This window comes from Myodes glareolus, chromosome 26, assembly GCF_982192425.1.
Source record: "Myodes glareolus chromosome 26, mMyoGla1.1, whole genome shotgun sequence".
Classification (NCBI taxonomy): Eukaryota; Metazoa; Chordata; class Mammalia; order Rodentia; family Cricetidae; genus Myodes; species Myodes glareolus.
Window position 1 is genome coordinate 5,052,180 of NC_142051.1, and position 144,179 is coordinate 5,196,358.

Below are 144,179 nucleotides of genomic sequence, written 5' to 3' on the forward strand. Positions count from 1 at the left end.
AGCTTTACTATAGAGCAGTGGTTCTCAACCTTCCTAGTACAGGTTAATTAGGAAGTCTTTTAATACAGTTCCTCATGTTGTAGGGACCCCCAGCCACAAAATTATTTTTGTTGCTACTTCGTAACTGTAATTGTGCTACTGTTATGAATCATAATATAAATATCTACTTTGCAGCCCTGTGAGGGTTGTGACCCACAGGTTGAGAACTTCTGCTACAGGGTTATCTTAAGCCACCCTTAAGAAAGTTTTCTCCTGGAGTCTCTCCCAGTGCCTGAGGTCTCGTCACAGGTTTGTTAAGAGCTCAGTTTCTCCTAGCTTTGAAGGACCTCTGGGGATTTTTCATCTTCTGGTATCATAACCGCGAGCAGCCATGTAAAGTTTCTGCCTGTGTATTCTCGGCCTGTTCTCCTTAGAGACTTCTTTGCTCTCTATGGATTCCATCAGCCCACACTCTAATCGGGGATGTGCTTTTAAAGTCCTTGGACCTAAGGTGGTTCTGCCTCTTGCTCCAGATCATTGACTGCATTGGTCCACGAGAGTGGAGGGAACAGAAGCAGGGAAGAGGGTTCAAGATGGCTGTGGATATCAATGAGGCAGACTTCGGTGAATCAGTTCAACTTTATTCCAACGTACAAGGAACATATAGGACTGGGGAGCCCGGGGATAAACCCTAACTTGCATGAAGTGGCATGCTCCTATCACATACAGCTGGATTAGTGGAAGCACGCTGGCCCTATCTAAATGGCTGGAGCAGTTGCCTTGTTACTATGTGGGTCATCAGGGGAAGAGCATCTGCAGGGGACTGTATCAAGGGTCACCCTTGAGATAAGTCAGGCATCCCGGCCTAGAGACATCCTCCAGATAAGGCTAGGTAGAGAGCAGGAAGCTCAAACATCTGTCTGATTTTCTAGTTGCTTTCCTGGGGGCAGTGAGCACAGAAGTGTTTCCTCCAGCACAGCTGGCAGAGGAAGTCTCACTTCCATAATTCTCTGCTCATAGCCAGCAAGGTTTGGATACCTGGACAAATCCCTTCCCTTCTATATAGATGTGTAGATCATAGAAACGATCCATTTTAAACTGATGGTGGACAGAAGTGCAAGCTCATCTGCGCCGTAGACGTTGGAATCCTGTAGCCTTGGCCTGAGCTACCTTCATCCTGCTGGAAATCCACAGTTCACCACAACCAACAAAGGAAGATTTTGGTTTTATGTTTCAAGTCTTTTGATTTTCACCCAATTCAAGTGCCAGTAACTATAAGCAAACTCATTAACCTAATGTGTATTTGGTTTCCTTACAGAAGACCATGCACACTTATTTAAAACACACGATCTCAGCATATGTATCAGCCAGTGATTATTTACAAGTTAGATTACTTCTACTTATGTATAGCTTAATTGATTAAGTGTTTGCCAAGACAATTTAAAGAGCTGCTAATCTATCATTTTGACACGTATTATTTGAATGCTATCCAAATGAAAATCGTTTATAACCTCCCCCTTAACTATTTTAATTGTTGGCAATAACTGAGCTATTTGTAGAAGTTAATGTTTACCAAAGCCATTCCAGAAAGCTACATAATACTCTATAAATGACAGAACAACAAAACCAGCAGCTGAGTCAAAGTCCTGAGCTACACACACCTTATAAACACACAGAGCACTTGCGTTCTAATCATTACAGCACCCTGGATTTGAGGAATGGGAACAGTGTCTTGTTTTGTTTGTTTTGTTTTGTTTTGTTTTGTTTTTGAAAGCCAGAGTTGTTTCATTTTTCCCTTTTTCTTCTTAGCAAACACAGGTAGCCCTGTAAAGTGAGGACTGACTTTTTAACTTATTTACTATTTGTTATTTACTTATCTTTTTAGCTTTAGAAGTTTCATGGTGACGATGAGCAGGAAACGCCAAAATAGCATCCTTCCACTTTACCATGAAACTTGCAGGGAGGGGGGAAACCAGCTTCTCCAATAGAACCACACTGGGTATATCCACCATTCAGTTCAGCCCTCATGTTAGGGAGTAATTGACCAACATATAACAGACTTCACACTTTCTTTTGTGTGTTTTTATTTGGTTACAATTTGGTAGAGTTTTTTAGTTGTTTTCTGTTTGTTTTTGGTGTGTGGTTTTTTTTTGTTTTCTTGGTTTTGAAGGGTTTGTTGTTGTTTTGGTTTTTGGGAACGAACTTAAAGTTGATTGGCTTGGGAGGGGGAGAGTATCGAGACAGACTTGGGGGAGGGGAAGAATATGCTTATATTTAAAATTGTTTTAAATGATAAAAATGTAATTTGAAAGCTAAAACATTTTATGTAAAACTATCCTAATTTGCTTTACTCTCCCTGTGATATTAGGCAGTGGGATAATTTTCCACCTTCCCCTTTATCATAAAAAATGGTTTTGTTAACATCATAGGGATGAAGCAGCATGGGTAAACAAGAAATTCTGGACGTGGTTTGTGGAAGACAAGATTTGCAAGGTTGGTGGGCAATGGCACCCTGGGAAAAGCAGGCAAGAATGTTGGTGGGGTGCAGAAGGGTGCTTAGGCGGTGTGTGCTTCAGTAATGAGCTGTCATGTATGATGACGTATCTCAGATGATCAAGTCTGTAAAAGGAGGAGCATGCTTGAGCAGGTGACAGCTGCCTGCCTGGGGAGAGACCGACTGAAGCACAAAAGAAGCAACCTCTCTCTACTCTTAAAACATTTTTAACTAAAAGAGCGTCTTATTAGGAAAGTCCCACAGTACATGAAGGGAAAATCATTTTCTATTCCTACTTTCATGCTCTATAGATGCCCACTGGAAATTTCATGGTATATCATCTTCCAGATGGTTCATAGAAATAAATATGAACACAGATTGACAGATAAGCCATGTATTATCATATACATATTGTATATAGTCTTCTAAAAACAAAACTAAATTATGTATAGTATCTGTCTCTTTTTTATTTCTTTTCGTGAGATTTCCTTTCCACAGGAGTATGCTACAAATGTAACTCAGGTATCACTGATGTGCCCAGTTTCCACCCCAACTTCTGTAGCAGCCAAGATAATTGTAGGTAGGTCCTGGCTACAGAAAGGCCACTCGATTAGGGAGAAATCACCCTCATTTTAAGTTGCCTTCCTACCCCTGTGCCTGTACAATTCACATGTCAAATCCCTAGGAATGTTTTGGATAAATGATAAATAAGAAAAAATGTTCAGAATTCCAGATGCCAGATTTCTCCTTTGAACTTCTGTCAAAAGCTGCTATTTTCTGCTCCATGTCATGGTGTGTGGTCTCGTCGTTTCGGTAACTCTGGAGCTCTGAGGTGCAGTCAAGTGCTGCTTTGCCTGTCCTTGGTCCGTGCTTGTCATGCGTTGAGTATTTAGTAAATTTTATTGAATGTGTGAATAAATTAATGGGCAGATAAGTGTGACTACAAACATAAATGGTAGGACTGAACCACACAAGCAGAGGATGCACACTGGACAGAAAATAAAAGAGTTTTCAGAGTAAACATAATGACTCCTAATACACTACATAGACAATGTTTATCAGGCAATCATATTTTCTATTAGAAAAATTTAAAAACATACTTATCCTAAACGAATAATCTACTTTGTTTATCTTTGACTTAAAGGGGATGGGGGATAAAAATCCAGCTCTTGGACAGATTTCCTATGAAGATACACTCTAGAATGGTTAAGAATAGCTCACTTTGTATACACAAAGAATGCTCCTTCCTCCTCTTAAAACCCATTTTCAATCACAAATTTCTTTTTTCTTCTTTGAGACAGGATTTTACTTCATAACCCAAGCTAGCTATGAAGCCCTGGCAATGGTCCTTCTCCTTAGGCTCCGGAGGGCTGCCATCATGGGGTGTCGTGTACCACTACATTTGGCTTAAATTCCAGGTGTGTGAGTGTGTGTATGTGTGTGGGGGGGTGGATGGGTGTGTATGTGCGTGTGTGTGTGAGTGTGTGTGTGGGGTGGATGGGTGTGTATGTGCGTGTGTGTGTATGTGTGTGTGGGAGGTGGATGGGTGTGTATGTGCGTGTGTGTGTATGTGTGTGTGTGGGGTGGATGGGTGTGTAAGTGCGTGTGTGTGTATGTGTGTGTGGGGGGTGGATGGGTGTGTATGTGTGTGTGTGGGGTGGATGGGTGTGTATGTGCGTGTGTGTGCGTGTGTGTGGGGTGGATGGGTGTGTATGTGAATGTGTGTATGTGTGTGTGGGGTGGATGGGTGTGTATGTGAGTGTGTGTATGTGTGTGTGGGGTGGATGGGTGTGTATGTGCGTGTGTGTGTGGGGTGGATGGGTGTGTATGTGCGTGTGTGTGTGTGTGTATGTGTGTGTGTTCATGTGCAATCCACACACAGAGGACACCGTCACTTTTCACCTATTTCCTGAGGCAGGGTTTCCCGCTAAGCACGGCACTGTCCTGAGGCAGGGTTCCCCGCTAAGCACGGCACTGTCCTGAGGCAGGGTTTCCCCCGCTAAGCACGGCACTAGACTGTATGTCCCAGGACCCTCCTGCCCACTTCTCAGCACTCGGGTCACAGGAGAATGCTACCTGGTCCGACTTTCTCTTTGTCGGCGAGATGAACTCAGGTCCTCATGCTTGGTCAGTAAGGGTAAGGGCTCTCACCTGCTTAGACATCTGTTCAGAACCAATAATTTTTAAACAACGTTTTTATATACCTCTTAAAATAAAATGTCTTCTGCTGGAAAGACGTGGACAGAAAGCAACCATTGGTGCTGCTGCTGATGGTGGTGGTGATGATGACGATGGTGATGATGACGATGGTGATGATGACGATGGTGATGATATGATACAAGCTGGACTTGAATTCAAACGAGCCTAAACTGGTTTCGCTTTCATTGAAACCCTCCTGCCTTAGCCTCTGAGTGCTGGGGTAACAGACACAACACCAATCAAGAGAACTACTGAAAAGGGGAATGTGCCCTCATAGCAGGGTAGATTGCTGTTTCAACACCCAAGGCAACTGCCACAGAAAACCCTCACTTCAAAAAAGCTGTTGTAAGTATTTATTCCTTTTTCAGGTCTCAGCTAGTACTTGACAAGAACAGCCTGTAGAGGGCGTCCTTGCACCAAGAGCCATAGAGGACGGAGCAATAACACTAGGGGAGGAAAACCTTCAATGAAAACCACACGCTTCAAGTCAAAGAAAATGTCTATTGTGTTTCAAAATTATTACCTGTGATTGAGTGATGTTGGTTTTTCAATGTTAAAGGATTTTAGGTTTGCCTAATGTAGTACAACATTATACAAATGAATATTCACTGCAACAATAAAATAAAATGTTAAGGCAAGATACTCCGTTTTATGAGATAGGGTCTCAGGTTGCCCAGATTGACTTCAAACTCCACGTAGATTGTATTAACAATAGAGCCCCTGCCTCTAATTCTTTAGCGCTCATATTCTAGCCTGTGCCATTGTAATCAGTTTACATGTTTTGATTTCAAGGAAGAGCGGCTGGGAAACTTGGAGGTAAACAATCTTGTGATTGCTCAGGACAACGAGGTGTCCTTACCGGAGGGGGCTTTGAAGTCAGAGCGATTGTGATTTCAACTCTGGCTCTCATTGCTCACCAGCTGAATATCTGTGCACAATCTACCGAGCTTTTAAAGCTTTAGTTCCTCATCAGTAAAATAAGAATAGTAACAGTAGCTTCCACAAAAGGAATAAACATTATAAAAAACGAAGTTACGTGGAGTTCACATCAGTTCACGATGGACAGTCTTCTTGTGTACCCTCCATACGCACATACTATCCTCTTTCTATCAGCTTGATTTTTTTTTAAAGAAACTTCGTGACTAACATTTGTTGAACATACACATGTCCAACTTCTGTTGTGTAGTTTCTGTTTGATTTTCCCTGCTGAGAGACCCGCTGCTTCGCAAAGATCCTAGGGTGCATTGGTTCAAAAGCAACTGCGTGAGGAAAAAAAAAGTAAACAAAGCTATTCCTGAGTCTGAAAACTTACTGTGTTTTTGAAAACCCGTTTACTTCCGTTTTCTCTGTACATTCAAGGAGTCATGCAAGAGGTAAAAATCTTCTGCGCACGATTGAATGAGGAGGTAGTGCTGGAAGCCCCGGCCAGCAAAGTGCTCTTCCCAAAAGATCCGCCGAACACCTAAGATTTCAGAGACTGGGCTCACGCCTTCATATTTTTTCTCCAAAATCCAATTTTTAGGGGAGTCTTACCCTCGTGGGCAAGGTGTGTGTCTGTGTGTGGGAGGGGCGCGGGGCGGTCACAGCTCACAGCTATCATCCTGGGCCGAGGGAAGTATTCTGGGTGCGATTGGGTTATCAAGCAGACAAACCACGCCACCTGTCGGGTACCGACCCAGTACACAAATGAAAAGTCCCTCCGAGGCCTAGCGCTTGCAATAGCCCGCCCTAGCCTGCAGAATCTCAGTATCTAACTTCCCGGGAAAGGGCTAAACTGTCAGCTAGAGAAGACAGGGTTTGCAGACAAGCACGCAGACATACACTTAGACAGTGAAGGTGGACCAGGTGCGTTCAGTTAGCCCCCGGGGTGGAAGACGGAGTTATTATCATCTTTGATGGCCAATCGCGCCCAGCTTTCCCCCGTTCACTGCATCCCTGCTCCCACACACGTCTCTTCTGGCAGAAGAAGGATCGAGAGATGACCTTGAAGTCCCTTTGGGTGCATTTTCTCTGTTGTGTTTCCTTCACAACCCGGGGCGTGCAGCACTTCATTCATCTGGAGCAAGCGAGCGAGCACGGTCTCCCGGGTACCACGGCCCCGCCCACGCGGCCCCGCAGCGCCCCTTAGTGGCGGCCGCCCCAGCTCTTAGCGCTCGCCGGTGCCAGCCTTTCCCGCGGTTCCTCCCTCCAGCGTGTGATCCTCTAGTTGCTGGCACTGCGGGACGTGCTGGCACCGCCAGCTTTGCCAGCATCGTGTCTCTCCGGTCCCCTCTCCCTCTAGGCCCCCTCCTTCTGCGCGGCCGCGCGTACACTCCCTCCTCTCCAGCACTCCCCGGGCTCACTCGCACCGGAGACCAAGACCGGAGACTTGAAAGTCCAGCCGTTTTAAGTGGGAGCAGCTCCAGCCCCGCCAGCTGCAACCAAAAAAGAAGAAAAAGAAAACAGAAAAGAAAAAGAAGGAAAACCGAGAACTTCACAAGCGCAGGTTATTGCTGCGGCAGGAGTTGCTCCTGAGCAGCATGGCCCGGAGAAGCGCTGTCCCAGCTTTCGCACTCCGGCTCTGGACCATCTTACCTTGCCTCCTCCTCCTGCGAGCAGTTGCCGGGCAGCCGCCAGAGGAGAGTTTGTACCTGTGGATCGACGCCCATCAGGCGAGAGTGCTCATAGGTAAGGCCCTGCACTTGTACCTTCCCAGTCTGTCCTTAGTCTCTCCATACATGCACCGAATGTGCTTTAAACTTAACTTCGAGGGTGCAGTTTGCACCCTTCTTTTAAAACCAGTGTCTTCCATTTGGACGTTTCATTTATGAGTTTCTTTCTCAAAAAAGCAAAGGCGAGTGGGGAGGTGGTGGCGCATGCCTTTAATCCCAGACCTTGGGAGGCAGAGGCAGGCAGGTCTAGTCCTGACTGCAGAGTTGTTAGAGGAACCCAGCATCAGCACTGCTTGACATCGTGTTAGCAAGCCCGGTTCTTAACCACGCACGGACAGAAAGTAACCCTATTAACGCTGGCAGGTGCTTTATGAAACAAACAAACAAACAAACCGCTAGTTCTTCCAGGTTTTTGCTTTCTGCATGAGACGCCTGTTTCTTCGAAATGAATCTGGTTTGATACCTTTGTTTATTATTTACACGACAGGATTTGAAGAAGATATTCTGATTGTCTCAGAGGGGAAAATGGCCCCCTTCACACATGATTTCAGGAAAGCCCAGCAGAGAATGCCAGCCATTCCTGTCAATATCCACTCCATGAATTTTACCTGGCAAGCGGCGGGGCAGGTAAGTTCTGATGAGAGAGAGCGAGAACTCACTCTGGTATTTCTTCTCTCTAGTGGCAAGCAGCAGTAGTAATGGTGTGTGATGTAGTAACATTTACGGTTCTATACAAGTTCTTGTCTGGCTGCCAAAGCAAAAAAGGGATCAGTGCCAATGTATTTGAAGTTGTCAAATAAATGGAATAATCTAAGAGGCAATGTGCCTGCGATCACCATTTTAATAAGATTCGATGTCTTGAGGTTGTGAATATAAAGACCCCAGATATTCATAATCACTGGTATTAAACAATTAACAAAACATTTAAAATACTTTCTATACTAAGTGATAAACATTTGTGACATTATTTATGCTTAACAACACAATAAGTTTAAATGTATTCTTGGCATGCGTTTCTAAAGGCTGATATGTTGAGTTTGCTCAGAGAAATGTGATGCCATCCATTTCTGGAAGAGGTTCATAGACTCAAAAGAAATAAAATAAAACAATGAAAATTACAGACTACTGATTTTTTAAGTGACCATTCAAATTGCTTGTCTATGAAAAAAGAAGCAAAGTCTATGTTAATGAAGCATTCCTCTTTGTACTTAACACGCAATAGACTTTTTGTGTTACCTTCTATACATCTTCCTGACAATATTAATGGCCTCTTATTTGGGTAGCACAAAGTGTCTGTGTGACTTTAATTTCTGAGGCACGACTGTCTAGAGGACAAGCGGTGAGCCATAAATTCTGCTCATTAGTTGGTAAAAAAATGTGTCTACTACGAAAACCATTGTAATTATAATTAACTGCACATTTTCAGGTTTTTTTTAAATTCTAAAATTGCTTAAATAGCCATTTTCAAGAAGAATGTAATCAAGAAAACACTTTATAAAAAGCAACTATGCTAAATCAGGAAACCACTTTGGTTCCCTGTAATTGCCTATTACAGCACAGGCGGGGCCATTTCAGCTGTCTTTTAACCCTCGGTTTGTTCTATTTTTTTTTTAATTTTCTTTTAAAATAGACCACATCCAGACCTTCAATGTTCCTATTGCTGTGCGTTTTTGTTAAGTGATGTTTAGTGGACCCGGGTCATGGAGTCTGTGGCCCCTTTGCACAGATAAGTGGTTCTTTTCTTGTCTGCAGGTCTCTCTTCACAGAAACTCTATCTGCAGTTTAGTTTGGAATATTGTGAAATCAGTGATGAATAACTGGCCTTTCCTGGCTTCCTTCTCTTTCACCCAACTCTGTTTACTGGTGGTTAACCACTTGTTATTGCACTCAGCAGTTTGTATTTTAAAGAGATTTGTTCATAATAATGGATCCATCAAAAGCATTAGAAAGTAGTTCAACACCCACCCAGCCACCCCATCAGGTGAAAGAGTTGCATTATTGGAAAATAGTAGAGAATGTCAAGCTCCCAAGCACAGTCACAGACCCCCCTCCCCCCCCCCCACAAACACCGCACGTCTTCTGGAGAATGACAAGCCAAGGCTTTCATTCCTTGCTGCCTGCTCTGTCGTTTTGTAACTGCATATTTGCAAACACTGGCTTCTTGCTGAATATAAAATGGACTCACATAGTCAGCAATTTCAGAACTGTCTTGTGAGGGGTTAGGGGAAATGGCAGAACTAGCTAAAGATGAAGAGTCTGGTGTTTTATGTCTTCCTGCTCAGGTGTTGATTAAATGTATGGTTTATCTCTTTAGGTAGAACATTAGCACCCCAAGAAGTTACCTTGTTCTCTGTGGAGAGGTGACTCCAGGTCATTACACGGCATCTGAGGTGTGCTCTTCTTATGTAGAGGAGTGTATAGCGGGGGAGAACTCCACAATGCCAAAAGAAATATGTTTTAAAATCTTGTTTAAATATAACTAATTTTGCTCCCTAAAAATAATGTGATTCCAGCACCATATATATTTTAAAATACCAGGGAAATTTGAAAATGGAAAAAAATAATAAATTCAGTATCAATTAAGTATTTTGACAGGCATGCATAGCTAAAGCCACCCATATTAAAACATGAAAAATGAAAAATTGACCCCATTATCTGGTTATTTAATCCAAATGTTATCAAACATTTAGACATTTCAACACCACAGAAACAAAATGTATCTGATCATTACATGTTAAGCTTTGGCTGTTTTAGCAACTTATGGACCAAGCTTTTTGTCATTTTTGTTTGTTTTTCTTAAGATTCAAGACCTAGTAAAAAGCAATAAGTAATTATTTATTTCTAGTAATTTTTGAGTCCAGTCACCCAAAGTGTCGAGAGCCATTTGAAGCACAGCACCTGATCAGCATCAGAGAAGTCCGAGGAGAGCCAAATGAGCTTCGCTTTCCCATAGGAAGTTGGTTCACTCTCGGGCAAGTGCTTTCGGTAGGAACTGTGTGGACTCTTAGGCTGAATGAGACCCTGGGACTCCTAGCAGGACAGTCCCACCAGGACAGGGAACGGCTCAAATGCAAATTTTTCAGTGGGGCGTTTATTTACAGAAACAAACCTTAAGAAAATTGTTATGAGTGTGAATATAAATTTAGCTGAAAAGTCACTTAGAGGTCCAGCGGTCACAGCAATGCATGGTAAAGCAATAACATGGATAGTCTAGGCATCATTTGAGGCCATGGGGAAAATTTTAATAACAAATTAGTCTGTGAAATAGTACATTTTGTTTGATTCCATTATGAATAGGCTGGCTGTCACAGGGAATCTTCTAAGGTGTAAACGCTGGCTATAGATGTACTGTGACAGTTTGGTTTCCTGAGAGTGAGCATGTGTTGATTTGTCTTCAAAAAACTCATTTTATAATAGATATGTGTGAATGGATGAATGAGTTTAAAATTGCACGATGTTCTATGTCATAAATACTTAATATCTACTATTCCTTGTCATTTCTATATTACATACCACTCAGAAAAATGGCATAATAAATGTTTTTTTTTATAGGCAATTATCTATGGAGACCAGGGATTTTACTAATGTTTATGTTGCTTGCTTTTGAAGGCTTTCTGGCCTGAAATTATTCTACCTGAACTTCCTTAGTTTGGGGGTGGGCACTGGGAACATTTGCCCCCAGTTTTTCTTCCATATAAAACACTCACTTTCTGGCCTGCTTTTTCTAAAAGCTTTTAGCTGAGAAGAGTTTCCGTTGAAAAAGGGTTAGGCTCAAAGACTTTGTAATCACGAAGGGGAAAGACCCCTTACGAGTGTGTTCAACTGTTTACAGTTGTTAGTTTTCAGCAAGCCTGTGCCGTATTCATGTTGTTTAAATTTGAGACAGGCAGAGACCATAAACAACCATTTTGGTTTTCTAAATTAGGCACTAATTAAACATTTTATTTGGAAAATAACACTTCCTAAACCCCAAGGCTTTCAAGTAAAAATTTTAATGGGAAGTTTGGTTACACACATCTGAATTCTAACTTTAGGACACCGCTGCTGATTTCCACATGAACCAATTTGGTGCAAAGCCAAAATGTTTATAGATGTATCCCAGTGAGTAGATCTTCATGTATAAGGCTGGCAAAGACTTGATCTTTTTTTTTCTTTATTTCTTTTCTTTTCTTCTTTTTTTTTTCTTTTTCTTTCTTTCTTTTTTTTTTTTTTTTTGAGACAAGGTTTCTCTGTGTAGCTTTGGAGTCTGCCCTGGATATTGTTCTGTAGACCAGGCTGGCTTCAGACTCACAGAAATCTGCCTGCCTCTGCCTCCTGAATGCTAGGATTAATGGTGTACACAACCACTGCCTGGCAAGACTTGATCTTTTAATGATAATGTAGCCAATCGCCTGTAGAAACATTAAGATGCTATGAATCCAGTACTTAATGAGGTTTATTATTTATTTATATTTTTGGATGTATGTGTTTTGATGTTGCTTTTTCCTTTTTTCTTTTTTTTGGGGGGTGGTGGGCACAGTTCATAGAACCATACTGCGCCAGCAGCGTTGACACGCCTTTCTTCTTGTGGCTAAAAGTCTGAGCTTCTTAGCTGGATGACAAGGCCTGGGGTGAAATTGCTGTGTGTGGACTAGAAAAGCCTTGGGTGAAGATCATTAACCAATATGAACTTCAAATCTATCATCTGAATCATGTAACAAGCTCTATCCATCAGTACCAGCTGGTCTAGATCTTAGAGAGCCTGTTTGGTAACGTAGAGTGTATTAGTCCTTATAGCCACTAGAAGTCAGTGGTGTAGTCATTTTCAAAATATTTTAAGATGTCTGCTGTCCTAGTGATGTATATATTTTAGAGGACTTGACTCTATCAGGCTAGACTGCAGAAACATGTTCCTTTGTGCTCTTTAACTTACTATCATTAAGTGCATATAGTGTGTGCACACATGGGCACATGGACAAACGCCAGAGGACAGCCGTGTCCTACACCTTCACTCTCTGCCTAGTCCTTGAGACAGGATCTCACACAGAACCTGGAACGAGGCCGAGAGGCAACATGCCCCAGAGATCCTCATCCCCACCCAGCACACACAACCGCACACAACTGCACCTCCCGGTGCATTTCCGGAGATATGAGTTCCGGAGATACGAGTTCAGGTCCTCCTGTCTGTGCAGCCATTGCTCTTACACATTCAGTTGTCTCCTCGGTCCCCTCCTTTGTTGTTCCGCATGACCATCGAGAATAGAAAATACTGGATTGGATAAACAACTCAAGAGTCAAACACCTACTGCAAAAAAATTTGAGGGTTAGTCCCCTGCACTACCCAAAACAAGAATAGATGATAAATATGCTAAAGTCGCAGTGTGTCAAAGGAAGCATTTCTAGCATGGAAAATTAATTATAAATAAATCAATAATGATCATCATTAGCTCCCTATCAACTAAAAAGTCTTGGATTATCGAAACTACTAATTACTTAAAAATAATAATGGATAAAGCCCACAGACAGCAGGGCATCTTTGTGTGGACTTGCCTTATAATGAGTCCAGTCAGTCACACCCAAATTCAGTTTTAACAGGACGAAAATACCATTTAAAAAGGAGAGAAACAAAAGACCAGGCCACTTCTCCGACTGCCAGCTCAGGTGCTGGCTAATTATTTTAACAAAGCAGTATGATTGCACAGATATGTTTCAGTGATAACGACTAGATGGTCCCATTCCATCGGTCAAATGCCATTGCCATGCCAGAGAGCCCGTTCCCAAGGCAGGAGAGATGTTAGCTGCAGTTTGCAGTCTTGAATTTCCCACTGGAGCGGCTGCATTCCAAAGGTGTGTAGTAAAGTGGGATTTCCCCCTTGACAAAATCAAAGAATAGCAACAGGGGTGAATTTTAACTTGAGAGCATCCTTTTCATCTTCAAAGAGCCTAGCCCGAGCTTCACCACAAGAACACGTTTCTGATAATACTATTATTTAGATCCCTAGATCTTCACTGTCTGCATTTTCTCTAATGGACTTAGGATTGTTTAAGTAACTCCAGTGGTCCCATGTCTTGGGACTCCTGGGGCTTGTCGTTCAAGGCAGTGTGTCTTTAGATCACCAAATGAAGGAAGTAGCTTGTGTTCTGGCCCCTGTTCCACTACTTCGAATATGGAATGTGAATACATTTTACATACCATGGGTGTGATTTTGTTTAAAGGAGGTACACGTCTCAAAAGGGTGACTTTAAGCCTTCAGTGTTACGACTCCACTCTGCCCTGGTCTTTTACACTGTGTTGTGGATACGCCACTGGGGATCAAAGAGGGACTCTGCAGAGAGCCCATTTCATTTAGCAAAGCAGGCATATGCCAGCCATCTGTGCTTCTGCTGATAGAAAACAGAAGTTTCTCAAACTTTTGCCAGAAAAAGGGGGAGGGGCTTCACAGCTTAGAGGAGATGAGTTACAAGGTACCTTGCAAGTCACATCTGGCTCTATAGAGGTCTACATGGCACACATGTAAACTCTGGTATGTCTCCCTTCCACGGTGTGTAGAAGCACACAAACAAATGCTTCAATGATGTCCTTTCTCCTTAGTCCTGACTATGAATAACTTGCACAAATAAAGGTATTTTAAATGTCCATGGTAATGTGGAAATGTCTTAGGTTGGTTTAACTCATCTAATCTATCTACCCCTGATAATTAAGAGAGATGTTTGGGGGAGCTGAGTTTTGTGGCAGTGATTTTCATTCTGTGGGATGAGCTCCAGAGGGGGCCTCGATGACTGCAGTAGTTCAGCTAACTCACTCACGTGATGCAAGAGTAACGTGGTTACGTGCCCAGGGACCTGAAGGAATGGGCAGTGTCCTCCTGCGTAGACTGAGAGCACCAAAGAAATCCACCCTTTTCCTTCTGGGGAGAAGTGGGGCTCTTTAAGCAGGTGCTTGGTGACTTCATTCCCTGAAGGACGAGTCAGATCAGTCACTGATAAAAATTAGGATTCACAGATGCTCGGAGGTGCTAAGGGAGAAGGCAGGCTTCACGTGACCATGTAGGGCTTTACCTCATATCTGAGCAGCCCTGGGCGCCTAATGAAGGGGAGATGAAGGTCAAAGGATAGAGGAAGATCTTGGTGCAAAGGGACAGAAAGTAGAAACCATTCATGTGGTTTGTCTCTCGTCTGTCTTCCCTGCCTTTGAGAGACAGTATTCATTATCCGCACACTTATGCTGGGGATGCATGGAGTGCATTTTGTTTATCTATTGAATGACTGATGCCTTCTCCATCACCTGGATTCAGCTCTTGTCTCTTAGAAGCCTTTGGTAGAATTGGCAATGATTTCTCTTTTCTATCTTTCTTCTTCTTTCTTGTCTTCCCCCACCTCCCTGATTTTGGTGTTACAAACATGCAACTACAAAAAACAGCTTCTGTGGAACTGGAGAAGTGGCTCGGTGGTTAAGGGCGATTGCTGCTCTTCCAGGGGACCCACGGTTGGTTCCCAGTACCTACATGGTGGTTCACAAATGTACCCAACTCCAGGGGTTTCACACCCCCTTCTGCTCTCCATGGCATGTAGTGCACATACATATATCCATACATACAGGCAAAGCACTCATACATATATAAAAATAAACAAATCTTTAAAATAGTTTTTCAAGGGAATAGAACATAATAAATGAATTTAATTTCCTAATGGAAGGAGTGTGTTAATTTAAAGAAAGCAAGTGAGTTGACTTGCCTTCTCAACTACTCTGTAAATATAAAGAAAAGTAAACAGGGGCAGTAATCATCTGGCAGGTGGCTTTCCCATTTAAAGAATAGGAAATTGAACACTGTATGGCGGTTTATTTAGTACGTGATTGTTTCTTCTAATGTTTTATTTTCTTTTAAAATTTATTGCTGCTTAAACACAGTAAAATCACAGAATTATTGCTCTTCTTCCCCGTTTTCCTCAGACAGACATGTGGATGATTATTCTTGTGAAGCTGCACATTTTATCTCTGGGATTTTATGGATGTCTTAGTCAGTGCTCTATTGCTGCAAAGAGACACCATGGCCATGACAATTCTTGCCAAGGAAAGCATTTAATTGAGGTTAATCTGCAGTTTCAGAGGCTCAGTCCCTTATCCTCACGGTGGGTGTATGGCGGCACACAGCAGACACGGTGCTGGAGAAGGAGCCTTCTTATCAGGATCCACAGGCAGGAGGAAGAGAGTGACACTGGACCTGACTGGAACCTTTGAAACCCAGAGCCCGCCCCACGTGGCACACTTCCTATAATAAGGCCACACCTACTCCAACAAGGCCACACTTCCTAATCCTCTCAAGTAGGGCCACTCTCTAATGAACAAGCATTTAAATACATGAGCCCATGGGGTTCATTACTATTCAAACCACTGCAATCTGATATATCTTAGAAATAGTCAGGCAGCATTTAAAACCCAGCCCCCAGAGTAAAATCTCACACGGGCAGCTGTGTGGTACAGCCTGAGACAAAACAGTTTACAGGTCAGAACTTAAGCTAACAGTGTGTGAAAAGAAGGCTAGCATCTCTGTGAACTTAGAACATGCTTTTGGAGAAATACATGATCAAGAAGCCTCAAGAAAATGAGTACCTAATTAGAGAGACCGAAGTATAAACAGGTCCACGTTGATGATACACAGAATGTGATGCTGTGGGACAATGCTCTCATGTGCTGCAAAGATTTATCACACATATTAGTTTAATAAAATGCTGATTGGCCAGTAGCCAGGCAGGAAGTATAGGTGGGGCCACTAGTGTAAGAGGATTCTGGGAAGAGGAAAGGCAGAGATGCAGTCACCAGTCAGATGCAGAGGAAGCAAGATGAGAATGTCTCACTGAAAAAAGGTACCAAACCATGTGGCTAAACATAGACAGGAATTATGAGTTAATTTAAGTTGTGAGAGCTAGTTGGTAATAAGCCTGAGCTAATGGGCCAAGCAACTTATAGTTAATATAAGACTCTGTGTGTTTCTTTGGGACTGAATGGTTGCAGGACAAGGTGGGACAGAAACCTCAGTCTACAGTGTGGAACATAATGTTGCCAAAGTTCTGAGGTATTCCCAAGGAATTACGTGAGGGCAGAGGCAATGCTACACCTGACTACTGAGTTAACTGAACAAAACCAGGACAGACGAAACAGTTTGGGATGAGACATATAGACCAGAAATGTGGTTGTCTGGGTCTCTGGTACTTTGGATGGCTAAAGTGAGTAGTACAATATAGAAATGGAGCAGGAACTGACCCTAGATGACTTTCTCCATCAAGTAACTTGGACTTGGTCCATAGACAACAACCAGTCAGTCACTGGAGAAGCATAGAGTACCGGACAGCCTCATACCATCTCAGTAGTAGGTGGAGAAGAGCTTGGCTGCAAAGACATCTGGGAACACAGGAGAAGATCGTAGAAGAAGAGAAGGGAGAATAGCTTGGAGAAAAATTTAGGCAATAAAAATCTGGAAGTTGTGGTGCTAAGAATAGGGAGTTGCTTTGTAGTAATAAGGAACGGCAGGCTGTGTCCCACCGCCCAACTTGCTTTACCTGAAATAATTACACGGAAACTGTATTCATTTAAACACTGCTTGGCCCATTATCTGTAGCCTCTTATTAGCTATACACGAGGTAGTGGCTTACCAGGAGGATTCTAACCTGCGGCTGTCTCGGAGAGGAGAGTCATGGCATCTGCCTCACTGCCTTCTTCCTCCCAGCATTCTGTTCTGTCTACTCCACCCACCTATGTTCTGACCTATCAGGCCAAGCAGTTTCTTTATTAATTAGCCAATGAAAGCAACAGAAATACATAAGACTCTCCTACATCATTGCTTGTCTTCTACTCTGTCTCACTCAGTGACCCATCAACCTCTCTGTCACACACACACATACACACACACATACACACACACACATACATACACACACACACACACACACACACACACACTAACACCTCACTCCTAAGTACTTGCCTTCTCCACCTCAGGACTTTTTACATGAAATTCTTTTTGCTCATAATGTACTCACTTCAGAATTCTGCTTGGCCCTCTTATTACTCCCCTCTCTTCTGCCTCTGATCAATAGTACCTCCTAGGAGAGATGTTCCTCCAACAGCCAGCACACCTTTCCCCACTGAGCACTGTTTCATCTCACAGTGATTGTGGCTCTTGGGTATGTTCGGCTTTAACCGCCTGGCTCTTTGTTCTATGTAAGTTCATGAAAGCAAGGACTCTGTTGTGTTTACTGTGTATCTCCTGATGTCGGAACATCCTGGCTCCTAGCACTCAGATGATAATTCTACATTGGTTGAATAAAGGAGGTGTGTCTAATTATTACTGTCCTTGCACAGATAAGGCCACAGAGACACAGAAGAGCAAAGATCACACCACGAGTAAACAGCAGAGTCAGGATTCAGGCCCAGGCACTTAGGGTCCAGATCCCTTAGAAAAGTACTTAAACTTTGTACTTTAGTCCAAGTATTAACCAGAGCTGTAACCATACTGTCCCACAGAGCTTTGGGAACATAGAGGGGGACGCAGCTAGGCTGGGCTGGGGAAACAGGGCATGGTTTGTCTAAGAGAGATCTGTGGCACTGGTGAGGGTGTTCATGACCAGTGATGTCCACTAATCGGGGAAGAGGAAGACTTAGGAAGAAGGACCGGCAATAGGGAGAGTCAAGGGAGTTGCAACAGTACATTTTGGGAGAGAAGTTCATTTTGCCTGTGTCTGAGTCTTAGCCTTGGAGGAGAGAATTCTGGGCTTGGGAGGGACTTATGGAGGAAGACACGAAGCAGGACACTTGGTCAAGGTGAGATGGAGAAACACTGGAGCCATAGGAGGTGACACAACCCATTCATGCTTCATGCTTGTATCTGTCAGGGGTGTGGCTTCAGTTACATCTAAATTCTACCAAATTCTCCATTGTGAGTCTGTCTCTAAGGTAAACCTCTTCGCCCCTGAACAGTAATGGTAATGTCTTTATATAGAACATACGACCGATCTCCAGTTTTAGAAGACAAGGCAGCAAGATTCTTTCCTCCAATAAGGTTGTATTTATTGCTAGGTTTCAGATCCCTCTTTGTTTATTCTGTGTCAATACTAATAGTAAGTAGCGGTCTAGAATATAGCTTAGTGGCAGAGTGTTTGCCTGGCATTCCCAAAGTGCTGGGTTCATTCCCAGCACCCAGAGAAGCAGAAACCAGTCCTTAGTTACATCCTCCGTCCCATACTTGTGAACCCTTTATGAATCACCTCTCACCGGATGCTCACGACACCCCCAGGGTGCTGTACTCGCTGCTGCTTTCATCACTATGACACAGCACCTGAAGAAGCCACTTAGAGGAGAAGGGTTTGTCTTGGCTCATGGGTCAGAAGGCCTCGAGGGGTTTCTGGTGACAGAAGGCCTCCCCATCTTGCAACATCTGGGACAGGGGAGTAGAGTTGCAGCCAGAAGAAAATACCCCCCTCTTCAACCCACTTCTGCTGGCCAGTCCACAGTTCCAAGAGTCCTACAAGCTCTTGAAATGGGGCCTCAAGGGGGGACTAGGTGATCAAACGCGGCAGCCCGTGGGGGAACTTGGACACTGAAGCATTACAAGTCGGCACCATTGCTCTCCTGATGTTATGAAAAGGAAATGGAGGAATACAGAAGTCAAGTTATTTACTCAAGAGCAGACTGCTAAAAATACTTCGGCATGCAAGAAGTATAATGATATTTTTGTGGTCCAGGGACCTTACTCATATCTGCTCTGATAGTTTTTGGAATGTCCACTCACTCAAAAAATCAACATTTCAAAGAACACATCAACGCTTTCTGTGTCCAAGTCCAGGAAACATAAATTTTAATTGCTACAACTGCCTTCCAGAAGCCACCAGCTAGAGGAAAGACCCTGGCATTTCTGAGGCAATTGTAACAATGGTGATATGTCTCAGGGTCAACGTGAATAAAATGTTTCTTTGCATTTGGGATTCTAACCAGAGAGGTCAGGGAAGACTGGAATCCAGCCCACATTTCCCTTCTCGGTCTTTCTACTCAGACACAAAGTTACTTCTGTTCAGAGAAAACTCTTTCACGAGATTTGCATAGGCGTCCAACTGGGGTGGGGTGGTTTCCACAGCTAGGAAAGCATAACCCCAGAGGATTTTGCTATTTTTCAGGTAAGCTTACAAGCATTTGCATTCTGGGGAAGACATGCTAGAAAGGTAACAACTGAGTGACATCTGGAAAGATGTATAATAGGCAGGGAGTGGTCAAAGCAAGGGCTGTTGATATGGGTACACTAGCTATACTGAAGAGCCCATAGGAAGGTTCATAGATCTGAGAATCTTTGGTGTGTTTGCAGAATGACAATTTCTATGAATGGATAGAACTATAGGATAGAAACTGAGGAATGTGGATCTTAAATGGTGTGTTAGGAAAGGCTATGGGAGCTATCTGTGTGTCATAGTTGCCATTATCTTCCAGATGACAAACGGGGAGTCATTAGAAATTGAAAAGTGCACAGTGTGGCGTCTGAGTGGCAGAGGGAAGTCTGGCTGATGAGTGGGGACACTTTGGAAATTATTTGATGAACTGTCGCAGAAGGTGAGGAGGACCAAAATCCAGGTAGGCAGTGGAGGAAGGTATCGATTCCTGTCCTTCTTGGTCACATGGTGTTAATGGAAATGAGGGGCAAGCAGATGACTTCAGGGGCTTAGTGGAGGGCAGTGTAATCAGAGGAACGGAGCATTTGAGGCTCAAAGACAATTCGAGGCCGTCCAGAAACTGTGGGTCTACTTCCCACCAGATGGCAAAGTCTGGTAGACCCTCAAAAGCTTGAAAGTGGAGCTAAGACATAATGTGAACGGCAAATGCCAAGTTTTGAAGGCTGGCCCCTTCATGTCCTTTCCTTGTCCCTTCTTCCCTTCTTTTGACCTCGGTTCAAGGTTTATTAAGGTCCTACCTAATGCCCAAGTCTATAGCCAACACTAAGAAAATTGAAGTATAGCTTGCTTTCATGGAGTCAGAGTCCATTATGGAAACAGACATGACCCATAATAACAGCAACACACTCTAAACGTTTCTGTAATTGCAGGGTAAGCAAGGCACAGTGAAAGTCCAGGGGAAAGAGCATTGGCCTGCTAGAGGGGGAGTGAATTAAACATGGCATTCCTGGTGTTCTGCAAGGTTATATCCTGAGTTTCATAAAACCATGACATACTATGTGGAACAAGGCTTGCTCCACATCATGACTTGCATGTCCTCGAGCCTAGTGGATTCTGCCCACCACTTGCCATAAAATTTTGAACACGGATATGACCAAGGTCACCATTATCACTAGGTGGCAGAGCAAATCAGCTTTCTCAGGGAAACCATCTGAAACGCCTCATGACAAACCAGTTTGTGGAAGCCAAAGATGAGCTTACACAAACTTGGTGAGGTGCCTTGTTTCCAAGGACCATTTCATTTTCCGTCACCATTGGGCCACTAGGAGAATTCTGAAGCTAGGTCTATGGAACATCTTTTACTTTCAATGTAACCAGATGGTCCCCCGAAGACTTGTAGAACACTACAGTGTTTGGTTTTACAGTTTTATATTATCATTAGTGAACATCAATTATTAATAATTTATAATATTCATTTATATTTTCACTTAGAAACTGATTAGTACTGAAGATTGCATTTATATTGTGGTTACTTAGAGCAATGTGAAGTTATTTCTTGGGGGTTATTTTTCACCTCAACATTACTTTGAGCCTTTGGTGCAGTGCCTTCTGTCTAACAGACCCCATGAGTATTGCATTGTGTGTTATCCATTTTAGTAGCTCATTGACACCTTTAGTGTCTTGAAAGATAAGCTTTTTCAAATTTCTGCCACTGATAACATTATAGCTCACAATATATTCAAGAGCCGACTAGTTGTCATTATAGACAGGAATGAGTTCATCACATATTAATGACCTTTTTTTGGCTTAAACAGTGCTCTATTCAGAGACGGGTCAAAGGTAAGGTCATCTTTCTTGTGCATTTGGTGTTTGCTTTGCCTTTTCTGGCTCTATGATGAGGAGAAGCAATTCAGCAGCTGGAAGAGATGGGGGGGGGGCTGCTCCAACTTTACGCCAAGGTGTCAGAGTGCTCTGTGCTTAGGCCCTGACGGAACATGCCCAGTGGAGGGGCTCTCATGAAGACAGCCCTTTAAAAATGTCATTGTGTCAGTCACGGTTGCTTTTCATATGTCTTCGTAGTACAAACTGAATGTCTCCAGTCTCTAGCAGTGGCTCTCAACCTGTGGATCATGACCCCCTTTGGGGAGCATCCAACCACCCTTTCACAGGGGTCTCCTAAGACCATCAGAAAATACAGATGTTTCCATTATGATTCATAACAGTAGCAAAATTACAGTTATAACGTGGCAACAAAATAATTTTATGGTGGGAAACAGCACAACAGGAAGAACTGTATCAAAGGGCGTCAGCCTTAGGAAGGTTGAGAACCACCTGTTTAGAGAATCTCATTGCCTTTCAGTCTCAAGTCCATCTCTTCTGCTTCCTCCCCAGCAATGATCTGCTAGCTCTGAGCTGTTACCATGGCTCCACAGAGCCCCATCCTGGAGGGAGATGTTTTGACCTCTTGCCATAGGGCCAGGTTGCTTCCAGGCTTAGACAACCTGTCTTACTCCTTAAGCAGCATTCACAGAGCAGGCCAAGATGGGGTCTATTCTTCACTGGCCTTGTGGCCTCAGAGCAGCTTGCCATTCTGTGGGGAAGAAATGAGGTGCCGACCCCTTTCTGTGGTTTGGCACTGAGCTTTGTCTCTGGTACCACAGAGCCTGCTCCTACAGCTCGGGTTCCTGTAGATGTCAAGTCCCAGCATCAGAGCCTTGCCTTAATATCTCCTCTCTCTTTATCTTCCAAACAACTGAATTAAAAAAATCTACCCTCATATGCATGCCAGAGGTTGACACAGACATCCAGAAGCACACCCGAGCTCCAGATCCCAATCAAGGCTCTGCTAGGAAGCCTGGGTGGTCTCATCTGAAATTCCCAGTTCTAACCTGCTCCCTGTTTCTAAAGCCTGTAAATAAAAATTTGACCTCTTTCTCATTTGAGACCAGACCACAGGCTCCTGCTACCTTTAAATGATCCTTTCTCTGTGCCAAACTTTCTAGTTGGTGCCATCAACTTTATAGTTCAACTTTGATTTCTAAGCTTTTATCAAAGGAAGAAAACTCCCCCAGGATGGAACTTGATTGTGCTCTGAGAAACAAAGAGCTGGCTTTGGTTTTTGATTTTGCTAGAGTTGGAGATGAGTTTATAGAATTTTGGAAGCATCTTTTGCTCTGTAATATTTGTGTGGTAAAGAAGAAGGTGGGTGATGGAGAGATGGCTCAGTGGTTAAGAGCACTGGCTGATTTTCCAGAGGACACAGGTTTGAGGCTCAGCACTCATATATCAGCTCCTAAATATTTATAACTCCAGAGGGCTCAGATGCTCTCTTCTGGACTCCAGACACATACATACATGGTGCCACAGGCAGACATGCAACAAAACATCTGTACACATGAAATACAAATAAAATACTTGGAGAAACCATGGAAGAAAAAGAGGTAACTGACATTTACTGGGCAGTAGCTGTTGGTGAGCTAAGCAATTTACCTGCATTATCTCTCTGAATGCTTCAATCAGTTCTATGGATTGGAAATTTTATCTTTATCTCTTTACACTCGATGCAAATGAAGAATGAGACCCATGGCAATTGTGTCGTTTCTCATAGGTCACACATTGCTCACCTGCAGGGCACCTGGTTGTCAGATGAACAGGTCATATGCATGTATTATTTCAGCTTTTCACCACCATCATATAAACATAGCATAACTTGTTCATCCAAATAAATTTTGGTTTTCAGACAGCATTTCATGTAATCCAGACTGGCTTTGAACTCGACATATAGCTGAATTTCTCATCCCCCTGCCTCTACCTCCCAAGTGCTAAGATTATAAGTGTGTGTGTGTGTGTGTGTGTGTGTGTGTACGTGTGTGTGTGCACGCACGCGTGCCAGGTTTTATGCAAAGCTGCTTGCTAGGGAAGCAGCCTATCAGCTGAGCTTCACACACCTCAGCCCTCAGTTGTTCTCTGAAAGTCTGCCTCCTTTGCAGTGATAGCAAACCGCCTGCCTCCTTTGCAGTGATAGCAAACCACCTGCCTCCTTTGCAGTGATAGCAAACCGCCTGCCTCCTTTGCAGTGATAGCAAACTGCCTGAAAAAGATCTAATTCAGAAGCCCAGTGAATGCATGATCCGCTCAGCTCCAGGTCGAGTGACTGTCATTGATTCTGAAGATTTCTTTTTCATTGAGCACTTAACTTTCCTGGCTTCTTGAACATCTGCATCTTTGAGCTCAGTGGGTTCTTCTTGCGTGTTCCGTGCTGTCCGGGATCTGAGGAAGCACTTACTTATAAACCTTGGGGTAGAATTTGATACACTTCTCTCAATTTAAGAGGTTATACCATCAGCTGGCCGATGCTGGCACACGCCTTTAATCCCAGCACTCAGGAGACAGAGGCAGTGAATTTAAGGCCAGTCTGGTCTGCAGAGTGAGTTCCAGGAAAGCCAGGGCTACACAGAGAAACCTTGTCTCAACAAACAAACAAACAAAACTCTCATTCTGTTCATCACGGTAGACACCTCTCGTTTTTATTAAGTGATAGTTTAAATTTTACTTTCATTTATCTCATCTCACTAAGTTCTTCCATCCCTCTCAACAACTGATCTCCCCATGCACCTATGAAATTTTAGATATCCAAATAGGAAGAATAGCCAATAATTGATCAGGAAGCCTAGGCAAAAGGAAACAATTCAAACCTAATCTTTAATCGTTGTACATCTTTATATGATGCACGAAAGATTTGCCTTTGTGGTTTTGTAGAAATTCTCTTACCTGTTAGCAAATCGAAGCCTATTTGAATGAATATTATTCTAATTACTAAGCGATCACCCAACAACTTTTAGTTGAAAGTCCAGTGGATTTCCATTTCATTCAATATAACAGAAACAAACCATATCCATCTGTTTTTATTCAATAATTCAGTCATTTTTTGCTGTTTTTATTGAGCTATATATTTTTCTCTGTTCTGCTCACTTCCTCCCCCCCTACCCTCTCCCATGGTCCTCATGCTCCCCATTTACTCAGGAGATCTTGTCTTTTTCTTCTTCCCATGTAGATTAGATCCATGTATGTCTCTCTTAGGGTCCTCTTTGTTGTCTAGTTTCTCTGGGATTGTGATTTGTAGGCTGGTTTTTCTTAGTTTTATGTCTAAAAGCCACTTACAAGTGAGGACATATTATATTTGTCTTTCTGTGTCTGGGTTGCCTCACTCAATATGATGTTTTCTAGATTCATCCATTTGCCCGCAGATTTCAAGATGCCATTATTTTTTTTCTCTGCTGTGTAGTACTCCACTGTGTAAATGTACCACATTTTTCTTATTCATTCTTCAGCAGAGGGGCATTTAAGTTGTTTCCAGGTTCTGGCTACTTCAAATAATGACACTATGAACATAGTTGAGCACATGTCCTTGTGGCACGATTGAGCATCCTTTGGGTATATACCCAAAAGTGGTATTGCTGGATCTTGAGGAAGATCGTTTCCTAATTTTTTGAGAAATTGCCATATTGATTTCCAAAACAGCTGTACCAGTTTGCACTCCCACCGGCAATTTAGGAGTGTTCCCTTTACCCCACATCCTCTCCAGCAGAAGCTATCATCAGTGTTTTTGATCTTGACCATTCTGACAGGTGGCTTACCTTTAACCTAGTTCAGTCCTGAGAATACTAGCAAAGAGGGGGAATGGCTAGTGAGATGAGCCAAATATGGGGCCAAAATTATTATAGGCATGGCTTCGAGAATTTTTCTGGGTGATACCAACCTTTGAATCAATAGACCACATGAAACAAATTGGCCTTTCTATGTGAGTGGCCCCTTCCAACCAGTTGATGACCCAACCAGAACAAGAAGACAATCTGCTTATAATTAGACAACAGTTGTTGTTCCTTAGGTCTCTAACTCGCCAACTCCAGATCCTGGGATTGAGAGCCTCTGTTTTCATGTGAGTTAATCTCTCTAATCGCTGTCTCTGTCTGTCTCTCTCTCTCTCTCTGTGTCTCAGTCTCTGTATGCCTCCCTCTCTGTTTATCTCTGTTGCCATCTATATATCATGTACACACAGAGAGAGAAAGACAGAGACACAGAGAGAGAGAGGGAAAAGATAAAAAGAGTTTTTTTTTTCTCAATTTCTCTAGTGACCCTGAGCAATAAACTCTTCTTCAAAGTACTTGAACAAGGCTAAGTCTTGATTAACTTAAACTCTTGGGGCCTCATATTCAAGTAGTAAAATGAAATCAATAATTTACTTTCTTGCATGAAAAGCAAAATGCAGTCACATATGTGTACAAGGTACTTGACACCCCCTAGACAACTGAAGAAGCGGGCTCTTTCCTCTCCTTGTGCTAATGAGCTCTTTGAGCTGGGCGGGCGCGGGACCCGAGAAAGAGCGGCTGCCAGATCCCAAGCTGGAAGTGTGCTGGCGGGATGCCCAAACCCCACTGTAAGTGAATGGCGTCCTATCCTCTGAACTCAGAATGTCACACTGCGCCAGCCTCAGGAGACCTGGCTTACAGCCCAGCTCCCACACCCGCTATCTGGGACCTCAGACAAGCATTCCACTTACTTCTCGTCCGCCGCACAGGGGCTTTCTTTCTGGGCTAAGATGCCTCTGACTTCTTATTAGTCGGTGTCTTTCCCGCATTGTTCTTAGTCTTGTGTTTGAACTCGGATGACAATAAGAGAAACAGTCAGACAGTGAAGTGATAAAGCAGGGGTAACTTTTCAAACCACGGTCGGCCTACTAAACCTCCTCAACTCTACTCAGGTGACGTCTGTGTTCTGTACTAGCTTGGATCCGCTCCTTCGGCTTTGACTAACGAGATGACTTAGGAGCTGAACTCCAAGGCAAGAAGCCAGGAGGGCCTTGTTATTAACATCCGTCCTTTAAAACCATCCCAAATCGGATCTTCTTTATGGATTCTCGTATCTCTCCCTGGCTTGACTCTCTGCAAAGGACTAAGTAAGAGCTCTGAGATTGTCTTCCTGTTCGCACCTCTATCATCTTTGTGATAATTATAATCTGCAAAACCCGTTACTCACAGGGAACACGAACTGGCCCCCATTAGAGTGCCGTCCTTCAGTTCCTAGGTATAACTGTTTCTTTGGATGAATCGTGATAGATTTTTCTTCATTGCCTTTTTCCCATCAAAAACTACAGCGTTTCCTAAAGGCTTCTGGAAAATACTGAAAAAGAGAAGGAAGAACAAGGAAGGGACTCATATGCGGGTAACTCACCTAGAAAAGCGCAAATACGTTGGCACTCATCTGAGGGCCACTTTTCTCAAAGCAATGAGTCCTGGTCTCCCTGCCGGTAGCTTAAAGATGTAGCACTTTCCTGCATATTTGCCTACAGGTCTTGTGAACTTGATTTTTAAATGGTTGTGTAACATCCCATTGCATATTTAAACATTCTCCTGTCTAGATTGTGTGTAGCATTTCACTATCACAAATAACACCATGAAGAGCAGCGTGGCATAGAAAACATTTTCTGTATTGGGATTACTTCCTTAGGACAAAATTCCAGAACTGGAATTTCTGAGTCAAAACCACACACATGGGCTTTTGGCACACACGTTAATGCTGGACTTATAACGGCTGCTCCATAGATTTGCAGTAGAAGTGTGAAAGGAATGTTCTTTTTTGTATTCTTTTATGGCTTTTAAAGAATCCTACATAAGACGCTTTTCCATTGGTCCATGTGGTTGTTGACTCATACCCGTGTTTCTGTTCTGATGGCAAACTTAGTTCAGTAGGAGTTTCACGCTGTAGGGGGCAGTAGTGATCAGTGTGTGGTAGGCACTTCTCTCCTGTTTTACAAGGCTGTGGGTGTCCTTTAGAGCAGTGGTTCTCAGCCAGTGGGTCATGACCCCTTTGGGGGTTGAAGGACTCTTCCACAGGACTCATGTATTAGATATCCTGCATGTCAGATACTTTCATTACTTATTCATAAGAGTAGCAAAATTACAGTTATGAAGTAGCGATAAAAATAGTGTTATGGTTGGAGTCAGCACAAGTGAGGAACTGTATTAAAGGGTCGCAGCGGTAGGCGGGCTGAGAACCTCTGCTGTAGACAGAGCTCCCAGGCAGTAGCAGGGCTGGTGTCGTGTTTGAACCTTCAGTGTTCAGAGCCATTACCATCAATGACTAAAACAGCGACCTTATAAAGAGAAAGGATGGGCCAGGTATAGCTCACCCCTGGAATTTTCCATTCTCCAGAGGGAGTGGCAGGGGAGTGCCACAGTTCAGGACCAGTTGTACAACGAGTTTACCAAACTTTACTACCAAGCATATTTTATCAATATGAGAGAACTATGCACACACACACACACACACACACACTCACACACACACATACATACACACTCACAGAACACGTACACACACACTCACACACATACATACACATGTACATACACACTCACACACATGCGTACACACACTCACACACACACTCACCCACATACATACACACACATGCGTATACACACTCACACACACGTACACACACACTCACACACGTACATACACACACACATACACACATACTCACACACACATATATACATACTCACACATGTACACATACACTCACACACACAGGTGAGAAGGGAAGGAGTAAGAGTGAAGGTGGGAAAATAGGAAGAAAGACAAATATCATGTGTCTTCTCTAACTGGGGTGGAGAAAGGAGCCTGGCATCTGGGGGGCAGAGGACAATGGAAAAGAGTGGGGGTGAAAATAGGAAAAGCACAATGATACATTCACATGCAATGTCATCATGAAATATACTATTTTATACACTAACCAAAAAAAGTTCATTATAAAAATAAATCTAGAAGTAGTCAAAAAGGAAAAGACAGGCTAGGGTGTGTGTGTACAGACGCACTGTGTGTGACTGGTCAGGCCCAGCGCTCCCTCTCCGGCCACTCTTCGTTGCCCTGACCCCCAAGAAAAGACCAATCTGCCAGTTAGAGTCTCCTGAGCTGTCTGAGCGGAGGCCAGAGCAGACCTGGGAGAGCCTCTGGCAACGGAATCACCGGCAGCTTTGAGACTTCACTTCCACTAAGTTTACTCTCTGAGGAATAGAATCAGGAATAGGGGGATGTCTGGTAGGGAGACACAAAAGATTGTTTATCCGCCTCTGGCCTCTGAGCAGCGAATCCTCCTTCCGCTGTCTCTTCAAAGAGAGGCATGTCCTGCGGCGGCTGTGAGCACAGCTCACAGTGTAGACACACATGGCCAGCAGACGGGCAGTTGTGACAAAGAGAACCCATTCTCAGATAGTTCGTGGTTTAGTCTAAGTTGTCTCATCAATGGGCTACCAAAATACACCTACGCTTCTGCATGAGAAATTGACAGAGACCCAGAGTCTCCGCGGGTGTATACACACACTAGATTTCCAGCTTTGCATTTGTTTCTGAGATTGCTCCTTAGATCACACTAGAACAGAACTAATATGTTGAGCTTCAAGTACTGTGAGCATATCAATTATCTGCATAGATACATATTCAAAAGGAACTATATCTGCAAAGCTCAGGACTCTTAGTTGAACATAGGGGGAAACTGCCAAGCACTCATACATTTCCAGAAGATAAGGAACCTTCGGAATAAGTTCAAGCACCCCATTTTTCAGAGAAGAAAACCAAACATTAGACATGATGACAGACTTCTGGGAATAGCAGAGACAGCTGGCAGGGCACCTGGTGGGAGAGTGTGTTTTCTGACAGCCAGAGCCGAGCTCTCCACTCTGTTTCAATCTTAAACTCTAGTCTGTGAGGAAGTGTGATATCGTTGTATCCCAGTTCACCAGTCCCATGAACTGCAGAATGAAAAATGTCCTTGCAGTTTCTCGGTATGTAGAATGAAGACGCCCATTGATCTGTTTTATGCGATTCAGTCCAACATTCACGTGTGCGTATGTGTATGGATTTTTAGTACTCACTTTTGAAGTAAGAGCTGGGAGGAATGAGGCCAGTCACTACTCCCTTCTGGCCATGGTGCGCTTTACGCAGCATAGTGCCTAGGACATGGAAGGCAGCCAACAAAGGTGCGTGGAAGGGGAGGTGGTTCATGAGAGGGGTGTTGGGGAGGCTGTGGATCTGGAGTTTAGCATCCATCCCTGCGTGCCCTTCCCAAATCTTTCCAGCTCTGCCGTCTCATGATCTGCCATCTTACTTTACAAGGAGACTGTCAACAAAGTCTTGTCTATAAGACTCTCTGAGATCCCCCAAGACACAAATGCAGCCTCGCCAAAAGGAACTACAGCTTTTAAAAAATAAGATTGTGTGATAGATAATACAGGCTGTTAAGTATTTTTTGACTGACAAACCTCTCTGCCTAATGCAATAATCCAAATCAGACCAAATCAGATCGAATTAGAAAAGGCCCAGGTTTAATGAATGCCAGGGGCTGCTGGGAAAACACGCAGGCAGGGACGGGGGGTGGGGGGGGGGTGGGGGGGGGGAGGATGCAGCGAGATCAGGGAAAATCAGGAGACCATGTGTTCATTCTCTGGGGGGCAGCTTAAATAGCCTGTGGGAGTGGTCTTGGCCCTCCCTGGGGAGGGGTCACCATTTGGCGGGCTTTTTTGGAGGTGGAGTTTGTACCGCGGCCACTCCCAGGGGAGGGGGCTTAGAATGGAGTTTTCAGCCCAACATTTAAAAATGGATGCCAGGGGTCTGGGGTGAAGCCTCCAACTAAACATTCCAGACATTTTTGGATAAGGATGTTAGGGGCTGAGGTGATGCTTTTAACCAAACACGTATCTTTAAATATAGCATTGCTTTTAATGATTCTGGAAAGTTGTCCTGACCTGGTGGGAATACATGTCTCAAAGCCTGTGTTGCTAGATTGACTTTGTCTTGTATTTACTATCCATGGAGGAAGGACGTCAGAATGTCAACACACATTTACTAACTCTTCTATTCTGCTGCTTTTCTCTGAATTCTTATCAGGACTTTGGTTCTTGGAGATGAGCTCTCTCTCTCTCTCTCAAAGGCCACCTACTTTAGATTTAAACACAGCTCTTCATTTCTCTTCCCCCTTTCTTCTAACTAAGAAGGCATAGTTGACCTATATTATTTCTTACCAATTTTAATGGTGTCATATTTTAACTGGTGAAGAACAGTTGGAAATCGATCTCTCAATTTAAGGAAAACCACAGGCTTTTGAATGTCTTTCTATTTGTGTCATTAAAACAAACAAACAAACAAAAAACAAAAACCTTAAGTCAGTTTCTAAGACTAACGCAATCACTATCCAGCATGTACACCTTTTAAACATAGTTCTGTACTTATGGGCTGGCTGAGCCACCCGTCAGGATGGGAAGGCTGGGCTGTTTATCAGTGAGCATGCCACCTGGGAAGAAATTCGGACTGAATTTTGAAATAAGACCGATTCTTTCTTCTGTTCCTTGACCCTGATTTTGAGGAAACATCAATTTGGAATCTGGTCTGGTGCTTTCTACTTCCTTTGACTTTTTTTTATGTCTAGGTTGTTCTTCTAGATATTTTTTTTAAAAGCCATGAAAACCAATACTGAAGCTGAGTAATGTAAATTTCCCATCATCTTTTAAAAAATGAATAAAATAATGAATAAAAGAGATTCCATTTGCAGCTTTTTAGTTTTCCTACATCCATCGGCTTGTGATTCTGGTCACACCAGCCTCCCTGACTTGTGTGTATCAGTTCTCCTATTCATCTATCTCCTTTCTTCTCACACGGTCTGTCATCTTCTGTCATAACTGGGGAGCCTAATAAGCTCACTGGGTTTTTCTTTAAAAGCGGCCAAATTGAAAACAGTTAAGAGCCTCAGCCCTGGCCCCTTTGGAATTTCTCATCTTCTTTGATCACTCTGGTACCATGTAAGCCTTGGCTCTGTGAAGTAAGAGGGACCCTGGCAGCAGGTGCTGGCTCCCGCACCTGCCTTTAGGAACGATGCTCCCAGGGAAGCAAGGGAACCAAAGGTCAGATTTCCACTGCAAATGCAGGGAAGGCATTGGGAGTCAATGACTCCGATTTTAATCTGAAAGCTATGAAGGCGTTTTCAAGCAGAGAGGTTCTGTGGAGCAGAAGAGAGCACCAATGCTCTGGTAACAACGCTGATTGAACTCGGGGACCTAGACCTGTGTGATCTGCTGCTGAAAATTGGCCTTTGCAACTGTTAAGTGTGTTCCAAAAGAAAAAAAGAAATCCATGGTGAGCGGCACCGAACCTTATCCAGGTGCCATTGCAGGCGTGAGGAGGCTGCAGTCACAGCTGCTGAAAGGGAGGAGACCAGAGCAGAAGAAAGGCCTTTGCTTTGCCCAGTCTTTATTGACTGCTGTTGGCTTTTTATACTCATGCCTTTTTAAAGGTCTGAGATTTAATGCAAACTAAGAGACTAACTTTTCCTTCGATAGCTTTTATTCTGTCGTTAGTCCTTGCTGCCAATCAGAACCTGCAGGTTTTCTTTTCACGCTAGCGAGGGCCTGGTTGCCACTTGTCTACCTACATTCTTTCTTCCTGACCTCGCTTCCCCCCTCAACGGAGGCAGTTAAGCTATGCCAAACACACCCATTTCTAAGTCACTAATACAAGGAAATTTATTTTAATGAGAGAGATATAGAGGGAGAGAAAGAGAGAGAGAAAACCAGAGGAAAAGAGAGAGAAAAACCGAAATAACTACTTAAGGGTCAGGTCCAAATTCTTGCAGAAATTTACATAAGAGCACATCTTTGCTCTTATTACTTCTAACAATTATTTACTGCACAGTCTTTTTATTTCCCAGTGTAATAGTTTTGAAAGCACACAGGACATGCAGCGAATTAGACAGTCACTGGCTTTGCTTAAATCCTTTTATACAAGCAAGCATCTACTGAATATGAATATCCTTTAGGGCTTTCCAGGAAGCTGGCCCTTTAAGGCCGCACACCCAAACTCGGGGTCTAAAGAGGACTGGTAGTAGCTGTGAAAAGTTTCATTGCCTTTTATAAGAGTTCAGCAGCTGTATTCAGGGAGGAGATGTGTCTCCCACGCAGGACTGCAAGCTAACGGAGCAACTATACCGTATGGAACTCATAAAGGTCCAATTACAGGGCCGTCACTGTTTGCCATGGTTTTAACTTATGTAAGTTATGGATTATACTTTCATGAGATCATAATCAAAAGGTTATTCTTTGGTAATGGTGTGTTAGAACTTCAAAGCCATCCTCTGAGCCTTGAGAACAAAGGCTCAGAAGTTTGAGCGGAGGCCAGAATCAGTCTGTATGAGTTAACGACATCCAACCATCCGGGAGCCGGATCAAGCTCTCGGAGCACGCAGACTCTCCCCCATCACACCATCACATCAGATCAACAGTCGTCACTAGAAGATGACAGTTGATTCCGTTTTAATGCGTCCTATTTTTTTTTTTTTTAAATAAATCAGCCTGACTAACCGGGGTGTCTGCCCACATTTGACTCAGAACTGTTGGGGGAGCCTGTCAAGCACTGTCATTCAGTGCTCTCCCAGACGGGAGTGGTGAAGATTAATTAGGGCCACAGCCAGGGGAAGGAATGGCAAGTATTGAGGAATTTACAGAGCTGTTCAGGTCTTAGAAATGAGAGACTGACTGTGTAATTTACGTAACAAGTCGGACCGTAAGGAAGGCTGCCCTCTATTCCAGCATTCTGGCATGCTTTAATTGAACGCACAGGAAGACTGCGGGATTGGCTAACAACGTGAATGGAAACTCTGCCTTCTCCTCGACTCTTAACGTCCTCAAATAAAGATTGAAGTGGGCTTAAAACCGTTACACCAAATAAGCAAAATGCCCTGATGTGTGTTCACACTGGCAACCTCGCAGCTCCTTCCTGGTTGGCCTGGAAGCCTCCAGGGCAGGCTACTTCCTCCCTGGGTGTTGGGGTGGATCCTTGGACCCATCCTGGGATTTTGTTCATCAGCCTCAGGTGGTGAAATGTTCTGATTATTTTGGCCTAACAACTGTTCAAGTCTTCATTCAAAGTTAATATCTCTTCCTGGCCTGAATCGTGACTGGTGGACTGGGGCAATATGATTGATGAACCCCACTAGGCTGCTTCTGCTTCCACACAGCTGGAGGACTAAGTAGTGGCACAGAAAATAGTCAGGAGGGCAGGGTCAGGGTGTTTGTGGCTACTGGGTGTCTGCCCTCTGGCCCGGAAGAAGTTTGGAATCGTGGCTGCTTTCCGATTGCTCCACTGGGGGTGTCTGTTTTGCCTGTGTTGAGACGCTGCTTCCTCTATTGGATGCTGCTAGCCAGGGTGTCCGTTCCGTCCACGGAGCCTCCGGGCTGTTCCCTGAACAGGTCAGGGACATGTTCCCACCCCGGAGACCCAGGTTTAACTACTCTCTCTGTGAGGTGCCTTTCCCCAGACACACGCTTGTTCGGCCCTTTGGCCCAGTTTCTGGTAAGCTGCCGCCACACCAGCAGGGTTTCCTGTCCCACCATCTCTAAAGAGCATCCCCTGCCTGTTCAGAGCCATTGGCCGAAACTGATGGCTAAAGTGGAAGATAACATCTGTGAGAAACAGATTTTGGGGAATCTAAACACGGCACAATTTAACTACAACAATATTTTATCTATATGTGATTTCGTTTTATTCACATAGAAATATAGGAAATTATCTGTACAGGATGAAATGCCAATATATTTTGTTAAAATTTTTTTTTTTTTTTTTTAGTTTCTCGAGACAGGCTAGGCTGTCTCTGTGAGCTTTGGAGCCTGTCCTGAAACTCACTTTGTAGACCAGGCTGGCCTTGAACTCACAGAGATCCACCTGCTTCTGCCTCCCAAGAGCTGGGGTTAAAGGTGTGTGCCACCACTGCCCAGTGCCAATGTATTTTTAAGAGAAAAGACTCCCACTTCCTTAAGTCCAGGTAAGAAACAGTTAGAATTGCTCAGGAGGAAGGCGAATCCTTCTTTTATAGCCCTCCCCTTGCCTGATGCCATGCTGGCCTCTGTTGGCAACATTCATAGCCAACTCAATCCTGTACTTTCAGATTTTAATTCTGCATGAGGGCAAACAGCCTCACCCGTGTTGGGGAAGCATGCTGTCATTAAGATCCTCTACATTTTTTACTTAGGGAACAGAGTGTTGCTAAGTTTCCCAAACTGATCTCAGATTTGTAATCCTCCTGCTTCAGCCTCCCAAGTAGCTGGGATTGCAGGTTTGTGTCTTAGGGTTTCTGTTACTATGATGAGACACCATAACCATGGCAACTGCTGTAAAGTAAACATTTAATTGAGGTGGCTCGTTTACAGTTTCAGAGATTCAATTCATTATCATCACGGCAGGAAGCATGGTGGCGTGCAGGCAGATGTGGTGTGGAGTGGAGAGTCCTACATCTTGCAGGCAACAAGAAGTCTGCTGAGACATTGAGTGGTATTCTGAGCATAGGAAACCTCAAAGCCCATCCCCACAGTGACACACTTCGTCCAACAAAGCCACACCTCCTAATAGTGCCGCTTCCCATGAGATGATGGGGCCAATCACATTCAAACCACCACAGGTGTCTGTTCACACTCGGCTACTTTTTGCTTTTTAAGCATACACTCCATTGCTGTCTTTGTGATTTGAAAAGTTTCTATTAATACAATTAGGTAAATATGAGCATGCAAAGCTGAATAAATAAGCTAATAGAGATTATTTGTGATGTGTTGTCCTCTGTGGATTGAAGAATATTAACTCAACAGAAAGAAGCCCGTAAGAGAGCTTTCCAAACATACGATTATTAATATACTATGAATAAATGAATTATTTCTCACTCACGGCCAGTCTTGTTTCATCTATACTTGGCATTTTAAAGCAATCTCACATAGCAGTATCATTCCATCCCTAACATTTCAGTGTATGCATATCTCTAGAATTTAAGAGCTTAAAAAATATCCCTTAATATGATGAAACAAATAGCTAGTATTTTAATTTCCTTTTGTATCTTACGAATGTCATGTAAGGTCCACATTTTCTGACCCGTTTTGGTCTCTTTTGAGCTATAGTTTTCCCCTCCGTCTTTCACCTTAAAAAAAATTACTTCAAGTTTTTCATTCTTCTAAAGAAATTAGGCTGTCCCTGAAAAGTTTGCAGGTAGACGCCTACCTCCTGTAGTCTAATTGTGTCTCTGTGGTATGGTCCAACTTGTTTATCTATCTTCTACATTTTCTGTAAATTAATAGTTTGATAATGTTAGCTAACTTATTTTAAAGCTAAAGAAAATCCTACTTTTGCTTGCATATGGTAACTCGAACTGTACAGTATAAATGTTTGAGACCCAGATTTAAAAGATTGTTAGGGGTTATTTTCAAGTCCCTGTCTGTTTCCGAATCCTGCTGCTTGTACCCACAGCACAAGGGTGATGTCACTCAGGACTTTAGAGGGCACCCTTGATCCCATAACCTCCAGCCCTGGTACCCAGAATCCCAGGCTACCCTTCTCCCTGGACCAGCGCTTCCGTCTTCCCGGAACCTGCGCTGACCTACCCCGGCAATGAAGCACTTTGCCTTGTCAATACTGAGCAGCATTTGTCAGATGCTTGCAACATGCCAGCCTTCTCTAGTGTTCTACATGCATCCTCTGTTTTTTTCCTCGCAGCATCTTTATGAAGGGAAGGATGGCTTTCCTCAGATTCCTCAGGTTTGCTGATCCCCACCGGCTCTTCCCTCTGCTGAAGCAGCTGTCTCTCCCCTTCTCACCTCCACTCACCAAGCAGACTCCAGTTCTGCAGACCTTCCTCAGGGCAAACCTTTACTAACTCCACAAATAAATCGAAGTGCATACCTCAGATCGCCATGTGCATTTCTGAGGCTCTTTATCACAGTCATAGATTCTTAAGAATTATTCTATGAGAGAATAACCTCAAACTCCACAGGAGCAAAACGTAAATGAGGTAGTAGTACTTAAGTTTTATCTTAAGTTGTATATGCCATTGAGAATACGAAAAAAAATCTAGGGTTCATTCCTCTGAGAAAAATATTCATTTACCTATGGACACAAATCTATGGATTCCAAGGATGCATGGACCTACGTGCAGGATTCCCATTTCAGGTACCATTTCAAAGAGGAAAATCTCATTAACGTAGCTGAAAACTGAGGAGAAGGAATGAAAACATGGCTGCTGTTTATAAAGTCGAGGAAGAAGGGTTAGTTGTTGAAAAACAACTTTCAGAGGAAATAGAGACGAAAGTGAAAACATGGTCGCCGGACTTCACAGACGGCAGGTTTCCACAGTAAGTGGGAAAATTAATGAGCGACAACGTGGAGGCCGTGGCTTTGGATTCTTCTGGAAGCAATGAAATGAGAAGCAAAATATGCATTTTAACCTTTTCACCACATTTGTTTAAACGAGAAGAGAAAACAGAGTTGGTGGGGGCCAGACTCGGGGGCCATGGAAAGGGGAGTTGGTTGAAGCAATTTGAAAGGACTTGCTTGCAGGTAGATAGGGGAGCTCAGAGAATCCATTTTGGGTAGTAACTGTTTTCATGACTAGGGTACAGTTTTGAGTTGAGAGAAGAAAGGGGACTTGTGTGGGAGAAGGGAGAGACCAGAGCTATTTAAAAGAATTACCCACGGATCCTGAGAGACAACAAGACTTGACCACACAGATCTAGCCAGATCTCAGAGTTTCTAAGGATCTTGGGGGACATTTGGAGCTGGCTACACAGATCTAGCTGCATCTCCAGGATCTTGGGGGACAATCAGAGTTAGCTACAGAAACCCAACTGGATCTTAGATTTGTGGATTTTCATCATTAGTGTTACTCAGGAAATTGCTTTGATGCTACATCAGTTTCTTTTTTTCAGAAACATGACGAATGATGGATATATATATATATATCCATATCACATGGGTAGAAGAACTTACTAGAGTAAATGGTGATGGAGGGGGCTCTTAGGGTGGTTTGAGGTAACTCAGTGGATAAAGGTGCTTGCCACCAAGGCTGACAACCTGAGCTGAGCTTCTGGGACTCACATGGTGGAAGCATAGAAATAACTCTTACAAGTTGACCTCTGACCTTCACATACACACATGGCACATGCGTGCCCCACAATGCACACATAGCAAATGCATGCCCCCACACATGTATATATAGCACCTACATGCATACATGGCATGTGCATGCCCCCACACTTGCTCATACAGGATAAATAGATGGCTTTAAAATGTTTCAAAAACTGCATTTCTTTCTCTAGAGCGTAAAATGAGATGTGTAGAATAAATGAGCAGTCTTTAACCTGCTAGGAAAAGTAGCCCTCAGGATTTTGTGGCCATGAGGTCACAGACATTTTCCTCTTCCTGTCTGACTTTTAGGAACAGGACAAGCTAATCGTTGAAGCACATCTTGTAGATGGCATTTTGATACATGAAATTTCAATTCAGACAGATCCCATGACTTTCTCCAAAGTACTTTGAAAAATATTAGCCAAAGCTAAAGAAGAAAAAAAGTCATTTTTGACTTTTTTTTAATGGAAAAAGCAAGTTAATACTGTCCATGTGGATTCAATAAAAATATATTAAAGGATTTTTGAAAACTACCTAGATCTTAAACTAAGGAAGATATGACCTCGTTCAAAATATTGTGACAGTCATCCCTGAGCATATGTCCTGATGTTTCTAAGTCTGGTAAAAGATTCAAACCTTTTTCATCACTAGAATGAAGTAGACACACACCTACAGAGATACATATATATCATACAGAGACAAGAAAAAGTGCAACACCCATTCTGCCTTTTAGGGGGCTATTTACACCTATCATCCAAGTGTGTGTGCACGTGTTACACATAGTCTGTCCTAAAGAGTGGGATGTGATGGGTGGACCCTGTGACATGTGTGAAGTGCAGACAAGAGAATGAGACCAGCGAAGAACACGTATACTTCAGGAGAGGTAAGGGCAAATTTTTGTTTTCAGTAATGATTAAAGAAATTTCTATTAGCATTTATTCCTGCCTCAAAGCATATGAATACTCACTGGTTACTTCTAAAGCATTAAGAAAAGTAATAGTCAAATATGTCCTTACATGAGAAGAAAAACTTGGTAGGGGTTGCTTTTCTCTTCCCTAAACACTTGCCTGCTAATGCTGCTTCATTAGCCTCCAGCATTGGTCAGAAATCACTGCACTTCCCGTTCATACTCTCCTAGTCTCCGAAGTGTTGAGGAGACCCTGGGTACTTCTACTTTTCTTTCCTAGGTCCCTTATCTTCCAGTTGTTTATTTACCCAGCGCTGTCGGTCCTCCCAAAGTGTTGTCTGTTATAGCTTAGTGCTCGCCCTGACTTTACGGTTCCTTACACTGGCTCTGGCGTACTTTGAGGAGGAGGTAACAAATAGCCGAAGTCTGAAGAAAAAAGAGAAGCATACGGGGCGGGCGCTCAGAAGTCCAAGGCTGCCTGCCTTGTTCTTTCCACTGGAAACATGGGCAGTCTGCTGAAAGCCATGTGTGAAACCGGCTGCATCTGCTGTTGCTGGAGTTTTGCAGCCCAGACCCAGCCCAAGGGAGGCAAGCATCCTACCCACGAGCTAGGCCTCCAGTCCTACAGACAGGAGTGTTTCTTTGTTTGGTTTTGGTTTTGTTTTTTCAAGACAGGGTCTTTCTTTAGCTTTTGGAGCCTGTCCTGGAACTAGCTCTTGTAGACCAGTCTGGCCTCGAACTCAAAGAGATCCCCCTGCCTCTGCCTCCCAAGTGCTGGGATTAAAGGTACGTGTGCGCCACTACCACCCGGTTTAACAACTATGTTTTAGTTATTCCTTTCTTTTTGTTTGACCTTGAGACAGACTGGGCAAAGCCTTTTCTACCTCCCAATGCCTTTTGTCTTTTTTTTTCCTACTTCCCTGTTGCCTTTCCCTTCAAAAACAGACACCTTAACTTTGGGGCCATTTACTACAGAAGATCATTGCAGCGTTCTATTGCTTCCCATCTCGAGGACTTTTGAAAGAGAGTGGCTAGCCAATGGTTTGTCACATAGCCAGGTCTGGTTCTGGTTTGCAGAGGCAGTGGTGATTCCAAGTGCTAGGAGGAAAGATGGAAAATGTCTTAGAAATTTCAGATTTATGTGAAGCCAAACTGTGTGATCTCTTGCCAGTTTTAGTTTACAAAACGCACATGGTCCCAGATGTGTTTACTTGAACTTTAAGCTTTAATGTCGCCATTATATTCCAATAATTTCACTCCCTGCATCCAGCCCACTGGTTTGCTGTGCATAAAAATGATTATTAGAACAGAAGAACTTGGTGACCTGGTGCCCTCTCCCTAAGCAGCATTCCTTTCAATACCAATTTAGTACTTAGTTAGTGGACTAATTAAGTAACTATTTTGCGTGGAAAGGTGCTTCTTCTTGTTTTGATTTCACACACACACACACACACACACACACACACACACACGTACACACACGTACTTCTGAAAGCCAGTTGCGAAAGAAGACCTGGGAGGGGGCATTGTTGATATCCCACAATTCCCAGCATGACTACAATTATATATTGAAAGTACAGAAAGCAAAGAGGCTGGAGATCTAAGTGGGAATGTGAACTGGAAGAGCATGGGAGCAGCTATTTTTCAAAACCAGACCCTGCTTATTGCATCCACTTATATTCTTTCTGGGAGTCTCATTGCCAAGGGTTCGTTCCAGAATAAACACAAAACAATTACACACTATACACAGAGTAGCTGGATATCAAATGTCAATCTTTATCTATTTGCCCTTAAGGAACGATTCTGTATTACCTATGTGAACAGCAGAGAATGACCATGCTGCAGCATCAGAGACGGTCCTTGACATGCTAAGACAGTGCTTGTCGAAACAGCAGGCAGCTTCTAATCCCAGCACAACATGCTCTGGAATGGAGTGGGTTTGTGCTTCCAGAGCCTTCTCATTCATTCATCAAATATTTTTCAAGTACTGAATGCACGAGTCTTCAATGATCTATTGAAGAAAAATATATCCATGTCCCATTCTTTTCCATAAGGAATCCACAACTGCCATAGGCTAGACACTTAGCCTAGTAGTAGAGTGCCTGCTTTGGAGGAGTAAAGCTAGGTTCTGTCCGTAGCACCAACAAAAACTGTGCTTAGTTGACAAAATGATCTGTATTTGTGAGCAGTTGAATAAGATTACACAATGGCATCTGTATTAAGGAGCATGCTGGTTGAAGGCCAGAGCAATCAGGCTAGGTGAAGGCACTGGAACGTGACTGTGGTATCACAGCAGGCCAGGTGAACTCCAGAGGATGACACCCACTGAAACAAAAGACATGAAGGAAGTTTGACCCAGACTGTGGAGATACTGGCAAGGCTAAAGACCTTATCCTGGAGATAAGAAGCATCAGGGATGGGTTGATACGTGGCAAAATGATATTTTAACAAGACGTGATGGGTTTGTTTGGGAGTAGATGTTTTTATTTTATTTATTTTTTTTAAATATTTATTTATTTATTTATTTATTATGTATACAATATTCTGTCTGTGTGTATGCCTGCAGGCCAGAAGAGGGCACCAGACCCCATTACAGATGGTTGTGAGCCACCATGTGGTTGCTGGGAATTGAACTCAGGACCTTTGGAAGAGCAGGCCATGCTCTTAACCTCTGAGCCATCTCTCCAGCCCCAAGGGAGTAGACGTTTTTAAAAGGAAGGCAAGGACTTTGTAGTAATGCCAATATGGGAGAGAAAAGGCCAGGTTAGACTTAGAAGAGTGGGCGAAAGGACAGGAAACAATGAGAGACAGCGTAAGAAAGGGGGGGTGATCTTGTGGTGCCCAGCTACGAAGAGATGAGAGAGAGCAAGAAATGACGATGAATGACAACAGACGAAATGCAGGGTCTTTGTTATTGGAAAAGGATGGTACCCTTCTCAGGCCTGAAGAAATCGGATGCCCGGGGAGATAACGATCAGGCTTCGTGAGTATTCGCCTGGATACGAGCGAGCGAGGCAGGAGGAGAAACATTCTGCACTCTGGTAGAAGGATGTTGGCAGTACACAGTTGAGCCATCAGGGCATTCACGTAGCTACCATAACATATCAGAGGCAAGTGGCTTTAGAGGAAGAAAATAAAGTTATTTAGCTCATACTCTGGAGAGCCAAGTTCATGGATGGGTCCTGTACAGAGGGCAGCGTATTATGGCAGGAGAAGGTGAGGTTGACTGTTTGTTCATCCAGGAGGCAGAAAGAGGGGAGGCCGCAGATCAGGGTTCTATTGAGGGTGTGTCCCCGCGACCTAAAGACCTCTGTCAAGGCGCCATTTCTATCAGAGTTAGTCATCACTGCCGCTGTCTTTAGGCGGTGCTCACTCAACCAGAACAATCAGCACCGCCTAAAAGCGGGTGTAAAATTAGTGCAAAACATGAAAAGGAAGAAAGACCAAGTCCTTGGGGGTCAGCAGAGGTGAAGTCACTGTAGTGTGGACCAGAGGAGGCCACTTAATAGCAGTTTGTTAGGATCAGGGGTGAGAGGGGAAGCGTCAATAAGGACGGGCAGGCAAAACAGGAAGTGGGAGGAGACTCAGCGGTGACCTAAGCCAGTGGGAGGAGACTCGGCGGGGACACAATCCAAGGTTAAGTGAGTTCAGGGTTTGAAGGATGAAGCCTTGCAGAGAGGTAACCAAAGGAACTCAGAAGAGTGTGAGGTCTGGCAGCCTTCAGTCTAGACATGCAGGCGGCAGATTATTTTAAGCATTGGGCATGCTTGTTCATTTTGTTGGGCTTTTTAACCTTGTACTATTTCCTTTCTTGTTTATTTTAGTAGCTGTCTTCCTGCCCTTCACATACAGTACAGGGGCTATTTTATATCGCTTTATGCTTCTCAGACCTAGTACCCTGCTAATCTGAACTCTTGAACACTATAGTCATCGCAGACTGCGCGGTGAGAGCGGGATTGGGTGTAGGAAATGCTCAGCAAGGGCTGTTTAAAAATTTGCACCCATTGCCTGTCGGACGCTTTGTATCTGCGTGAGTCTGAAATTTTCTTTCGAATGAAGATGATACTTGAGAATTTTATTTTTCTCCCATGACCACTTGGGTCAGCATCATGATATAACTCAACAGAGGTTTGGAGACCATGGTTTTTATAAAAGACCGACTCAGAGGCTTCTGCAATTATTGTACTTGTTAGATTAAGCATACACCCCAAGCCCAGACATTCAAAGGTAGACAAAAAAATGCTAGATTCCTCCCATATTAACATGGGCTTCTTCCTCTCTGTTTTTACCTTCCAAAGAGCCTCAGACCAAAGGCCTTCTGAGTTGCTCCAGTATGCTGTGTAAATGATGTCTTCATCTCTCTGGAAGGAATAACTCTAACTTCAGCCAAGTCCATTGGAAGCAAGATGAATGGCTTCCAGCACCCCTCCCTTGATAATATTTGCGTGCCTTTTATATTTCTCCACACACACACAAAAAATTTACTATGTGGCAAAGCAGTCCAGCAAAAAGTTTTTTTTTTCAGCAACTTAGTTTAAAAAGTGAATTAATTATTCCCCTGAATAGACTCATTCTTTGTTTGAATACAAAGCACTCTTTTCATTCATTTCTCAAATAACTGCCCTCCTTGCCTCTACCTGAATTTCCACTAATGTCATTTAATAAAACCAAATGTACTTTTTCCTAATAGCAGTTTCCAATAGAACTTTGCCACTACAGTTCATGCTCTGAGTTCCTTTTATCTAAGTAATAAATCTGTAATTTGTGAAACTCATTCCCAAACTTTAAAGCAAATTCTCTGTTCTTTTTGGCATAGAATTTGGGTTTTTATTTGCCTCCAAATAAGTTTTTCCAATGGAGAGATTGGGGCCTAGGAATATTTATTATATTATAAATACGATAAAATTGAAGGTTCTGTCTAGAAGCTAGAATATGACATTAATCTAAGTCTAACATTCATTTGAACAACCATTCTATGACTTTTAAACAAAAGTCCTTAAGTGAAGGATATATATAAATATATAAAAACTATCTACGTGCTAGTGAAGGGTAGACCTTTTTGTGTCAAGATCAGACAAAACTGGATAATTTATAAGCAACTTTCAAGTTAGAATATTTAAGAGACAATTGAAGGAGTAAGTGAGAAAGATTCCTTCAAAAATACACACGTATAGAAAATAAATATGGACTGGTGAGACGACTTGCAGGTAAAGGCCCCTATAGCCCGACTTGACAACCTGAGTTCAGTCCCCAGGGCTTATGAGATGGAAGGATGGAACCAACTCTCCAAAGTTGCCCCCTGACCTCCACATGTACTGCGTGCTACTGCACACTGAATAAAAAGAAATTTCAAACATAATAAAAACTTTATATAAACCAACAAAAACAAGCATGAAGGAAATTACATATTTTAGAGACTTAAGCACTATTAATATCCTTAGTAAAAAGGACAAACAGACAAGGTTTGCTCCAACAACTACCTTCTGTGAATAAAATCCAAGAAACTTGAGCTCCAATGTACAGACTTAGTGACTTTCATTGGCCACATGGACCTGACAATGGTGTTCCATGCTTATTTTTTAAGTTAATGAATCAAATTTCACTATGAAATGAATAAAGTCACATACTGAAAATGTGGAGGTGCAGAAAAAAAGAAAATCATAGTTATTATCAGTTATAGTTCAGCGATGTCTTAATCTGGACACTTCAGCTCTTTTCTTGTCAATACAACCATTTGAAAAGTGAAAACTCTAGTTTCTTTTACAAAATGGTCTTAAAGATTCACAAATGGAACTTTTAAATGTATCACGTGTAGGAAGGCAGGTTTAATTTTCAAAACAATAAAGCTTAAAGACATGCTTATGGAGCAGCAAAGGGCAATTTCCTAGTAGGATTTGAAGTTTTGGTTTATGGTGTTTCGTGGTAGCCACGCAGTCTTTACTATCACCCTGGGTCCTGCTAATGAAGTAGGTGTTCCTGTTGACTTGGGACACACGAAGGACATTCCACCAGGGTTTGCTGGGCTATTGTTATTATCCTTTGTGGTACCGATAACTAGACTATGGCTAATTATGACAGCACTCAGCGCCAAGGCCTTTCACACTACCACTTCACTGTGTTTTAAAATAAAACTTTGTAGTAATAAATGCCACAGAGCAAAGCATGGGGGTGGCGTGTCCAAGTTGACAGAAGTCATCGGAAACACCCGGGTCTGTGGAAGCTGGAGTCTTTCTCATTGATTTTCCCGCAAGGACAGAAATCCTATTCACTCTCTAGCGCAAAGGAATCCATTGCAAATTGAATTACCTTTCCTGACAGCATTGCTTTCATGGGCTCCCTTCAGCTCTCTGCCTGCCCATCCATAGGGGAGCCATCATTTGTCTCATGAGCTGACCGCCTGTCTCCCTTCAGCAGATGAACTCAATAAATGAATTCACCCAACCCCGTCACTCTCCAGGGGAAGGAACATCGAGGTCCTCTGGAACCTTTGCAGTCATTGCCCCAAGCCAAGGAAGGAGGTTTGGTTAATGAAGGTGCTATTTTGACTCCATGAACTCCGGGCGTGTTTCTTCGCTCACTGTCCATGTAGACAGACTCTCCCTGGAAGCTGAGATTCCATCTTATCCTCCCACGAAGTCCTGGGTGACAGATGCATTTGAGGGTGATTTAAAGCAGAAAGTGGTTTGAACGGCTGCTATTGCATTCTTCATATTTTCCATGTTATCAAATAAAAATTATGTTGAATGTAAATACTATTATTTAAAAAATTCCAGTCAGTTCACATGTATGTACTGTAACTTATTTCTATAATTAACACATCCAAAACTCTAGCTATATCTTTGGATAATGGCAGGAGCACTCAGCTTGCCTAGTTCACATGTTACCTTGTGTGTTCTTTATTAGCTGCCCGTTATTCTTAAGCAAGAACAGATGATTCTTAGCATAAACCATTTTTGAAGATTTTGTGTGTGTGTGTGAGCATGTGTGTGCATGCATGTGCATCTTCAGAAGCCAGAAAAGGGCATCAGATGCCCCGGAGCTGGAATAACAGGTGGTTGTGAGCCACCCTATATGGGTCCTGGGAATTGAACTCTGGTCCCCTGGAAGAACTACTATCTCTCCAGTCGCCACAAACACTCTCATTAGCAATGTTACACACCAAAGCTCCATGGTTAGACTCTCCCTCAATTTTCCACATTGATGGGCACCTGAGTAGCAAGACTTTTGCTTTAAGTACTGACAGCGGGAGGATGAAACTGTTTCCGCTGTAAAGTTATCCAGCTTGTTGTCATTGCGATGTTTTGTTTTGAGTTTTTCTCTCTATTAACCTGAGACCTTAAATGTAAACCTTTCAAAATCAACAACAGGATTCTTAACTTTTGGCCTTTAAGTGTCTTCTTTGCCTTAGGCTTCCAATCCATTGATCAGTGTTTACCACAGCTCTACCAATTCTCTCCGATTGAAGAAGAGTTAATGACCCAAGATGCAGAGATGAGTTTTCCAAGGGCTGTTCACTAATCGCTTTGATATGTCTTATCCCTCTGTTTTTCCTCCAAATCCGTCTACAGATAGCAACCAATAATACTGCAGAAGTTAAATGACCTTTTGGGCAAGCTCTAAATAAATGCTCGGAGCATTTTAGGGACTCTGTTCTCTCTAGGCAGGGTTCTGTTCCATATGTGTAAATCAGAAAGAGTGTATTATGCTAACAGGATATTTTAGGTGTTGGTCACTCTCCCATCGCGTGGATGGTTTGTCAAGAAGTCTTTTCTCCCCTCATCTGGCGATGGATTGAGATGGAGGCGGAGAACCACGTTGGAACACTGGACCTAGCTCCCTAGGTCCAAATAAGAGGCAGAAGGAAAGAGAACGTGAGCAAAGAAGGCAAGGGCAGAGGAAACCTTCATCCGACGTTGGATGGCGATACAGATGGAGACCCATATTGGAACACCGAACTGAGCACTCCACGGTCCAAATGAGGAACAGAAAGATGAAGAAAATTAAAAAAGTAATCAGGACTGCGAGGGATGCGAGCACCCACTGATACAAGGGAACTGATATAATGAGAGTTCACCAAGGCCTGTTGGACTGGGACTGAACGAGGACGTGATCCAACCAGATTCTCTGAATGTGGCTGGCCCGGAGCCTTTTTGAAAAGCCATTGACAATGACACTGGGACTTGCTTCCTCTGCATATACTGGATTTTGGCGCTCCAGTCTGTTTGGACTCTCACCTTTCCTGGACCTGGAGGGAGGGGGGAGGAACTTGAACTTCCCACAGGGCAGGAAACCCTGACTGCTCTAGGGGATGGAGAGGGAGGAGGAGAGGGAGTGGGGGGAGTGGGAGGGTGTTGGGAGGAGGGGCTGAAATGGAAACTTTTATAATTTAATAAAAAAAAAATAAAGTTAAAAAAAATAAGAAAAAAAAAAGAAGTCTTTTCTCGATCACTGTGGTTTCCTTGGGGGCTGACTGGCAATGCCTTTTGTTGCAGGCAGAATACTTCTATGAATTCCTGTCTCTTCGCTCCCTGGACAAAGGCATCATGGCAGACCCAACTGTCAATGTCCCTCTGCTGGGAACAGTGCCTCACAAGGCATCAGGTGAGTGGTCTTTGCTTTGAAGAAGTTTGTCCATAAGACCTAACTGGAGCTGAGTCTATATAAGGTACATATGCCATCCAGTTGAGGGGTTATGGGATGTTTTCCTGAGGAGAGCTGTTGAATTGAGGGCAGTTCGGTCATTGTCCTTGAGGCAAAGGATTAGGATGAGAATAAAGAAATGATGGGTTTATAATTTCCTAAAAACCCAAGATAGCCCAGACCAGACTCATTTATTAATGCTTCTAGATCTTTTTTAATAAAGAAAGAAAGAAAAAAGAAAATAAACATGCCTGATGGATGTATTCAGCCAGTGAGTGTGGATTAGCACAGAACACACAAATGTGTCAAAGATTCAAAGTGGTTGAGGGCAGATGATAACCAAGAAAAAGTTCCCAAAGTTAGCATGGTGTCAGAAGGCCTTGAGGGGATGGAGTGACATCAACCCAAACGTCCTCATGTAACCATCCTGCTTGGCTGAAGAAACATGTGTGTGATTTGGTCCTAGCTTTTCATCGTGTGTGGTAACCACTCAAGCCTTATCTAACTTGATCACGCTAAGACAAGAATTGCAGCACTGTCTTACAAGCTTGAGAAAATGAAGGGTCACACAGCTTAACCACTTCATTCAAAGTCAAGGACTAGTAACACACAGTAGAAGAAAGGCCAGAGCCCAAATCCAAATCCTTCTGGGTGGGTAGGGAACGGAAAGTACCCCTGTATTTCCTTCTAGTCTTGTGTCAAGAATTTGCATTCTTACATTTGACACTTCATGACAAGCCTGTCATTTACAGGTCTTTTTGGAAGTTTTTTTTTTACCCTTGTAAGACACGAACTTTTATAGTATTCTGTTACATGGATATGCCATAATTTATTTCTCTGTTCCCTCACTTTTTGTGGATGAGACAGTTTTGTAGAGCTTCATGCTATACATACCATGATAAATATCCTTTGACACTAAAAGATGCTCACTGCTCTAAGGGAAGGGACCCCATGTGTCTTATTTACCATGACTCCTAATGCAAGGCTCAGCACACAGCCAGCATGTAGAACATCATTGCTGGATTAATATGTATACTAAACCCTTGGTGCCTACTTCTTTATTATAATAGGTCATCAGAAATGATATTTTTGTGATGAAGACCATGATATGAATATTAACTTTATAAAACTGTGGAACTGCCCAAATGCCAATAGTACTTTTTTACAAGTTATACCTATTTGTACCCTGGCTCCAGTGTAGAGTGTGGTTGGCTCACTGTAATCTCATCAGCATCGATTACTAATTATATTAACTACTTTGCCAATTTAAAAAGTGAAAAGCAGACTTTCCACACTGTCTGTTAATCTTATTTTTAAATTCTCCCACTGAGATAGAACACCATCCCGAAATTTAGCAGACTCTGTGAAATATCGGTGCATCCAACTTATTTTTTTATATTGAGATAGTAGTGTCTTATTAGTTCACAAAATTTGTGACAGACAAAACAGGCCGACTTACCTTTGCTGTACTTTTTCTCAGGCTACCATTTCTTTATTCATTTATTTAGTTGGTGGGAGAATACAATTCATATTGCCAAGCATATTTTTCCTTAAAACTTTTTTTCCATTTCTTTTATGTTTCAAAATTAAGTCCTGCTCCAGAAAGCTGTCAGGTGAGCACTTCAGCACGCCTCTGGAACCCTAGGAACATCTTGGAGGACAGGCAGTAGAATGAAAGAACAGCGCTGGCCCGGGTTGGGCTCAGCCATCGGCTCCTAGGGCAGAGGGTTCACTGTCATGCCACATCCTTCGCATCTCCACGCACGGTGCCAGCCGTGGCTGTGGCTTTCTAGCATTTTGAAATAAGTAATAGCGATTCCTACTTTTCATCTCATTCGTCTAGAGGAATGATAAGAAACTTGTCCGGTATCGAATAAGAATCCTTTCAGGAGCTAAGTGAGGTCTGTGGAGTGGTTAGGAAGTGAGCCGCTCACGGAGACTGCGTTCCTAACATCTGCCGTTTCCAATACATACTAAATCTCTAACTTCCCACATCTTCCTACCTTCGACAATTTTTAGCCTCTAGAAAAGGGTTTTTACTAAAACTCTACCTTTGGAGCTCCTGACACACCAACTGTTGCGCGTGTGAGGACAGAACGCCTCACGGGAAGCTCACGTCTCACATCGCTTTCCAGTACTGTGAAATCTAGAAACACAAAGCTCACAAGCTGGGGAGATGGCCCTCCTGGGAAAGTGCTTGCCACACAGATCCCTGGCACAAAGCTGAGCTTGACAGTGCCCAGCTGTCATCCATCCCCGAAGGACAGGAGCCCTGGGGTTTGCTGGCCAGCCTGTCCAGCCAATTGGCAAGCTTCATGTTCACTGAGAGACCTTGTCTCAAAAACCATGAGGGAGGGGACTGAGGAAGACATCTGCTATCTGACCTCTACATGTAACACATGAACACACACACATACACGTGCACATGCATAAAAGCAATAAAATCTAGAGGGAAGAGAATATGCCACTTGGGTCAAGGTGAGATTTTAAGCAAAGGCACAGGTTTTGTTTGGCGACAAAGTGATGCCCACATGTGTGGACGCACACATTCTGCTTTGCCCGTTAGGTCCTTCCACCTCGGGGAGCACGTGAATTTTTTTTTCCTTTCTTTTAGAAGCAGATGCAGGGTTTGTTTGCAAAACTGCAGGTGCAAGAGTTTATGGGGGTTTCAGATCATTGTGGGGCCGCGATTTCATTAGCCTCACGGGCTCGGTCACCACAGTAGGAGGAGTGGCGGCACCTTGAATTATTAAAAAGTAACCAAATCGCTGGGTCTTTGCTCTTAAGCGTCCAGGTAGGGTTCATTATTGTGCCGCACTGTTTTACACCCCCAAGCTGCTAAGCTGTTCTTTTATCCCACGGGTGCGTTTGTGCCTGGGCATCCCTTGATCTTTAACAGTTACGAAGTGCCTGCCTTCTGGCATTTGAAGAGAACAAAAACAGGAAATCCAAACTGTGGAGTGGCTCGGTAAAACTACCGAGTTATATGTATAAATATAGAACTAGTTCCTGTCGAGTCAGGGCTTTGCCTCTTTGAACACTGTCTCTGCACCAAACCCATAGACCAGCAGTATGTCTTAGGAACCCAGTGTGTAGAAGTTTTTAAATATGTGCTTATGTTAGAGGTATACCACCTGCTTCATGGCTCCAGGCCAGACTGAATGGTCAGTATTTGCTGAGACAGAATGCCACAGCAGCTGAAGTCCCGAGTACTTACATAAAATACTTTTGATATACATGTATGTGTATGTGCGCATACATGCCCCTGTGGGTAGGGGGTGCTATAGAGCACATGTATGTGTGTAAGTGTGAAGGCCAGAAAACCGTCTCAGTTGCTATCCTCAGGAACTAGCCTCCTAATTTGAGATGACTCTCTCATGGCCCTGGAGTTCACCATATTAGGCTAATTTATCAAATTAGCCACCAATAAGCTTCCGGGATTCCCCCTGTCCCTGCCTCCTCCGTGCTTGGATTATAAGCACAGGCCACCATACCCAGCATTTAAAAATTATTATTTGTATTAGTTTTTTGAGAATTTCATACAACACGTTTTGGTCATATTTACCCCTCCCAAGTTCACTCCCACCTACCCAACTTCTGTTCTCACTTCTTCTCCTTTATAAAAGTCCATCAAGTCTTGGGTGGAGAGCTTGTCTTGGAGCATGCTCAACCTCTCAGGGGGTCATACCTTTAAAGAAAACCCACTCTCCCTCTGTCAAAAGTTAACCTGTCATTCTGCCCTCTTCCCAGGAGATCTCCAGACTGGGGTGAAGGGGCGTCCCTCTTAGTGCTGAGTACTTAGTCTATTAATAATTTTCCATACCTTCACCGCTTGTGCATGCCCAGACGTTTTGGGTTCTGACAATCAGACCCGAGCCTCCATCCTTACAAGTCAACACTTTACTGACTGAGCCGTCTCCCAAGCCCTCACCTAGCAGGGAACAGTTTACCATTCCGTGTTCTGCGACATTGTGATTGAGTTCCTGTTGCCTCTCATTTTCTATCTTTCTGTAAGGGAAGTGTGTCAAATGACAGGATGCTCCAGGAGTGTGAAAACCATGCCCATCTGTGTGTGGAAGGGGTATTCTGTTAGAATAAGTGTTCATGAACCGCTCCCTAAGAGTTGTTTGTGTGCGATCAATTGTGTATTGCTGTGGACTCGAATGCCATGTGAGTTCATCTGTTTTAGTGTTCCGAAGTTGTTTTCATTCACCCTGGTTTACACAACACAGGCTGCACTGGAATGCAAAGCATCTGGCCTTGTGTTCCTTTAGCCTTTGGTACAAGTGGCCCTCTACCCACAGGCTGACTGCTGCCAAAGGACAGTGTTCTGTTTCCACTATCTCTCGGCAATGCCAGAGGCTGCAAAAGAACTTTTGTTTTGCAAGTTCACTAAGAAGAGTGCGTGGCCAACTTGTGTGCTGATGGGAGCAATCGCCAGCTCTTTTTGTCTTCTAACCCTAGGAGGAAGGGGTAGCCACACTCCAAAGGGAGAAGGTCTGTCCTGGTTTAATATAAGCCCATGCTTAGTGGCTGTACCCACCATGCAAAAGCTCTACGTACACCTACTGGCAGTATTATTATTATTATTATTATTTATTTAAGAAAGAACTAGAATCTAGCTGTCAGCTAGATCAGTCCTTCTCAGTGGGTGGCATGATAATCCAGTATATTCTGGAAAGTTTCGTAATCATCCTCTCATCCAGTAGCCAACGTCTGATGAGCCCATTCCTCCTCGTCCCTTGTATTACGAAGCTGGTGGCCTCCTCATTGTCTTCTTGCAGAAACATTTGAGTTGCCATGTCCTGCCTGTGGCCTTGTTGTCAACACCCGGACCCGCCAAGTACCCAACAGGTGCACCGGAAGTGGCTCTACATCAGCTAAAGCACACACCAGATTTAGCCCACCCGCCACATTAGCTCAGCCCGCCACTCTGTGATATCACAGGTGTCTTGAGAAAATAGCAATCTGGTTGACTAGGCCACGGCTGGAGTCCAGGCTGAGTTGCAGAATATCTTCAAAGAATTTGCTTTGTTACTTTCAGATCAGAAGAATAAAAAATAAGCTAGTGGGCTATTATGCCAAGGGCTTACTTAATGGATATAATATTATATATTATACCTTTTTCTGGCTCTTTGGGAATGGTAACTGTCTCATCCTAATTAATATAATTATATAATATAATCACAAATGTCTCATCCTAATTAATATAATTATGCTTCTTTTTGCATCTTTAATTTGCAGACCAAAAAATAAGAAATAAAAAATACCCACCTTTTTTAGGTGTGAAAACTGGCGCTGGAGAGAGATGGCTCAGTGGTTAAGAGCAGTTACTGTTCATAAAGGGGACCCACGTTTGCTTCCTGTATTAGGTGGCTCACAACTGTCTGTAACTCCAGCTCTTGAGATCTGACAGCCTCTTGCCTCCACACGCCTGCACACACATGCCCATATATGTATATGCACACACACAAATCACACAAAAATTAAAATAAAATCTTAAAACGATCTACAAGCTAAGATTACCAAGCCTAAAATATATAAGCCAAAGATATACAAATCAAGAACCTGTCTCAAAAAAAAAGTTTTTTTCAACAAAATATTTCCAGTTCTGCATTTGTGGATCACACATTAGCAAGAGTCATTCATTCTATTACCACCTAGTAAGGTGCTTGTGTTCCACCGAAAATTCCACAGGTAATCAAAATACCTTCTCGACTCCCATGGAGATACATGAAAATCACAAAAACGTGCCCCTCTTTGCTTCTTCTTGGTCTCCCTGTGGTTCCTGTGAGGCCGAAATCAGTTGTCCAAATTGACGTCACAGCCTCTCTTTCCCTTTAGTTGTTCAGGTTGGTTTCCCGTGTCTTGGCAAACAGGACGGCGTGGCAGCATTTGAAGTGAACGTGATTGTCATGAATTCTGAAGGCAACACCATCCTTCAGACTCCTCAAAATGCTATCTTCTTTAAAACATGTCAGCAAGGTGAGCACTTAGAGCCCCTCAAGAGAGGGCTTTGGAGGTAGGGAGTCATACCTATGGCTTGTTTTCTTTTTATATATACCTTGGAGGGAAGAGGTGGTAAACACAGGGTCCATTACAGGTACTTAGATTTTCTCAGGCTTTGATACCACGTAGGAACCTTAGGGACGCCAGGGTGCTGTCAAAGACAAGCTTTTCCTCCCCCTTTTCTAACATAGCCTTAAGGACTCCCCATCTTTATCTCACCCAAGGCCACAGACATCCCCTTTCTTGTTCCAGTTCCTCCCTACAGGTGTCAATCATCATCAACATTTCTCCTGGTCCCAGCAACACTACCTACCCATGCCCTGCCAAATGCCATTCACAGCCACAGAAGACAGGAAGTCAGGGTCACCCAATGATCCTGCCAGGCAGACAGGGCCTCAGCAACTCATTGCATGCCCTGGTGCCCACTAACCACAAGAGAATAGCTCCTTCCCCATTCCAGCATCAAGTTTAAGCTACGGAGCCAGTCAATGCTCTACACACATACAAAAAGCCACCTGCTCTCTGGCAGTGGATACCAAAGGCAATGACCCTTGTTCCTCGGGTGTGACTTTCAGCGTTGGGAAGAAGTAAACGTGGCTTTACTCCCCCCTGTGTGTCCCCTACTGTTATAATTAAGATTGCAGGGAGAGCTGAGTGAAAATGGAGGGGTGAGGAGGGAGGGTTAAAGATTGTGGGTTTCAATCAATTGTACCGAGAACACTTGAGTAGAAATGACCACCAGTGGCTCACCCGGTCTGACTTCGAGGGCATGCTTTATGCCTTGTTTCTCTTTGGTGCAGCCGAGTGTCCCGGAGGGTGTCGGAATGGGGGCTTCTGTAACGAAAGGCGGGTCTGTGAGTGTCCTGATGGGTTCTACGGGCCTCACTGTGAGAAAGGTAAGCAAGGGAGTTGGTCCACCAGGCTTGCTCCCCAATGAACGTGGAAGCCACAGATGCCCCACGTGGGTCTTCTGGTGTTTGTCACACATCCCTTGGAATTACTATTATTATTTGGTAATATTTTAAGGGTCGGTGAAACTTTAAATAGGCACAGAAGATCAGTCAGAAAGTCGTACTTCTGTGGATAGTTGTCTGTTCATATCATACGTGGCCAGACCTTTGGCCAGAGAACCAGGTCTCTGTTCTTCATGACCAAGCCTCTGGACAGCCTATACACACAGTGTGCTTTGTGATACTCTTATGAAAGTTTTAGGGTTCTAATGCCACAACTGATTTGAAATTCTTTCAATTAAAAATACCTCAATTCATAATTAAATCCATACCTGAGTACAGGTTCTACCATATCGTAAGTTGAAAGAAGGGATGAAAATGATTTGGGTAGTAAGAACATTTATTTTAGAGGTACTATTTTTGAGATCATTATATGGAAAGAGACGAGTGAGAAATGAGTATTAATCATAAGCTCTTTAAATGCCTTTATATAAGACAAAGAACTTATTTGACCAGAGTTAGCAAAAAGTAATTTTTTCTTTTAAGAGATAAGAATATTTTCTTATTTGCACTTGTCTTAGAGTTTGAAGATCAAGGAAATGGAGCAGAGAAAAATATTTGCAGTTTTTTTTTTTAAAATACATCACAGCCAAGTTGATTTGAGAAAAATATTTTTTGGTTTTTATTTGTTTGTTTGTTTTTTTAAGACAGGGTTTCTCTGTGAAGCCTTGGCTGTTCTGAAATTCTATTATATAGACCAGGCTGACCTCGAACTCACAGAGATTCATCTGCCTCTGCCTCTTGAATGCCACCATGTCTGGCCTGATTCTGATAAATATTTAATCAGGCATTTAAAGTAGAACAAGTTGAAAATTCTTGCCTAGGAAATTGGCTGAGAAGTTGAAAAATAGCCGAATACCATGAGACAATTTTTAATATAGCAAAACTGTGTATCTAAAGAGTAAACATTTTTGACTCTATCACAAAGTCTGAGTTGTAGATCATTGCCAATGCCAAATGCCCTGCTCCTGCATCCTACTTGGCCTTAATCAGAGTCCCCTCTCCCCGTAAGCCCTCTGCATACCTCGGTGTTTGAACGGCGGGCTGTGTGTCACTCCTGGCTTTTGCATCTGCCCACCTGGATTCTATGGAGTCAACTGTGATAAAGGTAACAGGACTTCGTTTCATTTTCTGTGTTATTTTTAATATTTATTTATGTGTGTGTGTGTGTTTGCACATGTGCATCTGAAGGCCAGAAGAGGGCAATGGGACCCCCTAAAGCTGAAGTTACAAGTGGTCATAAGCCTCCACGTGGGTGGTGGGACTCAACCCCTGTTCTCTGGAAGAATAAACTGTGTTCTTAACCACTGAACAGTCTCTCCAGCCTCCCAAAGATACATCCTTGGTGTCATCCCTTTGTAAACACGGTATGTCGTGTGAAGTGAAGATGACTCCTCTACTAAGTGGGACCCCAGTTGGGGTATTACTTAACCCAGCGGAAGTTTAGTTTTACGCCCAGAGTGCTTCAGTGCAAGAATATACACGTCAGTAACCTGAGCAACATCCACCTGTGGTCCCCAGACAGGGTAGAAAGAGAGGGAAAATCCGTATGGGGACAAAGGATGCCTCTCGTCCAGCTGAGAAGCAAGACTTGGGCCCGGCACAGTTAATATTTGCTATGAAGGTTGCTGACATACAAAAACAATTCCCTTCCTAGGTACTTTATGTTAAAATAGCAGTGAACCAGACTTAAAGTGTAGGGCCTCATTCAATACTCTAATTGCAAGAGGTCAGGTGCCTCCCTCTAAGTACAGCCGCGGTACATTAGATTTCACTTACAGAGAGTGGATACAAACTTAGCCCTGAAACTACCTGACTACTTAGCCAGCCCAAAACTCTTCAGTGGGTAAACCTTTTCAAATACTCTGGAAAGTATATGCATTTAATGAAAGTGTCCTAATATCCATAATTGTATTTGCCACAGACTATTGATTTTTATTAATAAAATATGCTTTAGACAGAATAACAAACACTGATTTTAACTAGTGTCTCTAGTGATCAGTCACTCAGCATGGAGCACTACTGCAGCTCAGTTTCCTGGTTGGTTGGTTTGCTTTGTGTGTGTGTACGCAATTTCCTAAAAAGGAAAAAAAGTTGAGGCGAGGAGTTCTTGGCGTGAGTTGAGGAGTGATTGAGTGTCTTAGGCTGTCCAAACAACTGTCACATGACTGTCTGGTCACATTCTTGACACCGTTGAGAAACCAAAGCATTACACAGTTCACTCCCAGAGAGCTGCCCCGAGGTTTACACAGTGATGTGGGAGGTCCTTCTGAATATGTGTTGCTTTTATTGGTTGATGAATATTATCTAGCTTGAATCGCTCGGCCCAGATTTCATCCCCTCCACGGAACCACTCCACCTAAGCAGGTCCCAGCCTCTCCCGAGTGACCTGAGACTTGGCAGATAAGATAACTTGGGTCATAAGCTTTTTCTCTTTGCCCCCTATCGATTCTTGGAATGGGATAGCATCTGAAAGCATTTGTATCTTTCTTTTTTTTGTTAAACCACAAAAATTAGATTTAAAATATTTTCAATACATATTCCTAAAGACTAAGACCTAGTGACAGCAGTAACTTTTAAGAGCAAGTCAGTAAAATTACTCGAGTGTATCTTTGTTTGCTCAAATTTAGTGTTTGGTATTTATAGCATTTCTGCTATTTGAAAACCAGGCATTTCTTGGAACGGAATAAAACTCAGACTCTAACAGAACTATTGGAAGTAAAGCAAACCTTCAGACACTTGAACTGACACACACACACAGAATTAACGAAATGATTAGTGATACCTGTCTACCTGTGGCCATTATTGCCATGGCTTATACGATGAAAAATCTACTGAGATCTTTTATCCGATCTGGGCTGACTCACCCCTCTTATGTAACCTGGTGGCTCCCTCCTCCCAAGAGGTCACTAATGCCCAACTTAACACAGACAGAGAACAGGCATAGCACGATACTGCATAGAACTCCTGGACTCGAGAGATCCTTCTGTCTCGTAAGTGGCTGCACCACTGCGCTGACTATTGTGATACACACACACACACACACACACACACACGGGTGTGTATGTGTATGCATATATACACCTATCTATGTGTTTATACATACATAACCACAATATACATCACACACACACACACGCACACACACATATATGTTACAGTGTCACAAATACTTCAGAATCATGAAGGAAAAATATACATTTGTAATACAGAACATCTTATATTCCATAATACTTTGACTTTCAAATGAAAGATTTTCCTACATGTTAAGAATTCTAGTAATTTTTAAAAAACTCATTTGGAAAATCTGTTGAAACTTCATTTGGTCTCACTGGAGATCTTGGAACATAAAACATTAATTTTTACTGGCTCAACAAAAGATTCTTTTATTAACCACGAAGGAATATGGAGCTGCTGAAAAATGGTTTAATTACTGGCACAGAGCTAGACTTTAACACTATACTTTGGAACAAACATTAAGGAATCACGTCCATTGGCCTTGGGGACATCTGCCGCAAACTTTAGGAAATGACCAGCAAGCACTGCCCAATCAGCCACAGTGAAATTTAGTTAGCGTCTCTGGTTCACGGCAAACCAACATTTGGATTAGTTCACTTTCTGTTGCGATAGCAAAACCCAGAGACTCGGGGTTCACAAAAACGGTGAGGACAATTAGCCTCACAGTGTGGAGTTTCAGTGTGCCATCTGTCTGGCTCCAGCGAGGGCCTCAGGCTACATCACAGTGTTGAAGTCAGCACGATTGTGGGAGTATCTTGGGAGAGATTCCACGGCAAGACCAAGCCAGAGACCTTCAAGCGCTGGGCAGCCCTCTAAGAACTCCTGAGGACGATCCCAGTGACCTAACCACAACCCGTTAGATCCCACTTCTGAGTGGTCCACCCTTCTCCACGCCGTGCTCTGCTGACCAAGCTTGCAGCGCATGGACCCACAGCCAAACCATGACAGGAGTGTTGAAAACCTTGGCCAAGATGACAGAAGCCATTGAACATACTGAGAATACGGACAAATTATTGAGAATTGCCGTGATGAGACACACGGCCCAAAGCAAACCGGCTCCCACTTTTGTACCATGGGAGGAAGTCAGGACAGGAACTCAAGCAGGGAAGGGACCCGGAGGCAGGAGTTGAGGCAGAGGCCACGGATGAGAGCTGCTTACTGGCTTGCTCATCGTGGCTTCCTCAGCTTGCTTTCTTACAGCACTGAGGACTACCAGCCCAGGGATGACCCCCCCAACAATGAACTGGGCCCTCCCTCATCAATCGCTAATTAAGAAAATGCCCTACAGCTGGATCTTAGGGGGTCTTTTCTCTCCTATGACTCTAGCCTGTGTCGAGCTGACATAGAGCTAGGCAGGACAGGAGAGGTATCTGTGCTTGTAATTCCTCATTCTGGTGTCTGAGACAGAATCGTGTGTTAAGGACGAGCAGGGTCTGCATAGCTGTCTGTTAACTGGAGAAGAAGGGCGTAGGAGGAGGGCAGTCAGATTATATAGCCAGATTTAGTAGTTCTATTTGCAGTGTGTTGTCTAGCCCACTGCCCTTTCTTCAGCAGGGGGCGGGGAGGGCAGGCAAACATTGATCCTAACCTTCTCTCGCTCTCTCATTCTGAGAAGACGTGGACAAGTGGGGAGACAGGACTCACTCATAAAACCCCAACAACACTACTGCCACGTGGTGAAGAGAGGGCCGATAGTACTGGATTTCCTAAACTCTAAATCCGTACCAGAAGGGGACTCTGTTCATTCCGACATCAGGATGCTAAGTGCACAGTTACCTGCAGCTGGGAAGGGTTTGTCATTTGGGATGCTCCCTAACACATTTAAGAAGCCCCGTGTCCGCAGAACGTCTTAACCGAACTGACTTCCACAAAGCACAGACACGTTCACACCGGAAGCCTTTATTTATCTGTTTTACAAGTCACCAGTACAAAACCAGGACATATGAACGAAATTTAAAAGAAAAAAATTCTAAGCACTAATCTTTAGTTTTCAGCTTTTTTGAGGCAAAGTTCCAAATAGCCACATACGCCAGGCCAGCTTCTAACGCACTATGTAGCCAGAAACAAACCCGACCACCCAGCCTCTACTCCCCTGGATTCCGGGACTACAAGCATACACTTTACCCCCAGCCCAAGCTCCTATTTTAATCTTCTTTACCGAGTGAGCGAAGCCGTCCACTTTTCAGTTTCCTCCTATTCCCATTTCTCTATCCTCCAAAGATCAATGAAATTCAAGAAACGGACACCAAGAGGGAGGGGCTTAGGATGCGTCACAGCTCCTTGATTGGATTTTCACCATGTCCATCATCCTGCTTCACCTCCCGGGCTCCATCATGGCTCAGCCTCTTCCTTAGGGCCTCACAGGGTTTTCAGCCTGTCTCTCTGCATGCAATTAGTCAAGACTCCCTCCAAGTCCCATGACAGTCTCTCTCTCTCTCTAAATCCCATTCGTTCAAACGAAGCTCCGTTCTTCTGAGGGTTGCCTCCTCCTCTTTGGGCCTTGACACTTTGACACTCTCTCCCCTTTATCTAATCCAAATAAGTTTTCCCCCTTTATCTTCCAACTTGATGCTTTTGAAAGGTATTTTCTTGGATTTGCAGATTCTTCTTTTTAGCACTAAGTTTTTATTTAAAAAGACTACTTTTTATATATTATACCTTTTAACAAAATTAGGAATGAATACATTGTGTGATGCCCTCTTCTCTCTTATGTTCTGAGAGTCTTTGTAATTTGACTGTAATTATAATTTGAATTGGTTATTTCAAATAATGGGGTGTTTGGTCATAACTTTTTTCAAACTGTAAAGTGGTGTGTTTATTATGTAGCTGAGAACGTGTTAGACACATGCTGGAGAAATATCGTTCACTTGAAGTGAAGTTCTTGCTAGGCGTGCCTGCCTGTCTAACGAAGCACCCTGTCATCCATTCTAACAGTCAACTGCTCGACTACTTGCCTTAATGGGGGGACCTGCTTCTACCCAGGAAAATGCATTTGCCCTCCAGGACTCCAGGGGGAGCACTGCGAGATGAGTAAGTACAGATCTCGGCGTCTCGATGGCCTGGTGGGGGGGTTGCTGAAAAACTGTCTCGTGCCTGCTTTTGCCACTGAAGCCCAGACAGGATGGAGACCTTGTGTGAAATCATAGGCCAGTGTCTCTTCCCTAGATTCCTCGGGCACTCCCTTGTCTAAAAGCAAGGCTAAGAAACGTGGCGCTTGTCCCAGAGGCTCAAGACAAACCCACAAGCGCGGAGGGTTTTCATTATCATCCTAGAACAGACTGACTCATCTAAGAGAGTGGGAAAGAAGGAGAAGTGAACACTGCACAGCGATTAAAACAATAGCCCAGCCTCCTAAGCGACTCCCAGGGACACATTATACAAAAGGAGGCGGACATGCGGGGGGGGGGGGGGAATGAGTCCACAATTTTCAAGTTCAAGAGGCAAAACTAACGGATGAAGTGGTAAAAACTGGAGTTTCTATTGGGGGTCAAAAGGAACCTTATGGGGTGCTCAAAATGTCTTCAATAGCAGTGTTTCTTGAGTGCTCAGATTTAAAAAAAAAAAAAAAGGTGGAGCTGTGAACCTTAAAACCGACACTCATTCCGCCCACACTGTGTTGTCTGTCATGCTTCAGTACAAAAGCTGAGCAACGGTCTCGGCTCTGCCACCCACTGGCTCTACCACCTACCAACTGGCCAGTGCTCAGGTCTCTCTTTGAAACTCAGACATGAACCAATTCAGTCCAAGCCGCACTATGACCCAGAGGACAGCTAGCATGAAGGCCCACGTCCAGGCAGGAAGGCAGCCGTCAGGCGTGCCTGCTGAGGGGTCCCCTTCTGCCCCTTGGATGTGTGTTGAGGGCAGTCCTTCCCAGCTTCACTGCCTCTAAAGCACTGTGTTTGGTGCGGCCACTGTTTCCAAAGCTGAGGTAGATTCCAAATTGAATAATGCTATGTTTCTATTTTAACTTTCAACCTCTAATTTATTTGTGGGTTTTTGTACTTTAATGAGTAGTAGATGAAGTAACCGTTTTTATAGAGTTCAAATGAAATCGCTCTGAAGTTTCCATCGAACATGTAATTAATTGCCAGGATGTGGTTTCTGTTCTTATTAATTACTCTTTCCTGATAAAGACATCTTGAGCTAACTCCCCTCAATTTTTTCCCGAAGCTCAGCCCCAGACGTGGCATGCTTTGTTTACGAGTCTTTGTTTGTGGCCTCATTTCACGTAAGGGTGCCTTTTCATGACTGTGTGTTCATGAGCCTTCCTCCGGCGCAGGCTCGCTGTCTCCCTCCCTTTCTTTCTTCTCTCCTCTCCTGCCTCCACCTTCCCTTCGCTTCTGTCTTTTTTTTTTAAAAGTTCTAACTGGACAAAAAAATGTAGGGTTTTGAAAACTCATCATAGATCTGACAAGTTTTATTCAAATTCCTTTAAAAGAAAACTTCCTGTTTCAATGAAATGGAACATTACTAGAACAAAACAAAACAATACAGCAACAGGTCTGTGGTTGAAGTTCCTCTGAGTGTACAAATTAAAGGCAGAGTTGAACTTATTTTTTAGTGAATGTATAGTTCACATACCATAAGATGCAGCTTTTTAACGTGTACCATCCTGCAGATTCTGCCATCACCTCAGTCTGATTTCAGAGCAATTTATGACCATCCTAAATATGTGCTTATACTTATGTTTATTAGAAAAGTCTCCCAAGTCCCCTCGTAATCCCAGGGTCTGAAAACTAGCAAGTCACTTTCTAGCTCCCTAGCTTGGTTACTCTAAACACCTCCTAGAAATAGGGTCATATAAAATATAGCATCCCTGTTGCCTCTTTCATGAAAGGTCACTGCTTTCAAGGACTGCACCTGGCGCAGAATATGCCAGTGCATTGCTCCTTTCTGTGGCAGAGTGACGTCCAGCTGTGTGGATAGACGCCACTTGTCAGTTCATCTACCAGCTGGGGAAGATCTGAGTTGTTCCCACATGGGGGTTATATAAACAACATGGTTGTATTTGTGTGCATGTCTCCATGCAGACAGGTTTGTATTTGTAATTCTCTGTGTGTGGGAGGGGGGGTCCCACAACATGTGTGTGGAGATCAGAGGACAACTCTTGGAGAGCTGGCTTTCTCCTTCCACCTGGGGATTGAACTTGGGTCTTCTGGATTGGTGGCAGGTGCATGTCCCTGCTGGGCCATCTTGCCAAGTTTGCATTTCTTTTGGCTGTTTACCTAGGACCACAAGGGAACAAGTTCACGGAGGAGCTATCTTCAGATTGTTTCTCCTTTTCCAATCCGCCCGCAACACTGCCATCTCTCTACACTCTCACCAAAACCCACCTTTCCTTCTTAAGGAGACGTGTTCTACTATCTGTCAGGCTAGCTTACTTCCGCCAGTAATGATACCTTCTCAAACACCACTGAAACTGATTTGTGAGATGCTGGTACTGGGTCAGCCAGACTGTTCTGAGAGGCGTCTGGGATGCCAACTGTGCATACATCTTGCTATGTAAGGCTTACAGGTTTCCTAAGAATCTTTAATAGAACTTCAGTTTAAAAAGGTCACACAAATTACTTATATCCTATGATAAATAAGTTTAAAAATAACAGGCCCTTGTTATAAAAGTTCTCTGCAGAAAATAATCAAAAAACCGCTCAACGTTCCAAGGCCCACACCTGGTACATCTCTTTCCTCTCGTTGTCTGTGAAGTAGAATTACAACATTAAGTTATCCCGCAGTCTCACAAGTGGAGGATGTCTGAGGTCTCCACATTGGTCTGGTGTTGTTCTTACAAGGACTCCTCCATGGGTTGTACTAAAATACTAATAAAACTCAGTGAAATCTCCCTTAGCCAACACTCCTTGAGGTTTTGGTAGACCTATTTCCAACCAATATAATGTGGCTGCAAAGTATTTTCAGGCAAAAGGGGTCAGTAGTAAGATGCTTGGCGTGTTCTGAATACTAAATAATCAGATGGTGATAGCTGATGCTTAGTCTTTGAACCAGCTCTGTCCTAACAGCTCCCTGCAGTCACGTTCCTGGCACTGAGAACCCGGGGAAACCTTCCTAACCTCCCTCCTGGCTCAGATGAGCCTAAGAGTCTTCGTTTCCCTCTTACCAAGAACACAGTCAGACAGTAGAGTCAGGGGAGGGCTCTGCCAGTCAGCCTGCCTTGCTTCAGATCACCAGCTTTACGCCCCCCCCCCCCCCCCCCCCCCCCCCCCCCGCTCCCATGGAGCACAGAGCTCACCAACTTGTTGACACAGAAGAGCAACGGATTGCTTCTGGCTGAGTAATGATCACATCGGAGCCGCCTTGATCCAGTTTTGTGGCTGTGCCGGCCGGGGTCACATGCTCTGTAGCACGAGTTCTAATAGGTCTTAATAATAAAAGCCCAGCATCAAATATTGGGGGAAATTCCGAGAGATCAGAGAGACAAAGGAGCAAAACCACAGCCACCTCACCTCTCCACTTCCCAGCAGAAAAGAGACTGAGTTCCTGTTTCCTTCCGCCTTATTACTTCCTCTCTCTGCCCAGCCATATCACTTCCTGTCTATCTGTATAGACCTCCAGACTGCTATGGTTAGCTTGTGGCTAGCTCCACCCTCTGATCTTCAGACAAACTTCATTTGTACAGACGAGATATCACCTCAATGCTCTGTTGGAAGTTTGGAGTTAAAGTCTTTCATATAAATGGTGTTCTTCAGAAAATAGGACTCTTTGGGACTTTTGGTGGTCAATAAGAAGGTGATCTTTGAGACTGTGAATGAAAGGTGATGCTTGGAACTGAGAATGTAGCTTAGTTGGGACAAGAGTACTTGTCCAAAGTGCACAAACCCTGTGTTTGGTCCCTAGTACTGAGTAAAACTGTCTATAATGGTGTATACTTATGACCCAGCACCAGGAAAATGGGGGTAAGAAGATCAGAAAGAAGTCAAGGACATCCTTAATGACATAGTGAATTGAACTAGAAGCCAGTCAGGTCACATGAGTCACTGTCTCAAGAATGAGGGAGGGTGAGCTCTAAAGGGGAAAAAGCTGAATTCTTGTCTATTACAGAGCCTTTAACCTCCCAACCTTGTTGTGAGTATATTGTCTTTGTTGCTAAGTGGCTTTGTCCAGTTATAAACAAATAGAGTTCTTTCAGAGAAGTGAAAAGTAAAAACTGAAGTGTTTGTGGCAAAACAATATTCACATGAAATTCAATTCTTTTGTTAAACAGTGCTTGTTAGTAAAGGGCATTCTAGTTTGCTTCGTCTCAAACTTTCTTAGGCCATAAAAAAAGATTTAGTAAGTGAAAGGTGAGTTTGTTAATGGTAATGATTTCAAAATAAAAGAACAAGAACAAAAACTCAAACTGAGGTCTAGTGGATGCTGGCTGTCTTTGGGCTTGGCGCTTGGCAGGATGTGGCTTCAGCTTGGGTTAACAACCCCTTATCATCACTTCTAAGAAGTCATCCTTCAAATGAGAAATTCTTGATTGTCAAGGAAAATAAACATTTGTAGTGTGAGAAAGGAGAATACTGTTGCGTAGTTCTTACATCTCTGGTCCTGTTCCAGTTCTAAAATCCTAGGATTCAAAGCTCTGTGTAAACATCGGGGGTGATTCATTTCATAACATAAGTGGAGGTATCAGGGAGAACGATGCTTCCTCAGGCTCTCGGACAGTCCATAGAATGGATAGCTGTGGTTCCGGGGACCAGCCCCTCACCCCACCCATTGCTATAGCAACCTGTGCTCCCATCTGATCTGTTCCATCCACGTTCCTTCCACCAGGGGCATCTCTGAGTCCCTATGCATTACATGCTGCCATTCCACCAGGGATGTAATGAATCCTCTCCGAAGAACAATAAACAGTGGGCATCAGAGGTCCATAAACAAATGCCCCCTCTACTCTTTTCGGTCAACTCTCATGTGCTTCTGATATAATCCTTGGGCAGACCAGAAGAATAGGATCCAGTTGCCCATCATGGTGGCTGACCTGCAAGCACATTTCTGTGTTCTCTTTTCCCTCCTTCTCTGCTGCACCATGCAGGCCCCTGTTCCTATCTCCAAGGTTCACTTCCCCTGGTTAAACTACCTAGATGCAAACTTTCTTTCTGAAAGACGATGCCCGAGTAAGACTGTCATCAGGTGTGGGTACAAACAGGCCTACCTCCAGAAAAAGTAATCTGCAAAAACCAGAAGTTGTAGAAAATTTCTCATAGTGAGTCAGTCACGGGTGAAATTCTAGAACAGTGTGTGTGGAACTGCAGGCATGTCTGAGCCAGGCTAGCTTGAATTTTCTGTTTCGTGAAGCATATTCATTATGGGAAAGAGGGTATTATATATATATATATATATATATATATATATATATATATATAACATAATAGGATATAATACAATTCAAATAACATATAATATAATGTATATCATCATGTCAACATATTAGCTTGTCTCTGAAACAAAAACAATATAAAAGCCAGAGGAGGCCTAAGATAAATGGAAATGGCTGCCATTTCAAAGCATTTCTCCTCTCAAAGCCTTTTCACTCCTTTGAAAGATGTAATTACTATTGAATAAAGCCCTGGGCTCCTTCTTACTTAACTAATTTCCTCTCTACCGCAGGCAAATGCCCACAGCCCTGCCGAAATGGAGGGAAATGCATTGGTAAAAGCAAATGCAAGTGTCCCAAAGGTTACCAGGGAGATCTCTGCTCTAAGCGTAAGTACCATGCGCGGTGCGATATGGATGCAGGGTGACTGCATTTAGTGTCTGTGGATATAACGTCCATGCCTGCTGCATGCCGTCTGGGCACCAGAGCTGACCTTTCCCCACTGGTTCAGAGGCTTCCTTTTCTTAGACCATGGGCATTGTAGGGATCCCTGAATATAAAATATTTATGCACATGGCTAAATTCTTTCATTTTTAATTTTGTTTGTTCTATCTATTGGGGTTTCTTGAAAGGAGTAATCGCCCACCATCCAGTAGTTTCAAAATCTTCCTGAGGGTCTTTGTATAAAGATCATTCATAAGGATTTTTCCCCAACTTTAAAGCTGACTTTTGGCTGGAAAGTGACTAAGACAAAAAAACAGAGAGAGAGAGAGAGAGAGAGAGAGAGAGAGAGAGAGAGAGAGAGAGAGAGAAGCCAAAACTAACATATTCTAGAGAACTAAAGGAAAAGCCGCTATGTAGCTGTGTTCTAAAGAGAAAGGAATAGGAATTGGAGGAAGCATTGCTCTGCTCTGTTCTGATTCTAGCCGTCTGCGAGCCTGGCTGCGGAGCTCACGGAACCTGCCACGAGCCCAACAAATGCCAGTGTCGAGAAGGCTGGCACGGAAGACACTGCAATAAAAGTGAGTAGAGGGCCTTGGATAACCTGCAGCTCAGCCCTGCTAGGTGGCTATGTCATTAGCGACAGTCTCTGCCCCTGCTCCCGTGCATCTCTCTCAACTTCAAAGTCAACTAAGCTCTGGAATAGAAGAAGGCATATAAAATGCCACCAGATCCGTTAAAACATCATCACACATATTCTCTACGTCAAATTAATAATGCAGGATAGTTCAGTAATTCAGTGTATTGAAGGAATAATTTGATTAGCTAAAGTTTGTCCTTCCTTCCTTCCTTCCTTCCTTCCTTCCTTCCTTCCTTCCTTTCTTCCTCTTTTCCTCCCTCTCTTCTTTCTTTCTTCCTTTCCTCCCTCCTTTCCTTCTTCCTTCCCTCCCTCCCTCCCTCCCCCTCCCTTTCTTTAGTTGTCAAGCTAGAGATCTCAACCCCACCCCCATGCGCCTTGCTCGGCAAGTGTGCTGGACTCTAAACTACAGTCCACCCTGAAGATATTAGATGAACATTAATATCTAATGACCTCTGGCTTCAAAAATCAAGTTTTATCAATTTATATATAATACACGACACATGTCTCAAATCTTTTCATGGCCCCCGACAGAATGTTTACATGAGTTCTTTGGAAAGAAAGGACAGGCCAGTGGGAACCCTTCCCGGGAACGTGGTCTAATGTGTTTGTGTCTTTCAGATTTACTGACTGTCTCAAATACATGAGCAATGTAGATAAACCAGAGGACAATTTTATATATGAAATGAAGCTTGGTAAATCTGACCATTCAGCATTGATTGCTGCCCTTCCTCAGTGCTAAGCAGGAACCCAGGCATCGGGACTACATGAGCAGACGGGGGCGGGGGAGAGCCTGCCTTGTGGAGCACAGGGTCCAGGATGGGGAGGAGGCCAATCAACACGTGAGCAAAACGGCAGGGTTTTCGTCCCTCTGTCACCTAGGACAGCCCCCTGTGCACGGCCCGCGGCCTACCTCACTTGAAGGAAAAGGAGGCTTGAGTCATGTCACACTTCAATAACCAATTATCTTAATCCCATTCCATTTCCAAATTAACAAGATACGAATTTGAATAAATCACAGACACATCAAATATTTTTCTAGATCAGCTTTCAGGGAGAAGTGCATACAATCCAGGGAGCATGCCCAGTGAGTTGGGCCCATCCAAAAATAAAAACTCGTCAGGAGCCTTCCTGTTGCAGAGCCTTGAGAAACACTCCAGTGGAGACCACACTGGTTCGCCTGCCATCAGGGTCTCATTCAGAGCAAGGCATTACATTCAAGAAGGTGCCTGGCACTTCGGTCGCAAACCTGTTCGGGAGCGGCCACCCAGCTCTTTTGTGCATCAACCCAGAGAATCGAGCTGAAAGACTGGGGTTTATTTTGACTAGAGGGAGGTGACAGGGAAGCTTTGAGTCACAGAGTTCTGGTAAAGAACAAATTCCCAGTGGGGTGGCACATTGGGAGGTCCTGGGCACCCAGGCATTGTGGAGGGGAGGAGGGTCCTGGAGACAGACCAATTCTCAGCTTCAGCTCTCCCACCCCAGCAGGGAGGTTGGGCTTCATGGGTGGCAAGTCAAGCGGCACATTGTTAGCTCATGTTTTGACCATCCCGAGAGCTAGTAGTCTACATACTGACAGTTCAAAGAAACACTCTGTTCTCAATAGCTGTTTAACAGCATGCTTGCATTTAAAAACCACAAGGAACATATGAATGTTGAATTTGATTGACTCTGATGCACCGGAAGACAGAGACAGATTTTTTTAAGATATAATTGCTGTCTTGGACGCATTTTAGGAAAGCAAAAATGAGCCAGTGCCCACAGTACCTCCAGAAGGTTACAACAGAAAGAAGGAAAGCTCAAGTTTCAAAAACAGGGTTGGAAATGGACAAATGACCAGAGGGAGCAAAAGTCACAAATCCTACTGCTAGTGGTCAGTTCAAATCAGCTCCGCTCTACCATTCAGAGCAAGGTCCTATTCCAGTAAAACGCCTGTATTGTGTGAGTGGGATAACTTCACATTGAGTCTGTATGAAGCTGTTATGTTGAACTGCTTTAACAGAAGTGAGGCTGGTTTGGGCGTGGATTGAGAAGAATCCATCACCGAATTCTCAGCAGGATCATGGGAGACCTTGGTGTAAGCCAGCGATTCAGCCATCTTACAGTAGGACTATGCAAAGCTCACTTGGTAGAGAGCGATCCTGGCATGCACATAGCACTGGGTTTGAGTCCTGACCTGGTGCTGCACACCTGTCATTCACAGCTCTCATGAGGTAGAGGAATGTCAACCTGGGATACAAGAGACTGTCCAAAGAGAGAGAGATAGACAGAGAGACAAAGAGGGAGACAGATCTTCATGACAGTTGATCATGTTAAGAATTTGTCTTTTCAGTGTGTAGTTGGCAGATATTTGCAAAATTAAAACACATTTGTGATAGACAGACAGAGACTAACAGAAACAGAGAGACACATACATACAAAGAGACAGAGACACACACAGAGAGACAGAGACAGAGAGACACACACAGAGAGACAGAGAGACAGAGAGACAGAGAGAGAATCATACACACACAGACAGAGAGACAGAGAGAGACACATACACACAGAGAAACAGAGACAGAGAGAGAGACATATACACACAGAGAGACAGAGAGACACATACACACAGAGAGACAGAAACAGAGAGACAGAGAGATGCATACACACAGAGAGACAGAAACAGAGAGACAGAAAGAGACACATATACACAGAGACAGAGACACAGAGACAGAGAGAGACAATACACACAGAGAGACAGAAAGAGACACATATACACAGAGAGACAGAGAGAGATAGAGAGAGACACATACACACAGAGAGACAGAGAGAGACACATGCACACAGAGAGACAGAGACACAGAGAGAGTTTCCACATAGCTCAAATCTACAGTGAGTAGCAGGTTCAATGGAAAGAAGATCTAATGGGTTTTTAGTGACCAGAGACTGGAACCTGTCACTTGCCCTTGTTCAGGAAGTCCTGTGCGGTCACTATGGTCTCACTTAGGGTTAAAAGAGGAAAATGGTTTCATTTGCATGGTTAACGAAGAATCTAAAGAGCCTGCTTTTGGAGTTTCTTTTCTTCTAAGCTGTGAATAATTTTGCAGGGTATGGAGCCAGCCTCATGCATGCCCCGAGGCCAGCAGGCGCCAGGCAGGAGCAGCACACGCCTCCCCTTAAAAAGGCCGAGGAGCCGCGGGATCCACCTGAATCCAATTACATCTGGTGAACTCCGCCAGCTGAAACAGTTCAAGTTACACTAAGTTCGTAGCCTTCGTTAACCTTTCATGTGTTGAACGTTCAAATGATGCTCATTACACTTTAGAATACTGGCCTGAATTTTATTAGCTTCGTTATAAATCACTGAGCTGATATTTACTCCTCCTCTTAGGCTTTCTAAGTATGTCTGGCATGGTGGTATAGATTTTCCTCCATCGGTCCTTTGGAACAGATCTTACGTCAGTTGATCACATTAAGAATTTGTCTTTTTGGTGTGTAGTTGGCAGATATTTGAAAATTAAAATGCATTTATGGTGGTATTAGGGTGGGGAATATTAGAGGGTTAAACTGGCAAAGATACATAAGTCACAAGGGTTTGGATAAAGCAGTTAATAGTATTGAAGCTACAGTATTTCAAATTTTATTGTCAAATATCTGGGCATTTGAAACAGTTAATATTTCAATTGTCCTCCCTTATCCTGAAGTGCGTACAATATTATTTTACCCTTACTATTATTCTAGACAGTTTAGTTTTGAGGGGGAAAAAAACTCAAAACAATTACACTGTGTTAGTGGCATTTAAACAATATAATATATTGTAAACACAACGAAATAAGGGATATAATGTATGAAGTCTTTTCATTGGATGGAAGCAATATAATATATTGTAAACGAAACATGGCTCTTACATAATAAACGTTTTATACTGTTTGTATGTATGAAACAAAAAAGGCACTGAGTTCTCTCTCTGAGTGTTGTGCGGGAATCTTTGTGTGACTCCCTGCTTATGGAAATAAACTTGGTTGCTATTTCATGGTGCTTAGTTATATCACAAGTGAGGGAAAAGTTCGTCCTCTGCTCTCTCTCCTTCTTCCTCCTTCCCAGCCCTGCAACTGAGCACCTTGTCGTCACTGCCTCCTACTTAGGCCCCATCCCAGCTTGTCGGTTCTTTCAGGGACTCTGCCCTAACTGGGATGTCTTAAGCATTCTCCGCTTTCATTTTCTGTTTTGTGGATGCAATGGAGTAACTGAGACCAGTCACGGTTCAGGAATTAGGGAAGGCAGACGTATGACTGCAATGTCTGATAGCTTCATGCAGGCCATGGTGGAAGGCAGAAGAGTGAAAAAGAAGGACGTCACAAGAGCCAGAGGTAGCTGACCCTGTGCTTGCAGCAACCAAATGCTGAGACAGCTTACCTACTCTGCGAGATCGCTCTTCAGTGATTATGAAGGCAGGAGCTGCGGAGTGCACTCACTGCTTCTCAGGTGCCCCCTCTAGCGGTTGTGTTGGGAATTACACTTCCACCATAGAACTTTGAGGGTGAGGGATCACTGAAGTCCTACCAACACCCTACCTGCAGAAGGCCTTCTAAGACAGGTTAAAGGTTTCAGAATTACACAAGTATAAAGCACCACTATTCATTATTTAACCTACTGACCCCAAGTGCACAATGTGTTAATTTACTATCCTATAAAGCAAATATTACTGTTTTCCTTCATTATAGATACAAAGTCCAAGCATGGAGACAGTAAGACATTTAGCCTAGGTGACAAGTGATAGAGTTTAAACTGTGCTACCTGAGCCCAGCATGCTAACATAGACTACCTTCCGCCTTTCCACACGCACCGTGAAACGCAGAAGGAAAATCCTAGAGAACAGCTTCCCAGCACGGTGCTCACCCTCATTCTCCAGGGGAGTGTAGGCTCCATTTCATAAACTACCTGGATCGAACAGGGTTTCTTCCTGCCGGGGAGAGGCATGATCACTTTGTGGTGTAGGAGGCGAACGACAGGTTAGATGGCACACAGAATTGCAGACTGAAGTAACTACACTGACCATCTGCAACCCTTTTTAATTATGGACTCCACTAGAAATTTGTGAGAACAGTGGCTGGGGATGTGGGCTCAGTTGACAGTTTGCCTGGCACACATCAAGTGCTGGGCTCGGTTGTCAGCACCACAGAAACCTGGGCATGTTGGCACACATCTCTATTCGCAGTACTCAAGAAATGGAGTCAAAAGAATCAGAAGTTTCAAAGTTGTCCTTGGATACATAAAGAAAGCTGCTGCGTCTGAGTGTGTGTGTGGGTACCCTGGGAGGCTAGAACAGGGTGTCAGATCCCCTGGAGCTGAGAGAAGTCTGTCGTGAGTCATCTGACATGGGTATTGGGAACTGAACTCTGGTCTTTTACAAGAGCGGCAAGCATGCTTAACAAGCGAGCCATCTTTCTAACCCCACACACTGAGTCTGAAGCCTGTCTTTGTCTCAAAGGGAGGGGACCAACACGTGTGCCAGAAAAGCCAGAAAGGTTTAAATGGCAGAGAGAAATATAAATATAAACTATAGTGTAACATGAGGGCTGGCTTGTTGGGGTATCTGTCCTGCCCAGTACCCCACAACCAGCAAGCCCCAAAGAAAATCACACAGAGAACTCCATACCATAAGATTATAAACTGATTGGCCCGTTAGCTCTGGCTTTGTATTAGCTCTTATAACTTATATCAACCCATTATTCTTATCTATGTTAGCCACATGGCTCGGTACCTTTTTCGGTGGTACAGGTTACATCCTGCTTCTTTGGTGGTCTGTGCAGGACTGCTGAGGGAGCTTCCTGCTTCCCAGAATACTCCTGTTCTCATCACCCCGCCTCTACTTCCTGTCTGGTTGACCCGCCTATATTTCCTGCCTGGCCAATCAGCATTTATTTAAAATATGATTGACAGAATACAGACAATTCTCCTGCACCACTATAGTGTTCATTATCCAATTTATAAACCCCAAATTTATATATATGCACACACATACACACACACACATCCCAAAGGACACATCACATAAGTGAAGAAATACGAACTGAAAGGATTTTAGGATCAGTGACTCAAAAGAGATTTCAAACTCAGCAGGGGTTGGATGACCAGCTAAATGTAGGGTTCCCAGTAGGGAGACACCTGAACTCTAGACTAAAGCAGGGCACAGGAAGAACACACATGTGTTAGAAGTAAGGATTTTCAGAGATGTCTGATTTAAAATTCCATTGAATTGTCTTGCTGGACATGCCTAATAGGCATTTGGAAATACAGTGAGGTGTTCAGGGCCAATAACTAGTTCATTATTAGCCATGTTATAAGGGAATCATGCGCATTATAGATTGAACACTTCTGATAAAACACATGTACACCTAAAAACTTTATTTAGTGAGCTGTGGTTTTAGGTTCTCTATGTAATTGGCACTCTTTGATACTTACCTGCTCACCTACACGTGGCCTTTCTCATTTTGTTGAGCTTTGAGGGTTCCTGTCTACCAGGTGCATTATGAATCTTCACCCAGAGACCTTCCCTTTGGTTACTCTGTCGATGTATGTAGAGCCACAGCAGCTGAGACCGGCTTCAAGACAGTGACTGATGACGGTTACTGAAATAATCTTTTCTTCATATAAGGTTACTCATTAAGGGAAGTAGGAGAGCAAAGAAGAAGGAGAAGGGAGGTAATCACAAAAAATATCTCTATAAATATTTTAAGGGTTAAGGGGTAGCAAAATCATTCGGCCAGTAAAGGTTCTTGCTAACTGAGAGCCTAAGTTTGATCCCCAGAAGTCACATGGTGGGAGGAGAGAACCATGGTGGTTTGAATGACAGTGTCTCTTCAGAGGTTCAGGCATTTGAATGCTTGGTTCTCAGTTGGTGGAACTGTCTGGGAAGGCTTAGCAGGTCTGGCCTTTGTTGGAGGACACGTGTCACTGAGTGGATTTTGAGTTTCCTAAAGAGGCCTGAAAGGATGTGGACCGTATGGCAAGATGACGTATGGGGGAGGGAAATGAAGAAATAAAATGAAGCTTCGACGACAAAGTGAGGCGAGGAACGAGGCTAGTACCATGGGTAAGCGTGAGCCCCTGCCTCTAAGCGGCTTCAGCCCCTCTCAGAGGACACCACCGCTGACCAGGCAGGCAGTCCCAAAGAGCATAAATATGAGGTAAAGTCATTGCTCAGACATTAAACCACAGACAGTATTTCCATAAAGGAAAGAGAGATTAAGAGATGCGGAGCTGGGGCCAGAGAGATGGCTCTGTGCTAGGAGCACTCGCTGCTCTTACAGAGGAACAGAGTTCAGTCCCCAGCACCCAGGTCAGGCAGCTCACAACCACCTGGAACTCTAGTTCTGGGGGACCCTGTGCCCTCTTCTGGCCTCCAAGGATACCAGGCATGTGCACAATACACAGACACACATACAAACAGGCAGATACCCATACACACGAAACCAAAACAAATAGATATGTTTAAATGAAAGAGAAAAAAAGAAGAGGGTCGGTGGGTGTTGTGGAAAATCTGCTTTTTGCCATCCTTTAAAGGAAACACGTCCTCCACGTTCACTGCAGAGAACCTGTGTGAGGAAAAGGTAAGAGAGAAGGCTTCATTCAGGCCTCTGCTTCCCGGTCATTGTCCCAGGACTACCGATTCTACCACACTCTTCAGTAACGTCCAGTCAATCTACCCCAAGGGGAGCTTATTAAGTCTTTTGATTTTTGAACACATTACTTAACTCTTAACACACACACACACACACACACACACACACACACACACACACTCACACTACCCCAAGTGGTTCCTATTCTTCTTAATCATAGTCAACACTCTTCCTTCAAGAAGAGTTGGTTATGAGGCATCTTCCCCGTCTCAATTCATATCCAGTTTTCCTTGTGACCAAACAGTCCCAGACATGCTGGCCTTAAATCTGCTCCAAAGAGAGCAGGAGAAAAATGTCTCCTGTGTGTTCTCATGATTCTAGTGGCTTCCCCAAGGCCTTTCACATGTTACCCAAATTCTCTCCCACTGAACTACATGCCCAGCCATTCCCTACGGGTTCTCTGAGAGAGGCCAGGATGCCATGTATTACATGACACTCTGAAGAGCATGCCCATAAAGCAGCAGCAGGGCTCTTTCTTTTCCCACCTTCCAGAAGCCACACGTGTTCACAGTAAGGTACAAGTTCTTGAACCTCCCTAGAATGGTGAGAGAGGAAAGGGTGCACAGCGGGCTGAACAGTTTTTCAACTGGGTAATGGAGAGATGTCGCACTTTCAAAAGATTTTTCTGAAAGCAATAAAAAAGAAAGAAAAGCACCCAATGCTTGTCCAAAGACTCCGGTTTTGGAGTTTTATTGTAATAATTCCTAGGTAGTTTTTGCAACTGGTGCAAATATAAAAATTTAATAAGCACACTGAATAAATGTCCTCCATATGGCTCGAGATGAAAAGGATGGAAACCCTACACAGGAAACTAACACCATAAAACAAAAGCAAAGTACTCAGGTGTTACATAAGTGTTTCGTTCTTGACTGCATAAGAATACCGCTGCAAACGCCAAGTCTAAATCAGTTCTTCACCTGCTTACTGATTTATAATTGATAAATACATAAAAATTACAAGTAAAAAGTATTTTAATAAACACAGGGATTTCAGTATTCTCCCAAGTAACAGATCTGCCTTCCTAATCACGTCCAGCTATTAAAATTACCTAACATTTCTTAAAGGTCCAAAGAAACGAAATGTCTGCAAGTAACAAGAAAAGCTACACAGATGTTGAAAACTCCACAAAGCCCAGCGGAGAATCACTGAAAATGGACTCATTCTAGAGTAAACGCTTAGCTTCCCACTCCACTGAACTCTCCAGCCCTGGGTTCGGTCCTGAGGCTGAACCTGATGTTATGGCTGTGGGGGCAGAGGGAAGAATGAGAAGAAAGCGGAACTCTAGACAGTTAGACAGCTATAACCCAGTAGGAAGATCAACATCATTCGAGAGGTCCAAAGCAAAATGAAACCATAGATCTCCTTGTTTAAAAAGGATGAGCAGTTTCAAGATGCACACAACAGACCCCTACCATTAATGCTGGGTCCTGCTTAACACAGGGCCCTGTGGAGATAGACACCCAGTTCATCCCAAAGGAAGCTGGCCTATACCCAGCAAGTTCTCAAGTCTGTGTATAGGTTGAGCAATTTGAATTGTTGGTAACAATTCAAAGATCCAAAATCTGAACTTCTGAAGTGGTACCATGATAGTATAAGTGGAAAGACCTGACAATAGACTCCATGAGACACACCACGATCAAAAAGCATACAGAAAAAAGCTGTGCAGAATTACATCCAGCTGGGCACAATGTCTGTTGTCCCAGCACGTGGGAACCTACTGAGGAGCAAAATGAGTTCAAGGTCAGCCAGGGCTACAGAGTAGATCCCAACCAAATAAATAAATAGCTTCAGACTATATCGTGTATATACACATATATTTATACGTATATTCTATATACATCTATATACATATACATCTACATACATATGCATATACATCTATACACATATATTCTATATATATCTTGTATTGTATGCATGCTTGTACACATTTATACATACACACACAAAGAAAACCTTTTTAATGTTTAGACTTGATTTCCAACCCTAAGATCTCACATCATGTGTGCTCATAAAAAATGTTTTTAAAGTTTGCAAGTCTGGAATACTTCTGGTCCCAAGTATTCTGAGTCATTTCATCGCACCTGTCTGAGGGCATTTACTTCCTCTGCCTAGGCGCTGGCCAGATGACCCTACCTTCGGTTTCATGGCGGACAGGAGGAACCCAGGTCTTGAGACAGAAGACTCATTAGCCCTCAAGTGAGTTAAGCCAATGACCACTGCAAACTTCTTCTGGATTCATGTTACAAAGACAAAAGCTGAAAGGAACAGGAAGGGCAAGGGCAGGGGACCAAACTCATTTGCTTTGGGTTTCATTCCAGTCAAAGTTTTTGAACTTTGGTTCCTGCTTAAGGAAGAAAAAGAAAATGTAGTTTTGAATTCACAGCTCACAAGGTGGGGGATTCTTTACATAATTCTGAGAACAATCCGTTCTAACCTAAAAAGATCAGGTTGGACTATTCCAGCTTCCTGCTGCTGTTCTTCATTAGGAGACAGAAACATGGAAACCTGGCTGAACTGGGATCTCACGCCTTATGACAAGGATGAGCTCATCCCGGCCTCGGAACCCTAATTCAATGAAGAGGCACATGACACTCTCCAGAACCCCACAACAAATGTCCCCAAAGCCCCAATTAGTCTTGCCTCAAATTAAGGAAACACCCAAAACTTAAAAGAAAAAAAGAAAAATTAGTTGTCCCCCCCCCCAAAGATAATGAGTTGCTAAGAGTTTGAACTCGGGGTGGAGCATGCTTTGGGAAGGCACAAACTCTGCTCTTCAGACACAAAGCCACCATGAGCATCCTTGTCCACTGGGCACCCTCTTAAGCAGAGAACTCTGGGCTTCCACCGAAGTAGCTGATCTGTGGGTATCCCACTAAAGTCCCAAAGCTGTTTTTCTTTCGGTCATTTTGATATTCCATCCTGGATTGTTTATTTGACTTACACACTACCTTTCTCCTAAACCAAAACCAGACGGAAGGAAGAGCTTCAGAGTAACAGACTGAGGTGAACCCCAGACAGCAGCCATCTTGGCTCCACATATAAGCCACCCTTGAAATCATGAGAGAAACACAGGCTATTCCGTGACAACTTGCCTCCATGGAAGTGACTTTAAATTAATTGTTACAGTTGTGCTTTGAAAGAAAACAGTAACCAGCCGGGCGGTGGTGGCTCACGCCTTTATTTCCAGCACTCGGGAGGCAGAGGCAGGTGGATCTCTGTGAGTTCGAGGCCAGCCTGGTCTACAGGAGCTAGTTCCAGGATAGGCTCCAAAGTTACAGAGAAACCCTGTCTCGGGGTGGGGGTGGGGGATGAAAGAAAAAAGAAAACAATAACGTTTAAAACATACCCTCAGGCTGAAACTGGAGCAAGTTGGCGCCTCCTTGGCTTTTGCCCCATGCATCTGTTGATGTTCTGACATGAACGTCAGCTAGGGTTTGGCACTCTAGTTACATGCATGACTAAGACTCCAGGCAAATGGAGTAAGAGAAGAATCGGGAAGGGGCTTCAGCTTGCCCGTTATCCCAGCACAGAAGGAGCGTCTCAGACCTCTAAGAGGTACGGAAATGTGGATTCACACGGCTCTGTGAGAGCGGCTAAGACACCCTAAGACAAGCCGATGGTAAGGGTTTGTGAGAGACAATGAAACAGTGTAGAAGTCGAAGACAGTACGTGGAGATGCCAGAATCCCACTCCTCGGAATGCTAACTTCTCACGTGTTCACAGGAATTGGATGGAAATAGGATTCCAGGGTCAAATATGAATAGAAATAAGGCTGAAAGGTGTCTATGCAGCAGCTCCTCCCTGAGACCATGAATGACTCTGTGCTGAGTATCTACAGAGAGGACCAGCAGGCCGGGTTCATAACTACTTGGTCAAAGATAAGCCTTTGTCTCCCTGAGAGCATCTCCACACAGCACACACTGGGGAGCCTACCCTTCAGTAGTTTGAAGTCTCTGAAGCTGAGTCAGGAGTGGACTTTCTCCCCCCAGCGTTTTCATTCTTACGCTGTCTGTTTGACGCTAACGCAAAGAGAACTGAATCGTGTCATTTTCAGCACAAAGAATTTGTGATTTGAATTGTAAATCACTTGGCTTTCGGCAATCTCCCCCCCCCCCCACATCCCCAACTATGTAATTCAAGAGAAAGTGATTGGTTTCTTCCAGGATTTTATAGCTAGAGGAACCATGGAAAACTAATTCTTTGTAAGTACTGTTTTCTCAGAGGAAGACTCGCTATGTAGATGACTAGCCTGGAACTCAAAGAAATCCACCTGCCTCTGCCTCCCAAGTGCTGGGTCTAAAGGAGTTATGCCCCCTATCCTGTTTGTAAGTACTTTAAAAATTAGATTAAAAATTTTAATTTATGGAGTTCATTTTATCAGCTCAAGGATAAATAGATCATTACAATGCATTCATTTTCAGCATATGTCTTAGCCACCATTTCCATCAGGGTGAAAATACCAAAAGAAGAAAGAAAACAATGAAAGGAAGATGAATTTTTGGCTCATGTTTTAGTGGCTTTAGCTGTCCGTGGCTGGCTAATTCCATTGCTGTGGGCCTGAGCATGGGATGTTGTGGAGGAAGACATCACAGGAGAACAGCTCAGCTATGGCATCCAGAAATAGAAGATTCGTGTGTTGTGGAATGGAGAGAGAAGGGGAGGGTGTCCGGTGACACAGATATACCCTTAAAGACCCAACTCTGTTTGATCTAGCTCCTAACTATAGGACACCTCCTAATGGTCCACTGATCATTACCGAGATACCCGCATGACCACTTATCCGCCAATAGCGCCACCATCTAGGGACAGAGCCTTTAATTCAAAACTCTTGAGAGGACATTTCATGTCCAGACCTCAACAGAACAGGAAGGACATCCAGCCTGCAAGGAGCCCCGTGGACTACACGACAAATCGCTTCTTTAACCCAGCTCAGGAATGTGCTTCTGGACTTCATCTCTGCTGATGTCCCACGCTTCCTCTCGCCAGCAAGAACCACGCGGGACACTAGGATCCTTCTGTAGAAAAGCTTTATGCGTCTTGAGAGAGAGAGAGAGCATAAGCTTACATGGCGGAGACCCAGGACAAGGTGAACCCAGCCCTTATAAAGGAAAACAGTCCCTGCTTCGGACGTGTCACCCTTGGATTGGCCCGCTGTCCATAATCCCAGGTGATGCCTCGGGAGTAGGCGGGGACAGCAGTGGGAAGTTACCGAGCACATGTGCGTTCACCTGGCGGCGAAACCGGATGTCAGCGCCATCTTGTAATGGATCATGTGGCTGCGGTCCTCTACATGCCTCATCATTGTTCTCTTAAATATTGTTCAACTTTAAATCGAGGTTGGAAAAGGTGGCAGAGAACAAAAAAGGTCACTATTTAAAAATCCACTAAAGTGGATCACGTGCTGGGAGAAATGCAAGACACGGAAGGAAAGTCGACTTTCTACCTTACATTCTCTCGCTATTGGGTCCTACCCTAGAGTCTCAGAGTGGTGCATCTTGAGCTAGGTGTGGCCATCTTGTCCCCCTGGCTGGGCTTCATCTGGATCTATCACAGTTGCCTCCCAAGTATGACAGAGTTGGTCACATGAACACTCTGATGGAGACGGTAGCCTTCCCAACATACTGTTCCAGCTCTGCACGGCCTTGAACGTTCCCGGCCTTAGAGTTGTGTCTTCTCACAGTAATTAGTCTTCTTTGGAGAACAGCCAGGGTGCTTCTATGTTGGTGCCCAGGCTTGATAGATAATAAGGGAAAATATCTACATTTAGCCTTGACAAATTGAAGCTCACTAGTGTGAACAGTATGGTAACAGAATAATTAGGGCACTCCACTTCACCCAAGGATGACGAGGCTTTGCTCCAAGTTCATAACACAGAGTAAGTGAGCAGGACTCCATGTGCATCAGCTCAAGAAAGAGAGTTAACAGTTAAAAAGTTCAGGGAAATTAATGAGCTAGTCGTTTAAGCTTAGTCATTAGAAATTTCTACAAATATAATTTCATAAATTATTTTTTAATGTAACAACTACTGAAAGCTAATCTCTTTATAATTAGTTTACTATCTGTACCACTGAGGTCATTTACATCTGTTGTATTTATACACAGCAAACATTGCACTGGATCACTCTGTGTGTCTCCCCAAGTGCACACCCAAGATCCTATGTTGCTAACTTCGAACTGCCTAATGAGGGAATATTTTCACCCCAGCAATTGGTAAATATTAATATGAAAGCTACTTTTTCCCATAGAGAGTGTGGTTACTGATTCACTGAACATGTTATACTGGGTTCCTCCAGAAGCCAGTCCTCTGCAGAGACACTTGCACCTTCTCTGGGTGACATTTTTATGGAGATAATTTCTAAACAGAAGCGGAAATGCCGTAGTCTTCTCTTGTCCACTAAGGTGACAGAGGAATGGCACCAGGGACAAACTCTGGGACCTTTTCATTCAGAGAGCTGCTGAGGATGAGTTCTAAAGGCGCCCGGAGAGGGACTTTAGCCACCAGCTACCGACCACCAAACTGCAGCAAAGCAGGACCATGGGTTTATCTCGGATTTCAGGTCCCATGTTAGAACGATGGGAACGTCATGACTTTGGGGAAGTCAGCTTGTAACACATGCTCTACTAATAGCCTCTCTGGACCCCTGAAACACACTGGTGATTTCTCTATAAGGTGGGTGAGGGAAAGCATGACCTGCAGACAGCTGGAACACAGAGCGCAGTGCCCGCAGGAACTGTGATAATGATGGCTGTCGTTAAGTGTAAAGAAAATAAGATGGAGGATAAATACCCAATAATCTCTGGAAAGAGCAGGTTATGTTTTAGTCGGTGTCGGTTAAAGACAAATTCAACCTAAACTGAGGTCCTTTTTGTTTAGTTTTTCTTTGCTTTCATTTTGTTCATCCTGGCACAGTTCTAAGTGTGGAGCAGGAGAATTCCCCGGCACTGCTAATGTGAATACAAATGGATACAGCCAGTGTGAAGAGGAGTTTCTCATTACACCGCACATACTCTACCACCCAGCAACTCCTCCCTAGGTAAACACTATACAGAGATGGGGTGATGCTTTCAGAATCATCAGGGGGAAAGTGACATTTTTTTTTAAAACAATAATTGTCCATCTGCACAGCACTGGATATACAAATATGCACATGAGAGAATGCCATCCCGAAGTAAAAACTACAGCTATGGGACTATTGATCCATCTTAGAAACAGCACTAAGTACAGTGTGGAAGAGGCCAGACAGTTTGTTTCATTTTCCAAAGAGGCAAAATTACACCCTACTCTCTTTGGAAACACATAAAAACCACACAAAGGCATTGAACAATGGGGTTGGGAAGGCTTACAATGTGGTTTTAATCAAGTCACTAATGACTGCTTATTTGTATAAAGATTTTAATATCTGGGTATATTAGTGATCAAATAGTTTCAAGACGTGTTTCACCACAAATAAATGATGATTATGTGAGGAGATTGAAGACATCGCTTTGTGAAAGAAGATAAGCTACCTGAGAAGTGGGCTGTTTGGCTTTTGGGGTGGTGATGGGGAACAGTTTGTTCCAAAGCCCAGGGGCACAAGCCAGGGTGACAATTAGAGAAACAGTAGAAGATCCAGTGTGGCTGGAATGAGCAGAGCAAGTGGGAGGGAGGAGGAGATGAAGCGCCAGAGGAAGGGCTGGGGACAGGCCTTGAAGGCCATCATAACGGCTACCAGCTTACACTCTCGGGAGCAGGGACTGAAATGAAGAGCTAGGCTAGGACTCACTTTAAAGGGATTGAGAAGCTCAAACAACAGAGAAATAGCTGAACAAGTTAAAGCACACCCTGCACTTGCCCAAAGCAGACTCTTAGAGAGCACCTGGAGGACAAGTGAATATAATGGACAATTGTGTGATCGCTAAGAGTTGTGACTTCCGAGAATACCCAGTATGCATCCTGCCAATCGGGTGAAAATCTCCAGCTAAAAAAGGAAAAAAATAGAAGTAATACATGGCCACAAATTGAAAGAGATGATAAATAGATAATAAAGAGGTAAGGGATAGATAGTAGACAGATGATTGCTAGATACATAATAGAAAAATATAGGAGAATCATAAGGAAAGACCACCATGCACAGAATTTTTAAGTAAGCCGCTAAGTTACAGTGTATTTGATTGTATTTTTGTACCTTTTTCGTATTTTCAAACTTCATATAAAAGCAGTGGATTGCTTTTATATGGGAATGAAAACGTAAGTGCAATTTCCCTAAAAATTATCGTAACCACATTGCATTCTTCATGTTTTCTATGACAAATATAAGGAACTAAGTTGTCCCCTCCTAGTGATTAGTTTCTCTCTGGGTTCCAGGGCAATGACAAGGTATTTGCTATCCATCGGTTGGATTGGTAGAGAGCAGCCTGCAGCTCATCCATATGGCCGTCACCCAGTAGTTCAATAAACCCACTGGAGTCAGAACAGAAGAATTGCTAATGGGATCATGGAAACAATTCTGCTGGTAGAAAACAAATGATTAAAAAGTCATTACATTATCTATCCAGGCAGAAGAAGACTTGCCTAATTTAATCACAAAAAGTCACTACAAAAGACGGAGATAATTGCAGTGCAAATGGATACCCAAAATGAGACAATCATTTGATTTTAATGATACCTTGAGAGAAAATTCAGAGTGCAGGCTAAGTTTGCCAGAATCATGTAAAACAGCTCATTAGCACCCTCATTGGATCCAGTAGGCTGTGCTTAGATGCCCAATCCTCCTCCCGGGCAACTCTGCTTAATTTCATTTTGGTGTCTGGGCCTGATGTCCTCAAATGCTTGAAGCCCACTTGGAGATGGCAGAAGGCAGATTTCCCAAGAGACACATTTCCTTCTAAGTTCCTCTAGGACTCAATTCATGGCAGAATTTGTGCCATCAGTAGCCAGGAACGTTTTGAGTCACGGGTAGTGGAAGGGGGGGGTCACAGGGTATATGGATCAATGGACAACAGCAAAGCAAAAGTTCTTCAGGGTAGCCCAAAGTATGATTTCCACAAAATATCTGATGATCTCCTAGAAAACATGCCCTTCCTTCCGCAAAGAGCACACCCCTTCATAAGGCCCCGAGGAAAACTTCGTGCAACTCAGTCTCACAATACAAGTGTCTGATTCAAGCAGGGGAGGCTGCTGCAGTGAGGAGCTATTGTTTATCTAGTCCTGTGCCACACGCCAACTCTGTAGATGAAGTTTCTGCATTGAAAAGCAAATAGCTAGGAGCTGGAGTGATGGCCCGGCCATGAAGAAAGCACACTGCTCTTGCAGGGAACCATGCATGCTCCATTCTCAACACCCATGCCAGGCCGTTCACAAGCCCTGTAACTCCAATTGCAGGGGAATCCCACATCTTCAGCCTCAGCACCTGCATACACATTCACAAATATATACATAACTCAAATTATTTTAAAGACACAGGGCTGGAGACGGCTCAGCCATGAAAGGCTAGGCTATGACAAAAAAAGAAACACGTAAAGAAGCAAACGGTTGAGAGAAGGCGGGTCATTTAGGAGCGTTTTGTGGGACTCATGCCTAGAGAAAGAACTTGGAACACGAGGCACGAGATACCTCATTCTGGCCTGAATAGAAAGAAGGAAAGGTGATCAAACCTTCCTTCTGCAGGAAAGATAAAACTTAATTCCCAAAGAAGTTAGGTGGAGAAGTGGTAGCAGGAGCAACCATGCCAGCACCCCATGATCGCGCTCAATACTAAAGCAGTTTCCCCAACCGTGAAGATAATGCACGTTTACCCGTAAACCTTATGCACGACATTCCTTAGGGGTTTACCACTAAGGTCATCTTTTTCACATAATTAAAACTAAAAATAAACCTTTAATAAATAAAAGACCCTACTTTGCATTCCCTGGATTCTTCCAGCTATGGCAATTTTTAAACTTTCCCATCACTTTTGATCTTGGCTTTTGGAGAAAGGGTTGATTGCTTATTTTATTTTAATTTTTCTCTCATACATTACATCCCGATTGCAGTGTTCCCTCCCTCCTTAGATATTTATCTGAGTTTTTAGCAAGTAGGATCATCTCATAGTTTTTTCAAAGTAGGGGATTTCCTATTGGTGTGGTTCATTGAAAGAGACAGTATTAAGTTTTTACATCAAATCCACAGGTGTGGAAAGGGAGGCGGTGAGAGTTTCTTCTTGCAGAGATGGAGTTGAGTCTTTGGATATTATTATCACAGAAGAGAGATCCAGAAATTGTCTACCCTGGCCACCATGTTCCTCACCACAGTTTCCAAGGATGTCAAACTCTTAAGAAATATGCAATGGACTAACTGAAACCCCACTGTATGCCGTTCCCTGATATTCTAATATAGGCCTTGTTTGGCCTTGGAAACTTAAATAGGGCTCCCATTTTCTTACCTAGTTCCTGCCAAAATGTCAAAATTATTCAAATGTGACTACAAGAAGAAAGAAATGAGGGGTAAATGGGAAGATAGAAAGTGAGGGACCGAGTGAAACAGGATTAAAAATCCCACAAAACAAATGTCCTTCAGTTTACCCATCCACCTGTCAGATCAAAAAAGTATTGGAATTAATTAGCTTCTAAAATTTAAAAAAAAATCCCTACACATTTAGAGACAATTTAAGTTAAATTTTCATTTGTATTGAAATCAAAGAAGATATTCCTTGTGAGTGGAAGCCTTCCTTTACACAGTTCACGAGAAGTATGCGTGGATGTTGACCCCAAAGGCACCGGCGTTACAGGCTGTGTCTTCAGGGTGACTTTCCGGGAAGCTGGGACCTCTGGCAAGTTCTTAGGTCTGTGGAGATGTGTTCCAGTAAGTCACTCTTGTGGGACTCCCTGGCAGTTCCTGCAGGATGGAGGTTGTCAATGCCCCAACTCCTGGGCACGGCCTTCAGGTAGGCAGGGTCTTTCTGACGTGGAGCAGAAATGAGGCACGGCAGGAAAAGATGGCAGTGATGCTCCTTACAGGAAGCTGCTTCTGCAGTGCCCTCCAGCCCTGCCTGGAGTTGTTAGTGAGCACAGAGCCCGCTCCTTCCTCACGCCACCCTCCACCAGCAGCAAAGCAGGCAGGATCTATATGTGGCAAGCATCCTTTAGGTAGAATGAAGGCTGACACATTGAATTCTCAGTGTTCTCCCCTGATTGAAAATTACAAATCAAAGCCTGAATTTTCTACTACCATCACGGAATTGTTACCCGTAATTTTTATTGCCACAAACCAGGATGAAATAAAACATATATGATAAACATTTTTCTGGAAATAGTATAAAAGGGAATCAGGTATTTCTCCTTATTGACTTGAAGCATGTCTGTTTTCAGTTATTAAGTAAAGATAGAGTCTGGTGTTTAATCTCCTATAACAAAAACAAAGTAGTGTTTTGTTTGTTTGTTGTTTTGTTTGTTGTTGTTTTTAGCTGGCATCATAGCCCTAGGATACTGAGGCAAGAGGATTACCACAAGTTTGAGACCTCATGAGTTTCAGGTCAACCTGAGCTACAGTTCAAGATTTGGTATCAAAAACAAATAAACAAACAGATGAAGGAGGTGCCTAAACAAAACGCAATAAGCTATGAGGAATAGAGTTACAATTATGAACCCTCTTATATTAGAGTCAGAGTTCCTCTAGAAACTTGATATTTTCCATGTACAACGCAAGATGCAGAAACAGCGATGGAGATGTGGGTAGGTGCAGACCTGTGACTCTTGGCGAAATGGTCAACTCCCGTGGAAAAACATAGGAGTGATGGGGACATAAGAAAGGGCACAGAATACATCCTGGAGTGGACCTACTCATCAAACTAGAGGACAGTTTATTAGCATTGTCTAGGGCAGTGGTTCTCAACCCTCTTAACGCTGTGACCCTTTAGTACAGTTCCTCATGCTGTGCTGACCCCCAACCATAAAATTATTTTTGTTGCTAATTTATAACTATAATTTTGCTACTGCTATGAATAATGTAAATATCTGTGTTTTCCAATGGTTTTAGCTGACCTCTATGGAAGGGTGGTGGTTCAAGGTTGAGAGGCACTGGTCTAGAGGAATGGGGCCTATAGACCATACATGTAATTCTAAGAAGGGACTAAATAGATTGGTGTACATAATCAGGAGCTGGGGGCAGAGGTGCTTCATCTGTAGCCAGAAAGCCAGGGAGATCAGTAGCTGCTCAGTCCAAGAATCTGGAAGCCTCAGCATAGGAAAGATCAAAGATGGAACCCCAGTCAAGGCTGATGGACTCAAATGCCATAGAGAGTCACTCCTGGAGTCCAGGTTCAAAGACTGAAGAAGCTGGATGGTGTCTCCGTCCTCAGGGGCAATAACACACAGTGATACCTCAAGAGGAGGCCAGCTTGTATGAGGGCCCCCGCTTCCTGCTGCTTCCAGTGTCACTGACCCTGTCAGTCCATGGATGGCACCACTCACACTGATGGCAGAGCTTCCCCTCTGTCGGCTAATCTACACGATAACCCGTACTGGAAATGCCTTTACAAACACACTCGTGTCTTACCAGGTTCCCAGTTCTTTCTCAGCCCAGGTAAGATGATGGCTGAGATCAACTCTCATGACTGACTGAAGCCTGTGAAGAATGATGGCAATAAATCAGAGCCAACCTCATGCAGAAGGAGGAAGCCACAGGCTGCACAGAGCTGCTTTCTAAACTCATAAACTGACTGTGATGATGAATGTGACAGAGATTTGAATTATATTCCTCCCACAGATCTGTGATTACAAAGTAATACGGATGGAGGGGCGAAGCCAGTTCACACATTCATTAAGTGACCTCTGGTGAGTCATAGCACAAACGAGAATCCGGTGGCATCTGTGAGCATGCAAGGAAAGAGATGTGCCCGGCTTCTGTCGTTACTTAATAAAGCTCATTGCTCAAAATTCATTCACGAGAAAACAGCTTTTGTTTGTTACTGCGATAGCCAGTGCCTGGAACAACTTAAGAGGACGAAAGATCTTTGTCTCATTCCAGAGATTTCAGCGTGTGGCTCTCTGGGGCCAATGGCTCTGGCGTGAGACAGAGCGTGGTGGTGAGGAGAACTTGACAGAGTAGAGTTCGTCAACTGGTGGCAGCCATGAAGTGGAGAGCTACAAATAAACAGAGCAGGAAACAAGGAACGGCTGTCCAGGGCATCTCATCCTCTGGGGTCACCCAGTACTGCCACCAGCCGATGAAGCCATAGCGAGGAGACTATCCCATTGATGAGGCCCAAGTGCCCAGGATCCATTCACCTCCTGTGGTAGCCTGAAAGTGCAATGCCACCCATGAGGGAAAGGGCTTTGCTGGGACAGCCAGCGTGACACAAGGGGACCTGAGTGTCAGAGCCATCATTGCCCGCCCCCCAGCAATCATGATGTAGACTTCCCGGATCCGGTAGAGCACTGTGACTATGTGAAAGGATGGCTTTGCTGTGGCAACGTGTACAGGGAGAGGTGACATTTGTCAGGTCCAGAGAAAACTGGATATTCCCAAATTCTAACAGACAAAAGCCCGCATGCCTCAGCAACCTGTGAAGCTCTCAGTGGCAGGAGGGACAAATGGCTTTAACAAAGAGCATGGCGGTCTCCAGGCATCCTCAGTATCCCGAGCACCTGTTACACATTTCAGAGCCCTGCTAGCATCCTACCCCTTCTTACCGACTCCCCTCACTGAAACTCCCTCCAGCTCATGGTCACCCCCACCCTGCAGCAGGTCGCTCTCCTTACAACCCTGCTATTTTGGCTCCACCTCCTCTGCTCTCCCATCCTCTCCTCCCTGTCACTGCTCAGCTCCTGCTTCTCTCATGGCCAGGTTCAGTCTGTGTGGGGCACTGCTGCTTGGCCAGCAAGCAGAAACAACCACAAAATCGAGAATCCTTCCCAAATCACGCCTTTATTGGAGCCCTTTGTTGAAGGGGGAATGGGGGACGAGAGAGGGAAGGAGCAGAAGAAGGCGGGAGGGAAAAGGTGAGAGAGAGGAAGTGAGAGAGAAAGAAGCCCAAGTGGCAGCTACTTTTAAAGGGGTGGAGGGACTCGGAAACTGTCCTGATTGGTGAATACCATTCTGCTGGTGCCCGGGGGTTCGGGATAGGCTAGGGAACCAAGGCTCAGTTGCACATGTGCAAGCAAGGGCGCTCAACCCCACGTGGCTGAGCCAAATATGGACTTGTATACCTCCAAGCTGTAGGATCACCTGTGCCATCTCGTAATGGCGATTTCTCCAGGTGGCTCCTTACAAGTCTGCCCACCATATTTAGTCTACTGCTTTCACTCCCTGCTCTGGACTCTTCCAGACGCCTCTAACTGTTCTTTCTCTCTCTCCCATATCTATAAGATATACGGTTTATACGACACAGAGTCAGCACTTACTCTTAGAGGCTCCTCCAGAAGGTTCTGTCGCCGCTATCTCTTTCCTCAAGCTTGTTTTTGTTTGGGAAAACAGTTTAAGTGCACTTTAGACATAAGAACTGGTAGAGGGCTGGAGAGATGGCTCAGTGGTTTAGAGCATTGTCTGCTCTTCCAAAGGTCCTGAGTTCAACTCCCGGCAACCACATGGTGGCTCACAACCACCTGTAATGAGGTCTGGTGCCCTCTTCTGGCCTGCAGACACACACAAAGACAGAATATTGTATACATAATAAATAAATAACTTTAAAAAAAAAAAGAACTGGTAGATTGTATAGGGACAGTAGAATCCTGAAAATGTGATAGCACGTGCTCTCGGAGAGTGAGAGAAGCAGTTGAGAAGTTCTGTTCACCTTCTCAGAGCAGCTGGACCTTTGCACTTGGTCCCAGGGTTTGTTTCTTTTCCTTCAACAATGGACTGCCAGCCCAGGAGACATGCGTCTGTCATTAGCAAGGGCTTCTCCAAGGCTTGGGTTTTGATCCTGTGCTTCACAGAGACAAAAAGCCAAGCACCTGTCCACTGAGTGTCCTTGCCAGGAAAAGGAAGCCCAGCAACACACCAACATATTGTCGCCAGCTGACATCTGTAAACTATGCGTGTTGAGCAGCATCTCACCCAGAGCCAGGACTTCTCAAGGACAAGGACAGATGGATGGTTGGAGCTAGGGTTCCATGGGGAATCAGTTCATTTCATGATACCTTCCTCAATGGATTGGCTGTCTTTCCAAAGTCTGTCAACCTCCAGTGTGCTGGGGTAGGACATGAAGTGACGAGGTCATGAAAACGGAGTCCTCATGAACACGATTCGAACCCTTACAGAAGGGTGTGCACAAAGCTCTCCTTCTCCTACGCTCCATCTGAGGATGCAGCCATATTGTGACTGTCAGCCTTTGGGAAATGCCTATCAGAAGTCATCGTGAGACAATCATCACGAGAGAAAACGTCCTAAATGATGTACTCGGACCCTAAGGCAGGCACTTTAAAAAAAAAAAAAGCTGAACTAATACATACACTCACAAGCAGAAAATCACAATCGTACCACTTGGCAAATTTTTATAATATCCATATGCTGAGGATACCAACACTAAAATCAAGGAAGAGTATATCCAGCTCCTAGAAGTCTCTTTGCTCCTTCCAGCCCCCAGGCCAAGGCTGGCATCCACCTGACATTCCACAGGGCTTAGCCTTGTTCCAAAGTGTTCCACTTTTCCTTCCTTTGTCTGCAGTGTTAGGGATCAAGCTTCAGTCCTTGCACATGTTGGGCAACTATGAACCACACTAAGCTTCAACCTGGTCAACTTTCAGTGAATGTTATTCCATGCAGGACTGTGAACTCACGGGATCTCAGGGCTCTCAGGTGGTCTCCCTGTGCAGGTGGTCTGGTTTGGCTTCTCCTCGGGGCTAAGTCACTGATTAACTAATAGGGCTGTTGAGTCTGTGTGGGGACTGAGCAGAAGCCGCTGGATACGGTTACCAGCAGGGGGCGCCTGGTGATTCCACCCACTCCTTTCATTAGATTGGCTGCAACATGGAGAAGTTGTGTTTGCATCCATCTGGGTGTGAGTGTTGTTTGAAATAGAAACATGAGTGGAGCTGAGAGGCAGTGAGATTTAGCCATGTGTCTAAATACAACAATTCTGAACTTTCATATTTCTTAGAAGTCCAGTCTCGAAGTCTTCAGTGGGAGGCCTGCACGTAGACCTCTGGGATTTCCCTTGGTGCCGCCACTCCTGGCGTTGCCTGCTTGCATCAGTAGATCCCACTGCTGCAGTGGAGGCTTTCGGATGGAACTACTCTTGTGCTTGCGCAACACAAATCTCCACACAGTTCAAGAAGAAACAGATGGAGTCGCAGCTAGGCCAGCTGAAGCAGCCTCCTTTCCTTTGTAGTTTGAGCCCCTGGAGCTCTGATTAAGCCATGATTGTAGAATCCATCCTTCTCAACAATCCCAAAGACTCCCAGTGGTTCTAATTCCCCTTTCCATCCTTTCCTCAGACTGCATCCCTCTTGCTTGTCTTCTGTTTTCCTTCCTTCCTTTTCCCTCTTGCACTTTTATTGCTCATAAGGGTTCCAGTTGTGTCTTATCAGCCATCGCATGCAGAAGAGAGGGGAAGGAAGCTGAGAGGACATCAGGAAGAGGCAGGGGTGGAGAGAGGACTTGTGTGGGTGTAATGTATGTCACGGGCCTCCAACCAAGGGAAACTAGATAGATAGGTACATAGATACATAGATAGATAGATAAATAGATAGATAGATAGATAGATAGATAGATTAAATAGATAGATACATATATAGATGATAGATAGATACACATATAGATGATAGATAGATACATAGATACATAGAAAGATGATAGATGATAGATAGATAGATACATAGATAGATACATAGATAGATCCTTTTAAAGAGAATTTGTGGAAGTTACTAGAAGAAATGACTAAGTAAGAATTTTTGGTTTTGTTTATCAGTGGGGATAATCTGAAATTCCAGTTGCTCAATCTGCCTTTCCAGAACTCAAGGGTCCACAGATCCAGTGTTGTGATGGTTAATCTTGATGACTTGGTGCGATTTATAATCACCATGGAAACAAACCTCAGGGCCTGTCTGGAAAGAAATTTCCAGGCTGGATTAGTTGGCATGGAAAGATTTACCCTAAATCTTCTGTGGACTGGGTCCTGGGCTAAACGGAAAGGAGAGAGGGAGCTGAGCATCAGTTCCCTCTCTCCGTGCTTCCTGATTAGTCACACGTGGCCAACTAGTCACACGTGTACACCAGTTCTCTCTCCGTGCTTCCAACGGCCTCAGTCTCTAACAGCCAAGACATCCTCATCATGGTGGACTGGACCCTCACACTATGAGCAAAGCGAGCCCTTCTTTCCGTAAGTTGCTTTCGTCAGGTGCTCATCAGAGCGAGGAGAAAGTACTTATGTACTTGTACTATGTACGCCTTCCTAAATGTCCCGTCTAAGCAGCAAGCCCCAGCAAGTTGAAAAATTAAATACAGCATTATTTGCAAAAGCCTCCATCAGCCTCCATTAGTCCAGCCTTCAGAAAGCACAATACAAAGGAAACTGCTTCTTTCCTGCCTTAAATTAAGGGCGGCAGATTTGGTGAGGCTGCGCTCCCTTGCTTGTTTTGAAACTTTAGAAACATCTCTAAGCAATCCAAACTCTGTGTCTTTTTGTGGTCTGTTTGATATTCATCAATTCTTTCATCCCCAGGGATACATTTCTCTCCCTCCCCTACTCCACCTTCACACTACACCCCAATCCCGTGTGAAACCTGAAAGCTCTTTAGGGGAACTCTCACCACCACCAAGGGCAGAGCATCCTCCCCAAGACTGATTCCACATGGTGTCTCCGAAGGTGAAAGGTGAAGCAATGATGCTGTCTGGCCCTCGGGGTGATGTGTGAAAATGCTTCTCCTTTTTTTCTTACATTCCCATTTGGAGGTGAGTTTAACGGGTCAGACTCAAGCGTTCCCACTCCCCTGGCTTCAAGAACGCTTCCAGCCATGCCTTTTCCATTTCTTCAAAACTGCATTTCAAGAGCAACAAAATCCAGAAGTTTAAAAAACTTTGGAAGTACATTTCATCTGATCCTGTGCCTACTAAATCCATGTTTCATTTACCTTTGGGCCCTTGCCTAGTCCTGGGAATTCAGCTCTTCTTCTTTGTGTCCATAAATTATATTTAGATTTTTTTTCATTTTCCCCTAACTTGTTTCATTTCCAGGATGTAAGGAATTTCATCCCAGGCTCTAATTAAAACTCCAGTTTGATCGGTCATTTGTTTCCAAGATGTCTGTCTCAGCTTCCCTGCTGCCCCATAAAAACAAGGCCCTTTGAACTTAAGTGGAGGTTTCTAGAAGCTTCGACTATTGGCCGAAGTGTCTCATTTTGGAGCCTGACTGTATAGCAGCAGGGTAGGGAGGACAAGAGTTAGCAGATGCTGTGTACGGTGAGGATAGCAGGTAGTGACGTGGGGATCTGGTAGCATGGAGACATCCTTCCCAAACTAATCCCTACGGAGGCTTGGGGATGGCACACTCAGTGACATGGGGATCTGGACTTGGGGCCCAGAATTGTGTAAAAAGCTGGCAGTAGTGGTGACTGCTTGTATCCCCAGCTCCAGGGAGATGAGAAAGACTCCTGGGGCCCACGAGCCAGACCACCTAGTCTAGCAAGTTCCAAATTAACTGAGAACTTGACTTGAAACAAGGTAGTGGCTTGTAAGATGGCTCATTGGGTAACAATACTTGCTGTCAGGCCTGAAGACCTGATTTGATTCCTGGAACCCATATAAAGGCTGGAAAGAGGGAACCACCTCCAGAACATTGTCCTCTGACTTCCGCAGGCACACTGTGACATATGAGCCCGTGTGATGCATACACAGCAAACAAACAAATAAAACAAAAAGATAAATAAATAAAATGTGACTTCAAAAAATAAAATTTGTAACATGAAGCAAGATGGACAGCTCCTGAGGAAGGATACCCAGTTTGACCACACATACACACACACACACACACACACACACACACACACACACACACACACACACACACAGAGAGAGAGAGAGAGAGAGAGAGAGAGAGAGAGAGAGAGAGAGAAAGAGAGAGAGTCCCTGGCATTGGTCTTTGAAACATCTTGCCTTTGGCAATAAAACAGCAGCTGCTTAAGTAATGCTCTAAGTTTTAAAGAAAGAAGTGGCTGGCTGTTTTCCTTCCACGATCCTCATTGTTTAGCCAGTCATGTGCAGAGAGAGGAGCCAGAGAATTCTGGCTGTAGTAATGGAGATTTGTCTGGCTCTCCTTAATGGCTTGCCCAGTTACCAGAGCCACGCAGTACAAGCCAACAGTCACACAACCAAAGAACCAGCCAGGAAAGGCCGTGCAAGAGAACGCGGAGAACGCGGAGGGAAACCTGAAAGCAGTTCTGCGCTAGTGAACTGCCTCGTGGCATCCAAGGAGGTAGAAAGGCACACAAAACAACTTTAAAGTGCCCAAGGAAAAAACCAACCGCCCAGTGGGGGCCTTTGGAGCCCTGTTCTGAGTCTGGGCTGTGCTGGCAAAGGGGGGAAACGCTTGTACTGCAGAATGCAGCCTGAAGTAGGTCTGTGTGTATGAATGGTTCACAACATGCCAAGGGAGGCTTACTTTAATATCAAAAAGCCTTTCCATACACACACACACACACGCCCCGCTCCCCCCACAGAGGGGAATGTTTCCAGTTCAAGCCAAGACACACCATAGACCAACTTGATAAGCCAACGACTCTACCAAAATCAGTTCCAGGAGCACAAGCAAAGGGTTACAGGAGCAGGGACCCCTTGAAGGCAGCTGCGTCACTGCACAGCCCATCACCGACTGGGCGCTGACTCACAAAAGCTGCAACTGTGGTGACCTTAGTGCACTTGCACATGGCCAGCCAGGGCAGAGTCGCTTTGCCACCAGCTGTCTTGTACCCTTGAGTGGGGTAGGGGATGAACCTTGTGTCAGCGTTAACTGGAGCTGTGTAAAGCTGACCTACAAGGTCAGGAGACAGAGGAGAAAAACCTCATAGACATCTCAGCAACCCACTTGACAGTTTGATTTTCACTTCTAACAGTTCTGTGGAGCCTGTTCCTTGGGAGCACCCTCTCCTCATTAATCCGTTCTTGCACTCACACCTTTTGTTCTCCCAAGGATCAACTGTTCTTTTGCTGACTATGGTGGTGCACATCTGTAATCCCACCATTTAGGGGACTGGGACTGGGACTGAGACGGGAGGATCTGGATGTCAAGGAAGGTGAACTCCAAGACAGCAGGAACTATATAGTAAGACCCTACATAGTGAGGTCAATGCCCTTCAGAATCATTTTCTGTGTGGATTTCCATGCTCTTCCTTCAGCGGAGCTTTCTGTATGCTTGACACTTGAACACACTTCCCTGGTCGCAACTGCTTCAAGTGTGTTTTGATTTCAGAAATGACCTAGGGTTTCTCTGTTTCTTTCTCTCTGTCTCTCTCTCTCTCTGTCTGTCTGTCTCTCTCTCTCTCTGTGTGTGTGTGTGTGTGTTTCTGTGTGTGTGTGCATATGTCTGCTTGTGTATGTGTGTACACATATGTAGGTATGTGTGTGCGCATGTGGGTTTGTGTTCAGGTAGGTGTGTATGTGGATGGAAAGAGGAATTTGGCATTATGTGCTTCCCTAGTTCCTCTACTCTTAGTTTTCATTGAACCACGTTCTGTCACTGAACAGCTCACCAATTGGAAACTCTGTCTGACCAGTGAACTCTGTTGCCCTGCTGTCTCCTCGGGTGTCTTTTGCCTTCTTTCTTCCTGCTGTGATAGAATACTTACGAAAAATACCTTCAGAAATGCAGACATTTCTTTTATCTTGCAGATTAATGTCCACCATGAAGAGAAGCCAGGGCAGAAACTCAGGAAGCAACCTGGAGGCAGGAATGGAAGCAGAGGTCATGGAGGAACACTGCATACTGAATTGCTCCTCATTACTTGCCCAGCTTGCTTTTTTATACCACCCAAAGTGACCAGTGCTTGGTGGCACCTCCCACAGAGGACTGCCCTTCCCAAATCAAGCACTGATCAAGAAAACAGACCACCCATTTGCCTTCAGACCACTCTGATGGAGGCATTTTCTCCACTAAGGTTCCCTCTTCCCAACTGAAGACAATGAAAGAAAGAAAGAAAGGAAGAAAGAAAGAAAGAAAGAAAGAAAGAAAGAAAGAAAGAAAGGAAAAGGTAGACCTTTCCAGCATATAGGTAAGAGTTGCACTGAACCATGCCATTTTTTAAAAGCATGAATGCTGGGTTTCCACTTTAGGTCCCTGTGCTTTCTCAGCAGGCAGCACACTGAGAGCCATCTCCCTGTCTTCGATCTGTACTGTTTCCAGGGTCCATCAACCTGCATGGGGACAGTGACGTAAGCATTCCCACTGCTGTCCATAGTAATCAAATGGATGTGCAGATTGATTCCTGTGTGAACAATTTTAAAAGTATCGTCCTTTATCCATGAACCTTCCATTTCTACATCAACTGACTTTCCCTGTCGTTTTAGCTCCATGTTCTGATTTCTGCTATGTGTCTTACCCATTGCAGACATTTATTTCAGAATTTCTGGAGAGAAGATAAGGTACACTGTGGAGAGCAGGGACAAGGCATGTAACAGAAACAATGACTGTTTGAATGGCTGTATCTGTGTATTTTCCTGCTGATGTGCTTTTAAGTTGAAGCTCTCATCTGGATTCCTCCCTGTGCCTTTGCTGGTGTGCAGCTGTGTGGCAAGGTCCTTCCATGTGACCTGTGTTGGCTTTTGTGTGTGTGTGTGTGTGTGTGTGTGTGTGTGTGTGTGTGACTTTGCTGAATTGTTTACTAGCTCTGAAAATGTTCTGTCAATTCCTCAGAATTTTCCTACACATATTGATTGGTCATTATGGTGGTTTGATAGAAAACGGCACCCACAGGGTGTGGCACTGTCAGGAGGTGTGGCTTTGTTGGAATAGGTGTGACCTTGTTGAAAGATGTGTGTCAGTGTGGAGGTGGGCTTTGAGGACTTTGTTGCTAAAGCTACACAAGTGTGTAACACACCGTTGCTTATGTCACCTGCTCATCAAGATGTGGAACTCTCAGCTCCTTCTCCAGCGTGATGTCTGCCTGCATGCTGCCATTGCCACCCACCATGATGATAAGGGACTAAACTTCCAAAGTGCAAGCCAGCTCCAGATAAATGTTTTCTTCTGTGAGTGTTGCTGTGGCCATGGTGTCTCTTCACAGCAACAGCAACCCTGAGTAAGACAGTGAAGGACACGTTCACTAGTTCGCTCTGCCCGTGTGTAGGGAGGACAGCTAGACCGCTGCCGTCAATCACTTCTGACTGCTGTGCCTCTCTGTCCTCTGTGCTGCACAGTCGTCCGTTGTTCTGCAGGGAAGCCTGTCTCCTACTGCAGCCTGAGTGGGCGTTCCCTCAGCCTGGCTAGTGCATCCTGGGTAACTAAGTCGTGAGAGACCCTGGCCTCCCCGGCTCTGTGACTAGATGATATGGACAGCTCACTTCTTCTTGATGAGACCTGGACTAGCTTGATGTATATCACCTTTCACCAAGTCGCATTCTTAGGTGGCCTGTGATGTGGAGTGTGTGTGTGTGTGTGTGTGTGTGTGTGTGTGTGTGCACACGATCGCAAGTGTTCATATGTGTCTATCTCCTGATGAGAACCCAAATGAGCTGCTCTACACCCTGAAAGGGCCCTGCCTCCACTCAGTGCCCTCTAAGTGGTCGAAGGCTCTCACATGCCCAGCATGAGGACCACAGTGAGCCATTTGTGATGCTGCTCTCTAGTGGGGTCCTGTGGAGGGTTGTCTGTGCATAGTGAACAGTGAGACTGCATCCAATCCATTGCCCACAGACAAACGTGTAAAATATCCATGGGCTCAACCTTGTCATTTGTTGATGCCTCCAGAATTGTGGGAAAGCCTTGCAATTCTTTATAAAAAATGATCTGTTTAAACATGTTGGGTGGGGTGCGACATTATCACAAGGTGCTGTGAGTGTGCATGCACAGCTCCGGGTTCAGGGTTGGTGAAAACGATGAGCACCATTACAGTTAAGGTGACTTCACCCTTCTCTTAATGGCCCTGTTGTCTTCTAGGACAACAGTAGCCCAGGGAGAAGGGGAAACCTATGTCTGTGACCCTTAATGTGTCAGAGCTCAGAAATAATGTCCCTAACGGTTAGGGGCACCACTGAGCATAGGACTGCCCATTCACACTTGTATACTTTTTCTTGCCACTAGATTTTGTAGTGATATTTTCTTTGTGTTTTAACAAACAAAGCTTCCTTGAAGATCAGACTGCAGTGCTAAGTCACTAGAGGCCAAGCAATGGTAGCACACCCCTTTAATCCCAGGACTCTGGAGACAGACACAGAGGGATCTCTGCTAGTTCAAGGCCACCCTGGGCTACACGAGATTATCTGCCTAAAAGAGAAACAGAGGTGACATTAAGACAATCCCAGCACTTGGGGTCCCATGCCTTTAATCCCAGCACTAGGGAGGTGGACTGGTGAAGACAGGAGCGATATGGCTGGGCAAAGATGGGAATATAAGGCAGGAGGTGACAGGAACTCAGTGCGGTCTGAAGCAGTCTGAAGCAGTCTGAGGTCAGTCCGAGGACAGGATCCTCCTTTTGGTCTGAGCAATGGCAGAGGTAAGAACTCTCTAGTGGCTGCTCTGCTTCTCTCATCTTCAGCATCAAGCCCTAAACCTGACTCTGAGGTTTGATTATGAAGATCAGCTGGAATCTGTGCCCCAGCAGTTACTTGTCCATTTTCTGCCACACCCACGGTTTGATTTTCCCTGTTGCCAGGAAGGCCTGCGAGGGTCCTCCTCCCAGGATTGACCTGTTCGGCTCTGGGCTGCATTGCATAAGTGGACTCGAGTAGATCGTATCACATGGTGAATAGACATCCTGTCCCTGAACCCCATGACTTAAAATGAGGAAGTAAATTTTATTGATAATCAACATTAAACAACAATATAACAATGAAATCAACAACAGCAACAAAGAGTTAAACAAAATGGACAGGGACGTTTTCCCTATATAGGGAAGCAGAGCTTCTGCATGCAGGTGGAACTCCGTAGGTGATTTGGTTCTCTACACATCATCATCAGGCAGTGGGACAACAGGCACAACTGCAGGGATGTGCTCAGCAGTTTGGATAGGGATGATCACATGCACGGAATCGGCTGATGTGCGCTTAAGCTGCTCCGGTGCATCCTCGGGCAGAGTTGGTCCCCCTGTTGCCGAATCCGCGCTCTCAGTGTCCTCTTTGGGTGTCAGGTCTCCCGGTGGCCCTGCCACAGAAGGTGGTGAAGGATGCAGCTTCTCCTGCATCTCTGTGGCATCCGGTATTGGGGCTAATGATGTTGTTGCCCTGCGGAACCCACGATCTAAGGAAAGAAAGACATGGACCATTAGTGGAGTGAAGCTAGAAGCTTCCAGGATGGGTGGCCTTCCCAGAGGTGGCCTTGCGGGTCACACCAGGCCTGATCATGCCAGAGAATCCCCACTCCCCTCTCCCCACAAGACATATATCTGATGGTGTCCTGTAGTTACTTTTGGTCTTTTTGGTTTTTATTTTATTTATTTTATTTACTCTTTGACAGTCCACCACTAAACTCCCAAATAAATACACGGAGATGTTTTACTTCTTATGTAAAACTTAGGATGGCCTAAGTGTAGCTTTTGTCCATTCGGCTTTCCTAACTTAAATTATCCTGTTTAAATGTTTTGCCTCTGGGCATTTTACCTTTATTTATTCAATATATCCCTCTTTTTTATTACTTCATGGATGGCTGTGTGGCTGTGTGGCTGTGTGGCTGTGTGAATGTGTGGTTGTGTGACTGTGTGGTTGTGTGGCTCTGTGGCTGTGTGGTTGTGTGACTGTGTGGCTGTGCGGTTGTGTGACTGTGTGGCTGTGTGGCTATGTGGCTGTGTGACTGTGTGGCTGTGTGGTTGTGTGGCCGTGTGGCCCTGTGGCCGTGTGGTTGTGTGACTGTGTGGTTGTGTGAATGTGTGGTTGTGTGACTGTGTGGCTGTGTGGCTGTGTGGCTGTGTGACTGTGTAGTTGTGTGACTGTGTGGCTGTGTGGCTGTGTGACTGTGTGACTGTGTGGTTGGCTCCTGGCATCCTCTTCTCCTTCTCCTTTTCATTTTCTCGCTCCTTGCTCTCTTCCCTAGTTTTCTTCTCTTATCTACTCTCTCTTCCCGCCAGCCCCACCAATTTCTCTCTGCTGACCATTCAGCTCCTTATTAGATCAATCAGGTGTTTCAGGCAGGCAAGGTAACAAGGCTTTATGAGTTAAACAGATGCAACATAAAAGGAAAAAAGACATCTTTGCATCATTCATCCTAAATTCCACAGCATAAACGAATGTAACACATCTTAACCTAATATTCCACAACAGTGTTCAACTCTACTTCCGGGTCAAGGCTTCTGCAGAATTTCCTAGTGGAACCCAACAAGGAAACTTCCTCCAACCTTCCGAGGTACCTACCTCTGGCCTCCTCATCTTCCTCGGGCGTTTCCGCGGACTTCTGCCCCCCCAGCTGTGACACGAGCGTCTGGACACGCAGTCGGTGGAATACTTGAGGAAAGTCCTGATACAGGTAGTCCAGAAGTCTCTTCAGGATCATCCGATCCAGAGCCATGCTAAAATCCTCTGGCATTTTTTGCATCCAGTGTATCAGAAAGTATAGAATGTTTCTGCAGGAAAGAGTGGGTTAGCAGGAAGTAGAGTCAGAAGCCCGGCTGGCCTCCCTTCACCAGCACAGCAGCGGTCCCTCGGATGAGGAAAAGGCTCCTCAGCCCACGTGCTTCTGGGTCTCATGTCAGGAGTGAGGACTCTTTGGAGAGGCCCCAGACACTTTCTGTGCCTTGGAGGACAGGATGGGCTAACTGGACTGTGCTGTGGCGGGGATGGATTCCCCTAGGGCCCTTGAGCTTTGTCCTTCCTTCTGCTCCTCAGAACCAAGGCTATCACTGGAGATCTCTGTATTTCTCAACCTGCACGGAAAGTCTCTGGTATCATCCTCTATGGGGATCCCAAGACGAAGGTTACCTGTAATGGCTTAGTCCTCAAGCCTAGCCACCCCAGACCTCCCACTCTGTAGCTGGGCTCTTACCTCCCTTGTCACCCGAAGCCCACTCACCTCTTTATAATGTAGTGCTCCAGAAAGTCATCATGGGGACATCCATACCTGTGGCATTTTATGAGGGTGTCACCGCTAAAGTCCTATGTCCCCAACCCACCCAGAGATCTAGAGGGAGCTCTCAAAGTCGGTATAGGAATAGAAGCTAGGGAGTGGGTAGGAGTGCAGGGGGCTCTTTGTACTCTTCTGACTTCCATGCTGAGGGCCTGAGAATGAGCCTCTGATCACAGATCCTTAAGGTCATGAACTCAACGGGTGGAACCCAAGCTGCCCCTTTTCAGGGTTCTTGGGTTTACAGGGTTTCCTTGGGCCCTTGCAGGGATCCTTTCTGGCTCCATTTTTCCGAAACGAAGGTTACCGGTAATGGCTTAGTCCTCAAGCCTAGCCACCCCAGACCTCCCACTCTACAGCTGGGCTCTTACCTCCCTTGTCACCCGAAGCCCACTCACCTCTTTCTAATGTAGTGTCTCGGAAAGCCAGCATGGGGACATCCATACCTGTGGCATTTTATGAGGGTGTCACCGCTAAAGTCCTATGTCCCCAACCCACCCAGAGATCTAGAGGGAGCTCTCAAAGCCGGTATAGGAATAGAAGCTAGGGAGTGGGTTGGAGTGCAGGAAGCTCTTTGTACTCTTCTGACTTCCATGCTGAGGGCCTGGGAATGAGCCTCTGATCACAGATCCTTAAGATCATGAACTCAACGGGTGGAACCCAAGCTGCCCCTTTTCAGGGTTCTTGGGTTTACAGGGTTTCCTTGGGCCCTTGCAGGGATCCCTTCTGGCTCCATTTTTCCCCTATAACATTATCCCTTAGAGCCTTCTTCGCAAATGGGAAAAAAGCCTTTGCTCAAGGCGTAAGAAAGGGTAGTGTTTGACACTACTTGGGTCAATATCACAGACTCGATCCATCTCCTCGCCCTCAATCTATGCCATGTCAGTCAGAAGTGGCAGGCAGGAGAATAACTCTACCAGCACACAACTGTACTTTCCCTAGGAGAGCACACAGCCCTGGAGAAGAGCAGTGTCCTCCTAAAACCAAACCAAGAGGCACGGGGTTCGAAACTCAGGTGTAGCCACTCACATAATCTTGTCCGTTATTAATGCCAGCACCTTCAGGGTGGTGGCGAAAGCGGGATAGACAGCAAGGAAAGCATCCACAAAGTCGTAATTCCCCTTTCTGAGAGCAGTCGGGAGATAAGATACGACTTTATCTATGAAATAGGGACTTTTGTAGTCAAATTTGAGCGGTCTACATAGGCGATCGAAATCCTCTTGACCCTGAGGAAGGACCAAGAAAGGAAGGAGCTCAAATGTGGAAACTCTGAGAGACATCAACAACCCATTACCACACACTGAAGGGACAAGTGGGCATAAAGAATGTTCCCCAGTGTTCTCAGAGGAACCCAGCCCCAGGCAGGGATTGCAGTAGATTAGGGGGACCAGAAAGGACTCCTGCTCCAGGCTGGCCTGTCTTACCTGGTCTTGCCCGGTACAAGATGACCAGACGTGTGTGAGAAGGCCCCAAAGGTGGCCAAGGAGACCACCCTTGCCTTTTCTGTGGCCTGAGCCACGAGTTTTCCTAAAACAGGACAACATCCTCACTCGTTGAGTGTCTCAGGAAAAGTGAGTCAGCCTGAACTGTGAGGCTACTGCCCGCCTCTGGCTACCTGGCAACCAGGATGCCAAGTAACATCTGGACCATTGTGAGGAAAGTGAGGTCACTTCCTGGGGCCCTCCGGCCTGAGCCTCCCCCCACATAGGCTTTCTCTAGCACTGGCCAGGGCTGCCAACTGCTCTTCTTCTGCCTTGGTGTGTGTACAGTGGGTCACAGAGATGTTCCATGCTCGTAGCCTCTAGTTGTTGGAACTCTTTGGGGAAGGATTAAGACATGTGGTTTGTTGGAGTAAGTGTGCCACTGGGAGTAAGCTCTGAGGTTTCAAAAGCCCGTGACGGGCCAAGCCTCTTTCTCCCTGTCTCCTTTCTGTGGATGAGATGCCTATCGACACATATTCTTTGCAGTATTATACAGAATAATCCCACCATCCTGAGAAGGCCCTCTGTGCTATCCATCTTGCCAATTGGGTTGCAGGTGTTCAAATACATTAGCCCAGAGGGGAACGTTTCCCATTCAAACCAAGACACACCACAGACCAACTTGATAAGCCAATGACTTTACCAAAATCAGTTCCAGGAGCACGGGCGAAGGGATACAGGAGCAGGGACCCCTTGAAGGCAGCTGCGTCACTGCACAGCCCATCACCGACTGGGCGCTGACTCACAAAAGCTGCAACTGTGGTGACCTTAGTGCACTTGCACACGGCCAGCCAGTGTAGGGTCGCTTTGCCACCAGCTGTCTTAAGCGTCTGTAACCTTGGGTGGGCTGGGGGATGAACCTTGTGTCAGCTTTAACTGGAGCTGTGTAAAGCTGACCAACGAGGTCAAGAGACAGAGGAGAAAAACCTCATAGACATCTCAGCAACCCACTTGACAGTTTGATTTTCACTTCTAACTGTTCTGTGGAGCCTGTCCCTTGGGAGCACCCTCTCCTCATTAATCCTTTCTTGTACTCAGACCTTTTATTCTCCCAAAGATCAACTGTTCTTTTGCTGACTATGGTGGTGCACATCTGTAATCCCACCATTTAGGGGACTGGGACTGGGACTGAGACGGGAGGATCTGGATGTCAAGGAAGGTGAACTCCAAGGCAGCCAGCACTACATAGTGAGACCCTGTGTGGTCAGTGCCCTTCAGAATCATTTTCTGTGTGGATTCCCATGCTCTTCCTTCAGCTGAGCTGTCTGTCTGCTTGACAGTTGAACACACTTCCCTGGTCGCAACTGCTTCAAGTGTGTTTTGATTTCAGAAATGACCTTGGATTGCTCTCTCTCCCTCCCTCTCTCTCTCTCTCTGTCTCTGTCTGTCTGTCTGTCTCTCTCTCTCTGTCTCTGTCTCTCTCTCTGTCTCTCTCTCTCTCTCTCTCCCATACACACACACTAAAAACTCTCCCTTAACCATAGCAGAGAGGTCATGTGATCAGTTTATACAGATACTATTGCTGTTAGTTTCCTTGTTCCTCTCTGAGTGGTACAAAGATGGAACACTTAGGAGTTAGAGTCACTCTAAGAAGATCACCCAAAAAGCCAGGACAGACATAAATCAGCACATGTACAAACTGTAATACACAAACATGAAAACACAAAGCAACACTTAGTCCCCCCAAAATTAGAACTCCTCATTGACCAAATCCAAAGACATAGAGATTTTCAAAATGCTGAATGAAAAAGTCTACTTTTTTTCTTTGTTTTTTGTTTGTTTGGTTGGTTGGTTAGTTGTTTGGTTGGTTTTTCGGTGTTTTGAGACAGGATTTTTCTGTGTAACTTTGGAGCCTGTCCTGGAAATAGCTTTGTGGACCAGGCTGGACTCAGACTCACAGAAGTCTGACTGCCTCTGCCTCCCAAGCGCTGGGATTAAAGGCGTGCACCCCACCACCGGGTGAGAAAGTCTACTTCCAAAAATGACTGATGACTTCACAGTGACAAGGGAGTCACTCATGGGAGCCTTCCCCTTGCTGATGAGCTATGGTTGCTGATAGAATCTGGGGGAGGGGAAGCCGTTGTCTCCAGTTGTGGATCTAGTGATGAGCGCCTCAAGCTCCATAGTATAGTTCCAATCCCAGGGCCATGCAGACAGCCCAGGAAACTCTACAGACACACAAATCAAATAAGAAGAAATGAGTGTGAGAAGGAGACCAGTAGAAAGCAGTTAAGGGCAAACAATAGAGGGTCGGGTGAGAGCCATCACAACACATTATACACATGAGTGAGATTATCAAAGAACAAATTTAATTAATAAAAATGATTGATGATTTCAAAAAGGAAATGGGTAAGTGAAAGAAATAATGAAATAAATTCAAGATGTCACTGAGAAAGTCGGCAACATACAAGAGGCAGTCTGCAACCCTGATGCGAAATTCAGAAAGAAAATAAAGTGAGATTTGGGGCAAAAAAAGGACAAAAATGTTGGAAATAAAATACTCCACTCAAACAAACATACAAACAAAAATAATGGAAATCCTCACCAACAGACTAGACCAAACCTAAGAAAGGGTTTCAGCATGGGAATCCGAAGAACTACTATGTTTGGACATTAATAAAGGAAAATGAAAACCAGTAACCACAGCTTCTAAGAACTCTGTGATGTGACTGAGAGAAAAATAAACAAACAAGAAACTGTTGGGTAGAAGGCTCTTGTAATAAAAAGGAATATGAGGACATAGAGAAATATGCTCAATGCAATTAAAGAAGAAATGCTCTCTAATCTGGAAATCTCATATCCAGGCATAGGAAAAAGCAGTTAGAACTCCAAACATACGAACATGCATGACAAGAATCTCTCCACAGTACATTATAATGCTGAGGCCATGGTACAAAGAAACAATATTAAAAGATGCAAGAGAAAAACAACAACAAGAAGAAACCTAATTCTCATAGAAAGGCAACTCCATGATAACAGCTCAACCTGAGAAACTTCTCTTAGACAAGAGAGGGTCTAATGATACATTTTAAGCCCTGAGAGTAAATAAATGCCAACCAAGAAACTTTATCCAATAGCATTAGCTTCTAAAATTGATGGATAAATAAAAGCATTCCAGATGAGCACAGATGCAATCCATAATTATCAAGGCAACATTGCAGAAGATACTTATGAGAATCTACCCACAGAGGAAGAAGCCAGAGTGGAGAGCAGAGGAACTAGAAGGAACTAAGAAAGAACCCAATCATGGCCAACTCAATAAACCAGCAAGTCCCTAATGCAAAGAGGGAACTCATAAAATAAAATAAAACCTATAGCCAATCAGGTAAATAAGCAATAAAATGATGGGAATTAGTAAATACCTCTCAAAAATAATCATGAATGTTAATATTGATGATCTAAATTCTTTAATTAAATAACACTAGCTGACTGGATTGAACAATAGGATCCCATTATTTCCTGTCCACAATAAATGCCCTCATTGGTACAGATACTCACAGGCTGAAAAATACCAGGATGCAAATGACATACTTAACAATGTTAGGCAAAATTCGGCTGAATCAGGAAGAAGAGGGGTTGGAGAAACAACTCAGAAATAGCACTTACTGCTCTTCCGGATGACCTGAGCTCAGTTCCTAGAACCCGTGTCAGGCTGCTCACAAGTGCCTGTAACTCCAGCTCCCGTGGGTGTCTTCTGGCTTCCTCAGGGTCATTGCACTCAGATTCACCTACCCATACACAGACACATATTTGCATAATTAAAGAGATAAAAGTAATTTTTAATTGGGAAAAAGAGATAAAGAAGGTAATTGTTCCTAAGGAGAATAATCCATTAAGAATATGAAACAATTTTAAACACACTTGCATCAAATATCCTGAAATAAACACTGTTGGTCAGATAAGTTCAAACTGGATAGGATTGGGTGACGCCAGTACTCATTTGTCATCAAAAGATAGATCATTTAGACAAAGACAGAAAAAGAAATTGACCAAGAAACAAACTTCTGAGTTAAAAACTGCACTTTAGTCAACAGGACTTTATAGGTATTGTAGATTACTCCATCGCAGAGCTATAGAAGACACTTTTCAGCTCTGAACTTCTGCTAAGTTGATGATAAATAGAGAAAGCAAGCTTTAAAATACAAAAATAATGTCTTTTTAAAGTCTGGTCATAGTGGAGTTTACATAAACTGAAATTACATACACTGAACAAGTGTGTAGAGATTATAGAATGTGCTCTTAAATACTAATCATGTCACTGAAGAACTTAAAAATTCAAAGCCTCAGAGTCAAACAGAGATGAAAGGACAATTTAGAACTCTGAGGAAACATCAAAGACAATTCCACAATGGAGGCCATAGCTTTGAGTTTTGGTGTTAAAATACCAAAGAGCACACCTATAAATAGTAAATGTAAATAATAGAATAAAAATAAGAGGGAGAAGAAAGCGAGAAAGTCACCCACAACACCAATTTCTGTCCATGCCCCCCACATGCACCCATGCACACACTCTCACATGCACACTCGAAGCATTCATGAACACACACATGCACACTCGAAGCATTCAGATTTCGGGTGACATGAAAGCTCTGAAGAATTCTGGGGGGGGGAACCTTGTTAATCTATGGACTGACTCTATTTTGGCCGTTGTTAGAATGATGGATATCTTTTCAGCCCTGCCAATCCAGATTCCCTGTGTCATTCTCAACTGTCATTTGGCTTTTCTGAGCTCTCACTGGATCTGGAAGGAGCCTCGACCCACAGAACTGGCAAGTTCGTGTATCTGTTACTTGCAGCGGAAATGCTCCTCCAGCAACTACATTATTAGTGCCAGGGTCCAGATATCCATCCAGAAGAATATATATGGCCAAGGTGGATAAGGTCACGGACAGTTTTAATGGCCAGTTTCAAACTTTTGCTACCTGGGAGCTATTCCCAGGATGGGTGAGTCTGATTGGCTAGGGCTGATAGCATTGTCTCAAAGAACCTCTGACCAGAGAAAATGGAGGAATATTTTTCATAATAAACAATGAGTGAGGTAAGCCAGACCCAAAAAGAGGAACACGGTATGTATTCACTCATAAGTGGATTCTAACCATAATTAAAGGTCTTTGAGCCTATTATTCGTGATCCTAGAGAAGCTAAATAAGAAGACGAACCTGATGAAGATTATTTAGCTATCCGCCAGGAGGTAGGAAATAGTCAAGAGTCCCAGGTAACCTTGGGTGCATGGGGGGGGGAGGGTTATTGGAAGGGGAGAGGGTTAGAGAGAAGGGAGTAGGGGAGGAATGGAGAAAGCTCGGTTGACCGGGATGGGGGGAAGGGAGGAAGGATGAATATGGGATCAGGGAAGAATATATTTCAACTAAGGGAGTCATTTTAGGGTTTATAGGAAACATGATTATATATGGGATCCCAGGTCCAAGGAGAGATCCCCAGATTGTTCTCTGGACAGAGGAGAGGGTGCCTGAACCGGCCTTGGCCCATAACCATACTGATGAATATTTTGCTTATCACCATAGATCCTTCATCTGGCGTTGGATGGCGATACAGACGGAGACCCACATTGGAGCACCGGACTGAGCCCCCCAAGATCCAAATGAGGAGCAGAAGGATGAAGAAAATGACGAAAGACTGCGAGGGATGCTATCACCCACTGATACAAGGGGTCGGATCTAATGAGAGTTTACCAAGGCCAGTTGGACTGCGACTGAACGAGCACGTGATCCAACCAGATTCTCTGAATGTGGCCGGATTCTCTGAATGTGGCTGGCCTGGAGTCTTTCTGAGAAGCCATTGACAATGACACTGGGACTAGTTTCCTCTGCATATACTGGATTTTTGGGATCCAGTCTGTTTGGATACTCACCTTCCTAGACCTGGAGGGAGGGGGGAGGAACTTGAACTTCCCACAGGGCAGGAAACCCTGACTGCCCTTAGGGACAAAGAGCGAGGAGGAGAGGGAGGGGGGGAGTGGGAGGGTGTTGGGAAGAGGGGCGTAAATGGAAACTTTTATAATTTAATAAAATTACTTTCAAAAAAATAAAGTATATTCTATTCTATTTTAATGAAAATGCTAATATGTCTTATTCAATAAATTATAAATGTATATTTCATAATTTTATAATGCAAGTGTAATTTAGTTATAGGCTTTCACTAAATATAAGAAAAAGTGATATTAAGTAATAAAACAATAGAAAATTTTACATTTTATGAAACTTCTTCAATAAAATGCTAAGTAAGCACCAAAAAAAAACCAATGAGAAACCACCCTCCATATAAAAGGTGTTTATTCTCTTATCACAGGATGACAGAATACAACACAGATCGCTCCACTAGTCTCCCTAGCATGGCTCCACAGTCAGCTAGATAGAAAGCTGCCGAATAGAAAAGACTGTAAGCTCCAACTTGATGTGGCAATTTCTACCAAGAGCGGCTCCAGAGTAACAGTCCAGCCTGGCCTCCTAGCATACCCTCTAGAGTCCCTGGATGCGGAGCCAGTTTCTGCTGAATGAGCCGCCGGCCATCCTGAGCCTTCTTCCCCTATTGTTATCCCTGTTTTTCTTTTGTGCTGAACTTGTCCTTGGATGGCTCCTCTCCTCTCTCCCGGTACCTCTTCCTCACAATCTCTGGAAACTTCGGGAAAGCCTAGAAGCTGTCCCTGCCAGAGGGCGTTTATGTCTCTGTGATTAGGCTGCCTACAGAGTGACATGCTTTATCTTGCGAGTAGCTGGTGGGAAGTCATGAGTCATAAAAATTCCATCTTCCAGATCAGTTCACTTCACAGCCTCTCAGGGCTGTCATCACAAGGAAAGTAGGAAGAGGGGTCTTCCATCCTTTTAATCCACCTTGAACTTGGAAGGAGTTTCAGCCACAAACCAGAAAGTGGCCTCACGCAATTCCCAGACTGAAGACTGTTGCGTGGTGACACACACATGGCATTGATGAATCCTTAGTCTGGCGTTCCCTGCAAGTCGCTTACAATTGATTGCTGGATTTTACAGGCTGGACTTGGCTGCTCACGGAAACAGCGTCCTGGAGAACTTTGCCTCATGTCTGTCCAACTTCCCCTTTACTATTTATTTTCATGCTGTTTTCCAGACCCTTCTCTTTTGTATTTGGTGATTTTCCAGGCTCCGTGATTAGCCAAAGGAATTAACAGATAACTCAAGGCAACAACTTCCTGGCTACAGTCTGGAAGTCCTGTCATCGCGCCGGAGACTACAGAACTGTGTGGCCTCTCCTTTCTAGACACCATCCAACAAGAGGTGAAATCCAGTGGTTGTTAACGGTCAGGAAGCTGTCAGGGCCAGGGCTTTTGACAGAATAACTGCTTCTTGGCAAAGTTTTGCTACCTAGAAAAAAGAGGAACTCTATACTCTCCTGCTAAGGTTACTGCGGTAAAGGGAAGTTTATTAAATGCTTGGACATTAGGTTTGCCTTTCCTCTCAATCAGTCCAAGATGTGCAGCTCAGACAACATTTCCTTTCTTTTGCTTTACATAGCTCGTTTAAGATTTATAAATTTCCTGGGCCAAAATTTTGTGGCCTATTTAAGCTCCTTTTCTACTCGGCCACTCAACTTCCATTCTCACTCAAATGAGAACCAGTGGGCAAAGATGGCGGCTCTTCAGTGGTGGCTGTCCCTCTAACATTCTCGAGAGATGGTTCAAAATGGAAGCAATAAGCCCATGAATTAATGGTTGCTTAATAGCTTCATTTTGGCATAGGATAGAGTAAGCATCCTAAGCATTTAGAGCAGTAGTCTGCAATCTGCCTAATGCTGCAACCCTTTAATACAGCTGCAACTTCCTAATGCTACAACCCATTAATGCAGGTGCCACCTGCCTAATGCTGCAACCCTTTAATGCAGCTGTGACTTCCTAATGCTGCAACCCTTTAATGCAGTTGCTACTTTGTAATTGTCATTTTGCTACTGTTAGTAATCATAACATAAATATCTGTTTTCTTGTGATCTTAGGTGACCCCTATGGAGGGGTCATGACCCACAGACTGAGAACCACTGGTTTCAGCCCTTCAGCTCAGCTTCTTTCTGTATGATACAGCCAGAGAACGTGGGAAAGGGGCATCCAAATTTGCACGTCCTTCCCAACCACGATTCCAGAAGGGTTGACACTAGGGGCATGCAATTTTGACCTAAAGTCAAAGAGTGGAGCCCTGGGAAGAAATGACCAAGAGGACATGAAGAGAAGAAGAAACAGATGAGACAGAAGCACATGGGAAAGGCAGGCAGGCGTATGTCCCGAGCACTCTAACTGTGAATCTTACAGTGTGATGAATTCACATTGGGCACCGTGAGCTGGTTCCATCTGGACTCGAAAATTGAACTTTCTAAGTCAAATCTTCCCACCGCCATGTAGGCATGCAGGTGTACAAATCTCTCTCTCTCTCTCTCTCTCTCTCTCTCTCTCTCTCTCTCTCTCTCTGTCTCTCCATCTCTCTTTCTCTGCCTATCTGTCTGTCTCTCTGTGTGTGTGTATGTGTGTGTGTGTGTGTGTGTGTGTGTGCGTGAGAGAGAGAGAGAGAGAGATAGAGAGAGAGAGACGAGGCCAAGAGGTCAACCTCAGAAACATCATCCACCTTCTTTGCGACAGGGTCTAGGCCTAGAGATCACCAACTGCGCCTCAGGGATTCTCCCGTGTCTGCCTCCCTGGTGCTGTATTGGAAGCCCAGTATTTTTACGTGGCTGCTACCGATCACAGTCAGGTTCTCATGCTTGTGTGGCCAGAATGTTAAGAAACGAGCTATGCCCCAAGATACTCTAAGTCCAATCTTGACTCCACTTCTTCCCAACTGTGATGAATTGGACAAGATACAAATCAATTTCTGCCTCTGTCACCTTAAGTGTTTTCTGTGAGGATTAAATAATTAAATAATTCTGGTAAAGAGCATAGAACAGAGGCTGATGAGGTAACAACAAACAAGCCACCTACTTTTCCTGATTATCACATTTAACCAACTAACATAGAAGTGAGAGAGGACATTTTTTTATATATGACATGGACTGATGATTAACTTCCTCAGTGTTCATTGAGTACCCTTTAAATGTAATATTTTTACTAATTTTTGGGAATTTCATACATACATAGAATGTATGTTGATCATAGTTCACGTCATACAGCCTATATACTGACGGGTCTGAAAGCATCCCCTGGAGTATCCCAGGAGATGTGCCCTGAAAGAAAGCTGACTCTCCCTCTCCTCGAAAATCATCAGTGCATAGCTCTTCAGTTAGGGGTGGGAGCTCACGAGCCCCTCTTTCCTTCATTCTGGAATGTTGACAGTGTTGATTTTGTGTGGTTCTCGTTCAGGCAACCATAGCTGCCGTGAGACCATGAGCTCAGGCAGCCATCAGGACATGTCTTGAAGACACTTTCTTTCCGGTCCTCCGCAAGCTGTGGCTCTTAGCATTCTTCCATCTCCTCTTCATCAGCGGTCCTCAAGTCTTAGGAAAGGAAGCAATATAGATGCCCCATGTGTGGCTGAACACTGCACAGACAATGTTTTCTGTACACACACAATGCTATATAAAGTGCACATCCCAATGCAGTGCTTGGTCCTCCCCAAAACCATCCATCTTTCCTACACGCTCAATCTCAGGGACTCAGTAAAACTTTTGCAATCACAGCCTACACCAGTGAACCAGTGTAGTCTCTAAGTTCCTGTAGCAGTGGAATAGGGGCATATATTCATTTGATTTTTCTTTTCTCTAAAATAGACCTAATGAGCTTTAAATACTACAACAAAGGAGCTGGCAAGGTGACTCTGTGGGAAAAGGCACTTGCCACCAAGTCTAATGACTTGAGTATAATTCCTAGGACCCTCATGATGGAAGAAAGGAACAGACTCACAATGGCTGCCCTCTCATCTCCACGGTAAACTATGGTGTGTGCATGCCCACACGCATGCACACACATACTCTCTCTCTCTCTCTTTCTCTCTCTCTCTCTCTCTCTCTCTCTCTCTCTCTCACACACACACACACACACACACACACAACACAGACTCGCAATGGTTACCCTTTCACCTCCACAGTAAACTATGGCATATGCATGCCCACACATACACACACACACACACACATCAGTGAGTAAGAAAATAAGTGTGATAAAACTGTTGTGGTCTGAGCACATCCCCCAGAGTATCTGATTTAATTTACTTGGAGTGAGGGCCTGACACCAGGATATTTAAAGTTCTGCTCGAATAATTTTCATAGGGAACCATGCATCTGCACATTGAAAGAGCTGCAAAGTCAGTATGGTGTAGGAGTTTCCTCTGTCTATGTGTTGCTTTCATTGGTTGAATAAAGAAATGGCCTTGGCCTTTTGAAAGGGCAGCCATTAGGTAGGCAGAGTAGACAGAACTGAATGCTGGGAAGAAGAGTCAGAGAGAGAGCCACCAAGGAGATGTCAGGTCAGACATGCGGAATCTTTCCCGGTAAGCCATGACCTCGTAGTGATATACAAATAAATAGAAATGGGTTAAATCAAGATGTGAGAGTTAGCCAATAAGAGGCTAGAGATAATGGGCCAGGCAGTGATTTAATTAATATAATTTCTGTGTGGTTATTTCAGGTGTAAGCTAGCAGGGCGGTCAGGACCAAAAGCAGGCCCTCCTTCCAACAACATCAGTACAGCTCCGAGTGACCCTAAGGGCAGATGGAGTGTGGAGAGTTCTGATAACTAGGTTACCAGAGCTCGGAAGGTAAGACCTGAGATGAAACTATGAGAAGCAACTTTGAGACCCCTCCTCCACCCCTTCTGTCCTCCCTTTTGTCCGTTCCTTCTGTTTTCCCTCTCTAGTCTGTGCCATTCTGGCTAGGGTGTGATGGATTCTCAAAGCTGTCTCAGTATGTCTCCTTATGGCTAGGGATGCAAAGCATGGTTTCCGGTGTTCGTTGGCTTTTGCATTTCTTCCCGTGAGAACCACCTATTCAGTTCACAAGCACAGTTACTAACCAGATGATCTGGGTGAGCTGGGAATTTAATTCTTGTCATTATTTACATATTCTAGATAGTAATCCTATCTGATGAAGAGCAGGCAAGGATTCCTCCCATTCTATGACTGCCTCTTCAATCTACCGATCATTTCCTTTGCTGTAAGAAGGCTTCTTTAATTTCCTGTAATCTCATTGGTCAATTCTTGGAGTTATTTCTTGTGCTTTTGGAGTCTGTTTCAGATGAGAGGTCCTTGCCTATGCCTTTATCTGCCTATATTTTCTTCTAGTATGTTCAAGGACTGGAAAGAAGACAATGATAAAGAAATAAAAGATCTCACAGGGATGGTACAAATGACAGAGCAATGATCAAATACATGTGCCATGAGATCCGCAGGGTGACCATGTGTGGAGAGAGGAGAGGGGTGACCATGTGTGGAGAGAGGAGAGGGGTGACCATGTGTGGAGAGAGAAGGGGCAGCAGGGGGAGGGCAGGGGAGAAGAGAGGGCAGCAGGAAAGGAGTAAATAACGAAGTATGTTGACATATGCTTATGAAAATGCCAGAATGAATCTCATTGCTTTGTATGTTAATTAAAATAATAATAAAGTGGTGAGCAGACATTTTTTCAAGCAAAATAAACAAAGATGCCCCATTTCTATCTAACCCTGTCATGACGTGTCCTCAGAGGACCTAAGGCAACACAGCTAACAAACATAATCTGATTGTCATTTGGGAAAGATCACTCTGTATGTGTGAGAATGGCCAGAGGCATGCCAGAGCGAATCTGGGAGGACCAGACAAGAGGCCATGCCAGGAACCAGGCAAGAGTTAGTGCAGGGTTACAGCAGGCTGTGTTAACCCCTGGCTCGCATCAGGCCCGATAGACAGCAGATTGTGTGGTAGATCCGGCCGGGATTCTTATATCTCTTGTTCAGGAAGTGCCCAAAGTAGATTTATAGAGCTTCCCCCTCCCCAGCTAAATAACGTCAGAGAAATGATCGGACGCCGTGGAGTCCGGGACAGTTTCCTTCAGCTAGTTTGGGAGCATCGTACACTACAGATCACGTGCACGGTGTTAGCAGCATAAGATTTTTCTCAAAGGCAGAGACTGTAGTGTTGCTGGTTCTGTGGCTGAAATCCCAGGCCGGCTAGCATTTTTTCTCTGTTAACATCATATTCCAAGGCTTTGATAGCCATCTTTCAAACTTGCTTGCAGAAGTGTGGTGTGCACAATGAGCCAAAAACATCTTCTCAGTTTCCTGCATAGACTCAGCCTTCTTTACAACTCCGAAACCTGGACAACAAAACGCTCCTCAGAACAGTGGTTGAATGTGTCTGAGATGGCGTGTCTTAGAAGGAATATTAAAATAAGATTAAACAAAAACACAATGCAATTGGGTAAAACAATCAGAAGGAAAAGAGCCCAAGAGAAGGTACAAAAAACTGGGACTCACTTGTTCCTACACTCAGGAATCCCATAAAACACTAAATTGGAATCCCTAATAAATACACAAAGGACCTATAAGATAAAAAGAGACAAAAAAGAAAAGATATATATATATATATATATATAAAACATATAAAACCAAAATAATAAGATTTTTTTAAAAGGAGGGGCTCTGATAGGACATTATGAGACGTGCGACAGCCAAAGATACACTTAGTTATCTGCTAGCTACTGCTGCACTTGTGGCCTACACTTAAGATGTTTGCCCAGTGAGACTCCCATGGAGAAAGCTTATTTCTCATTTGCAGGTGGTTCTGTATTGGAGAAGCTTCTGCGTTAGAGATGGGACACGTGTCCACTTCTCCTTTCGGCTCCAGACCCTACCTGGTGCAGACCCATGCAGGTCCTGTGCACGCTGGCTCAGTCTCTGTGAGTTTCTGCCTCGAGTCTGTTGATCTAGAGGCCTTGCTCTCTGCGGGTCCTCCAGCCCCTCTTCAGTTTCCCCTTCTGAAGGGTCACCTGCGCCCTGATTTGATGAAGGCCCATTTAGGACTGAGCATTCTGAGGTCTCTCCCTCTCTCTGCATAATGTACTCCCATCTGCTGCAGGGGTGGCTGGGCAAGGCACTGATCTGCGTACAGCAGAATGTCATCAGGAGTCATTTTATTGTTACCTTTTTAAGATTTTACCCTGCATCCCTGGGCTATCCAGTCTCAGTCTCCGGTTCTTGGTCCCCCAGGCAGTGCCCACTACGGGTTCCATCTCATGGAGTGGGTCTGCAGAGAGAAGGAAACAAGGCGACAATCTTAACCCCGATGTCTCGCAGTAAGCTGGCTAGTTTCTTATTCTTCTCAGAGTCGATTTAAGAGCGGAAAGTGAGTTTGCCCTTTCATTCTTCCGCATTTACGGGAAGACAGCATCCTACATCACTTTTCTACTGCCAAGCAAGAATCAAATATAATGTGTGTGTATGTGTGAGGACCTGGGGTTCAGGTATCACTCCTCATCTTGCGTTTTCGTTGTTTGGTTATGTTGTTTTTAAAATACAGGGCCGTGGGGTCTCTTACTAGCCGGCAGCTCTGATTAGGCTAAGCCACTGAGTCCCAGGGATTCACCTGCCTCTGCCTTTCTAGCCCTGAGATTACAAACAGGTGCTCTCATACCTCACCTGGTGGTACCTAATGGTGACCAGCTCTAAGGAGGTGTGAAGGAAAAGCCTTTGCATCTTGCTGGCACGTTCATCTTTCTAGGAATCCTACAGGCCTTCAGTGCCAGGGTGGGACTGCTAAAGCAACTACCAGCTATTATGGGATGAGCTACCCAAACTATATAGTGCAAGCCAATCTAATAACACCCATTAGCAATATACACTTATTGCATCCATTCTACAGATGCAATACACACGCCAAAAAAACAAACAAACAAAAAAAAAACACTCAAGGAATTAGCAAAAAAAAAAAAAATTAATGGCGCCCATCCAGTTCTGGCAGCGGCCAATCCACACAGAAATTCTTTGAGGCTTATATAAACTTTGAGTTATATATATAACATTTGGCACACACTGTCACCTGTCCAGGCCTGAGTTACCCTCTGAGTAACTAAACATGTCCCACAGAGACACAAACTGCAAGCTTGACCACTTGGGACAAATGGGAGATTCACAAAGCAGAGATGCCAACTGGGTTACATCTAAACCTGACCAGGATACTGTCATCGTTACTCTTCAAGTAGACCAGTGTTGCTTTTGGGGGGTATCTGCCACCCAGAGTCATCCTGCCTGGCTGGCAGAATGTTCCTCGTCATACATAGGAGAAGCAGGACTTAGCCGTGACATTACTCGGTGTCCTCCCTCTGAACATCCCAGAGAGGTGCGCTCTTTGCCTCTGGAATAGGGCCTAACTGGTCCAGTCTCTGGGGATGAACCTTAACAGAAGTGTATTGTCAGTGAGTCTGAACTTCAGCTGTGTTGGGGGAGGGTTCCTTTGGCTAAATTTTGCTTTGTGAACTTAATATTTCCTAAGCAAGTTTAGTAGACCCTTTTTTAATTTTTCCTTTTGTTTTTTATTGAAAATATATTCTTTTCTCGTCCAATATATCCTGATTATAGTTACCCCTCCCTCCTCTTCTCCACGTCCCTCCCTCCTCTCCTCTTTTTCCCTCCCCTGCAGATTCACTTCCTTTCTGTCTCTCATTAGAAAGTACAGGCTTCTAAGAGATGACAACCAAGCATGACAAAATAGAATACAATAAGATGAAGTATAAACTATCATATTGAAGTTGGACACAGCAGCATAACAGGAGGAAAAGAGCCCTGTGAACAGGCACAGAATCAGAGACACACTCATCCTCACAGTCAAGAGTCCCATAAAAATAAGCTAATAGCTAGAATACACAGGGAGGGAACCTGGTGCAGAACCATGTAGGTGGAATACACAGGGAGGGAACTTGTAGAACCATGTAGCGAGGCCTGTGCTTGCTGCTTCATTCTCCGTGAGTCCACAAGCACCTTGATTAGTTGACTCAGAGGGTCTTGTTCTCCTTGTTCTCCATCCCTCCTGGCTCTTACAATCTTTCCACCTCCTCTTCTGCAGGAATCCCTGAGCTCTGGGGTGGGGGGAGGGATTTGATGGAGACCTCCAATTTAGACTCTCTTTCCCGTAATTTCTAGCTGTGGGTGCCGCTCCCGTCTGCAGCTGGAGGAAGCCTCCCATGATGACTGGATGAAGCAGTGAACCATGAGTTTGCAGAATATCACTAGGAGTCATCTTATTGGGTTTTGTTTTGTTTTTAAACTTTGGATTTTTGTTGTTGTTGGTTTGGTTTGGTTTTGACCAGTAGCATTTGGTTTTACCATAGATCTCTGGACTACCTAGTCTCTGGATCTTAGTTACTCAAGCAGTGTGAGGTGTGGGGCCCTTCTCAGGGATCAGGCCTTAGATCAGACATCTAAGTTAATGGGGGGTTGGCTACTCCCCTATGTTCTGTGCCACCATCGCCCTGGCATATTTTGCAGTCAGGAAATATATCTTTCCTAATATCTCTTAAGCACCCCCAGTTTCTCCTGTATCCCTGTTTCTATGGAGAACCCTAGCTAATACATATAGCAAACACTTGACTGAGTGAGTTCTCTCCCTGGGTCTAGCAAACGCCACAAGCTCACATTCCCTATCTGACGAACAGATTTTAGTCCTGGCATGGTAACCCAGACGGGGAGAGCCCCTCAGACTCTGAACACAAGTGCCACAGACACTGGACCAGGCCGTAGGGTAGCACGGGCTTCCATCTTCAGATGCAATGGGGGTTTGTTATTTCTTTGAGATCTTTTAGCCCACCCACAGGCATGCAGAGTGCTGAGCAAAGCAGAAGGATTGGAGGTTCTCTTCAAAAGGTGCTTCCGGAGAGGTTTAAGAGACAATAAGAAAATAATTTGTTCGTGTGTAAGTCAGCTGACATGGCTTTTGATCAGTCAGACAAGACAGCTCTGCCCGCAGGGGATCAAACTTGGGTTTTTGTTGTTGTTCTTCTTCTTCTTCCAAAGACTAACACCAGCAGATAGAAATCAAAGGAGGGGTTCTTTCAATAAAGGAAATTCCAGGGAAGATGCTGGGGCTTAATTAAAATATAAACCTTTGTTTGGGGCCTTTTCTTCCTTTTGCAAGAGGAAGTGTACAGGAGGAGTGCGTGTCCTGGCTGGTGAGCCACAGGGCTCCAGCAAGCGGGGATCTGTCTATACTGCGGCACATCTCAGGGAAGGCTTGGAGGGCGTGCTGCCTGGAGCCCCACCTGCCTTGATTCTCATCACACACCCTCATCATCACATAATGAGTGTTATTACTTCCTCGTGTGGCCTGTGGGCTTGCTTAATTAAAGAATGGAAAGGTACAGAGTTCCAACCTTTTGCTTCTAATTAATCAAAAGATGTGTTTTCCATCTTTCTGTTGCCAGGCAGCAAAGTATTCAGTCTGCCTTCCAAGACTCAGACGAGTTTGGTGAAATAGTTCAGCTGTTCCTTTGAGGTTGCGTAGCCGGCACCGCAGAGGACTGGCTGTCCTTTTCCTTTGATATTTCCAATCAGTGGTAATGGCCAGACAGATGCCTACAAGACGATAGTATTTGCAAAAAAAAAAAAAAAAAAAAAAAAAAAAAAAAAAAAAAAAAACAATCAAAAGTTGCCCCATGTCATCGAGGCAGTGGAAGTCTACATCTTCACATTGATTTCTTGGATATTTACCCAAGCATTCAATCCCAGAATGAAGCAGCTGGTCATGCCAACGTCTGTGTTTTCTTTGACATATCAGACAATAACTTTGCCATTGTTTGAAAATTTCATAAATGTGTTTAATGGGTTTGATTAAAGCTACCCCCATTCCCTCCCAAATTCACGTGCTCTTCTCAGAAAGCCCGTGGAATCTGCTGGTGCTGCCAGTACAAGCAGGGGTAGGCCATCTATTGGAGGATCGTGTAGATCGTCTCTCAGGGCTTCCATCCCTGAAGAAAACTCACTCTTCCTCTCCCGGAAGCCATCAATTGCCAACAGCTTCTCAGATATGGCTGGGGGTTTCTGGACCCCTTCCCCATCCATGCTGGGATTTTATCTGGCTCAATCTTGCACAAGTCCTGTGCACGCAGCCACAGTTGCTGAGAGTGCTTATAGCCAACTGTCTTGTATCTGGAAAATATTACTTTATGTAACCATCCACGACCTCTGACCCTTATAATCTCTTTGCCTCATTTTTCATAACAGTTCCTGAGTGTTGGGAGAAGTGTGATATATCTGTTGCATTTTGAGATAAGCATGCCCCAATCTCTTATTTTCTCCATGTTGATCAATTGTTGCATCTCCAGATTAGACCACCATCTACTACAAAAAGAAGCTTCTCTTAGGAGGGTTGAAAGACACATTGATCTATGGGTACAAAGATAAGAACTTGGGGGCAGTCTATTACTATGTCCATTTAGCAGAATAACAGTGGCAGCTTCTTCCCTAAGGCCCATGACCCGGATATCCATGGGTTCTTGAGCCAGTTCATGGTATCAAGCATGAGTCCTATTTTGTGAAACAAGACATAAATCCAATCTGAAAGTGACTGGTAATGCCCATAACAACCATGCCACTATTGTACTTGTTGGGTATATTTTACCATGCCAGTGGCCATGACATCTTAGTTTGAATAGGAACTTTAAACTTCATAGTGGCCATCTCTTCTACATATGAATGAATAAAGTTCCATATATGAGAAGGAAATGCTGGAAAGCAACACAGATACTTGGTTCAACCTCTGTGTTTGGTGTTTGGGTCAACAAGACAGAAAGCTGTTTGGTTTCTGGAGAGCTGTGTCATCGAATACCCATCACCTAGGGGGACTCTGAGGCCTGCTGTTGATCTGTAGATTTGGCTGTTCTCAGAACTTATTGGTGTCGTAAGTTCGAGGTAATAATAAGTCACAACAGTGTCTTGAGATGTCTGAGACAACTGTCAATTTAAACCAGAGTATATTTGATTTCTATTAGTGACAGCCAGCCAGGCCACCCACACTCCGCAGCAGGTGTCTGTGTCAGCAGCCCAAACTCTCACCTCCCCTGTGTTTTTAACTTCTGGTTTTGTTCGTTTGTTTTCAGAATTTCATTCTTATAGAGCAGCTTTATCTTCCTAGTGCATCTGGGAGGTAAATATCACATCTTCCCCGACGCCCTCTCCTCCACACACATACAGCCTCGCCATTAGCAACCCCTTCCATTGGGGGTAGATCTGGCAACATCTCCAGAGTCCTATCACAGCGACATTTCTTTGTACTGTCTCTGTATTGTAATTGTTGCATTTGCCATGAAGGTTTTTACTCTATGACTATGCAATTCCTCCCACAAAATATGAAATGTCCTCTTCCACCCCCAAGGTCCGTAGTCAGCCTGTGACTTGCTCTGGTCAGAATATGGGTAGCAGTGACCATGTGACAGTACTGAACCCAGACCTTTAGATATATTGAGTGCTTTCAAACTCTCAGTATGCTTCCCTTTCCTTGAGAAAAGTGTGTCCATACTAACCCACTGGTCTAAGGAGAAAGGAAAGCACTTGGTAGAAAACTGCCTGGTGGATCTACAAAACCAGAGCAAAAGGCAAAGTCAGCCAGCTGAGCTCACTCTGCATGAGACAACCAACCAATGCTTGCCGGAGATCAGTCCCACTATTCCAGCTGACCTATAGGAAGAAACATGGTCTTATGCATTGAGACTTCTGTGAGTCTTTAAACGTAGCATCAGTTAACAGATGACTGAATTTGTAAGTTAAACAAGCATTCAATTTCAGTTAGGTCCTGTGCAGTCTGGCTACAAGTTCACAATTATCAATGTTTTCCCAGTCAAACTCCTGATCCTCACAATCACCCAGTCAGGACACTCACAGCTCAAACGTTCAGGCTCTGGGCCAGTTTGTCTAAAATGTTTTCAATTTTATTCATTCCATGTACCCAAACACCAATAAACTAAATTGTCCATACATAAATACAAAATCTAGAAATACTCTGGTTTATGGTAGTAATTTTCTCATCTTGGTTGGTCACTCGGGCTGTTCTTGTGTTGGCAGAAGTCAGTGTAAGGGCACACCCTTATTTTGATAAACAAGAGAGAAAGTAAGAAAGATGATCCTCCTGGCAGAAACCAAAAAGATGGGTGGTGGTGGTTCTCAGTTTTCCATGATCCTGAGTGTGATGTCAAGTAAGTAACATGGAAGAGGAAGGCAATAAGTGTGAGTGCATTCATGTCCTGCGTGCATTCCCTCGGATCGCTATTCCCGTTGTCTGCAATGCTCTTTCTTCCTCTCTTTTCCTTCCTTTCTTTATCTTTCTTTTTTTCCTTCCTTCCTTTCCTTTCTTCCCCTTCTCTTCCTCCCTTCCTCCCTCCCTCCCCCGCCTCTTTCTTTCTTCCTGACTGATGACACTAAGATTGCTCACAAGTTGTGGCTCTTTTCTTTCCAAACTCCTTTAAGTGGTTATGTTTGTCCATCACCAGCCAGCCACACAACACACACACTCATACACACACACACACACACACACACACACACACACACTTACAATGGGGTAAAATCCTAAAACAGTGGCTGTGGTAGGGTGGCTTGTCTTATTTTTCCTCTTTTCTTCTTTCTCTGATGTCCTCCCATCTTGGGGATGCAATCCAGGGCCTCTCTCACATGCTAAGCAAGCACTCTAGTACTGAGCCCTCAGTCCCATGCCAGAATTTCTGACCGAGATGAGCCTAGGAGCAATGACTTGCATGAAGGAGGCACTTCTCCTGAAGGTGTGTGGACAACGCAAGTAGAGTTTTGACTTAGAATGCTGGTTTACTAGGAGGGAACTAAGGGTACGGGAGAATTTAAGGAGCACCCCAATAACTCTTTAGCATCATCTCTTCCACATGGGGAAGGATAAGACCCTACCATATTTGGGCCCCCAGAGGAATTAGCTACAGAACAATGAAAGAATTAGCTACAGAACAAATGAACTCCAGGAGAAGGGGCATGTGGGGACAACTTAGGAACAAAAATGGAGAAACACCCAGCATACCGCAGTCCTTGGGTTAACCAGGGGAATAGGAGCATTTATCTGTGTACAGCTGCAAACTAAGCCTGCCTCTCAAGCTCTCTGCTTCCCTCTACATTTCTCTCAACCAAGAGCCTTCATTGTGAGATAGGAGGGATTGGGCACCCCAGCTAATGAGCATGAGATCTATGCAAGAACCAAGCCAAAGAAGCATCCATCCCTGCGTTTCAAGATGACAAACTGTAGAATCCCACCTGACTCCAGGATCTGGAACTTCTAAATGCTTCTGTGAGCTATAAGAGAATACCAATAGAAAAAAATATTAAGAATCACCACACACAAAAATCATTCATAGTGATGGAGCAGTGGATTGTGTGATGTTAGCCAAGCAAATTTACAAAGTGCCTTGTAGGGAGAAGAAACTAAACACGGAAATCTACACAAAAAGTCCACTTGAGGACAGGAGTGCTGATGTAGGCTTGTCACCCCATTGCCTGGGTGGCTGAGACAGCAGAACCACTGAGTCCAAGTCTGGACTATAGAGTGAGACTCAATGGCTCAACCCAGAACCAACCTGAGACACAACCACTTAAACCTCAGCTGTCAGAAAAAAAAATAGAACTCTTTTTCACTAGATCTTCCAAAATACCAGAAATTCCTGGCGGTATCCAAACAATATTACTGGGATCTGAGGAAGCAAATGGGGTAACTAGCATGATGCCAACAAAAGCACTCGTTAAACCCATGCTGCTGATAGAATTTAAATGTGCTTATAAAGTTTATTAAGTTGTAGTGCTTAGTTTTTGTTTAGATATGTAATGTAATTGAGTATTAAACAAAGAATAAAATAATTATAGCTATTACTGCTCAGATAAAGTAAACAAACAAAAATTGATAACCTTAAGCGATAAAATTCTCTACTTCTCCCTGAATATGGCCCAATGCTTCCCGGGCCTCTTCTTGGATACCAACTGAGCCTGCCCAAGAAATTATCTAGAATTCAATCTGAAGATGAGATTTTTCTTTTTTAAAAAGTGGGAGATTAAGATACACAGAAGTGCAGAGAAAGCAACAGAGAGAAAGGGAATGTTCTAGACCTTGCTGTTATTCAGATATGGGGACAAAACAAATTCTCTGTCCTGGGGGTTCTCGAAGGACAGAGACACTGTGACTGCCCTGTCTGTTAAGAAAGGTATTTCACTGGGGATGTCAACTCTTTCATTCTGTTTGCATTGAAAGTTTTGAAGGGAATTGAAGATTGGAGAGGAAGCAACCATCACACAGTGAAGTGATGTTTGAACATCTCCTCAGCCTTCTCATCTCCTTATCCACCCCCCACTGAACTCCTTTCCAATAAGTCCTCTGTTTTCAGATCTTTTTGTTTTGAAGTTGACACACACCATAGTCCAGGTTGACTTGGAACTCAGTATGTACTCCATGCTGACCCTCCTACCCCAGCCTCCTAAATGCTGGGGTTACAGGCTTGTGACCACACCTAGCTTCCTAATTAAATTTCTAGATATTATTGACTACATAGGATTGAGGTGGAGAAAAGCAAAGAGACTGTTTAAGGAGCTTTAGCATGTATAGACTTCTCACTTTGTTGGAGGATATATAAAGGATTAAAATAAATAGTAATAATTCAAAATAAATGTGGAAAAAGCAGAACTGGTTGAAACAACAAAGCAATGGGAACTTCAGTTGACTCTGTGAAAGTAGACTAACTCACCAGAGCGAAGGCAGAAACTGATGTGTGCATGTGTCTGTGTGTATATATGTCTGTGTGTATAGATGTGTGAGTGTGTGTATGTACCTATGTGTGTATATATGTGTATGTGTGTTAGTGTGTATGTGTGTATATGGTGCAGAAGAATTGTCTGTATTCTGTCAATCTGTTTATTTTGAATAAACATTGATTGGCCAGGCAGGAAGTATAGGCGGGTCAACCAAACAGGAAGTAGAGGCAGGGCGATGAGAACAGGAGAATGCTAGGAAGGAGGAAGCCCATTCCTCTCATTCCTGTCCAGACACCAAAGAAGCAGGATGTAACCTGCCCCCGCTGGAAAAGGTACTGAGCCATGTGACTAACATAGATAAGAGTAATGGGTTAATATAAGCTATAAGAGCTAATAAGTAGCCTGAGCTAATGGGCCAATCAGTTTATAAGTAATACAGACTCTGTGTGATTTTCTTTGGGGCTTGTTGGCTGTGGGACACCTGGCGGGACAGAAACCCCAACAAGCAGGCCCCTTCTTGTTACATATATAGATGTGTAAGTGTATGTTAGTGTGCATGTATGAATGTGTTAGTGTACATGTACATGTTAGTGTGCATGTGTATGTCTGTATGTATAGATGTGTGAGGTGTGTGTATATGTATGTGTGTATGTGAGTATGTGTGTATATGTGTATGTGTGTTAGTATGTGTGTATACGTGTCTGTGTGTACGTGTATATGTGTGTATAGATGTGAGTGTGTAATGTTATGTGTGTGTATATGTTTGTGTGTATAGATGTGTGTAAGTGTGTGTTAAGGTTTGTGTGTATATGTATGTATATGTGTGCATGTGTATTGTGTTAGTGTGTGTAAATGTGTATGAGTGAACATATGTGTATATGTGCATGTGTGCATTAGTGTGTGTGTGTGTTTGTGAGAGTGTTAGTATGTGTTAGTATGTGTAAGTGTGTCATTTGGAAGAGCTACATCTTTTCTTTGTCCTAGAAGACAGTCTGTTCTCTCTGCTGCTCACTCTGCATGCAGGTGTGCACATCACTTCCCTCAGGCTCTGCACACTGGTGTCAGCTGAGTGTGTGCTCTGTCTTCACAGTTCTGCGAGGACACAGAGACACACTTGGTAACAGAGAGCGGGAGGAGAATGGAGGGGAGTAGGAGAGGGACCTCTGCTACAAAAGAGAAGGGGATGCTTCCCACGGCGGCTGTGGAGACAGCAGCTCAGGTTCCTAGAAAGGCTCTGGCCTGAAGAAAGAATTTTCTGAAGTTAATTCTTCCTCCCTTTTTCTGGGGCCTGCTAGTTTTTCCTCTGTTTTCAGTATGGGCTTTTGTTTCCCTCTATTTGTTAGTTGAAGGGTGTGAAAATGGTGTGTTAGCCAGCTGCTGAGAAAGTCTCCACACAGAGCAGACAGCCCACAGTTACCCCAAAGGCTACCAGCCATGTCTCAACTGCACATAGAACATTCCAGACTGCAGAGCGGTTGAATAGGGAGTAGGGTAGGAGCAGTTGCCGTCTCCACACACTGTCAATCATTTATCCTGTCAATGTGGTACAACATCAGAATTTACACTTAATTTCTTTTAGGTTGTTGTGTAGTTAAAATGATTGCAAAGAGATACTCTGGAATGACAGATTACAGTCCTTTAATTCATATACACATATATCTCTTTCTGGAGAGATGAATATGCTTAGCCTTGAGCATATAGTGCATGGTGTGTGTGTGTGTGTGTGTGTGTGTGTGTGTGTGTGTGTGTGTGTGTGTCTGTCTGTCTGTCTGTATGGTCAACGTAAATTTACGTTGATATATATATCAACGTAAATAATCTTCTTCTTTCCCTTTGGAGGTTGGTTTTCTTCAAATAATAATAGCAAATAACAGTTCAAACTTACTGATGTTCACCAGAAGCCAAACACTCAGCTTGGTACTTTCCATTGATTAAATTAGTCTAATTTAATTTAAATGAATTTAATTGGGATGAAGAAACTGAGATACCAAGATTAAGTAACTTATCCACAGCCACAGGAGTCTCAACCCAAGCAGCCTCATACAGAGTCCCCGTCTCCCAAGCATGTAGCAATAAGAGTCCTGCTTCAGGCCTCTCTTGAACTGAGCGGTGGGGTCTACAAATGTGGCACGCAGTTCTCAGCCCTCTTCCGCTCCCCACACCTGGAAAATAATTACCCTCCACCATTTCTCCTTAATACCCATCCTCCTTTCTTCCTTCTCCACTGACTCCAGCTCAGTTTGCCTTAAAAGGTAAAACACACACAGAAACACACACGTGCCACCCTCTGTGCCCCTTTGAATAAACAGATCTTGTTCACTTAGGGGGCCTTCTCTCCTTGTGGCGCGCTGCTCGACCAGCAAGCAAGAACGACCACGAAATCGAGAATTCTTCTCTGATCACAACTTTATTGGAGCCTCTCCGTTGAAGGGAGAGCAGGAGCGAAAGAGAGAAGGAGAAGAGAGAGAGAGAAAAGACAGAGAGAGGGAGAGCAGGCGAGAGAAGCGAAAGAGAGAGAAGCCCAAGCGGCAGCTGCTTTTCTAGGGTGGAGAGGCTCGGATGCTGTTCTGATTGGTGAATACCATTCCGCTGAAGCCCGGGGCTTCGGGATAGGCTAGGGAACCAAGGCTCCATTATGCAAATGCAGGCCAAGGCCCACTGGACAACTTCAAAAGGATTTGTTTACCTCCAAGCTGCAGGACCACCTGCGCCATCTTATAATGGCGATTTCTTCAGGTGGCTCCTTACATCTCCTGTCCAGTCTTTTTAGCATGCGTTTGGATGAGGTCTTTGAGGTGATTTTTAGGAAGTAGTTTGGCTCTGCAGAGACAGAAAGCCATAGCCATCCTATCCTTGGAAGCTAGAAAGGAGCATGGCACTGGGCTAGAATGGTTGTGGGTTGACGAGGCCCACCTCCGCCACCACTTCAATGCCCCGCATGCTTCTGTCAGGTTTTCCCAAAGTGACCACGTCCTTCCTTTTCTTTCTGATTACATTACAACATTGGAATTTGTCAGGCAAGTTGGAAAGATGTATATAAACTCTGTACTTCTTGAGGAGCAGGGAAGGAATGACGTCAAAAGCTCCTTTGGAGACCCAACCCATCGTTCTCAGGCACTAATAACAACAGAGACATCCGAATAATCCACATCACCAACCAAATTCTACTGCCCGCTCTAAATTACTGAATCTAAGTAATTTCTGGATGTGACAACAAATGGTCTAAAAATCAATCTTCCCAACGCGGTGTGTCAAAATGGTCTTTCCCTGTTTAAACCTAAAGTAGTCCATAGAAGGCTAATGAGGGGTTTGGACAGGAAAAGGGGGACAGGAAAAAGATCTCAGCACTGGTCTTTAGAGCAGAAAATCTAGATGGGGCATGGTATAGAGCACAGGGGTGCGGCTCTCCACCTCAGGGATGAGGCTAAAGAGCAGAAGGGAACACGTGAACTGCCGGGGTGGGACCAAGCGGAGGGGACAGTTTTCAGTGAGTCGGGATAGGAGCACACGATGCCAACCACACGATGCTAATCACTCTCGCCACTCCCTGAAGAGTCAGCTCAATAAACATGGCTGGGAATGTTCTTTAAGGCGACTGCCAAAGAGTATTGATGCTGCTCTCAGGTGACAAGAGCGCAGGGACAGAAGTGCTCTCCAGGGACACAAACGGTCATAAAAACAATAATTTTCAACTCTTTGAAAATTTATTTTCCATTTCTCACTTTACATTTATTTCCTCTTTCTATCTCCTCTACATCTTTCTTCTCTTTTATACTTTAAGACATTTGATTGACAAATAAAAGCTAGGGCCATAGTAAAGACCCCAGTGTGCTTTGATGCACCGTTTTCTGATTATCAGAGTCAAAATGTCAGACCTGTCACCATCCACTGTCTCCATTTGTGTATATGTGTGCGTGTGTGTGTGAGTGCATGTGTGAGTGCGTGTGTGCGTGTGTGAGTGCGTGTGTGCATGTGTGCATGTGTGTGAGTGTGTGTGCATGTGTGTGCGTGTGTGCATGTGTGTGCGTGTGTGAGTGCATGTGTGCATTGTGTGAGTGTGTGTGCATGTGTGCTTTGATTGAAAACTTAAAATCTGCTTTCTTAACAAATTTCAAATTGACAATATGGTATTATTGCCAGGCATAAAGACAAATCCTATTTACACGCCCCATTTACCACACACACTCATACATGCATACCGTGCTCACATGTGGTGCTGAGCTCTCTGAGGGTAAGAACTCTGTCTTCTGAGTACCGTTTTGGTTGTTCCCCCCACTGAGGACGATACCCAGAGCCTCACACAGGCATGGCACTCTTCCTGAGTTACATCCCCAGATCCATGAACACTGTCATCTTCATTTTAGTGTGTTCGGCCCCCAGCACCCTGCCTAGAGCAGAGTAAAGGTCGATTTGTGATTATCCGAGTACCAGAAGGAAAAGAAAGACAACAAAGCAAACGTCACAAGAACTTGAAAACAGCATTTAACTCTGCGCAAAGGACAGTTGCTAACAGCTGGTGCAGGGGACCGCGGGTGGGGGCGGGGCACGACCTATGTTCTTAAAGGTGCTGTATCCTAAAGCACCTCCGTTACAGTAGCATATTCTATATGCTAGATGGTGGAATGTCAGCCGCGCATCAGAAAACTGCCCTTAACTGAGAAACCAGATATCTGGAGGTCTAACAAACGCAGCTTCCTGCACTGAGGGAAAAGAGTGGAGCCACGTAGCGGGGTGCAAGCCCTTGGAGTCTGAGGACGTCTCACTGTGACTGTTCTCTGGTCCCTGGAGTCTTGGAAAAGGGTAGCCTCGGTCACTGCAACTCAAAGGGCTTTGGATGCTTCCTGTGTTTGATGTAAGCTGGAACTACATCAAACAGCCATGATAAAGAATGGATCTAAAGGGTCTAATCTAACCGGGGCTCCTTGTATTTCTGAGAAGGGCAGAATGAAAAGCAGGCTTCTTCCTTTGCGGCTGCTCAGACGGTTTCTATTTACTACATGATTTAATCTGAGTCTATCATTTGAAACCAAACTCGGGCTGGGAACACGTGGGGTGACTTTTTTTTTTTATATAGATTCGCCGGATTCCAAAAGTAAATAAAATGTTGATTGTCATTAAAAGACATGATAGACCCTAAAAGTTTTGATAGTACAATGACGTTCTTTGACAGACATTCCTAAGTCCAAGGCCAACAACTGGCTTTGAATTAAAACATTAGAAAAGATTGAGTTCAGGAGTAATGAAAGTGTTGAGAATTCTGTAAATACCCATGAGTAAGACACAGTCATTTTCCTTTGAATTCAGACTTTTTCTAGAATGCTATGAAAATTCAGTTTCTTTTGCTTTCAGACAGAGACTGAGAATCAAACAAAAGGCGGAAGGATACAGCAATATCAGGAGCTTTTGTCATTGTTTGTAAGTTTGCACGGAGTTGCTGTTATTTCTTAATTATCTGGGAAATTTAACTAGGTAAGCTATCTGGGCACAGAATTTTCTTACCTGGAGAATTTTAAATTATAAATATAATGTCTGCAACACATGTAGAACCATATAAACACCCAATCTATCAAAAATTGTGTTTTTAAAGAAATAATTTCAATTTCATCTAAACTGTTTGTCAGTATAACTGTAGTACGAATAATAAAAACCCCGAAACAGATACTGGGGTTCAACCTGAAGATCCGAAAAGCAAAGCAGCCAGCACTGACTCCCATCTCTACCTCAGACTGAAAATGGGCGAGATCCTGTCTCCACCAATCCTGAAGACTCCACACCCTATACTCTACACTCCACTGAGCTCCTGTCTCTTACCCTTTACCCTCCTGTCTCCACCCAGCCATATCGCTCCTGTCCTCACCTCCCTACTGCTGGGATTAAAGGTGTGTGACCCCAAGGGCTGATCACCTTTGTGTGAGCTCTGTTTCTCTTTTAATCACATTTAGTCTTGTGTAGTCCAGTGTGGCCTTGACTCACAGAGACGCATCTGCCTCTGTCTTCTGAGTCCTGGGACTAAAGGTGTGTGCCACCAGTCCCTGGCCTGTCCGGATGACTGGTGTGGCTGCTTTGCCCTCTGATCTTCAGGCAAGCTTTATATACACAAATATAATACCACTATATAGATCATGAACTACTGTAAACCATAGGGTCTCCAATAATGTTTCATTTCATATTTTACTCTTGCTATTGGTGATTTGAAGTTTATCTCCTTTTAAAGACTTATTTTCATATACATTTATTTTTAAACTTCTTTGGAGACTATAGTTTTCTCACTGAATCAATGTTTTCATAACTCTTTATCTTTTTTTAATTGCAATCCTTTCCATTTTTCATTCTGTCTTGCCTTCTACTTTTTACATAATTTGCCTATGTCTTCATAGAGCCCTAAGAGCACTGGATTCATTATAATTTATTAAATATATGTTCTTACTGGGCATGGTGAGGCATACTTTTAATCCCAGCACTCAAGAGAAAGAGGCCAGATGATGTCTCTGAGTTTGCTGCAGCCTGGCTTATATCGTGAGGTCCAGGCCAGCTAAGGATGCAGAATGAGACCTTGTCCCCAAAGCATGTCTTTCCTCCTCTTTCTGTATCTCCTTCCTTGAGATGAATTGTTGAATTTCTAAATACTCGACAACTTTTCTAGAGTCCTTCTTATTGTTTTCCTGTTATGTCTGGACAAATTCTGTCTTTTTTAAATACTGCTTTTCCAAGACTTGGTGCATGTTCTATCTTAACGTGTAGTAATACATGCAAACACTCTAGATATACTTGAAAATAACAAGCATTCAAACCAACAATAAACACGGTAGTAAATATCATGCAGCTTTTGGGTGTAGTATTTTGCTTTATAAACCCTATTAGTGTTATCGATAGCAGTGCAGTTTGTAATTCACTGTCTAACTGTCTCCTCACCTCTGACGAAGAGTCTGTGATGCAGGAGGCAGAGGCAGGTGGATCCTGTGAGCTTGGGGCAAGCCTGGTCTACATACCAAGTTCAAAACAGAAAACAAAAAAGAATATATTATCCTCCCACCATGACTAAGAATTTGTGCGTCTGTCCGTTTTGTTCACACTTTGAAGAACACACGTTTAGAATTATAGTCTCTTGTCTTTCCCTTTCTTCCACTATGAGATGTCCTTGTTCCCTTGACAATATTTCTTGCTCAGAACTTCCTGGTCCAAACGATCTGTTTTGAATTATAGATACACCACTCGCCTATACTCAGGTTAACTGATGTTTGCTTCTGTAACATTTGATCTAAGGCTAAGCCAACATGTTGATTTTCAATTCAAACACTTTATTTTTCAATTAAAAATGTTCTATTTTGGTGGGCTTTTGTTTTTGTTTTGTTTGTTTTTTGTTGGTAGTGGGGGGGTTGCTTGACTTTGTTTATTGTTTTTATGTTCTTTGTTTTTCCCCTTTTCTCTCTCTCTCTCTGAAATACCCTATCTTCAAACAACAACTGCTGTGATGTCTAGCATCATTTTTTTAAATTTCTCAATCATCGTCTGGATAGAAAGCATTCAAAGTAACGAAGTTAAACTTGTCTCTGATGGAGCCGCGTCTCTGCTCTGTCTCACAAAGCAGGCGCACACCAGGAGACACAGCTTGGCTCTCAGTGCCGCCCTGGGGCTCCAACACTAGAGGAGCCGTTTCTGCTCTTCCGGCAGGGCGCACAGGGATGAGGTGACATGGAACACTGAAGCAGTACCCTCTCCCACAGGACTTCCTTTCCACAGCAGCCTAGCTCCATGAACGCCGTTTATCTATTCACTCCCTCTCTCCATTTTCTCAACCAAAGCTAAAATTGTCTGTTCAGCAGTTGCTTCAAAGTCAGTCTGTGTGTCTGCTTCCAGTGCGTGCCTTTCCTTTGGGTCCTAGATTCCATTTTTCCATCTCTTGGTGGCTTCCTAACCCTTCTCATCTCTCAACGACTTCCACCAAAGAGCAGTGATGGCTGCAGTCTGATATTTGGTTGTCTGTCTGTCTTTCCCAGAGGGTAGAGGCAACCCTTTGCTCCTTCTAACAATGACTGAGTTCTAATTATTCTTATTTCTCTTAAATCCAGCGAGCTGGGTCTGGGTTATAAGATGAAACCATGTAAAGTTAGTCCGGCTCCCAGCTTTCCAATCGTGGTCTTTGTATGATGTCAGTCGCTGACGTGGGAGAAGGTCGGCTTCCATTTCCTTTGTTGCTGGTTTATCTTTGGCTCCGTCTTCATGAAGGGCCCTGGAGCCCACCTCATGGGAATGCAAGGACCAGGCAGTTTCTCTCTGCTCGCTGGTCCTTCCTTAGCCAAATAGTGCAGGACAAGGCTTCCTGCGTCTGGGTATTGGCCATACCTTCTAGAACTTTTTCAGCTCTGATTTATCCTGACAATGTCATTTGGCACAAGGTGTGGCTCATTTACCCTGTGAGTTTTTCTACCATCCCTACTGTTAGCTAGACCAGGAAGCTGCCCCAGGTACAGAGAGACCCCCCCACCACACACACACACTCTATTATCAATAAGTAGCGTCCTGGCTGCTTTGTGTCAACCTGACACAGTAGTCACCAGAGCAGAAGGGACCTCAACTGACGAGATGTCTCCATAAGATCCAGCTATAAAGCCATTTTAAAAACTGATACTCAGTGGGGAGGGCCCAGTCCTCTGTGGGTGGTGCCATCCCTGGCTGATAGTCCTGGGTTCTATAAGAAAACAGGCTGAGCAAAGCCGTGGGGAGCAAGTCAGTAAGCAGTGCCCCTCCAATGTCTTCTGCATCGGCTCCTGCCTCCAGGTTCCTGCCCTGACTTCGTTCAGTGATGAACCGTGACCTGGAAGTGGAAGCCAAAGTGGAGCCCTTTCCTCCCCAACTCGCCTTTTGATCATGGTGGATCGTTACAGCAACAGAAACCCTGACTAAGACAGCTAAGAAATAGAAAAAAACCTAAATGTTCTTCAGCCAACAAATGGATAATGACAATGTAGTGCACATGCATTGTAGAATACTATTCATCTGTAAGGAAAATTAAATCATGCAGCTTGGCAGGTGAATGAATGGAACTAGAAGAGATCAAATTGAGAGCAGTGAGCCAGATCCATAAAGACAAACATTGCACATTCTTCTTCGGGCTCCTAGCTGGAAATCTTCAGATGTGAGTACACAGCCTGGAGTAACTGCAGAATCCAGGAAAGTTATAAGGACCTTTGTCCATGTTGGAGCTAGGGTAGCGAAACAAAGAGAGGGCACTAGCTTGGTATATATGGTCTGACTAGGAATGGGAAAAACTGGGTTGGCTCTATCGGGGCAAGTGAAGGAAAATAAACATAGAAGACAAAGAAAGGGGTAAAATCACAGTATGGATGTCTGAAACAGTCACAAAGAAGCTATTAATAATCTACCTTTAAAAAACAAAAATACACATAAGTCTGTATATAAATATACATATAGAGTTTAAATGAAATTTCCTTGTCTGGGCTGGCAATGTTCCCCCAAGAGCCAAAGAGCATATGATACCACAAATGAGAAGCCCTGTTGGTCAGGGTTGCCCAAAAGACTCCAAAAACATAGACTTCTGCCCTTAATTGTCCTTGCAGAAGTGGACAGTAAGTCACTGTTGCTTAAGACATGAATTTTAAAAATGCCCCAAGACTCATGAGCTGACCTAAAAGTCTCCTCACTGAGGACTCCATTTCATGGTGCCATGTAGGCTTCCAAAGGAGGAAAGCAATCAACATTCCTAGCCAAACTACAACACCTATAAATTACAACAGTGACCAGCAGAGCGTATGACTAAGGTGCAGGAGTGGTACACACAGTTCAGCAGTAACCAGCGACTCTCTCATTGAACTTAAGGCGTTTCTTCAACCAGATGAAAATTATGTTTGGTCCAAGAAACCTAACCAACTACCTAGGGTTTGTGAAGTCATGGATCTTGGAAGAGAACCTACAACCACCACTTTACTAAACCATAATAATCCCTGACTATACTCTATTTATCTTTCTATCCACAGGTAAGTGTAGTCTCACCCTCTCATCAAGGAAGCTTCTCTTTGCAACAGATGGAAACCATTACAGAAAACAACAAACAATCAAAATACAGAGTTGTGGAGCCTAATACCAATGGGTATATCTATGAAACAACTCTCATACCTAAGGCTCTGGGTCACTGCAAAAGGATGGGTGGAAGAGTGTAAGAGCCACGGGATCAGGGAACTTGCTCTGTGGATGTGTCTCCTAGTAATATCAGAAGCTACATGCATAAAACCTCACTAATATGATTACCTAAACATGAGTCAAACAAGAACGACAACAGTAGACACGTGAAGTGGAGGCGGGAAAGCCCATAGGAGCTCAGCCTTAGACAAAGAACTGTAGGCAACTATGCTGGGAACAGAGAAAACCTTCCCCAAAGAAGAACACACTAACTGGTTTTAATACCAAATGGTAAGCACTGAAAACATATATGTAAATAACAATACATAGACTGAGCAGATTGTATTTATGTACGTAGGAATTATCTATCTGTCTGTCTGTCTATCTAATCTATCATCTCTCTATATGTGTGTGTGTGAGAGAGACAATAATTATTGGAAAAGAGGCCATGAATTTGAAAAAAAAAACAAGGAGGGACATATGGGAAGTTTGAGGAGAGAAAGAGAAAGGGAAAGGGGAATATTATGTAATTATAATCTCAAAAACTAAAAGAAATACTTTTTTAAAAAAGAAAAGCACCCTTCTCTCTAGATTTCTGTCAATCCAGGCTTTCTTGTACAGACAATAGCTTTTCTTAGTCCCACAGAAAACTTTCTTTCTAAACTTTTCTTGCTTTTTCCTTGGGAGAAAAAGTCTTTTATGTTCTCCTCTGTTCTCTCCAAAGCAGGAACGCCCACAAAGATTGAGTTCATAACTATTGTTTTAAACCAATTTCTAACCATGAAAACATAAAACACTGGCAACTCATATTTGGGCAAGACAGTCAGGAAACACAATATAGTTACAAAAGAAAGTTGAAGGGTTAGCAAATTCAAATTAAAATAAATTAAGAAGCTTGATAGACATTCCTTAAAGCAAGAACAAAAAGCACTACAATAATTATTTTAAACTAATTTTTCATAGAATCCCCTTGGCCTCCCAAATATCCATTTATTCATGGGAGCAATCCCACCCACGTTCTCCGTAAACCTGCTGAGTCATCATCTTTCTGTAATATTCTAATTAATTCTATTCAAATGAGTTAACTGGCAGATGGCACTCATATGCTTTTTATCTGGAAAAATGGCTTACAGAAATGTCAGACTGGTTTCTAAATGTTTTTTTTTTTCCTACAATTAAGATTCTGGTGACAAACCAACAAATCCTCTAACATGGTATTAGAAAATAGGAATTTTAGCACATCACATGTTCCAGTCTTTTTAAAAAATTGCATTTAATTGTTTATTTATGTATTCATTACTTTTGTTGACGTGGCAGAGTAGTGGGGGCATGCGTGTGCTACATGAATCTGGAGGTCCGAGGACAGCTTGCAGGACAAGACTCTCGATCCCATGGTGCGGGTCCCAGGACTCTAGCTTGGATTGTCAGTCTCAGTAGCAGAAGACATCTTACTAGGCTTGTTCACGTCTTTCTTGCCGCCTGGTCTCCTCTGCTAAGAGCTGGCATCCTGCATACAGAGCTGGAGAGACCCAAGCAGCATGGACTGCCCTTCTTCTAGCTCTGAAGGCTGAGAGGACAAGAACAAAATTTTGGTTGCATGGTTTCAAATGAGGGCTCTCATCTTGTCTTGTAGACAGCCGTCTTCTCACGGGACCTTTCCTTGGAATCTGTACTTGGAGGAAGAGAAGACAAATGCCATCTCCTTTTATGCAGATACAAATCCTTTAGACTCTGACATGACCCTGTGAGCTCAGTGAACTTTGGATATTTCCTGAAATGTCCCGCTCTTTCAAATTCAGCCACACTGGAGGTAAATGCTTCAGCACAAAAATTTGAGAGAATACCGAAAAATCCGGTCTTTAGCCAGAGTATTTAAGCATAGAGTTCAGTGGTCCTTAATGTCGTCCTTGATACCATTCCCTTCTCACGTTTCTTGATAACTTTTTCTCCTGTGTCTTGCTCATAGCCCCACACCCACTACCCAGACACAGGGTTCTCCAGAAAATATCTAGTATGAAGATAAAAGTTTCAAAGCAGGAGCTAACCACAGCCTAATATGTGAAATGTCAGCCTGTGGTCTGTGGTTTGTGCTTTCATCTCAGAAACACAGATTTATGTTGTTTTAGAGTAAGAGAGTAAGAGTAGTTGAACTGCTATAAAACATGATTTCAACAGAAAGTTTTTTGTTTGACCCTAAAATATATGTCAGTTATGTTCAGGGGAAACTAAATTACTAAGCATCTCCCTCAGCTTAATCACCCTACTCCTAAAAGACACAGCCTAGCCAAGGATCCTCCGACACCTTCAGTATCAATTCAAGCCTATTATATTGTCAGAAAACCTTAGAAGTGGCAATATTTTCAAAGATGTATTCAATGGCACCAGCTTCATCTTGCTCTGGCCCTTCTCATCTTCTGGGGTCAAGGGTTGAGCAAGAGAGTATAACGGCTGTGAGTGTTGGAGATAGATGGGTTAGAATTCTTGTCACTTCCTAGCTATGTGATCTTCAGCCAGCTGCGTGTGCTGGTCAGTTCCTGTCAGCCTGACACATACTAGAGTCCCGGCAAGAGGGGCTCATAATTGATGCCTCCGTTAGGATGCTGGGAGGCAACTCAGCGGCACATTTTCTTGATCGATGCTTGTTGTGGGAGGACCCAGCCCACTCTGGATACAGATGCCACCCATGGGGAATTAATTGGTCCTGGATTGCTTAAACACCGAGTTGAGCTACAGCAAACCATTACTGTTTACACAGTTTTCCTCCATGGCATCTTTTCCAGTTCTGTCTCCAGGTCCTGCCTTGAGTTCCTCCTCTGACTTCCCTCCATGATGGACTCTAAGCTATCCGCGGATATAAACCCCTTTTCCCCAAGTTGCTTTGGGTCATGATTTTTTTATCACAGCAATGGGAAGGAAAAGTAGGATTCTGTGTGGGCCTTCAGTGCCTGTGTCCTTGTTCATGAGCCAAGAATGTATTGAGCAGTAATTGTCCACCTGACACTCATAAAAAGGACATAAGAAGTCTCCCCAGAGCCCAAAGCAGGGTTACCTGTGCGTATTTCAGGAGATTATTTTATTAGAGTTAACTACAGGATTCTCAGTTCTGACTGGACAGTAGATTCCCCTGTGAAATTCTCTTTAAAAGAACAAAGAACAATGTTATGCCCAAGTTGAGATGCAGCACTTATATGTCAGTCACGGAGCTAGAGATGGCGCTCTGCTGGTGGAGAGCTAGTTAGCATGCATGAGAACCTGGATTTGATCCAAGCACCCCAGAAAACAATGTATCGGTGCATGCATGCCAGCATCCCAGTCCTTAGGAGATGAAGACAGTCAGATAAGGAGTTCTTCCAACACATAGTGAGTTTGAAGCCTGGGTTACAGGAGAGTCCGTCAAAAACCAAATAAATTCTTAAGAAAATAAGATTCATGTCAAATGTTAAAAAAAAAAAAACCCACAGAGGTCTGAGAAACTTTTGGAGGTGACAGATGAGCTTTGCTATCTTGGTTTACTAGGCATTCACATGTCCAAATTCGGCAAGTTACTACACTAAGTGGGTCAGGTTTTGTGAACTGATTACAGCACATCACATAGTTTAAAAGTATATGTGATACCAAACAGCCCCTACAATCCAAGGCAGAGTTTTTAGAGATGAAAGCTAGGCCAAAGGTGTCTCTTTATCTCTCATCCTGAGAGTTCTTATGTGTAGAGTTGACAACCAACTGATTAGATACAATTATAACACAAAGGAAGGATTATGTTTCAAAAGATCTAGACAAATTCAGCATGTGTCTTAGGGTTTCTATTGCTGCGAAGAAACACCAGGATCAAAAAACAAGTTGGGGAAGAAGGTTTATTTGGCTTACGCTTCAGCATTTCTGTTCATCACTGAATGAAGTCAGGGCAGAAACCCAAACAGGACAGGATTCCAGAGGCAGGAGCTGATGCAGAGACCATGGAAGGGTGCTACTTACCGGCTTGCTTCCCCTGGCTTGCTCCCCCTGGTTTGCTCAGCCTGCTTATAGAACCTAGGACCACCACTCCTAGGCTGGGACCTTCCCCCATTGAACACTAAATGAGAAAATGTCCTAAAACTGAATCTCATGGAGGCATTTCCTCAACTGAGGCTCCTTCTTCTGATGGCTCTGGCTTGGGTCAAGTTGACACACAAAACCAGCCAGTACAATATATAATGGGAAAAGAGAACTGAAGCTTACATGGAAAAAAAAAGTCAAAGAAAGGAGAGACACATTGGGAGATGGGAGCAGAGGACCCCAGGATGGGAGCAGAGAAGGAGGAACAGGTAGAGTGGGGCTCCTGTGAGCTGACATGTGGTCTATAGTAGAGTCCTAAGGCAGGGTGGGAGCAATGACTATGACCCAGGTATGGTGGCCTGCACTAGGGTGGAGGCAGGGGAGGTGGGGAGAGTTGATCAGATCACAGATTTGCAGTGTGAGAAAAAACAGCACTGGATGGTATTGGGTGGCACTGGGTGGCACTGGGTGACATTGGATGGCATTAGTTGGCACTGGATGAAATTATACTGGATGGCATTGGATGGCACTGAATGGCACTGGATGGCATTGGATGGCACTGGATGGCATTGGATGGCACTGGATGGCACTGAGTGGTACTGGATGGCGTTGGATGGCAATGGATGGCATTGGATGGCACTGGGTGGCATTGGATGGCAATGGATGGCACTGAGTGGCACTGAGTGGCACTGGGTGGCACTGGGTGACACTGGACAGCATATTAGGGATAAGGCACAGGAAAGGAAGGTGGTCAGGATGACTTCAGAAAGTTTGGACAGTAAATGGCAGGCTGTAGTGGCTGCTAATTGAGACGAGCAGTCTGGTAAGTGTCGTTAATTGGTGAATGTACTGTTCTCATAAAGTGGGAATGCAGTCAACAGGCACATTCCTGTTCACATAGAGTGTTGGTGTGTAATTAAACTTTTGTACTGTGGGTATTAATAATCATTTATTGAGTGTAGGATGTGCTAGGCTTTGCGGTAGGTAGTCTGAATCCAAACATGGAGTAATTTGACCCAAAAGATTTACAAGGACAGAATGAAACCCAGGTGGAAACTTGTAAGGCCTCAGAACAAAACTGCCTTTTGGGGAGATCTGTTGGCGGCAAAGAATCCGGCTCTAATTTTTAAAATAATTAAGTAACTATTCTCTCACAGGCTGTGTGGTCTTGGGTACATTAAACTTTCTGGATCACAGTATTGTAATTAATCTATCAAGGAAAATGGTTATTCTGTAGTTATTAATTTCTTCCCTCCTTACAACTTATAAAATTATAAACTGCCTAAGTATAAAAGCCAGATCTTGTTTGTCTATAAAGGAAGAGATGAAAATTAATCTTGGTTCCCCTGATGCTCTGTGTGTGTGAGACTTGAGAAACACAGCACTTCTGAGATGGGAAGCCAACCATTTCCTGCACATAGCGCTTCTGAGATGGGGGGCAAACCTTTTCCTGCACAGGGCGCTTCTGAGATGCGAGGTAAGCCGTTTCCTTCACAGCTTGGCCCCTTCCCATGGATTAGTTACTCTTCTTGTTTCCATGGCAAAACACTGAACAAAAAGAGCTCAAAGAAGAAAGGGTTTACTTTTGCTCACAACTTGAGTAGATATAATACATCATGGTGAGGAAGGCTGGAGGTACCAGTCACATGACCTCCATTTCTATTCTGTCGAGGACCCCAACCCATAGGATGGCGCTACCATGTTTAAGGTAGGTTTTTCCATCTCAACTAACCCAGTCTAGAAACTCCCTCACAGACATGCCCGGAGGTTTGACTCTTAGATGATTCTAGATTCTGTCAAGTCAATAATAATAGCCATCATAGTCAGGGTCCTGCTCAAGGGTCACATATCAAGTTCCACCTCATGCAAAGGCTCCCGACATTTCTGGGACTAAAGACTGTGCAGTCTGGTTTCATACATTTGCACACAGATAAATACCTCTTGCCAGGTCCCAGGCCTATCAAAACTCAGCCATGAGCTGAAGACGTGACGTTCATTATGTAAGGCGCATGAACGCAAGGACCCCATAAAGGTCTAAAGGTAATCTAAATATAGAGTCACATGATTTCTCCTTTTTGCCATGAGGTGGTAGTTAGATTTGAGTTGCTGGGACAAAACAACAACAAACAATAAATCAACTCAAGGAGGAAGGGTTTGTATAGACTCACGGCTTCGAGCACCAGTCCTGTCCCATTAGCTGCCAAAGTTTTGAGTCAATGTCAAGATAAAAGATCATGGTAGAAAACATGTCATGGAACAAACCTACATGTCATCTACACCTCAGGATGGCTAAGGGACAGAAAAGGGGTCTGGGTTCCAGGACCCACATCAAGGGCATTCCCCCAGTGAACTAACTGCTTTCTAGCAGCCCACTTTCCATTAACACTATGGGCTGGGGCCTATGCCTTCAACACGGAAGACACTTCTAAACATAGCACTTGATCAAGAAGGACAAGGCCCTGACTATGCCTTGGAGGATCAGAACAGGTCACAGACAACACGGTGCTTGGGGCTGTGTAGGATGTTCAATAACAACTCAAGTAGAGGAACACTCGTGTACAGGAGAGGACCAATGGGTGTTTTCAACTGAGAACTCACTTTTGTGTGTATGGAGACTGTGCGGGGACAATCACAGAAAGACTAACTGTACAATAGTCCCTCATAAGCACAAAAGAGTCGGGGTGTGGGAATCTGACCACAAGCAAAATATGAGGACCAGCTGCTCTGACACCAGCGGGAAGATGTGAGGAGTCACGGTGCTTCACCACACACACATACACGTGCACGCACATGCGCGCACACACACGCTTGTGCACACATACACACACACACTCACACACACATGCAAGCATGCACACACACACACACACACACACGCGCACACACACAAACGCACACGCCCTTTGGATTCCTTGGCTTCCAGCACTAGGCTCAAACAGCAAAGAGAGGGTGTGGTGACCAGCAAGGCGCAGGGAAATAAGATTTGTTTTGCGATAAGACCGGATGGAGCTGATGGCTTGCAGGCCTCGGGGAAACAGGCCACTCAAGTGCAGATGCCATCTGCTTTGACCTAAAACGGATTTCTCCACTTGTCTTTGCCAGTGACTGTCCTCTTCCTGGCCTGTTCCTCAGGGACACCAGAGTTCTTCTCCTGGGACTTGGCCTGGAAGCTCACTCTGGGTTACAGCTCTCCCAAAACCTGCAATAAGAGATGCTCTTTGATTCTTTTGTTTTGGTTTGTTTTTATTTGGTTTGTTTCTGTTTTGTTTTGTTGTCATTTAAAGAAAACGACATAGTGTGGTGATATATTGTTTGTGATCTAACAAATAAAACTTGCCTGAAGATCAGAGAATGGAACCAGCCACTAGTTAGCCATAGAGGCCAGGCAGCGGTGGCACACACCTTTAATCCCAGTACTCAGGAGACAGAGACAGACAGATCTGTGAGTTTAAGGCCATCCTGGGCTACACAAGATCGATGCAGTCTAAAAGAGAAAGAAAGCCAGGCAGTGCTGGCTCACACCTTTAATCCCAGTACTTGGAAGTCACAGGCCTTTAATCTCAGAACTAGGGAGGTGGAGACAGGAGTGATATGGCTGGGCAGGGCAAGGAATATAAGGCAGGAGGAGGCAGGAGCTCTGAGGATTCAGTCTGGGGATTCAGTTTGGGGATTTGCAGAGAGCGAATCTTGCTCCAGCGAATCTTGCTCCCTTCAGTCTGAGGATTCGGTAGAGGTAATGGGTTTCTAAAGTGGCTGCTCCTCCGATCTTTCAGCATTTACTCTGATATCTGACTTCGAAATTTTATTATGAAGACAAATTAGAATTTGCACTACAACATAGAGTCATTTGTATGTCTTCACAAAATGCATAGAGGGTTTGTTTGTTTTTTTTAAGTCACCACCCAGACATACTATTTTTTTTAAACATTTTTGTGTGTTTCCCTCAGGGCTCTGGTTTTAGACAAGCTAAGGCTGTATTTAATCTCTATCTAATTGCAATTTTTCTTCCCACTTGATGGTCCTTTATAAAGTTTCCCCAATATCATAAATTTTCAAATTTCCCATTGTAGCTGCTTCAGAAGTGGCCACCATTTACCCGTCCTGCCATTGCACAGTGGCGTCCCAGGAAGTTTCGAGTGGCCTTGGGTGCTGCACTGACTGAGACAAGGGCCTGGGTGGAACAGAACATGTCAGCCCCAACAGCAGCAATCTTCATCCTAAGAGTCTCGGTGACCATGAGAAGGTGGCGGGCCTGGAAATGTGGGTGTCTACTTGGGATCTTACCAAGTAGCTCCTCCCAGCCTGGGAGCGCATCTTCATCTTCTGTAGGCTGACTCTAGATGGTTCTAAGACTGAGTCGGGTGCAACAACTGTAAGCAAGCCAATGACACCCAGTCAAGAGTTAAGGGAGAAAAACAGTAACACGACAAGACCCTGAGCTCCTCCAGCTCAGCCCGTGGGGCGGCAGTTCTGCACCTTCCTAGCGCTGCGACCCTTTAACACAGTTCCTCATGTGGTGCTGACCCCAACCATAAAGTTATTTCTGTTGCTTCTTCATAATCGGAATTTAACTACTGTTATGAATCTTAATGTAAATGTCTGGTATTTCTGATGGTCTTTCTTAGATGACCCCTGGGCACCCTCAAAGGGGTCGAGACCCACAGGTTGAGAACAACTGCTATAGAGTCTAAGTTTCCAACACTGCCTCAGCTTCCAGTTTTGAGCCATTCTGACCCTTGAAAGAACCAGTCAGGACAGGGTGGACATGAGGAAACTTCAGGACCACAGGACAAGGGCCACAGTGCAGCTCTGTCCGTAGTGGGATGGTTGCCCAGGGAGACTGGATGCTTTTTCCCTAGTCTTCAAAGAAGGCTGGTTAATAGCAGAGATAATTCACGAAACATTTGCAAGGTTTTGCTGTGTGATTATTATTATTATTGTTGCTTTATATTAAAAGTTTGTGTGAGTTAAGCCTGCATTTTAGTTGAGATATACAATTTATTAACCAAGAGTGGTTGTCATACTTTTAAGATGTCATAGATATGGAGAAGAGGGGGAAGCAGGGAGGGGGGGAGGTAGTACTCTCCTGAAAAGCCTAGAATACTTTTTATCTGAGTGGTTTTGGGGGAGACACATGTTTATGAGTATATGAAGGACAGATGACAGCACTGGGTATTGCTCCTTAGAATCTGTCCACCTCGTTTTGAGACAGAACCTCTCACTGGCCTGGAACCAGTCAGGAAGTTCCAGGCACCTCCCTGTCTCTGCCCTCTCCAGCACTGGGTTTGCAAGCCTACACCAGCACACCCAGCTTTTGGTATATGTTCTGGGGTTAAAATTCTTGCTTGTGGCAGCAAATACTCCGCCAGTTGAGCATCTCTCCAGCCTTTCTTATTCATCCTGTTTTGAAAAAAACAAATCTTTTATGTCCATCTAGTTAGAATAATCCCCAAATCTTAGTATTTTGGTATTCTCTTATATGGCACAATTCTGTGTAGGCAGCCCCGGTTGACAGGAGGTTTTCCTCCACGCAGTGACTCGGGGAAACAAGCTACTTAGACCTTGAGGTTCTACCCTCCCTGGGAGTGCTGAAAGGCACTCAGCATCTATTAGACTCCCAGAGGGAAATACACCAGGGAAAGCACAGATCGGATTCTCAGAACTCCAGCCCACAAATGGGACACACTGACTCACTTCCAACACCAAGAGGCAGTCACATGGCCACACATGGGGCAGAGGAGCCAAGCACTGTAGCCTCTGTCTCGGTGGCTTTTCTGTGGTGAATTGTCTCCCAGTGCTGCAAGTCATCGTGGGCCTCCACGGAAAAAGAAAGAATATGTTTTGGTGGGTAAATAGATCTCTTTGTTAAGGTTCTCGTGTGTGTGTGTGTGTGTGTGTGTGTGTGTGTGTCTGTGTGTGTGTCTGTGTGTGTGTGTGTGTGTGTGTGTGGAGTGTCTATGGAGACACTTATTTTTTTAAGTGACTTACAAGGACTCAGTCTATAAGGAGTTATTCCCAGAAGCAAAATGTTACTGCAGTGCTGGGAAGTAGGCTGTAATATCCCCAGTAAGCGGAAGTCAGAATCAGACAAAAATGTCTGACAAAATCAGAAAAAAAAAAAAATCTGTCAAAAACCATGGAGCCAGAAGATTCCTGCACAGTCTCTGTGGTCCCCCAAGCCTCCAAATAAGGTCACCTCCATAGTCGCCCAAATGAGAGTCTACTTGTCCAAAATTATGGGAGTAGCTGAAAAATTTTCCCCGTCACGACTGTCGCCTCCCCGCAGCCCTGCACACTCCTCTCTCACAAGCTGCAATTACGAAGCGCATTTGGCTAGGGCCAAGGAGAAGCCACAGCCTTACCCACTCTGTGTCTTCCAGACAAAATAGAATGTACTGGTAAAGAAGCAGATGAGAGCTGACATCCCATGCATTCTGAAGCACTTCAGATCTTACCACCCTCATGTCTGTGATGTGCACCCCTCTTAGTTATTGAGTCAGATAAAACAGAAGAGCCCCCCACTACAGCTGTACTGGGGTGGGGACGATGAAACTGAAAATCTATTCAGTGTGTACCAATAAGGGAATCAGCACAGGGATTTGGAAACTGGATTTGTG

The 144,179-nt window shown here is 44.1% G+C and overlaps 2 protein-coding genes and 1 long non-coding RNA gene across 3 annotated transcripts; 1 reads left to right on the plus strand and 2 right to left on the minus strand.

Moving 5' to 3' along the window:
* The first annotated feature begins 6,819 nt into the window (after positions 1–6,819).
* On the plus strand, positions 6,820–70,349 carry Wif1 (Wnt inhibitory factor 1). The gene is made up of 10 exons (XM_048418573.3): positions 6,820–7,339; positions 7,811–7,950; positions 46,846–46,954; positions 52,838–52,978; positions 53,803–53,898; positions 55,025–55,120; positions 59,965–60,060; positions 65,635–65,730; positions 66,268–66,363; positions 69,503–70,349. Exons 1-10 carry the CDS (start codon positions 7,192–7,194, stop codon positions 69,622–69,624), a joined length of 1,140 nt encoding a protein of 379 aa, XP_048274530.2. The 5' UTR covers positions 6,820–7,191; the 3' UTR covers positions 69,625–70,349.
* LOC148117720 (uncharacterized) lies at positions 61,433–63,641 on the minus strand. The gene is made up of 2 exons (XR_015736716.1): positions 63,275–63,641; positions 61,433–62,255 (listed from the first exon to the last, which is right to left on the minus strand). It is a non-coding gene; the product is annotated as an uncharacterized LOC148117720 (long non-coding RNA).
* Positions 70,350–97,959: 27,610 nt separating the features above from the next.
* Positions 97,960–102,133, minus strand: LOC148117721 (uncharacterized). Its single transcript, XM_087902040.1, has 6 exons — positions 101,658–102,133; positions 101,263–101,459; positions 100,632–100,679; positions 100,183–100,230; positions 99,528–99,736; positions 97,960–98,421 (listed from the first exon to the last, which is right to left on the minus strand). Exons 1-6 carry the CDS (start codon positions 101,775–101,777, stop codon positions 98,126–98,128), a joined length of 918 nt encoding a protein of 305 aa, XP_087758166.1. The 5' UTR covers positions 101,778–102,133; the 3' UTR covers positions 97,960–98,125.
* Positions 102,134–144,179: the final 42,046 nt, after the last annotated feature.

What these genes read in the sequence shown, in the direction of transcription:
- LOC148117721 (XM_087902040.1), bottom strand. Translation starts at nt 101,777, where the DNA reads ATGTTGTCCTGTTTTAGGAAAACTCGTGGCTCAGGCCACAGAAAAGGC. An exon ending in CTTGTACCGGGCAAGACCAG is followed by an intron (nt 101,460 to 101,657) that starts GTAAGACAGGCC and finishes GTCCTTCCTCAG; the next exon opens with GGTCAAGAGGATTTCGATCG. An exon ending in AGACACTACATTAGAAAGAG is followed by an intron (nt 100,231 to 100,631) that starts GTGAGTGGGCTT and finishes AAAATGCCACAG; the next exon opens with GTATGGATGTCCCCATGATG.
- Wif1 (XM_048418573.3), top strand. Translation starts at nt 7,192, where the DNA reads ATGGCCCGGAGAAGCGCTGTCCCAGCTTTCGCACTCCGGCTCTGGACC. An exon ending in TGGAGTCAACTGTGATAAAG is followed by an intron (nt 55,121 to 59,964) that starts GTAACAGGACTT and finishes CCATTCTAACAG; the next exon opens with TCAACTGCTCGACTACTTGC. An exon ending in CGGAAGACACTGCAATAAAA is followed by an intron (nt 66,364 to 69,502) that starts GTGAGTAGAGGG and finishes ATAATTTTGCAG; the next exon opens with GGTATGGAGCCAGCCTCATG.